This window comes from Cornus florida, unplaced genomic scaffold (assembly GCF_030987335.1).
Source record: "Cornus florida cultivar Cherokee Brave unplaced genomic scaffold, ASM3098733v1 CherokeeBrave_3.0.0_Hap2_Chr02, whole genome shotgun sequence".
Lineage (NCBI taxonomy): Eukaryota > Viridiplantae > Streptophyta > Magnoliopsida > Cornales > Cornaceae > Cornus > Cornus florida.
Genome location: NW_026775572.1, coordinates 16549345 through 16679962, shown reverse-complemented (window position 1 = coordinate 16679962; position 130618 = coordinate 16549345). Strand labels below are relative to the sequence as shown.

At 35.8% G+C, this 130618-nt stretch overlaps 8 protein-coding genes across 11 annotated transcripts; 5 read left to right on the top strand and 3 right to left on the bottom strand.

The window, feature by feature from the left end:
- Positions 1–9297: 9297 nt before the first annotated feature.
- Positions 9298–15679, bottom strand: LOC132293923 (V-type proton ATPase 16 kDa proteolipid subunit-like). Its single transcript, XM_059791584.1, has 3 exons — positions 15461–15679; positions 15071–15356; positions 9298–9772 (listed from the first exon to the last, which is right to left on the bottom strand). Exons 1-3 carry the CDS (start codon positions 15540–15542, stop codon positions 9640–9642), a joined length of 501 nt encoding a protein of 166 aa, XP_059647567.1. The 5' UTR covers positions 15543–15679; the 3' UTR covers positions 9298–9639.
- Positions 15680–31671: 15992 nt separating this feature from the next.
- On the top strand, positions 31672–40983 carry LOC132293922 (protein BASIC PENTACYSTEINE4-like). 3 transcript variants are annotated; one of them, XM_059791581.1, is made up of 4 exons: positions 31672–31865; positions 39534–39623; positions 39808–40694; positions 40811–40983. In XM_059791581.1, exons 2-4 carry the CDS (start codon positions 39555–39557, stop codon positions 40836–40838), a joined length of 984 nt encoding a protein of 327 aa, XP_059647564.1. In that variant the 5' UTR covers positions 31672–31865; positions 39534–39554; the 3' UTR covers positions 40839–40983. The 3 variants fall into 3 exon arrangements, with proteins under 3 accessions (XP_059647564.1, XP_059647563.1, XP_059647565.1); XM_059791580.1 differs by having other exon boundaries at positions 39446–39623; XM_059791582.1 differs by having other exon boundaries at positions 31673–31865; positions 39446–39623; positions 39808–40983.
- A 2179-nt stretch (positions 40984–43162) lies between these two features.
- On the top strand, positions 43163–43824 carry LOC132295715 (uncharacterized). Its single transcript, XM_059794007.1, has one exon. It carries the CDS (start codon positions 43163–43165, stop codon positions 43712–43714), a length of 552 nt encoding a protein of 183 aa, XP_059649990.1. The 3' UTR covers positions 43715–43824.
- A 12006-nt stretch (positions 43825–55830) lies between these two features.
- LOC132293921 (bZIP transcription factor 29) lies at positions 55831–61330 on the top strand. Of its 2 annotated transcripts, none has more exons than XM_059791578.1 (5): positions 55831–56089; positions 56288–57640; positions 57721–57853; positions 57938–58022; positions 60677–61330. In XM_059791578.1, the coding sequence occupies exons 2-5, from the start codon at positions 56379–56381 to the stop codon at positions 60889–60891; spliced, it is 1695 nt and encodes a 564-aa protein (XP_059647561.1). In that variant the 5' UTR covers positions 55831–56089; positions 56288–56378; the 3' UTR covers positions 60892–61330. The 2 variants fall into 2 exon arrangements, with proteins under 2 accessions (XP_059647561.1, XP_059647562.1); XM_059791579.1 differs by having other exon boundaries at positions 56275–57640.
- A 1227-nt stretch (positions 61331–62557) lies between these two features.
- LOC132293919 (tRNA-dihydrouridine(47) synthase [NAD(P)(+)]-like) lies at positions 62558–68157 on the top strand. The gene is made up of 10 exons (XM_059791576.1): positions 62558–62997; positions 64223–64339; positions 64432–64668; positions 64763–65042; positions 65137–65393; positions 66244–66516; positions 66820–67101; positions 67209–67329; positions 67462–67631; positions 67727–68157. The coding sequence occupies exons 1-10, from the start codon at positions 62731–62733 to the stop codon at positions 67823–67825; spliced, it is 2103 nt and encodes a 700-aa protein (XP_059647559.1). The 5' UTR covers positions 62558–62730; the 3' UTR covers positions 67826–68157.
- A 475-nt stretch (positions 68158–68632) lies between these two features.
- Positions 68633–70679, bottom strand: LOC132293920 (amidophosphoribosyltransferase, chloroplastic-like). The gene has a single exon (XM_059791577.1). The coding sequence runs from the start codon at positions 70569–70571 to the stop codon at positions 68820–68822; it is 1752 nt and encodes a 583-aa protein (XP_059647560.1). The 5' UTR covers positions 70572–70679; the 3' UTR covers positions 68633–68819.
- A 1840-nt stretch (positions 70680–72519) lies between these two features.
- LOC132293918 (peptidyl-prolyl cis-trans isomerase Pin1-like) lies at positions 72520–77238 on the bottom strand. Its single transcript, XM_059791575.1, has 2 exons — positions 76949–77238; positions 72520–72868 (listed from the first exon to the last, which is right to left on the bottom strand). The coding sequence occupies exons 1-2, from the start codon at positions 77178–77180 to the stop codon at positions 72744–72746; spliced, it is 357 nt and encodes a 118-aa protein (XP_059647558.1). The 5' UTR covers positions 77181–77238; the 3' UTR covers positions 72520–72743.
- Positions 77239–88560: 11322 nt separating this feature from the next.
- LOC132293917 (auxin-responsive protein SAUR71-like) lies at positions 88561–89538 on the top strand. Its single transcript, XM_059791572.1, has one exon. It carries the CDS (start codon positions 88677–88679, stop codon positions 89154–89156), a length of 480 nt encoding a protein of 159 aa, XP_059647555.1. The 5' UTR covers positions 88561–88676; the 3' UTR covers positions 89157–89538.
- The last annotated feature ends 41080 nt before the right edge of the window (positions 89539–130618 follow it).

Here is a 130618-nt window from a genome sequence, read left to right as displayed (position 1 = left end):
AATCAAGTATTTTTGATAAAACAATCTTATAATGAAGTAAAATTTTAAGTGACTAGGTTCATCACTTAAAGTTTTAAAAAATTATTTATTTTTTAATTATCACTTAAAAACTTGAGTCATATTTTAAAATTTTTAATACTTATTTTTTAATTTTATCAAACCGTCACCGGAGGACTAAATTAAACGAGTCAGGCTTTAAGCATTCAATTCAAATTTTGTTTTGGATTCATAACACTAGGCTAATGGAATGAAACAGCAGCTCACCATCATTTTTTATAATTCAAAAATCAAAAAAAAAACTGCTACGACTTTCCTTGGGGTGGAATGTTAATTTGTTGTGTGAGGACAATACAACAACAATTAAAATTAGACTTTGCGAGGACTAAGTGGACATGGTCAAGTACCCATGTGGGACCTATTTAACCATGTGCACATTAAACTATGCCATCCATGTTTTACCCGCAATCCCTATGACCCTTTGACCAATTGACTTGTTTGTGCATCACTTTTGGCCTTTTCTTTTGTTTTCGGCATGTCACATGGGACTGGTTTTCTCCAATTAGATGTTGATTTTTTTGTGAACCAAATTTGAAGGTATTTGAATATCTAATCATTGGTTGCTACAACTAAGCTCTCAAGTCTAAATTTCTGTTTGGGACTGATACATCCACTAGTTGGATGGGCATAATTGTCATTTTCTTCTATCCATGTAATGTTATGGATTAAAAGAATTCAGCATATTCTTGTATCCTTTTGAATATTAAAAAAATCAGTGTGCCTCTTTTCCATGTGAATCTCAAGAATACCACAAGCCAACAACTGTGAATGGGGGACTTTAATTCAAATTGAAGTCCCCACGTATCCATTAGAATATGTGGTTAGGTATTTTGAGTCAGGATGTCTAAGTAGCATTGCCTATTAATAATGCACCTTATATTGAGTGTGTTGCATAAGTTCGACTTGACGTAGTTTGAGATCTAAAGTGAAATATTAAAGTAGGTCATTTGGCATTAATTATATTAATATAATAATATTAAGTTTGTATAAAAATTATTTTTTTTCGCTTAACTTAAAGTAATCTTAAGGGAATAAATAAAAAAAACTCTATTCACGTTTTAAACTTAAGAGATAGTAATTTAATTGTATAGGTAATTAATGTATAAAAAAGTCAATAAATTACAAAGTTTAAAAGAAATATAATGTTGAATAAGTATTGGCATTAGAAGACGGAAGTCCAAAAGTTGTGAGAATGTTGAAAAATAAAATAAAATAATGATAAGTTAAACCGTGTGTCCAGCTGTATGGCATTGCTATACTACCATATATATATATATATATATATATATATATATATTATACATGTTTGAAAATATACCACTAAAAAAACTTCCCAATCGGAGAATATTACAAATAAACCACGTGAGAAAAATTAGATTATTTATTACATATATAATTAATGGAATAAATAATAATGAATATATTTGCATATGAATTTAAATAAATATAAAATATATATGTCATGACCTTATATAATTTTATTTAAATTTAATATACGGACGCTCTCAAGTCGCCCTACTTTCAAAAAAATTAGACTTTGACGTTCTCGCATTCGCTCCCGCTCTGTGTGACTTAGGAAGTAACAATAGTATAAAGGAAAATGATTTTAAGATTGAGGAATTGTAGATAATTCTTTGACTAAATGCTATTTAATTAGTCATAAATGCAAAATATAAGAAAGTGAAACCCTCCACTTCCTTATATGCTCCATAAATGATTACTTATGAGTATTCGGTTAAAGAATTCTGCCCAACTCTTATACATAAGTAGGAAATGAAACTATTCACTTTCTTATCTCTCGCATAAATGACCATTTATGAGTATTAGTCGGTTAAAGAATTCTACCCAGCTCTTTAAGGTGAGTAACTTTACTCTGTCTAATCTCGTTTCTTATTACAAAAATGAAAGCCCAATTTATTAAGAGCGATAACATGGTTTGGGTCCAAACAATTGAGATTAATTATTGATTTATGTAATATAATTGCTTAGTACAAAAGTAAAAGTTTTATTTATTAGGAGTGAGAACATGGTTTGATCTCTTAAATTGGGTCACGGTGCATTGCATCCAATTGCTCATGTAAATTGTGAGGAAATTTAAGTTCTTATTCAGACCATATTAAATAAGTCCCCAACTCTAATTCTATTCTTTCTTATCTACACCACATTAAATAATATCAACTCTAATTCTATCGTTATCACTTTATGCTAAACCAATAAGCTAACAAACTTAAATTTTAAAATAGTCTTAATTACTGTTTTTATGTGTTGAGTGAAGGTGATGTAGTTGATGACGTTGGGCTCAAGAGAAAAGACCTCACTCAATGGCAGAAAGACTGAAAGTCCTTTATTTTAATATTGTAAGAATAATTGTGTCATTTCCAATATTCAAAAAGTAAATAGAGGTTAAAGACTCAAAACTTCAACTGACTAATAATTAGAAAAAATAAATAAAATAAGGAGTGGAGATTGCTCCAAACGAAAAAGTCTACAATATATAAGTTTACAATATTATAGAGATACGATACTCCGTGATTTTTTAATCATTAAATTATTTATCAAGTGAGTTTCATTACTACTTTTAACGAATAAAAATTTTGATAATGCAGTACCCATGAGATATTTTAGACTTTCACGTTCCAAACAGTTTATAAAATTATTTACTACTTTCGTCTCATTTTAATTACCGTCTTCAAGAATTAGGACTCACAAACATATAAGTTACGATTTTCGAAGATCACAATTAAAGTAAGACTGAGGGAATATTATTTTTAAATTTTAGTTGTTAATGTTGGAATGGTTTTATAGGTGGTGGGGCACGTGAGCAAATAAAAAAATGCAGGCTACCGTTGGAGGGCATTTCGGTCCTTTCAAGTGAAGGAAGGTCACGAGAAAAGAAAGGAAAGTGTCAGCATTTTAATGGGGATTAAAGCCTGTCGTGGCACAATCTGAGAGGATAGTGGGAATCTAAGAAGCAATCACAGTCTCTTTAATGATATTTGGGTCGGATTCCAGATGCGCAGTTTTTCCTGAGTTCTGATTCATGCTGGGCCCACTATTGTTCGCCACTTTTCTAGATTCTGGACCACTTCTGACATCTGGGCTGTTTAATTCTAGGCCCAGTCTCTCACAAGAATCCATAACAGACAAATTAAGCCAATTTCCAAGTGAAGTTTCAGATTGGAGATTAATCAAAATAATTAATTGACTGAACCCTAATCGAGAATCACATTTCATCAAGTGAAGATTCCTAATTCAAAACACCCCTACTGCATGGGCCATGTGTTTGGCCGGTAAAAATAGTCCGCGTACCGAAAAGTAGTTTCAAATAAATATTCAAACATATTTAAGATGAAAGATTACAAAATCAAGTAATTGTGAACGTTTCGAATGAACACATTTGATTTTTTTTTACCTTTGAAAAAAGATTTCGAGACTGCTACTTGGTTAAGAAGAAATGAACTGCTTTTAAAAGTACTCGACTTGAATGTGAGATATTGTAATGTAAAGCAAGAAAGTGCAAAACTTAAGCTAGACATATTGAAGTAGTATTGCAATGAAAATATAGATTGTATGAAATGTTGTTGTGCGTGTGTTGAACATGCCTTTTAAATTACAATATCATACCCTAGTTAAAGAATTGTAGAATGGCAGTGAACATAAGCAGTTTCATTGCCATCTTCAGATGGCCCAGGTGGATTCAGGCCACATGTCTTACTATATTCTTCGGCCTTTATATTGCTTACACGTGTATATACCACTTTGCAATTCCATGTTGGTTGGCCACGTTTTAAAACTAATCAGATGATGGCCACGATCTTCCAACTTCATAAGGTTACAGCAGTGGCTCACGTAAATTGGTCTCTAGTAACTTCTCCAATAATGATGTGTTTGGAAGTTGTGAGAACATGGACTCCTTGATTTGCTCCATATTTTGTGATTGCTACGTTCCTTTTGACGTGGTCAACTTTTAAATTGATATATGACAAGTCTTATGTAAAATTCGTCACGTGTTAACTTGTCATTGGCTTAAATATAGGGTGTAAACACTATGTTAAGCATTGTGGCGATCGTGCAAACACAACTTATGAATTTCATAATAGAGTTCACTGATTCAAGCAGGGTTGTGTTGGTGTAACCGAGACTATACGTAACATTTCTTTTTGTCCATTATTTAAGCTAATGATCTCGAGTTGCAAATAAAAATGCCTCAACGATTAGCCTGTGATGTGTATATAAGTAAGAACATCCTCACAATGCAAAATATAATAAAAATAGTTAATCAATAAGTTACTAACCTAACGGTACCAAATTCTTATTCTCCAAAGGAAAGTTGGAGGTTTACGCCTTGGACAAAATATGTGTCTTAGGAAAAAATATATAGAGTTAGGTAATTAATATGATTCCTTTCCCCATCAGAATTGTGTCGTGTTACTTGCGGTGGTGTGGACTAGCTATTGCAATAAGGAATAGTGGGGTCATTCGTGATGATCTGGACTAGCTATTGCAATAAGGAATGGTGGGGTCATTCGTGATGATGTGGAGGGCATTTTGGGTGGGGGGAGGGGGGGTGGAGAAGAGAGTTCTAGTGGAACACATCTCCTCTGCCACAGTAAGCCTATACTTTTCTTTTCTTTTCTTTTCCCTCTTGCCAAACAATCAAAGTCTTCATCCATCCCTCTACTGGCCTACTTTTTTCCTTGAATATCCTCTCTTTTTTACACGATAAAAGTGAGGAATCTCTATCCTCCTTTCAAAGAAAATTTATTCTTTTTAAGTTAAAAGGACAAAAAGTGCTCTGCAAAGAATTTAATTTCGTAGTTCATTTTTATTCGGAGTATGTACCAGAATCATCTTCGGGAAAAAAAAAAAAAAAAAATGTACCAGAATCATCTTGGTATTTTGCTTTTTTGTTTTTTTTACAAGCACCTATTTTCACAAGCTACTTAAATATTTTACGCTTTAGAACAAAAGCAAAAACAACTTATATCGTACCATCACGCACGCAAGGTGACGTGATAGGATGGATCCAAAAAAATATGTGAGTAGAGGCTGTATTTAACCAAAAATGAAGAAGTTAAGGGGGAAATAGAGATTTTTTTTTTTTTTTTTTAATAATTTTAGAGGGCCGTAATTTAAATTTTAAAGGCACATAAATAAATAAATAAAATTTAACAGGTATAAAATATAAAAATAAATAAATTTGTATATATATATATACATATCATTTTGTCAGGATAAGAATATATATATATATATATATATATATATCATTTTGGATAGTAGAAGTACACTATACGTGATTGAACGCATGTGATATAGGATCTCAAATTTTCAAATTGCCTTTCCTTGTCCAGCCACCAAACGACCATTAATTAAAAAAATACTAATAATCTATAATAAAATCTATAATTAAGTCGATTGGCTTGTACTCTCTCGTACGAAGAATGATAAATCATCATCCACTCTATTGTAGAAAATAACGTAGAAATTGAATCCACTTGTATAACATTATTTTTATTAACAATTATCTGTGTGTAATTAAAGTTTTGATTTAAGTTTTTTTTTTTCCTTCATATTATTATTATTATTATAAATGACTTAGTGGTCTGATGTCATCCTCTAATCTATTATTATAAATACTTAACAACTCAATTTTTTTTAAATCACAATCTATCTTGTGAAAAAAAAAAAAAAATGGTAAATAACGCAGATATTTCTTAAAACTTGATCAAATTACAGTTTAATGATTTTACTTTTAACCTTTTTTGACATTTGATGTGTGCACTTAATAATAAATCATAAATTTTTTCTTTACAGTAGATCGGTTGATCAAATTTTATAAATGACAGTTTTACTATTTTTTTTATATAAAATGAAATATAATACTCCGTCTATTATTATAATAAAAAAATATTTCTTACTATTTACACTAAAAATCACTTTCTGATAAGTAAAATTTACTAGTGTTTTATTGCCCAAACTTAGGGAAGGTGATACATACATATACGGACCAATGTCATCCATTAATGGACCAACACATTCCTCTGTATGTTCAAGTCACTTATTTATCAGATGGTCTATAGGTGATAGCTTCTAGTGATTGCAAAGTTAAATTTACTGATTTTGGGAACCAAACCAATTGATAATAGGGAGTGAGAGAAAGTGGAGATAAAGGTTCACAGAAATGCAATTAATTAATTGGACACGTAAAATAGTGGCCGTTGAATTACGTCATGATCAGTTTATCTCCACCATTTTGAGGCCAAGCATTTTCACACGAAAAAGGTTGTTGGGAAAGAAAGCATATTGAGAGGCAGTGGTTACCCACGTAAGATCACCAACGCACACAAATGCACACATAGAAACACATACGAGAGACGAAAGATGATGAAATGTGTCTCAAGGGTATATATATGTATATATCTATATATATATATATATGTATGTATGTATAGGGACGGAGCCCGTGGATGCTCAGGGGCCCGTGTTCTCTGGCCATATCCCACTTACTATAATACATATATTAAATTTACATTTTTTTATATGTATATGGGAAAAAATTTATATAATGTCTTATTCTCTTTTATTCTTTAAACTCATTTAATTTCTTTAAAAAAAAATCAAAATTTTCTTGTCCAATTGAAGTCCAATTTTTGTTTCCTTTTTAAAGTTTTCTCATTTTTTTTTTTATTTTTAAAATTTTTGTTAACTATTTATCTTTTTAAAATAACTCATTGATTGACATATTATTTTGAGTTATTTTTTTCTTTGCCTCTTGATTTAAAGAATTTATATTTATTCTCACATTTATTGATTTTTTTATTATTATTTTTTTACATTATGTCTGTCTGAATTTAATTTTTGACTCTGCCCCTATATATATATATATAATTAAATGGTAAGCACATCCGAGTAATTGATCAATGATGAGTTCTGTTTGCCAACTAAATGAACACCCGGCACATAACTAATTTACTTGCAAAAGCAACCACGACATGATCTTTATATAACCTTTAAAAAAAATCATGATCTTTACATGTATAGAGAACCACTATTTCAACAGAATATTGATTCCCTGTGAAAATGCTTTTAAGTAAACAAACTTGTGGAGATGTTAGGTTATACGAAAATGATTGAGAGTTACCACCCGATATAGTTTGGTTGGTATGATCAAGAAGAAAGCTTGATAACTGAGTGTCCTTATTGTGGATATATATGTGCTTTCCTTCAACTCCTCTGGATTTTTTTATTTTATCGATTGAAAGTACTTCTATTTTCAAACCCTCCAAGGCTCCAACTCTCTCATTTTCAAGGATTAGTTAATTATTTTTTGATGTTAAGGCAAATACACATTCAATATTCACAAAATGTTTTTAGTGGGATTCAAGCTCTCAACCTTTCTCTTCAAATTAACACCATTGAACTTGAGACCATCTGATTGTAAGTTAATTACTAACTCACATAAAGCGGGAACGAATGAGAGAACGAAAGTGCAAAACCAACAAAATTTAAATCACACGTAATGGGATTGAGAGTAAGACCTCGTTTATAAAAAATTATGTGACTGTAAGTTAATTATATTGGTTCATTTGTACAACAATAATCTCAAGAAATCTCGTGAGAAATGGTCCTAGAGGAAGAGAATTAAACAAAGTATCCTCCACTTCATGATGTAATGTTCTATGCCCTAATTTAAAAAATTAAAACCACTACTTATTTTATCCTATCAACTACCCACCTCAACCATATATATAATATATAGATCCAAACTCTTAAAACTCCATAAGATAGTTAATTAGAGGACCGACACAAGCTCTAGCCACTCGTTTAGCTTTACAAAAGTGACAATTTTTTATATAAATTAAGAGTCTCAAAAGTGAATCAACAAATTGGCAATTTAAAGAGCATTATTATAACAAGAAAGATATGTGAGTCTCTTGGATGATGCTGGCAAAGCGCAGTAGAAAAAATACGACCTAATTTTGTGTGGATTGGTAGGGCACATGTGCTCCCTCATGACGATTGTAAACAACCATGACCTACTTCTTTTAGGTCATCAAACCATTTGTGTTCTTATCCACCACCACACACACATCACACAACATGTTATAACCCACTGTAAGTGATTAAAAAGCAAACCTTGCTTATTATACCTTATCTGTGTTGTTTCCTAGTTCACTAGAATTAGGTTTGCCTAAAGCACTCAACTTACTTGGTTAAAATAAGAAGCAATTTGATGACTAACTATAAGTTATCACTCTTTAAAATCATTTGTTTGGGTTACATAACATGATACTAATTTTCGACATCATATGATACGAATACGTTAAATTCTAATAAAAGAATAAGAAGACGTGATGGGGCATGAATACAAATGTAAATAAATATAAATTTTTTATTTATCTATATTTATTGAGTAAGACTATTTAATTTTTATAATAAGTTACTCCCACATAATTTTAAAAGAAGTTTTGCCAAGTATATTATTATTATATTTTTTTCTTTTTTGGGAAGGTAAAGCAAGTATATAGATTGAAGTGAGGATTTACAAAGCCCAACAACAAAAAGGACAACAGGACCAAAAGACCATGCCAAAGGCCCAACCTACTATTTGTGAAAAAGTGTCGACTGTGCTTTTCTTGTGAGTTGTGTGTGACCTGTATATAATAATGACATTAAAAATAAAATAATAATAAAAAAAAGGGCCCTTGATAGTATTCGAAATTGAACATATCTATCTGTGTGTGCGTTTGTGTTATACCGTTAGTGAAGTGTGCCAAGTATCCAAAATAATTAAATTTATTTTTAAATTAAGAACACCTACATAAGTAACATGAAAGTGTCTGCTTCCAAGCTTTACCATAAAGGCCTTAACACGGAATTTGTTGATTATTACCATGATTCTACCGTTATCAACAAGAAAATGGGACATAATCAACTTATTAACATTTCGAAATAAAATATTTGACCAAAAAAATGGACAAAACTTGTTCATTCACCGGTTAGTAGGGACGGTAAGTAATCAGAAAAGTGAAAAATATATTGTCCAGGCAAGTCTTGTCCATTATTTATTAAAATCATTTTTTAGTCAAATATTTTAATACCATAGTTTGCAATCAAAACTAGCTACTGGTAATCTCTCGAATACCGAGTGATACTTGGTCCAAATTCCGACCTCAAACCATTTTCGAATCTATAAGCATTACCTGCAACAATTTATTATTCTATAAAAAAGGCTGGGACAAGAAACCAAAACAATCCAATTCCATGATAACATCACTCTACACTGGTTTAAGTTCCATAAATAATAAGAACATACACAAGTCAGTTCCAAAATAATAACCTCTAACTGCAATAGATAAACCAAACAAAGAAGGCTTAAAAAGCTTTATTCTGCAGAAAAAAACTCAAATCTATTTCTAAAAACAACACCGTGTGACCACAGGATCAAGGCAATGACTTTCAAAGTGAATAATTGACGGCCCCTTCAAGTGCTGTCATGATCCACGAAGAATTGATTTTTTCTTCTTTTTCCATGGTGACACCATAAAGTAATATAAGGACTCCAGATAAAAGGGCACCTTAGTCTGCTCTGGATTGGCCAGCGCGGGAAGACAAGATGATGCCAACAATAAGGCCATAGAGAGCCAGAGCTTCAGCAAAGATGAGAATGAGGATCATCCCAACAAAAAGTTTTGGCTGCTGCGCATTTGCTCTGTGAAACAAAATCAATTATTCAGGGGAAACACAATTTAAAGATATAAATTATAATGTATGTTTTTTCCCCCTAAATTATAATTGATCAACAATTAGCAGAACCCACCTTCTCATCGTGCACAAAAATCAATTATTACAATTAAGTAGATCAAAGTGACTTCAAATCAGCTTTAGCAGTCTAGTTTTAAAAATTATTTGCAATCTTTACTTCCATAACACGTTAAAAATTGTTTTAACCATCTTGAAGGAAAGATAGAATTGAAGAATATGGAATCATCACTCAAGCTGACATTCAGGGTCAGTTTGGTGCAATGGAAAAGAGAGGAAAGGGAAGGGAAGGGAAGGTGATGGAGGGTGATTAAAAATTTGTGTTGGGCAAAAATTGTTGGAAGAAAAAGGAAGGAAAAGGAAGGTTTTGGAGGGTTATGTTAAAGCTTGAACAGTATTTTGCTTATCCTCCCAAAAATGGGAGGAAAAGGAAGGAAAGTGAAGGAGAGGGTTCATATATTATTTGTGATGCCAAATTTGCCCTCAAGATTACATATACATACAAGTTAGCAGTTGCAGAGAGAGTGAGAGACGGTGGGCCAGCGGCTGAAGCTTGCGAACGGCGAAACCGAACTGGAACAGCGGCGATGGAAATTGAAAGATATGGGTTTTGATTTTCTGAACAATCTGAAATGATATACCAATACGGGTTTTGAACTTTTGATTCTTGCAGACAGATAGATAAACTGAAATATATGGGGTTTTGAACTTCTGATTCTTGTAGTGCAGACACATAGAGATAGAGAGGGGGGGTAAGTTCAGAGTTGAGAACGAGAATAGAGATGGAGGCGAGAATGGGGAGGCTGAAATGATTTACCCTAAATTTTTTTTTTCTTTTCTTGTGGCCCATCATCTATATGGGCCTGCTAAAGGTACAGGAGAATATATATATATATATATCTTTTAAAATATAAAAGAGTATAATAGTCAATTTATTAAAATAATTCTCTTTCTTTTTTTTCCCTTCCTTTTCCCAAATATGATTATTATCCTTCCCTTTCTTTTCCTTCATTAATCAACCAAACACAATAGGAGATTAAAATTACCCTTCCCTTCCCTTTCTCTCATAACTAATGTTATCATTTCCCTTCAAACCCACCGTACCAAACATAGCCTCACGTAACTTGATCTCCTCTACAAGACCGCTCAGGCACTGGATCCTGATTTTCTTTCTATACTAACACGTATAAAGTGTATGGTTCATTTCTTCCACACCGTTCCCAAAATAAGCACAATCTTCTAATATTTTCTTCAAAAGTCCAAACAAGCATGACATGTTGCTCACACACACAAACTATCGGCTCTACTTCTCCCTATGAGCCTTGATAGCAAGGGGACCACATATACCCTCTAATGTAAATGGTAAAACATGATCATTAAAAAAAAATACTGGACGTAGTAGAGCAGTTAAAATGTACCAAAACTTCTCTAGTTGTCAGCTTCAGGCAATAAGTTGCACTCAAATCTTTTTATAGGGAAGACTTGCTAACATGACAAAATAGGCTACAGAAACTATTGGTTAAAACGCAAAGAAATGGGATGCTCTTAGTAATATTGACCTGCTCAGGCACAAACAATGGCAGGACCCTACCCTTCACGGTCTTCACCATTGGTGACAGAGATGTTTTTGTTCCTTGGTGGATTAACCATGCCTTATGATGTCTCGATGGACTTCCACAGTGTAGCAACTTCAACTTGCAAATGGAAATGACCACTCATGAGTAGTCGAGAATTATACACCAGATACCACTCGTAGGTTAGTTGAAAAACAAATGTACACAATATCTTCTCACCACAAACTCAAACTTTAAGGAGCTTAAAGGGAGAATCTCCTTACAGATCTCCTTGTTCTAAATCAGTAAGCATGCTGAATAAGCCACATAAGACACAGTAATGGTAATAAAGGACAAAGACAAGCTGTAATGCATAACTATTATATAAGTACATTATACACATATTACTATTGATTTCCAACAATAATAATTAAACCTTAACATGACCGCCCTTTTAAATGCCATGTTAGCACTTTACGATTGTGCTTCAATAAATTGGACAGCTAATATATTCATAGCATTACCCAATGCGATCACCGTTAATCGAGCTTGTGATTCTTTTCACTCTATTTGTGCATATATAGATGGATGGATAACACAGGGCCATTAGCCCAGCTGGTATAACTGGGGCGTTCATAGTGTACTCTGCTTGCACGTAGGTTGCAAGCATCCACTTTGGAGCCTCTTTATATACATCTAATTAATCTATAGATAAGCATTCTGTTGCTGAAAACACTTTCGAGTTTATCTTCTCAAACAATAAGAAGAGCAACAATCACTTTGCTACCGCTGCAAATAAATAGTGGTCCCTGATTTCGTGCTTCACAAGTTACCTAGGGCACATTTAACATTTAGGGCCTGTAGAATCCACAATGACACGATCTTCCAGGTATCAAATTTCAAGATATTAAATCAAGCAAGAAATACAATTATACGATCTATATGAACAGCTAAATTTACACAAGACTACTCAAAAGATGTAAATGATTACCTAACTATTTGTGAAGTTAATTCATTATTTCCCCAAGATCCAGAACAAGAATATATCCTCTATTCATACCATGCATTTCTCTTGCTGTTCACAGATTCAGTATGAGTTTTCTTTGAAGGCATACTATAATATTTATCTATGAGGCTTAAGAGTTCAAATTTTCAATGTGCTAAAATCCGTTTTACCTTAAAAAAGGCCTTTTACACTGGTCTCTTACCAACACAGGCCAGGAATAAACTAGAGATGGACTCAGCGATTTACATCACTTTGCATAAAATGGAAACTTTTATACTCGACCATACTTTTTAATGATGAATAAGAAAGAACTTTACTTCACTACATGTCTTCTCCTCCAATTCCTCCATCTTCACCAATTTGGCTGAAAATATATGGAATGGAAGTGTAAACATCAAAATAATGGTAACTTAATCACCAATCCAGCAGGGTTTCCGCCTCAAGAGTCAACATCATTCCTAGAAATAAATGTGTACCAGACGGTAGTACTGAATGAACATATCAATCAAAAGAACAACAATTTCCCATAACTGGTTAGTCAAAACCTCAAACCTTGATTTGGGTCCCACCAATAGAGTCATCCACAAATAAATGGTTCGGTGGATCAAACCAAATTAGAATCCATTGAGAAAATGGGTGACAATAGATAAACTCCAAGTAACGTGCCAAGATCGAGTGTCTCTGATTAATTAATTCTTAACATTGAGACTTTACCATTAAACTGAGTCTATAGATAGAGACTCTACCCCTCCATTGAGTCTAGGTTAAAGGTAGAGACACATAAAAAAAAAAAAAAAAAAACCCTAAGAGACTGTTTGAGCAGCTTCCAAATCTTCTACTTTTCTTTCAGCACCTTCCAAGTTTTAAAGACGAAATACAAAAAGCAGGTAAAATTGTATTCTTCTTCCTCAACAATTCAACAAGTTCAAAAAATTGTTAAAAGATCAAGATTCATCAACCATAGATCTAAAATTTTCTCTAGCCTTCTTCAACAACAAAGGATTGAAGACTCCCAACATTGAATAAACAAGCTCATTCAGTCCCTGGATCTAAACATGTGAAGGCAATTGAATGAAAGGACTTATTTTTCTTTTTATTTTTTTGCAAGAAACACACCACAACGGATTGTACCAGTTTTTCATCAAACCAATGGATCAAATGCATTAAACAAATATCAATCTTAGTGATTTGAAAAAAATAAAGTAAAATAAATTATAGAAGTACAATCCTTTGTTATGCATCCTTTATACAAAGAACGAGTCCTCTTGTTTCACGGGTCCAGATCCAGTTATAGAGCCAAGAATTTAATATAAAATAGATTTATTTCCAACTAACACTCCAACTAACAATGTAGAAAGACAATAAGCCAGAAATATATAAGTGCAATAATCAATATTCCAACAGAATGTCACAATTCATGAAAAATTGCAGGAAAGAAAAATTCAGACATTAAGTTCAATTGATTGCAATAATAAATTTGAAGAAAAAGAAGAAGCGAGAGGAAGAAAAACAAGAGCGCAAAAATAGTTGTTATGCATACATCATAAGTGAATGTAAGGCGAAAAAATTTTAAGAAGAGAGAGAGAAAGGGAGAGAAGAAAATATAAATAAAGGAACTTTAAAGGGAAAAAAAAATAGTTTGATTGAAGAATGAGAATGGAAATTTTTTTTTTTGAAGGGCATCAAAGAAATTTGAGGAAGAGTATGAGCAATTCAATAAGAGGGCTTGGATTGAATCAGTAAAAAAGTAAAGAGAGAAGGAATTAGAGAGATTTGTAGAAAGGGGGAATTTAAGGAGGCTTTTCGTAAATTTCACAAAATACATATATATAAGTTTTTGTTTTTTAATATATATATATATCAAGTGGGCAGTTGCCACCCTGAGCCCATTCTCGCTCTGTCATTGTCCAAATCCAGGGGATGGACGAGCTTAATCTTGACTTTGATAATCAGATTCTACATAATCTCCATTACTAAAAAAAGGCAGAGAATATTTTTTTATTGAGATAAGGTGCGATTGCTCAACAATTCTATGACCTTGTTGAATTTGAGAAAGAACATCACTATTTGATGTTCTTGTTGTTCATCGCCTTCAAAGCTTAAATGCTAGAGGAGTGTACAAGATTTGACAGAGCTTCTCTGGTAATCTCTCATAGACTTATTATAGTGTGTCCCTTTAAGAGAAAAGGTAAGAGTCCCAAAATAAGCGCGTTCGCTTTAACATGCCCAATTTCTAGTGTGTCTAGACTTGTGTGAAAATTTGGTCCAATCAGTCTACCCGGGTCTAATTACCGTTGGCAGGGCATACAGCTAATGTATACTTTAAAATTGATGGACCAATCTAAGATGTTGATTAATGGACTGGAGATTAGATCACCCTAAGGTTTAGATTTCTACAACAAGATCCACAAGATACGTTTTTTTTTTAATTATTATTATTATTATTATTATTATTATTTTTTTGTGATGGGTATAGTTTGTATTGATTTAATATATCAACATGTGATGGGACTACGAATTCCGTTTATCCACCAGTTGATAATCAATCTCAATGCACTTTATATAATCTTAAGAACTGGATCGCTGCTATTGTCTTTATGTTAGCTTTACCTTTCAAATATACAACTGGCATTTAAAATATCATTGAGTGATAAAATAGAAGAAAAACTAGCAATATAATTAATTATACCTAACACCGGCATCACCAACAATCCCGATCGCCATTCCAGCAGATAGACCGGCGAGACCACAAGAAAGACCAGACGAAAGATGGGCGTAACCATCAAACAGGTAATATGACTTGGCCTTAGGATTAATCCCAGTGCTGATAATAACAGCAATAATCAATCCATAAATACCCAAAACACCAGCCATAACCACCGGAACGATCGACTTCATCACCAGCTCCGGCCTCATCACCCCCATCGATGCCACACCAACTCCACTCTTCGCCGTTCCATAGGCAGCTCCCATACCTGAACAATCACAACAAAGTCAAGATCTATACAAACAATACCGTAATACATACATTATAGCATATATAAATTTGATGAGAGATCTAGGGTTAGGGTTTGGGTACAGGAGAAGACAAGGGCGGCAGCAGCGCCGAGGAAACCGAAGAAGGGAGCAGTTTCATCGCCACTGAAATCTCCTGAAGACATATTTTCTGATCGTGGATCTGAAAGAAGTATGTGTGGTACGAGAGAATTTTTTTTTTTTTTTTTTTGAGTTAGATCTCTCTCGCACTCTGTTCTCTTCTAAATTCTCGTTGAGAAGAACCTCAATCAATCAATCATTCATAATATATATATATATATATATCACACACGTGGCCTTGGTTTCAACCTCTTGGTTACTTGTGATTGGACTTGGATCGTTTGTTTGGGCAGCCCATTTCATATCACGTGTCAAGTTTCCAGCCCGTTCAAATTCGGTAATTTTAAATATAAAAAATTAACTCGTTCATGTAAAGAAAATGTCACAGTTAAAATACAGAGGGAAGTGGGAGAGGTACTACCAAACTAATATTAACGCTGTGTTTGGTGCGGTGGGTATGGAAAGAAATCATGACATTAGTTATAAGAAAAATGAAAAGAAAAAAAGAGGGAGGATAATTTTAATTTTTTTTAAAAAAAAAAAGGACAATAATTATGTTTAAAAGAATAAAAGAAAGGAAATGATTTAAATAAATTTATCATTGTACCTTTTTATATTTTAAAAGTTAAATTTATAAATAAATAAATATATATATATATGTAGGGCAAATCATTTCAGCCTCCCCAATCACCGCCTCCATCTCTGTTCTCGTTTTCAACTCTCAACTTGCCCTCTCTCTGCAACTGCAAACTACAAATCTACAAGAATCAGAAGTTCAAAACCCATATAATTCTGTTTATCTATCTGTTGCAAGAATCAAAAGTTCAAAAACTATTACCTATATCAAAACCCATGCATATCATTTCAGATTGTTCCAAAAATCAAAACGCATCTCTTTCAGTTTCCATCGCCCGCTGTTCCAGTTCGGGATCGCCGTTTGCAAACTTTAGCGGTTGTCTCTCAACTTTCAAGCTTGCCCCCCTCTCTCTCTGCAACGGCTAACTTGTATGTATGGGTTTTGTTTTAATTTTTTTTCTAAATCAACTCATCAAGCTCTGTAATTCTTGTTTTCGTATGGGTAAATTTGACATCAGAAATTCTTCATCAAGCCTGTCCTTCCCTTTCCTTCCATTTCCTCCCATTTTTTGGAGGATAAGCAAAACACTGTACAAGCTTTGAGATATCCTTCCAAAACCTTCCCTTTCCTTCTAATAATTTTTGCCAAACAAAAATTTTAAATTTCCCTCCATCACCTCCCCTTCCCTTTCCTCCCTTTTCCAATGCACCAAACTGGCCCTAAAAGTATTTCATGGGTAATATATGATCATATTAATTGATTATATATATCTATTTTTATTTAATTTTTTAACTGTTTGTAACGCTTAAATAAATATATCTATATGCATGTATTTATTATGCTCCGTATAGTGGGTAATAAAAAATTTTGGATAGAAGGGAAAGAAGAAATAATAGATAAGACATTCATATGCTTAGTTTCGGTAGAAAGAAAAAAAATAAATAAATAGAAAGGAGAGAAGAAAGGATGATTGAGACAACGTTTCCCTCTTCTTCTTTTTTGGTTAAATGGAAGATAATAGAAAAAACTGACAGAAATATAGATTTTTAAGTTGTTTTTACTATTAAACTCGTCCCTTAATTTATTTATGAAATTTATTAAATATTTAAGAGGTAGATGTAATAATTTAAAACTTCTCATTTGTCTTATCTCCTATCTTGTGTCCATATTTGGGCGGATGAAAATTTGTGAAGGAGGCATTCTTATTGTCCTTTCTTTCCTTATATTATCTCTACCGAAATAAAGAAATTTGTTCATTCCTTCCTATTTTCCTTCCAACCCTTTCTTTCCTTCATACCAAACATGATTATGGGGAAGAGATTGTGAATTTTCTTCTTTTTGTTAGGTGGAATAAAAAATAAAAAAATAAATAAAACTCATAATTTACTATGTTAGTTAAGAGAGAAGTAAATAGAAAATTTTAATTATTTTTACCATTATATTCAATAATATTAATATAATATTGTAATTTATAGATAATAGTAATGTAATTTAATTTTTTTATAATAGTCTACTTGTCTTTCATCCTTTATTTATCTCATTTTTTGACTAATGAAAATTTGTAAAAGAGAAAAGATGTGTCATCCTTCTTATTATCCTTTATTTTCTTGTATCTTTCCCACTGAACCTTCCTATTTTATTTCTGCACCTATTTTTTCCTTTCTACCGAACACAGCATGAGTAATTGCTTTAACTTCACACGCACAAGATTTGTTATAAGTAAAACTTTACTCCTAAGGCTCCATTTGATTAGATAGAAATAAGTAACAAGTGAAATGAAAAAAAAAAAAAAAAAAAGTAAAGTGAATGAAAAGAAAAGTTATTTTCTATCAAGTATTTGTTTAGCATGAAATTTTATTCGCAAAAATTGTATGAAAATATTAGTTTGTTAGTTTGGACAACATGAAAATGAAAATAAAGCGTTTGTGCATATCAAAATTAACCTTATGATTTCAAATAGTAAATAAATAAATAAATTTGTGTTTGATTGTGTCAATTTTTATCAAAATTTTAATAAAATGACGAATTATTAAATTTTAATATAATTATTTATATTGTTTAAATTAAAACATTATACTTCTTAGGGAGAACCTATCTATTCATTTAAAAGAAATAAGGAAGCTTCAAAATAAAAACAAAAAATAAATATTTGGGCTCATGGGCTTTCAACCAGATAACACAAAAAGAGAAAAATATATATATATAATCCTCTCCGTATATAATAGAGGTGTATAATATATATGATCCAATGTATATATTTTGAACAAAAAATAAAAATAAAAATAAAAATTTCGTCCAAATAGTATGACAAGAGAACATGTTTAAAGAGAAGTTGCCTTATAGAAGTCTACTAAAATAGAAATTGTTAGAGAACTTATCTTTTTAAAACTTAATAGAAAAGAAACTCAGTTAAAAAATAAAGAATTTAATTGTTTTACATGATTCAGTTCTCGGATAAAATAGGAACTTCGAATATAAAAATAAGTTTTTAGGATAAAATATTTATTTCCTATGTTTTTGTGTGAGAAAAAGTTTTGTGAGAAATTATATTTTCTATTACAGTTCTTTTTCCATCTATCCAAACTCTAAAAAAAAATAAAAAAAATTCTCTTTCCTTTCTTCTTCTGGAGATGGTACAAATCCCAGAAAAGATGATCACAGGCAAGAAGTGTGCAATTAATGAAAGTTGTTGCAAAATGCCTTATTTTGAGCCTGGATACTCGTACGGGATTTTTGAAATTCATATTGCTGGTAGACAGGAAAAGGGGTATATCATAGGGAGAAAGGTTGCACCTGCAGAAGATGATCCAAGCTATGAAGTGGCGATAGAAGCCGGCATGACCAAGAAAGGAACGGATTTGACGGACAGAATTTGGAGGAGGAAGATTATATATCAATTCGACTTTTTAGAAATGTATTGCATCTTCGGGGTATTGTTTTATGTTTTCGCTTCCGTATTTGGATCCGTTATCGGGTCAATCTTCGGTTCATCATAGGACGCACTGGCAGTTGCAGCTGAACTTATTCAGGACATATTTCTCTACTCAGGACTTGATTTTTGATGTGGTTTCTTCCGTTATTCATATTTTCTCATTTCGGTTCTTTTTTGTTCATTCATTTCGGTCGACCAATGGCCTATTTCGGTCGACCGATGCCTCAATTCGGTCTACCGAACCAACCAACCCTCAAAATATATGATTTTAGAAAAGTTTCTATGAGTTTCTTTTAAAGATTCAATCTTTATACATTAAAAAGGTCCAGTGACATAGTAGGTACCTATATTGATGAATTTTCATTCAAAGATTAAATCTTCTAACCAATCGAAGCTTAAGGGTTTGTTTGGTTAGCATGAAGTATATAGAAAGGAAAATAAAAGGAAAATATTTAACTTTTTTAGAAGTTTGGTTAGCGTGAAAAATAAAATTTTCAAGAAAGTAATCTTATTGCAACTGCTTAATTTTTTTTAAAATTTTTCTGACATAAAATACAGGGAAATTTTACTTTCCCGTGAAAGTGGTGCCTTCACATCTTAATTTTCTATTATGCCCATATCACCCTCCTCACTTTTTCCACAAACTTCTATAACAAGTGAGTTTCATTCTTTTGTAAATTGCTTATAAGATTATGTAAATACTAATTTAATTGTATATAGTTTTATATCAAACACAATTAATAATGATTGAGAGTGATATATATATATATAAATCTAAGTATTTAGTAACAAAGTGTTGGGTAAAAAACTAGGTTACGGTTGAGGAGGCCCCGGATGACATGGGCCAGATCCGACTCGCAAACATAGCATTCAGTCCGTACAGCTGGGCCAGCCCATAGAAGGACACTGCCATATGGGCCGAACGAGAGTAAGCCCATCAAAGGTGACCAAGGCTTACAAAGGAATAGGCCCAGATCCAGCAATTAGTAAATATCTTGTAAATATCTATAAATAGGAGATGGAATGAAATGGAGGGGGATCTTTTTTGGGTTGAGGTGTAAGAATTCTAGAGAGAGAAAGAGGAGAAGGAATTTCTTGCATCTTCAATTGGCGCCGTCTGTGGGAAACGCATGGAAGTTTGGTTGATCAATGAGGAATATCGAATGGATTCAAACCAATTCGGTTGATCGAGACTCGATCTTTGGGATTTGAATCCAGAGCTGAGCGATTGTGACCTGCTCTGGAGGAATTACAATTCTTGAAGCTTTGGAGTGACTTCAGATCTACGAGTTGTTCGATTGTGGCAGGATCTGACGGATTTAGAGTTCAGACAATTCAGATCTCGTAAACAGTGAGCATAATTCGGAGAATTAGAAGCCAGATCTAAAAATTCCTACTCACGAAGCTCAGATCTACTCGCGAACTTGAGATTAATGCCTTTACTCCGTTCGGGAATAATGATAGGTGAAAGCTCCAATCCGATGGAGGCTGTCCAGCAAACAAAGCTTGAAGAGTTGATGAACTTGATTGAAGCTCTCAAAAAAGAAAATGCAGAATTGAAAGCTGGACTGCAGCATCAGCAAATATCTGCGGTTTCGCATCCACTTCCGGTCGGAGAAGGAGGTGTTCAATCTAATATCGCGCATCAAGGCGATCAGGACGAGAACAATCAGTCAGCTCACCACCGTGATGAAAGGATGATGGACAATTTGCCGCCAAATGTTCGTCGAGTTGAAGATCACGAAGGATCGACTCACGTTGATCCGCAGCGGGAAAGGTTTGACCGAGAGGAAGTGATGGAGGTTGATCGCCGTCGAGTAGCGTCGCCTTGGCAAAGAGAGTTCATAGAGGAACGGTCGTTCGATCCGTCTTACCGGCCCTCCATGGTTACTGTCACTCATCACGGTTCGGAGGGCAGAACCGTAACTCACAGAGCTACCGCTGGACTCCAGAGAGAGAATGAAGCTCTCCGATCCGCAGCTTGGACGGTGGATTCACCATTCACCGACGAGATCTTGAATGCGCCGCATCCAAGGAAGTTTGCTATGCCAGTCTTTATTCTGTTTGACGGAACGACCGATCCGATCGATCATGTGTATCATATCCAGTTGAAAATGGCCCTGAATACGGAAAACGACTCTTTAATGTGCAAATGTTTCCCTACAAGCCTGGCCGGACCGGCGCTCAGCTGGTTCAAAAACTTGCCTAGGAGCTCCATTGGTAGTTTCAGAGACCTGTGCGATCGGTTCATAAGCCAGTACTATGGGAACAAACGCCCGCCGAAGGACATCTCGAGCCTATTCACGATGCGGCAGCACAAGGATGAACGTCTCCAGGCCTTTCTTACCAGGTTTAATCTCACTAAGAGTATGGTGATCGAATGCCACCCTTCAACGGCAGTTCAAGCCTTCAAGTTAGCCATGACACGCGGAACTCCATTTCACACCAGTCTGGTAGTGAACACGCCGACTACTATGGATGAACTCAATGAGAGAGCCGATGGCTTTGTGCGCCTAGAAGAAGAGGAGGCAGCTAATGCTCGGACAACGTCGCTTGTATCGACCGAGGAAAAGTCCAAGGCAAAGATCAGGCAGAAGCAGGCTCAGCCGCAACGTCAGACCACCTGGAAGGCCGAAAAAAGGTCCAGGGAGGAAGAGTTGATTACTCCGCTGAAGGTCACTCTGGCGAGGCTGTATCAGGAGAACAAAGACAAGTTTCATCCACCACTGCCAATTAGGCAACCCCTCGAACAGAGGGATCAAACTAAACATTGTGCTTTTCATTCTGATTTCGGTCATCAGACTAACGAATGCAGGAACCTCAGGAGGCAAGTGGAGATGTTGATAGCTAGAGGGGAGTTTGCGAGTTATGTTCAAGGTTCGGCGATGGAGCAGAATCGACCGGTGGAACAAATAAAAAGGAGTCATAAACAAAGCTCCCACAATTCGCAACCAGTTCGTATAATCAATGCTATCCATGGTCGACCCGAGCCTAGTGAAGAGTCAGATGAGCTGCTCCGGGTGCGCCTGCGACAGGCGCAGATGAAGAAAAGGGTCGGCAATGTGACTACTCTACGCCAGCAGAGCCCGTCAATGCAGATAAAGTTCGACTGGACAGACCTGCAGCGTGTTCAACTGCCTCATGACGACCCGTTGGTAGTCAGTTTGACAGTGGCAGATTGCTTGGTGCGCAGAGTTCTGATCGATCCTGGGAGCAGTGCGAATGTCATGCCGAGGGACACATTTGACAGGCTCGACATTAAACCAGAGAGGCTCAAGCCCACCGGAAATCCCTTATTAGGGTTCGATGGGAAGAGGGTGGAACCCGTCGGGATGGTGGAAGTGGAAGTTCAAGCTGCAGAACGAGCTCTTATGGAAACTTTTGTGGTTGTGGAAATTCACCCCTCGTATAATCTCCTGATGGGAAGAGGATGGATTCACAGAGTCCGAGGTGTACCCTCAACTCTGCATCAGGTCATGAGGTGCCTCGGGCCCGATGGAGATAAAGTAATAGACATTCGGGGGGATCAGGTCGCAGCCAAAGAGTGTTATTCCGTCACACTAAAGCATGCTGGGAAAGGAAAGGCGCCCGTCCGTTCGACAAGCCCCAGATAGCAATTACAGAAACCTCCGCTCGAGCATAATAGGGTGGAGGAGTCAGTCGACTTGACCGAGGAGCCCCTTCTGGATGTGCAGATCGATCAGTCCAGGCCAGAACGAACTACCAGAGTAGGTATAAGACTGACCAGAGAAGAGCAGCAAGAGCTAGTGGATTTCTTGTCCCACAATGTCGACGTATTTGCATGGAGTCACCTAGACATGCCTGGAATTAGTCCTTCCGTATCCTGTCATTCCCTGAATGTCAATCCCAATTTCAAACCAGTGAAACAGAAGCAGCGAAGATTTGCTCCAGAACGTAATCAGATCATAGCGGAAGAAGTCGATAGGCTGCTTGATGCGGGATTTGTCAGAGAAGTGCATTACCCTGAGTGGTTGTCCAACGTCGTTGTGGTGCAGAAGAAAAATGGGAAATGGCGAGTATGCATTGATTTCACCAATTTGAACAAGGCCTGTCCGAAGGACAGCTTCCCGTTGCCTAAGATTGATCAAATGGTGGATGCCACCACTGGGTATGAGCGTTTAACCTTTCTGGACGCATATTTAGGTTATAATCAGATTCCTATGGACCCCGCAGATGAAGAAAAAACTTCTTTTGTCACCGAGCGAGGAACATACTGCTACAAAGTTATGCCTTTCGGGCTAAAGAATGCGGGAGCAACTTATCAACGACTTGTTAGCAAAGTTTTTAAGAATCAAATGGGTAAGATTGTCGAAGCCTATATTGATGATATGGTGGTAAAGAGTAGGAAAAAGGATGATCATCTGAAGCATCTGCAAGAGGTATTTGATGTACTAAAGTGATATGGGATGAGGCTCAATCCGACTAAGTGCTCGTTCGGTGTGAGTTCCGGACAGTTCCTGGGACACCTGGTCAACCGCAGGGGCATCGAAGTTAGCCCCGCTCAAGCAGAGGCTTTGATTAAGAATGCCGAGCCAAAGACGATCAGAGAGGTGCAAGCCCTAACAGGACGAATAGCTGCATTAAGTCGATTTATTTCAAAATTGTCAGATCACTGCAAACCATTCTTTGACACAATTCGGAGCCATGGAAGGCAGGTCTGGGGGGATGAGCAACGACAAGCATTGACTCATTTGAAGCAATATATGCAGAATCCACCAGTCCTGTCAGCCCCAGAACCGGAAGAAAAGTTATTTCTATATCTTGGAGTATCTGGTGTCGCGACGAGTGCCGTTCTGATTCGTTGCAAGGAAGGGGTGCAATACCCGGTATTTTATGTAAGCAAAACACTGATGGAGGCAGAAAAAAGATACTCAAAGGCCGAACGGGTGGTACTTGCACTTGTAAATGCAAAAAGAAAGTTGAGGCATTATTTCGAATCCCACCCCATAGCTGTTCTAACAACTTTCCCAATTGGAACGCTCATGCACAAGCCAGAGCTCTCGGGCAGAATGACAAAGTGGGCCATAGAGTTGAGTTCATTTGACATAACGTATGAGCCGAGAACAGCTGTTAAAGGGCAAGCGGTAGCCGATTTCCTACTAGAATGTGATGCCGAAGATACGGAAGAGGACCTTAGAAGCGGCTCTTGGAAACTTTTTGTGGATGGCTCCTCTAACCAGATGGGGGCTGGGATTGGGATCAAACTGCAAACCCCAGAGGGTACTTCCTTGAGCCAAGCACTCAGACTTGAGTTCCGAGCCACCAATAATGAAGCGGAATACGAGGCGTTGCTAAATGGATTAAAGTTGGCCAGAGAGATACAGATCAAAAGTTTGACAGTGTATAGTGACTCGCAGCTGATTGTTCGGCAGGCAAATGGTGAGTACGCAACCAAGGATGACACGATGGGGGCATATCGTTCTGCCGTTCTGCGTAGAGCCAAGGACTTTGCAAAGATTGAATTCATACAGTTGCCGAGGGAACAGAATGCAGATGCAGACCGTTTAGCATGCAGTGCTTCGAGTTACGGTGAAACATTGGCGAGGGTGATTCCAGTAGGAATAGTGACCCAGCCATCCATTTTCGAAGAACCGATGGACTCTGACCCTTGGCAAGTCAACGTCATACCGTATGAACCGAGTTGGATTGACCCAATCATTACCTATATTCGAGATGGCGTTTTGCCTATGCAAAGGGATGAAGCTAGGAAACTCAAAAAGAATGCTGCCAAGTACGCCATCGTGCGGAACCAGCTGTACAGAAGGTCCTATTCTGGCCCGTACTTGAAATGTGTCACCCCCGCGGAGTCGCAGCAGGTATTGCGAGCTATTCATGAGGGTGTGTGTGGCAATCATTCTGGGGGAAGATCGTTAGCGCATAAAGCAATGACACAAGGGTATTTCTGGCCAAACATGTCAAGAGATGCGGAGGAGTTCTCTCGAAGGTGCGATAAATGCCAACGATATGGACCATTGATCCACCAACCACCTGAGGAATTGCACGTAATGGCCTCGCCGTGGCCTTTCGCGCAATGGGGGATGGATGTGGTCGGTCCTCTGCCAACTGCAAGAGCTCAGAACAAGTATGTGTTACTGGCCACGGATTACTTCACTAAATGGGTGGAGGCAGAACCGTATCCTAGCGTGACTCAGACTCAGGTGAGACGATTTATTTGGAACAACATTATCTGCCGTTTCGGTGTTCCCAGATCGATAGTCATGGACAATGGCACAAACCTCGACAGCAGGCAAGTAAGAAAGCTGCTGGAGGAGTATGGAATCAACCAGAAGTTGGCTGCAGTAAGTCATCCTCAGGCCAACGGACAAGCAGAAATCACAAACAGAACCATTTTCGCCTGCATTAAGAAGAGGCTGGAAGATCATAAGGGGAAGTGGTTGGATGAACTCCCGAACGTTCTATGGGCTTACAGAACCACCCCAAGGCGGCCGACTGGGGAGAGCCCGTTCGCAATGGCGTATGGTACCGAAGCAGTTATACCGGTTGAGCATTTAGTCCCCACTATCAGAAGCTTAGCATGGAGTCGGGATCAGAACGACAAGATGTTAAGATTGAACCTCGACATGATAGACGAAAGGAGAGACGCAGCGGCTATAAGGCTAGCATCGTATCAGCAAGTGCTGGCGAATAGTCACAACAAGAGAGTAAAACACAGGGATTTTGCCCCTGGCGATCTGGTTCTGAAAAGAAAGGTGGGGATGGTCAAAAAAATGATGCCACCCTGGGAAGGCCCATACAGAATTGCAGAAGTCATTGGCAAGGGGGCATATACGTTGGAAACCATGGCGGGAAGGTTGGTCAGCAAGCCCTGGAACGCCACGTCTCTGAAGAGGTACTACCAATAAAAGCTAAGTTCTGGCTTTAATTGGATGTTGTTTGTTGTCAATCAAATACGTATGAATGAGCAAGTTACTGGAATTTACAAAAAAGAATTTTCTTTTCCAACGGTCTACTATAAAAACTTAAAGCCAAGTGGCAAGTGGCATTCTAGCCGAGCGCCAGGCACTTAAGCAAGATAAGTGGCAGCTGGCACTATAAGCCGAACGCCAGACACTTGCTAAAAATTTAAAGCCAAGTGGCAAGTGGCATTCTAGCCGAGCGCCAGGCACTTAAGCAAGATAAGTGGCAGCTGGCACTATAAGCCGAACGCCAGACACTTGCTAAAAATTTAAAGCCAAGTGGCAAGTGGCATTCTAGCCGAGCGCCAGGCACTTAAGCAAGATAAGTGGCAGCTGGCACTATAAGCCGAACGCCAGACACTTGCTAAAAATTTAAAGCCAAGTGGCAAGTGGCATTCTAGCCGAGCGCCAGGCACTTAAGCAAGATAAGTGGCAGCTGGCACTATAAGCCGAACGCCAGACACTTGCTAAAAATTTAAAGCCAAGTGGCAAGTGGCATTCTAGCCGAGCGCCAGGCACTTGAGCAAGATAAGTGGCAGCTGGCACTATAAGCCGAACGCCAGACACTTGCTAAAAATTTAAAGCCAAGTGGCAAGTGGCATTCTAGCCGAGCGCCAGGCACTTAAGCAAGATAAGTGGCAGCTGGCACTATAAGCCGAACGCCAGACACTTGCTAAAAGCTTAAAGCCAAGTGGCAAGTGGCATCCTAGCCGAGCGCCAGGCACTTGCCGTAAACAAACACACGGCAAAGCTAATATAAAAGAAAAAGAGAGAAAAGATATGTATGTACTGAAGATGAGTTGAATAGAGCACAACACATAGGGAAAAAGAGTTCTGTCATTTCATTAATATTGAACATTGAGTTTACAAAAGAGAGATGTCTATCATTACAAGAAGATATGAAATAGAAGAATTCGAAGGAGCCCTAGCTAGACGCCTCAGTACCAACAGCATCCTGGTCGTGCCGACTCGCCTCCTCGGCCCCATCAGCCGCCTCACCTTCATGAGGTGGGGAATCAAGGTGAATGACTGAATCGTTCGGCTGGGGTTCAGCGTCAGCAGTGGCTATAGAAGGAACCACGGTTGACGATTGGGGAGCGGTCAGTGGCAGAGCGGTAGGAGGAGCTGTGATGATCCTTGAGGATGCGATGTCCTGGCACTCATCAAATATACGCTCCGCTTCGGTAGGTTCTGGGTCGACATAGACCCCCAGAAGTTCGATCCCCAGATCCTTGTCTACCTCATCCGGAGTGGAGCTGGTCTGTCCCTCATCCGGAACCCGGTCGGCGAAACCTTCCCGGAATCCTTGAGCATACCTAAGAGCACCGACCCTTGAGAACCGGGCGTGAAGGGCCAGCATCCCACCACCCACTCTGCTGATCGCGTCGATCAGAGCGGTACGCTCGTCCAGAGCTCTTCTTTCAAAGGCCATCCGAGCAGATTGTTCATCAGCTAGAAGGCGCTGGAGTTCTGCCTTCTCTTCTCTAATTGATTCCCGCTCGGTCTGCCAGACGCTCTTCTCAAGCTGGAGGGCGTCCTTCTCATCCTGAAGGGAATCATTCTCCTTCTTCAGGACATCTCTCTCTTGCTCGGTTTTGTTAAGCCGAACCAGCACCTCGGTATTCTTCATGGCAAGGAGGTCGTTTTCTTTATTAGCCACCTCCAGGCTGTCAGAATACTTACGGGCCCTGGCGTTCCCCATCTCCACCTGCTTCTGCATGGCCATCATCCCGAACAATGTCTGCATAGGTGCACATTAAAAACGGTTAAACCAATAGTCAGAACGGGCGAAGGCAAGACCAAGTAATATGAGAGAATTCATGAGTTAGAAAATAAAAGTCACCTCCATAGCAGATTGGGGAAAGCGACTGAACACGTCCTTCTGGGAAAGGCCCTTTGCCGCCTCAAGGTCCTTCGGAGTCCACATGCTCCTGTAGTAGGCCATAGCGGTCTGGCCATCCTTCAGCATGGTCTCGTTCGGTTTCACGAACGTCCCATCCGTTCGGGTGTACCGAGGGGCCCATGGCGGTAAGCTGGGGATAGAAGGGGGGCCTGAAGCAGAAGCAGAGCCACCAGCTGCAGGAGGCCCAGAGGGAGAAGGAGCTCTGATCGCTCGGTGCAAGAGAGTACCCGGCCCAGAGACCCGGGTCCTTCTAATGAGAGGCTCCTCCTCAGGATCGATTTCACTGTCAGGATGAGGCCTTTTGCCTCGTTCTTTGTCCCGACCGCCCCCCGCAGCAGCAGGAGCTATGGTAGCTGGGGAGGGCGCGTTCTGGTTGGCAGCAGGGGCGCTGGCAACAGGGTTAGTAGCCACTGCGCTCGGGACAGTGTCAGATATGGTGGCTGAAGAAGAAGCTGACGCTGGAGAGGAGGTCGCCCCAGCAGCAGGAGTGGCTGGGGGAGTATTTTTCCTCCTGCCAAAAGAGGGAATCTGAAGTCTGCTCATGTTGTAGCCGAGTGATGAGAGCGCTAAGAGGTTGTCTGAAGTGAGGAGATCTGAGCAGGAAGGAATATCGTTCAGAACGTATCTCTTCAAGTAGTTACTCCTATCCCTGCAAACACTATAGCTCAAGTCATCACAAGGTATTCCCAAGGAGCGGCATAAGTAAGTGCAAAAACGAGGAACGCATGTTTCACAGGGGCAGTCATGTTTATGGGATTTGAATTTTTTATAGGAGGAGACAGAGCAGACACTAAAGGCGCTCGGGATTGGGTAACCCTCTGCAGCCGGCGAAGACCAAGCCCCACTAATGCCCACTATGCTATCCCTCCAACCCTTTTCAGATTTTATTGTGTCAGTACATATGGACATCTTCTCGAACGGGTAGAGGTGGTAGAAGGGCTCGTTAGTACGGATCTTACTCACCTTATAGCACAGAAGGAGGTCTATGAGGTCGAGGTCCAGATTTCTGTCACGCATCAACAAGAGCATAACAGATATGATTCTAAAGAAGTTGGGGTTGACCTGCAGAGGGGATATCCCCAATCTATTGAAGACATAACTAAAGAAAGGGTGCAGAGGGAACCTAACAACATTCAATTGAAGGTTTGTGAATAAGACTTCGCCAGGCAGGAGGCCGGCGCCGGTCGTAATATTAATGTCTTGGGGGCAAACCCTAACTTCGATGTTGTCAGGAAGTCTAAGTCTCATACGAAGAACATCCAGATCTACAACCATGGTGGAAGTGATAGAAGAATCTACAAGAGGGTAAATGGAAGCCTGCCGAAAGTAAAAAGAACGAAACTAACCTCGGAGGACTGCAAGATCGCTGGAAGAATGACTCTTGAAGGATTTCACCAGGGAAAGCTTAGCACTGTTCTAGAAAAGAGAGAGACTTGGCTGATGATGGAGACGGTAAAGGGAAGTGAAGTGGAATTCTAGAGCATTATAAAGGCGAGGGGGCCCGAGGGCCGAAGCGTCGGGAAGGCGAGAAATCCCTCGAGCCCCGGAACATTGATGCTGGATCTGACCGTCCGCTCCCCCACGTGGTTATCTCGAGCCGTCAACATCATGATGAGACGCCATCAATAATTACCCCTTATTAAATAAGGGGCAATTATGGGGGCAGTTGAGGAGGCCCCGGATGACATGGGCCAGATCCGACTCGCAAACATAGCATTCAGTCCGTACAGCTGGGCCAGCCCATAGAAGGACACTGCCATATGGGCCGAACGAGAGTAAGCCCATCAAAGGTGACCAAGGCTTACGAAGGAATAGGCCCAGATCCAGCAATTAGTAAATATCTTGTAAATATCTTGTAAATATCTATAAATAGGAGATGGAATGAAATGGAGGGGGATCTTTTTTGGGTTGAGGTGTAAGAATTCTAGAGAGAGAAAGAGGAGAAGGAATTTCTTGCATCTTCAACGGTCTTTATGTATACAAGTTTTTAAATTATAATTTAATTCACATATATATATTTTTATACATAGACTTCTCGTGACACTAGGACTTAACTATTAAAATATATCAAACTCATTTAATTTTAACTCTAGCTATATTAGATATACCAAATTAATTTAGTTTTAACTCTACGTATATTATATATATGTACCAAACTAATTTAGTCACAAGTATTTTATTTTTATTAAACTGATTTTTTTTTTTTTTTTTTTTTTTTTGTTTTTCTATGACTAAAAGTATATATATTAACTTCAACCTTCTATCCTCAAGAATTTTAGGATCAAATTTTTTTATTAATTAAAATTGTATCTATAATCACATACACCTAATTATTAAACATCAAAAGACAGATACTATAATGTCCATTAATTTATCTTTGAACTTAAATTTTAATTTTGTTCATAATTCTGGAGATATGATAGTATATCAAAAGAGTACAAAGTAATCTTACAATTAAAATGGTAGTTTTGGGAACTACAATCACTTTCTTTTCACTTTCATTCTTTTTAAATTAACAAAATTTATTGCTAACCAAATACATGATAGAAATTTGATTTTGATTTTCTTTTTCTTTCCTTTACTTTCTTTCACTTTCCATCAAAAGTTTCTACCTAACCAAACAGGCCCTAAGGGAATTTAAACCTTTAAATTCCTTTTACTTTCAAGATGCAACATCCTAAAATATATATATACATATAAAATAATATGTATATATATTTTGTATTAAAATAATTTTAATATTTTTTTTAATGTATAGTAAATTAGTAGTAATATAACTAATCCAATTAATATTTATATTTTTCTCTCTTCTTTTTCATATCTAGATTTACAATTTTTTTCTAGATATGTTAATAAGCAAAAGAAAAAAATTGCAAATAAAATAAACAGTTCTATAATAAAAGTTATAATGAAAAAATATACTATCTTAAAAAATGAAAATTAGTTGTAAGATCATAAAGCCTCCCCCAATATCTCGCGTGTCAATGCTTGGTACACAGAGGCCTGAGGGTGTGGAAAATAGTACTCAGAGAATAGTGAGTGAATAAAAAATAAGTGGTGGGAGAGAAAAAGAGGCATAGAAGATTGGAGAAAATATAGGAAATGAAAAATATCTTTTAATAAATTGATATTAAAAAACTTATGTGGAGCCTATTTTAAAGAATATTTTTTCAGTTTAGAAAAATTTGTGGAACTTACTAATGAGGAATTTTTCAACTGGAAAACTTGGGTGTGTGGGCCACATGCTTAAGTCACCTTGTCGATAATTCACCACTAACACCAATACTAAAAGGAGTAATGTGTGTGTGTGGGGGACACTCAGATACCTTCCAATAACGTAAATATATTATGAAAATTATAAACAGGTGTAAAATATAAGAATAATAACAGGGGGTCGAATAATTAATTTCAAATAAGTATAAAATTTGATGTACTTTTGTTCATTTCATTTACTTAAATAATTTATACAAAATAATTATTTAATACGTAATAAGAATGATTAACTGAGATCTTTGCAATTATTCCCTCTTTAGACTTGTAATTCACCCCATCCAACAATACAAGTAACAAATAAATCATATATAAAATAGTGAATAATAAATAAGAGGTGCAAAGCAACAATATCTCTATAGATAGACCATGAGAAGCTTGCATAATCCATTGGGATCAAGTCAAAAAGGGTAGATTTAAGAATATTTAGATAAAAGTTGCAGCCGTTTATATATGTCTTGTAAGTAGATAGATTTTGAAAATTAGTGTACAAAGCAAATAATATTTAAATAAAAAATCATTAACAATTTTTAAGAGTACAAATAATAAAATCAGACAATTTTATTGAATTCGGAATAGAGAAAATCAATTCACACACCAAAGAAGACTAAACTGAAGAAAACGAGAGAAAAACATTTCACCCCTCTCGCTCTCTTTCTCTCTCTTCGGACCAGAGAGAGAACTGCTAATTCGCGAAAGACATGGGCGATTCGCTTCAATGGTGGTCAGCATAGATTCTCCGGTAGCCCCATCAGCATCTTCGTCCGTGTAAGTCGTTCCCTTACTCTCAAAAACTATCTTGTTTATCGTATCTCTCTCTCTCTCTCTCATTTTATTTATCACTGTTGTTTCGCACAGTTCATTTCTTGTGCTCAGCTATTAGACACACATATACGTCTATATCATTTATATACATAGGTGTATTATGTGTTATATTTTGAATCCGTTCGAAACCCTAGCTTCAATCAACGATATCCAAACTCACCGGCTTCAAAGTCTACGTTTATCTTTCGGTAAGAGGCAAATTATGACTGAGTTTCATTCTCAGACGTTAAATTGAATCATTGCAATCGTTTTTGTCGTTCAATTTTTCTTCACGCAGTTAGCTATTAGAAATGTGTAATTCGACTTTGATTTAGTAAAATTTCGGCTTGGATTAGTTAGTATATGCTTAAAAACCGAGTAATTCTACTTGACTGAGTAAAATTTTGGCTTAAAATCAGTTAATTTATGCTTAAGAGAAGTCTCCCATTGGTTTATCTTCAGTTGTGTTTGGACTGTTGGCACAGTCTAGAGGTGGTTGTCTCTTGACAAATGAAAGCTGATTGTCTCAGGGTTAATTAGTTCCTGTATAGGAAAGGGCTATAGTTAGTATACATGCCCTTAAAAAAAGCTAGCCTAGTGCACGAGGCTACTGCCACTGCGAGGTCTGAGGAGAGTCAATTTCTGCAGCCATACCTTCGCATGCGGAAAGGCTGTTTCCTGTTCCCGTAGACTTAGTTTACAATAGAGTAATGCACGAAGCCCACCCTCAATTAATATAAGTGCAGTTAAATTTGTGAATTGTTGATAGAAGTGCTCATTAGGTGAGACTTTATTGAGGAGTTGATTAAAAATTGGATTTATATTTGATGCGCTGACAGAGTGATGACTAGTTGTGTTGGATGATAAAAGGAGAGTGAATGTGCCCTTCAAAACTATGTTTCTTATTGGTTTTTTTTTATTCAAGTTCTTCTCCTGCTTGATACAGGTATGTCTGAACTTTCCTTCTTCAACCTAGAAAAATCTCTATCAACCGGGCCGGGGTTTCCATTCCACAAGAATAAGAAGATGCATAATAAAAGAACCATAGTCTACCAGAGATGACTTTCGTGATTTCATTTTAAGATCTAAAGAAAAAATGAGATTTATCAAGTGATAATAGGAAGACTCGAAGTTGCATCTCCTAATACTATTTTGCTATTTCCCTTTCTGTGTTAAATTGGCAGTTCCATGATATTTGAGTAGAACATTCTGCTTCCACTATGAGCTCTTAAAGCCCCCATATTTTTCATTAAAAAAGGGGGGAATTCCACCACAATGGAGATGATGGTGATGCTGACGTTGAGGGTGGTGCCGTTGGAAGAAGAGATTCGAAAAAGACTTATGTTGTTGTAGTTTCTTCCGCTGTTTCCTTTGCAAAAGAGGCTGGAGGACTAGATGTTGAAGAATAAAGATTCTAGAAGATCAAACTAAGCTTAGCGGCATTGAAACCAATGAAATAAGCTGGACAATTTGTTCACCTCACAGTAATCTAATAGCAGAAACCAATTACTTGTGCGTCATGTTAAAGTTGAAAGTTTGATCTGAAATGGGAATAATACACGGAGAAATAAAGTTCTTGTTTGAACAGTTACATCATGGCACCATCAAGTAAAGGAGGTGCAAGACAGCGATGATTTTAAGCTTTGGAATGGTACTACTTGATACTTGATGGTAATAATTACATGAGAAAAAACGCAGGGAACTACTTCATTGGACGCATCACTGCAGATGACAAACAGAAGAGAGGTGAAGAAGTATCAGCATGAGGAGTGAGTAGTTTCACAACATGCAATTCAGGACGGTTGCACAATGATCTTGTGTTAGACAAAAAGTGAAGTCCAATAAAGAAGATTATTTTTCATTGAAAATATTGGTCCATTGGAGTCTGGATTACAAGGACTTGTTGTTAGGTTTGGAAGTTTAAATCACCGTGTATGATAAAGGATCCTTCTTAAATTTCAGTTGCAGGATGGTTTGTGATGGAGTTGTTATTTAGGATTTATTATCTACTCTTGACAATTTATAAATTTCATCGCTAATTTAGGTCCTCTAGGACGTTTTGATTAGTTCTAATATGTTTGTGGATTTTTAAAATTGATATTACTTTCATTAAACTTCTTAAGGAATTATAATGGAATCCATTTGTGAGATGGCTAAAAAAAAGTTGGTGTCTTGTACGCTGATTAGGTTATGAATACAATTCTGTTTTATGGTGTGCTAGGATGTATATAGTAATGAAATATTCGCTTTCTCCCCTTGCTACCTGCATCTAACTTTCTTCCCTCGTATACTCCGAGAATCGGATGTGTTAGCAGAAGTAGGGCTCATTTAAGTTTTTTATGTGCTTGCTTGAATGATTTTTTCTGCTAAGGTGGATTTTCTTGATGGTGATGCTCGTATGTGTTAGTTGTTAGACTTGACTGGATTTATCATTGTAGTGAATTGCTTGATCTATGATCAAAATCACAAGCTTCTACTACATACTTTCTAGATTTTTTGTTTTGATCCCTATTCATGTAGATAAGTTGTTATTAATTGGAGGTAGTCAACCAATTTAGGTTTTTCCTTACACTACACCTCTTTTGGTGGATTGATTATATATTAGTCATAAATATGTTTTTTGATTATCTAGTGCTCTTGTTTCAAACAACATAGAAGGAAGCTAAAGGATGGGGGTAATTCGCGATTTTTAAAATTTCGAAGCAATAAATTATGTGCAGACTGTAGATATGATATTTATTTTACGAGTCTTGAACTATGTAAATTTTTATTAGTCTTGGATTATGTAGTTTTCTATTTTAATTTTAATTGGATTTTGGCTATGACAAATCTAGACATTTGTTTGTACCCTGGTCACTTTTGGGTGCTGATTCTGCTGAAGTAGATTTTAATTTTAAACACACAGTCTGCATGGGTCAAACCCACCAGGATGGGGCTGTGCGTCTTTTGGAAAACTATAATTCTAAAGAAAAATCATAAATAAAGGTTTTGTTAGAAGATATAAAACCTTGGGCCATTTGTAAAATGCAGAATTGAGATAAAATGGAAGGTTTGACCAGGGAAGGTTAAAAAAGAGTTGGGTGTAATTTATTCATGTCCTTGTAGTTAGTCGTGCCTATAATTTTAAATTACCATATATGCTGGACCTCATCACATTCAATTTGTGCTTCTAATCCTTGTTTATGCAAATAGGCACATGTGATACTGCTGTATGTGATAAGCACCTTTAGCTTCTTCAGAAATTCAATGAAATTATACTTGTGCTCTCTTCAATTATTATTCAATACTTTGGCTCATTCATTTCTGTTTGTAACATATTTTCTGCTCTAAGATTGCATCTTATTGAGGTATCTGATTTCTACTCTCTCACTTGGATTATCTTCAGTCCATGACTCATAAATATGAAGGTCAAGAAGCTATTTAGTCAAAATCATCAAGTTTTGTGGTTTTGAATTGTTATTAAACATCTTCTCGCACCATGTTGTTGGACGTCCTCAATGTTTATTTATTTATTATTTTTTTTATTGACTCGTCTCAGGTTCTTGACTTTGGCTTATTTTTTCTTTTTATAATAATGATATGCAAACAGAAAACAAGAAGTTGCCAAGGTATAGCAATGCTTCTTGCTTGTGCTGTGATCTGTAACTGGTTGAAAAATTCTCATTTTGTGTTATAACAATCATGATCTCACATTGATATACCTTGAAACCAAAGTGAGTTTAAATGCTGTTAAAATAAATTGGGTTGTACAAATGCAGTTTTGATTCAGGATTGTTTTAAAAAAATGTATAATAAGTTCCACAAATCCTTGCCAATATATTGTATGACCAATTGAAAGTTGTTTTATTTTAACAATTTTATTATCTTGAATTACCTTTATCCTTAGAAAAAGTCCATGCCCGGTCTTGGCCATTCCAATGTGGGGGTGTTGGGGAGGGTCTACTGGGTTGAGATCAAGGTTTGGCAAAGGAAGCATGAAGTCAAATGTCTTCTGGATATTTCTATGCATGGATATTGCTCGGGCCTCAGGGAGAGCGGGACCCTTTTACCTTCCGGTACTTCACCGAGGGTCAATAATAGAAGTTCAATTTGTTGAATTGCTGAATATGCATATTCTGAGATGTTCCTTTGCAGCTAGCTGATCAAGTCTTATGATAGACACTGTTTGACTGCAAATATGAAAGCCTTTAATCAGCTTTCTGAATGCATGTTGAGGTTTTTTTTATTTTTTATTTATTTATTTATTTTTTAAATTATTCAGAGTAAGTATAACAAATTTCATCTCTCTTTTTTTATTTATTTATTTTTACCGACACTATATAATCAGCAGATATCCTTGCTTAACAGGAGAGAGTAGTTGTGAGGATTTCGTGTTTTTAAACTTGTTTATGACTAGTAGTGCTTTCCTTCAGTGAGAAATTTGGATTTCCACCAAACCATTGATGTATACAGTGAAAATGCTCCCTTAGCATTTATATTCTGAGTGAGATACATAATCCATTGCTTGGTAGTTGGTACAATGGTAAAAGCTCAAGCTGATAAGTGTGATTGATTCTCAGAGTAACCACTTGTTAGGAAATAATGGCAAATGGTTAGGTTTGTATCTAGTCTTGCCGTCCTAGCTCCCTGCCTAGTCTTGTCATGCTTGATTAATACACACGACCCATTACTAAAAAAATAAATAATTATATATATATATATAATTAAAGAGATATGTAACCAAATATATTGAGATCGTAGCTGCATTCTTCTTGGTATCTGTAGTGGTGCTGTTCAGTGTTTGTGTTACCAAATCTTCCGTGTGTTGCCAAAGTCAGATTAGTTTCTTTGGCCTCTTTAGTTTTAAATCCGTGACTTTTTTGCCCTTAGCTTGCACATATGTTCACTGAGATTTAGCATGTTGAATAACGAGATTACAGTTAAATGTAAAAAGAATTCACAAGGTAGTAAATAAATTGGTCAAAAAGGCTGCATGGGTATTTCTTGAATCGAGCTGGCAGTTGCATAGAAGCTTTCGTCCAGCTTTTAGCCACACAATGCACACAGGACACTGTTCTCTATAAAGTATTATTCATTTATTTGCTTGAGTTGCTGCAGTATATTTACCCTATTTTTGTACAAACATAACTTCTAATCAGATGGTACCTTATGAAACACAGCTTGTCAAAGAGATCTGTCGGGTAACGCATGTGACCAGTTCCTGTGGATCATTGTAATTTAAGATGGGATATCCATCCGTATCTGATTGTTTTAACCTTTTTGCTGTAGATTTTAGTTTTCAAAGTATATACCCAGTGAGAAGTTCCTGCATCTTCTTAGGTCTTGCCTCTTTGAGTATATATTTTTTAAATTTATTTTTTGGGGCCTTGGCCTCTTTGCTGTGGTGGACTATAAGGGTCCCGTGGGGGTAATTTTCCCCACTCAAACCTTTTTTTTTTTTTTTCAATTTTGTACTTATATTATTTTGAAATTGTAAATATACACCCTCTCAAAATATATAAATTAAAAAAAAACCCTCAAGTTTTAATGATTCTTAGTTGTTTCTTTACTCAGTTTTAGTGTTTATAAGTTTCTCTCCACAATTCATTGCAAGTTCATATCGTCCACCTGCTCTTTCTTTTACACTCTCAATCTCTCTCCAACATTCTAACGCACAAAGTGCAAAGAGAGAATTTTAGAAGTCTTAGTTTGTAGTCAATTTTTTTGATTGTAAGCCGATACACAAGAAATTCTAATCCCCTTTTTTCTCTAATACTTGCTGGTTATGCAAAATTGAAATTTCTTTTAAAGAAAAAGAAAAAGAAAAGAAGTAGGATTTTGTGAAAATATTGTATATATAATGGTATTAATAATGAGGCATTCGTGCAACGATTTTTGGAAACATTGGAACTTGTTGTGTGTAATTATGAATGTACAAATGGAAGTATTATCTTTATCTCTATCATTGCTTCTTTGTCATGATTTAAGGTTGTCAATCGCTTTCCCTTTATATATAAAGGCAGCCAAAATTTTCAAAGCTGGTTTTACATTTTATTTTTATTTTTGTAGTCGGTAGCCTTCAGCAATTTTGTTTTGGATGTATTAGGAGAGTTTGTTGAGTGCATAACACAGAATTGTGAATGGGATAAAGATGGATGAAGGAAAGAAAATGGGATAACCCATGGGATATCATTACAATGTCCGTAGGATGGAGGCCTTTGGTTCTTGTGTAGTTATGTAATAGACTATTTTCTAATAGCTGTTTTGGTTGTATAGCAGCACCTAGGGTGTGCATTCTCTTATGGCAGAAATGGAAATCCACTTGGAATATTGTTTTTTCTTCGTGTAATGGTTCACTACGCCACAGACTCCTTGTCATGTCAACCTGTTGATTATTAGTAGCTATTTTTATTATTGTTTCTACCTCTTCCTGCTGATACAAGTAGTTGATGACAAGATCATTACCAAGACCACTTTTTAATGTCAGGAAGAATTGCATGCTGTCATTTGCTTGAATATATACTTTTTTAATTAGTGCATATGGTCAGAAAATGAGCTCCCTATTTGATGATCTCATAACGTTCCTATTGCTCCAGAAGTCTTGGTGGGAAATTAGCATTGTAGAATGGGATTAGATTTTATTGCTATTTTAGTTACAGCGCAGTCTTGAGTCTCTCACTGGATTGTGCTTAAATTGGTCATTCATGTGGAAATCATAATTTTCCTTCAGCTCTGGTGATCTTTCTTCAGCTGTGCGTTAGAATTTTTAAGAGATACTGCTGAAAGAATTCCCCAATGTAGGTGACAAGCTGACTTTAAATATGACTAATATGGTGAAATGCTTTTACTTTGATGCATTCTTACTTTGTTTTGATGCATACAAGTAAAGCAGAATTTTTTTTATGTCTTTCAATTATGTGTGACTAAAAAAAAAAAAAAGAAGAGAAAAACACTTAGGTTGTAGAAGGATTTAAATATTAAATTACACCCTCTTCAATAGCTTAAGCTTTTAGAGTAGATGCTGGTTAACAACTTAACGTAGGATCAGGACAGGGTAGGTACCGTGTTCAAACGAATCAAACCTCACCGTCACCCTGATTAAAAATTGAAACACGTGTTGGACCAAAAGGTCACACGTGAGGGGCGTGTTGAAGGATTTAAATATTTAAGTTAAACCCTATATAATAGCTTAAGCTTTTAAAGTAGATGGTGGTTAACATCAAGTCTTTCAAACTATTTCAGATTAAATAATTGTTTCAAGATTACAAGTATTCTCTTTCACAATTGGAGCATCTCTCGTTAGTGTATTTTTGTTGCAACAAAGTTTGTGCTACTTTTCATTGATGATATGGCCCTTGAAGCTTATTTTCTTTTTATAACTGAAAGATTACATTATTTTGTTCACTTGAGTTTTTCATCCGTTGGGTGGTTGTTGACTTCTGCTCCACAGAATTTGTACTTCATTTATGTCACTTATGATTTCACAAAATCAGTAGAGAAGTCCTTTGATTCATTATGAAAATTTATTTGATTTTTAATTTAATTTCTGTTTTCTTCAATCACAGGGTGATTCTCTAGTTGGAGGACTTGTTGATACCAGATTTCCTGAACTTCGATTGTGTAGCAGTTTGTAATATTTTTTTGTGTCTTTAGTGGCAGTCACGTGGAAGTGTAATGGCTGACGGTGGGCAACGGGAAAATGGGAGACATAGGCTGGATTACTATGATGGGGTTCACACTCCGGTAAGAATAAGACGTCAAATTATCATGAGAAAAAAGAGAAATTGTAAAGAACAAACAACAAAAAGAAGAAATAATCTGATCCTTGCTAGCTTTTATTATTATATTTATTTTAGTTTGCTATGAAGATCCATCTGAATAGAATACAAATGAAATAGTTTGCTTTCTCACTAATTTGTTATTGCAGTGGAACATGATGCCCCAGTACCAAATGAAGGAACAACAGAATGCCTTCCTTATGAATAAGAGGTTCATGAACATTATTTCTGAGAGGGATAATGCTATTGAAGAACGGAATAGAGCATTATCTGAAAAGAATGCGGCCTTGGATGAGCGAGATGCCGCAATCCAGCAGCGAGACTCAGCAATTGCTGAGCGGGAAAATGCCCTAAGGGAACGAGACAATGCCATTGCTGCCCTTCAATTCCAGGAAAGTACGATGGGCGGCCCATTGGGTTGTGGAATCCAACATGGAAGAAAGCGGATGCACCATCCGACAAACCATCAGACAAACCATCCTACTAATGTTGTTGAAGCTGCTTACAAGACTACAGAAGGACACATAACTGATGTCTTCCCATTATCAGCCATTTCATCTGAAACTGTTAAGTCACGGCAGGTAAAACGAACAAAGAAGAACAAGGCTGCGCCATCTAAGATATCAAATACACCAAGGAAGGGAAAGAAAGTCGGTGAGGATTTGAATAGGCAAGTCACTACTGATGGATCGAAGGCAGAGTGGGAAGCTCAGGATCTTGGCTTGATAAACCAGGTTAGTTTTGATGAGTCTACGATGCCAGTACCTGTTTGTTCATGCACAGGAGCACCTCGACCGTGCTACAGATGGGGGAATGGGGGGTGGCAGTCATCTTGTTGCACCACCACTCTGTCAGAATATCCATTGCCACAGATGCCGAACAAACGACATGCACGAATGGGTGGCCGAAAGATGAGCGGAAGCGTTTTTAGCAGATTGCTTAGTCGGCTGGCAGCAGATGGCCATGATCTGTCGATGCCTCTGGATCTGAAGAACTTCTGGGCCAAGCATGGGACAAATCGGTACATTACTATCAAGTAATTCACTGACAGTTATGTGGTATGAAATATGTTGTTCTGTTTGAGCCTCTAAGGGCCTAGAATTTACTTGATATTTTTTACCTAACCAAAATGTTGCTATAACTGGATGATAGGGAAAATGGAGCTGTAGCACAAAGGTAGTTTCCAAACTCCTGTGGTTGGCATAAAACTTTTCGTGATTCCACTAAATGGCCAACTCCATTCCCCATTGAAAGGGGAATATTGTGAACTGTTGGAATTTATAAACTCGATGGAATATAAATAGCTTGCTTGTGCATTTTTATTATTTATTTTTCAAAATGTACTGGGAAAGGGAAATTCCGAGGGTATAATGAGCAGCCTGGGACTCACAGTTCAGGAGGTCACTAGTTCGGCCACCCTCTGTTAGGGCTACTCACCATAGGATTTTTCAGATAATACTTAACAGATGACTTGGGGGATGTATGTTTGGAGAATATAGGTATAGGATTACCCCATCTAGTCACCATTATATATGTATAGGTGGAGAGTAAGGACTTATATCCCCATTAATCTATCTGCAGGTTGTTTATTTACTTGAATCAGTCAGGGTGCAGGTCTTAACAGAATTGATTGAATATACTGATATTTAGGTTCAAGCGGGACTCTAATATGCTATTCGAATTGATCTGTGAACTTTCATAAAGCTTATATTGTTATCTGTGGACGGAGCTAATTTGGCAGTAGATCTTAATTAGTTTGTGCGTAGTGTGTTTATTTAATCTCTGAGGGTTTATGGTGTACGCAATGGGATGGTTTAAATCCAATTATACCCAGGTATTTGACCATTTGGTAATTTGGTAAACACTAAAGAGATAGGACTTGAGCTGGGCTTGGCCCAAAAATTCAAAATACCAAACAGAGTCCTGGTCTAGAAACCATAGTTGTATAAGTTTTGCTTTTTTATGGCGGCATAAAGAAACAAATGAAAAAAAATCAGATATGTTCGGGTATTAGTATTTTTTGGTTTAAAAGTTTGCTATTAGGTAGGGGTGGCAATTTGTCTTCGTGGGTCGTGTTGGTGTTGTGTTGATGTAAGGGTATTATATTAAATAGGTAAATTCAAATCCAATTCATTTAATAATCGTGTCATGAATCTTCAACATTAATCTAATCCTTTTATTAGACAGATAAATGTGTTAACCTGTTTAATAATTTGTTTATTGAAACGAGACTTTTAATATTTATTCAAATACTAAATAATAGAAAAAAATTGTCATAATTATCCAAAATATTCAAAATAAAAAGAAAAATCATAAGGCAGACAAGGTTTATGTTGAAATGATTTAACTATTATGTAATTGGGTTTAAACAAGTAACATATTATATGGGTCGTATTCACGATTATAACATGTTGAGTTAAATAGGTCATAAACGGATTACACAGGTTGAATTTCTCAACTTTAATCCAACACGGATTACACAGGTTGAATTTCTCAACTTTAATCCAACACGGTTAAGCAAACAAGTTAATCGTGTCGATTTTTTTATGACCCAAACACGTTTGTGCCAAACCAAAAACATTTTAACCTTTTAAATTATTTTGTCATGCTTCAAATAATTTAATTTGAATAATAACAAAATTTTAAAATAAAAAGACAGTATGAAGTGTTTTAGAGAGATGGAAGATTCTAATATATTGAGGGATTTGTAAATATCATTGCATTGGAGAAGATTTTATAAGAATAGAGAGTAAATATTAGTAGGTCAGAGAAATTCTAGAAGAATAGATAGGCTGTAAATATATAGATATGTGGATGGAGAGTTCTAAAAATTTCTTGTGATGCATGTAAGGACAATGCCTATATATGGGTATGAGTCTCATTTGTAACAACAAAATCAACCTCCAAGATAACAAACAAAATCCAAACGGAGGACGGAGACAACACAGTTTTTCACTCATAAAATTGAAAAAGAAAAAAATATTCTTATTGAGAGTTTCCGTGTAATATGGAATTGGATATAGCCTATAGGGGAGGAAGTGAGACCAACCCAACCTAAATCGGATTAATCAGAAATAAATCAGAGACTATCTTGACATCAGTCTGTTAATATGGACAAATCTAGACCCAATGTAAGGGGTAAGAGGGTGAACCTGACCCAATAAACTTTGAATATTCAGCAAAAATATTGTAGAAAAAATAAAAATGCCATAATTTTTTTTACTAATTAGACTAAAATTACGAGTATTATTATTAGAAATTTACCAATTAAACTAATATTATGATTCCAAATCTATCCCTTAAAATTCTGTTAGATGTGCTTATCTAATGACGAGCTGTTCTTCAAATTCTGTTTAGGAGCTTATCTGATGCTTTTTGAAATTTCAATTCCTGATTAATTTTTTCCCCTCCCTATCATTTAATTTCTCTGTTCATATCTGCATCTCTTGTTCTTTAACCTTTTTCACATCTCCTATTCCGCGAATAACACAACACCATAACAGTATGAGCCACAAAAAAACCCATGTCATTGTCACACCTCCATTGTGGGTTTCCAATTTAGTTGTTTTCTTCCGTCTCCCCAACCCTAGGATTTTCCAACTCTTCATCATCAGCAGCACTGCCACTCTCTCATTAGGCATTGCCATGGTCGTCGAATGGGTTTATCACGGTCGCCACCGCCCTGGATACCACTGGATTCTCTACTATGCTCCCTCAATGCTCGCACTCCTTGTCCTCGTGTGGATCGTCTGCTTCGTTTCTTCCAACATTTTCACCAAAAAAGATCAACTTCTCTATCCCTTACCAATCCTAGATCACTCTGATTCAAACCACTCATCAAATCAACACCAGCAAGACGCAGATTCTCAGAATCACACGGATGACTTGAGTCACTTGACCATCGTACCTCTGCATGCAGGCTTGAGATCAAGTACTGCTCAGCTGGCAAGTGAAGTTAAAGATGATGATAAGTTTACACTCCATAGAGCATTTTCTTTCCCATTGTCTTACACTGTCTTTGATATTGGCAAGATCAAGCGTACAAAGAGTTTTTGATGATAATACCATCATTTCATTTGTTTTTTCTTTTTAAAATGATAAAAGCAAACACACATTTTTTTTTATTTTTTTTTTACCACATCCTAGCACCCCTCCTCTTTGAGAATGGGTGTATATATATATATATAAATAGGTCTATACCATATCATGCGCAATATAATTATGACTCAAGTAAGACCCGCTTGACATGCTTTTTATTTCTGTTGCTTTTGTTTTGGGCTGTTATAATGTCAATTTTGGTAACAAAAACATATTTGGTACGATATTGTTTTATTTTACACAATGCTAAAACACTTCGTGAACAATAACCTAAAACCAAAATACCAAAAAGATATACTTTTTTTTTATTTTGACAACCGTTTATAACCCAAAACTATAATTGTGCATGTTTTTATTTTCGACATTTTCACAGCAAAACATCATTCTCTTATAGTAAAAATATTATTTTACAAAATAACTAAAACAAAGCTCATGCCAAACGGACAGCAAGTAATCGGGTAATTGTATGCTGGAGAATGTATCAATACCGGCCTGAAAATTGGAATTGGAAGGGTACTACGGAAATAGAATTCCTACGAAGCCTATGAATGAGGTGAGTGGTCCAACAGGGTTGTAGACAAACTACAAAATTCTTCATGGTTTTGGCATGTGAGGTAGGTTGAAACATATAAGTAGATCCAAAACAACACCATTCTATTGTGTGGACCATATATGCTTGAAATATATCCCCCTAATTGTTCATCTACTGAGTAGTGAATACTGTCAACATTTTAGATGTACCTACCCTACCTACATAATTACCGAGTCCTACAGTCCAACAAATACTACAGGATGGACAGACCTTGATGGTAATATACCTACCTACCTAGTACCCAGGTACTAAATGGCGCGCGGACATACACACGTTAGGTTGGGTTTTTTAGCCTCATGATTAAGTTTCGAGTTGATAAATAAAGAATTCGTAATTCACCAATGAATTAGTCTTAAAAATTCAATCCGATCTAAAATTTATATATATAAAATATATATGTTCACTATCTATTATCATTATATTATTTTTAAGCTTTTCTTTATCATTATGTTATTTAAGTTTTTTTATTAACTTTTAACTCTAAAATACCTACTAACTTTTAACTATTACTGTCAGTTAAAAATTTATGTATTATGCCATTGTTAAAAATATTAATATTGGACTATTTGAAAAAAAAAAAACTAATTTGTAAGAGTAATCCAATTTGATTCATAAAATAATTTAATTTTGATCCACTTTGTAAAGTAATAGATCCAATTGAATTCAATTTTTACCAATTTACAGTAGGACTAGGTATTTTATCTAATTTGATCCGATCTGGTAACTGGTGTGTGAGGGCAAACGCCAAACGGTTAGGTCTGTGTAACAAACATGGGCTTTCAATTTCATATAGACCTAATCGTGTCACGGCATCCAAACCCAAACGGCTACGTTTCAGAATAAGACGACTCAAAGCATATCGTTTTCAAAGGGCGCGTGACGACAATGGGCTTTCAATTTCCTATTAATGGGTGTGTCATATGCGTAGCTCTAATCTGTGGGTCATATTCGCTTTATCTTTTAGTGGGCCCAAATTAACTTTTTTTTTTTTTTTTTTGTTGAAAACGTCCCAATGTGGAGAGGATAAGTTTCTGTCATTTGTACTTGAATTACTTAACAAATGCCACGTGCAACAACTATTTAATAAAACAGATAGGCTTCACTTTTCAGCAAGTCAAATTTATGACGTCATATTGTGGGACCCACTGCCACATTTATTTAGTCTCAGCCACCTCCACCTTTTTCTTCTAATTCAAGATTACTATAATCTGTAAGTAATGCCATTGCAGCCTACTTGAGAAGGGTTGTAACTTGTCCCTGTTTGGCAAGCGAGAAATTAAGTGGAGAGGAAAGAAAATAAGGGTAATGTGTTTATAATTTGGTTAGGAATCTGGGCAAAGGAAATGGAACATGGAAGGGAGTGGAATTTTTTGACTTGGGTTCATGAAATTCTTTCTTTTGAAAAAAAAAATGGTCGAAAAGTAAAAGCACAAATTCTCCACGGCACTGTGATACAGTGCAGTAGAATTTGTAGTTGTTCACACATGTAATTGTAAACAATTATACTACCTCCGTCCCGAATTAAATGTTATAATAGCACAGTATAATAAAAATTACTCCCTCCATTTCGAATTAAATATCGCATTTGATATTTGTGACTCATAAAAGTAGAAGCACAAATTCTGCCACGGCATTGTGATATAGTACAGTAGGATTTGTGATCGTTCACACGTAATTGTGAACAATTATACTACCTCCGTCCCGGATTAAATGTTATAACAACACCGTATAATAAAAATTGCTCCCTCCGTTTCGAATTAAATATCGCCTTTAATATTAATGACTCACATTTATACTGTGCTGTTATAAGAGTGAATCTCAACTAGGAAAAGGGATAATTATGTTTGGTTAGAAATAAGGGTAATGTGTTTATAATTTGGTTAGGAATCTGGGCAAAGGAAATGGAACATGGAAGAGAGTGGAATTTTTTGACTTGGGTTCATGAAATTCTTTCTTTTGAAAAAAAAAATGGTCGAAAAGTAAAAGCACAAATTCTCCACGGCACTGTGATACAGTGCAGTAGAATTTGTAGTTGTTCACACATGTAATTGTAAACAATTATACTACCTCCGTCCCAAATTAAATGTTATAATAGCACAGTATAATAAAAATTACTCCCTCCATTTCGAATTAAATATCGCATTTGATATTTGTGACTCATAAAAGTAGAAGCACAAATTCTGCCACGGCATCGTGATATAGTACAGTAGGATTTGTGATCGTTCACACATGTAATTGTGAACAATTATACTACCTCCGTCCTTGATTAAATGTTATAACAACACCGTATAATAAAAATTGCTCCCTCCGTTTCGAATTAAATATCGCCTTTAATATTAATGACTCACATTTATACTGTGCTGTTATAAGAGTGAATCTCAACTAGGAAAAGGGATAATTATGTTTGGATCAATGAGGCTGTGCATCAACATTGTGGTGATGCGGATTGTTGTTTGTATGGTTAGGGGGACAAAGAAGAAGAGATGTTTAGAGAAATTATTAAGCTGGTTTTGGATTAATTGTTATTTGGTGGTTCAGTTAAATCGAAAGTAATTTTTTTATTTTTTATTTTTAAATTATGATATTTAGACTAACACTCCATGTCAGCAATAATCTTAATTAATTTACTTTGATAAATAAGCCGACTCTCTCAACTTTAGATCATTAATAACCTTAATTATTTTATTTTGATAAATAAAATAAATTAGTCAGTCTAAATATCATGATTTTACCAACAAAAAAAAAATTAAAATCCCCCACCTCCTGTATTTTTAAATCATCTTCTTTTTTGTAATATATTACTCCGTATTACACTTTTAAAAATCTACTTTTCTTAATTAGAAAATTTGGATGGAAGTGAGCCATCTAATAATTTCTCATGTTTAAACTCCAACCGGTGGTATCAAAATGAATGAGTGCAATTGCTAGATAGCAACAAATAAAAAGCACACGTTATGATTAATTTAGATATCTCAATTTTAAAAAATATAAATTACACGAATCTCTCCTATAATTTTTTTTATAATTGCAGAGATCTTTCTTGTGATTTGAAAAATTACTCGAATCTTTCCTAAATATAAAACTATCTTACATGAACCTCCCCTCTTAGTACCGAACTATTAAATGAACTAACAAATCAGTCTAATGTACTTAATTGAGTGGATGACATCAGTAAAATCTGTCATTCATTGGCATTGGCTGTCACAAAAGAGAAGTCTGTGTAGGATAGTTTTATTTTTAAGGATCCGAGTAATTTCTCAAACCATAAAAAAGATCTTATAATTATGACAAATCATAAAAAAAAATCGATATAATTTACCTTTTTAAAAATAGAATACAATTTTTTGAACAATAGAAAAGACGAATTTAGTGCATTCACAGCCTTTTCTTTTCTATTAATAATACTTAATAAAGCAGGCCTAAAAAAAAAAAATTTCAAAAGAGATTAAGATTTTAGATAAGTTCGGTAGAGACTTTATTCTAATGTATGTTATAATTGTTATGACCATACCTACCAAATGCACGTTCAAAGCAGCTTTTCTAAATCAGACATGCGTGCACGTTGTGTGACACTTGTCAAACTAACCACATAATGTGTCCATAATTTTTTTCATTTGGTAAGAGAAATAATGTATAGGAGGAAGACATATATAACATTTTTTGAAAAAAATGTTAAAGAAGTTTTGCATTTAAATTATTATTATTTTGGGTTGAAAAATCACATGTGGATTGAATACATAGTTACCTGAGAATGTCTACACTGACACGTGTCGAAAATAAGAAATCTCAAAATTCATTTTTGTTTTTTCCGGAAGAGAATAAGATTGACAAAGCATGTATTTATACATTCATCATTTTTCATTAATTCATTTGTTTGGGAGTAAAATATCTTTCAACCAACTCTTTCATGTAAACTTTTATTTTTTTTTGACTTTTGACAAATGTCATGAAAATATTTTTTAATGTTTGATTTTTGAAAATGTTTTAAATGAAAATCGAAACTCTCTTACTTAATTTATTGATTACAAAATCTCTCTTATCAATATGTTAGTCTAACTATTTATATTCCAACATTTTCTTAATTAGTCGTTTTTTTAAAGAGTCTGTAAAACATTTTTAAAATTTTTTTATCAATCGTGAAATTTTCACGGAGGAAGTGAATGAGGGAAACTAAAGGCGAATTGGGTCAAACAAGAAGCAATAAGTGGTCCAATAAATTTTTGACACGTGTTCGACTTTTTTGGTTTCTTACCCAAACTCGAATCATATCATACCATCTCTTTTATCTTCCGACGTTTTGTTTGTTTACTCATCGTTCTCTCATTATGTTAGTACCAAATTATTTTTTCAATGGGATTTTAGAAATTAAAAAAATATATATATATAAACTTCTATTTAATTTGTCACTCACAAAACAGTTCTCCAGAAAAGTAAAAAATAAAAATTATTTTCAGAATATTATAAAAAAAAAAGTTATCGAAAACATACATGTTTGAAATGTGTTATGATATATATATTGGTTTTAAATTTGGGTTCATATTATATTTGGGATGGCTGATATTGGTTTAAAATAGTTCATAATATATCATATTTTTTTTGTTCAAATCCATATCGCCAAATCGGTAATACAAGTGTTTTGGTAGGAGGAACTAAAACAAAATTTTGAATTTCCCAAAACAAATTTTCATTATCAAATATGGTTCTCATTTCTACTCAAAATCCTCTTATAATAAAATGGTTATTTTAATATTGATAAAAAATATAACGTTGAAAACATATCACATTCCAAACGGGCCCATACCCCTTTGTTTTTAACTGATTTTTCATAAAATAGTTTTTAAAAACTATCAATCAAGTAAATTTTTGAACAATTTGTAATTTTCAGCTATTAAAAAACAAAAATATGTTATAAAAAAACTGAACCGAGTAGAAAATTTAAAATTAATTTTATGTATTCATCAGAACGAACTGGAAATTTTGTTACTAGAATAAAATTAGAGTTTTCCCTCCAAGAAAAGTTCAATAACTATTAAATTTTATGAAATCTGTTCAATTTTCATAAGGTTCCAAATATATAACATATTTTTTTCATTTGTAATCTCTTCCAAAGTCAATTTTTTTTAAATTTTATAAAAAAGTGGAAAAAAAAATCCACTCAGAAGAAAATTTTGTTTCTGATTCAATTGCTTCAACCACAAGAATCTGATTTTGGACTTTGTATACATAACATGTAGAGCCCATTCATGGACTGGGACACACGTTTTCAGCATAAAGTTTTCATGTGGGCCATATCGTCCACTATTGGGCTCAGTCTTTTTTCGTGGGCCTACAATGGACTTTTGTGTTGACAAATGTCTCAATTGCAGAGGATAAGTTTTCTTTTTACGTAATTGTTTGAAAACTTAGAAGATGCCACATTTATTGCCACCTTTCAAAAAAAAAAAAAAAAAACTTAGAAGATGCCACGTGTGCCCTAGGCCCTAGCCCCCCTATTCACAGGTCAATTGGATGACGTCATACCGATATACTTACTACCACGTCGATCTTCCTTCCTTTTCATGGATTTGATGATCATTATTTTTTTCTAAATTTCGATAAATTAAAAGTTAAGTACTAGAATTTTTCAATATATTATATTGGATTTGTAGATTTTGATTTCGTTTTAAGGGACAATAAATTATCAAATCGGTTGAGTTAAGTAAAAGTTTTAAAATGTTTATCACAAGCATATTCAATAATAAATGTGATTTCATTCATTCAAAATTTTGATTCTGAATTTATTTTGTTAAGTGACACTGGAATTTCTTTGGCTAACCTATTTTAACGTAGGACTCAAATAATTTTATCAAATTCTAACCGTAAGCCGAAAAGTGAGAACTGCTAAAGCTATTCAATGTACTAGATGGGTTCAGGTTCGCTGGATGAGGACTTATTTGACAATCATTTCGAAACATGTTTGGTACCAAATATATATATATATATATATATTTTAATAAAATTTTTAAAAACAAAAATATAAAAACATGTTTGATAAAAAAGTGACGCAATATGGAGAAACAAAATGACTACTTACTGGTGTTTTAGTACACCATTCGCAACATAAAATACAAAACAGAAACGATTTCAAAACAGATCCTAAACTCTGTTTTCTTAATATTTGTTTACTTAGTTGTGTTTATGATTAATTTGGACATCCGGAAAATTGAGAGAAAGAAAACTATGAATAGTGTATGTCTATAATTTTACGGGAACCAAAGGAATAAAAGAAGAAGGAAGAGAGGAGAGAGACTTTTCTATTTGGAGTCTACAAAATCATTTCTTTCCTAAGTTGAAAGAAAAATTCTTATTTTTACATATTTGCCCTTCAAACAACACTCTATCCTTAAACTATAAGATATAAGAGTGTATAGCAAAGTTGGAAACATCATCGATTTGAAAATGTTTTGGTTTCCCCTTTGAAAGTAAGCCAAAATTTCAATTTGGATAATTGATTGAGCAATTCAAAAATACATGAATGTTACCGTTAAAATCGCTTGACCATAATCAAGTAAGACGATTAGTCACAATTGAAAGTGAAAACACATTTGTTAATGTCCAGAGAAAAACAAAAAAATAAAAAATCACACACACACACACAAAAGTGTGTGACAGGAACAATTATGTTCTGAACAAGTAGTTAAATTTTGACGCAGTGTTTCACTACGTACTAACCTGTGAGTAAATTTTCAACAACCAATTTATAGTTGGAGTTTGGTCATGGGCTTGAAATTATGGTGCTGAACTGCAATAAGGTCATGTTTAAATGTTTTGTGCAACTATATATATATATATATATAATTTTATATGTATATGCCATTGACACTTTTAACTAAGAGTGTAGCTTAGCTACGTTTCCCAATTTAACAACTCTCACATTCTATACACTATTTACTCAACCACTTTAGCACCATAATTCAGTCTGGTAGATGAGGGGAATTATATATAGAAAAAAGATTGGATGGGAAAATATGAGGAGAATACTTTTCTTGGATTTGCTTTCTTCAACTTGAAAATTATACCAAAAAACAGAAAGATTCGTGAGAAACAAATAGACACTAGACAGCATAAACAACTTGGAAACTTCTCTTCCTTACTTTTTTCCCCATGTGTTCATTATAGTTTCTTCTCTTTTGCCAACTTTTTTTCTTTTGAGCCAACACCTTAAGAAGGACATTGCTTTATAAAACTTGCCAAACACCAAATTGAGAGCTATGACAATTCATGGGACCACATCAACCTCCATTAGGATAGTTAATGGACAAACAAGGGATTAACATGTATTACAATGCTAATTAGCAATCTTAGCAAGCTGTTGGTTAGTTTTCTGCAATGGGTGAAATGCCTTTTTAACCACACTTTATATGTGGATAACTAACAAGGATGTGTAGGGCATTACCGAGTGTAGTTTTCATCACGGCCGGTTTTGAGATTTCCAAAATTTTGAGAGGTTATGGGTGAATTTTCAAATGCGAGACCCTTTATACATAAGGTTGTAGGCCATGTTTTAAATTTGAGGCATTTCCAAATTGGAGGTCCTAGGCAATCGGCTGGGCCAACCTTAATTTTCATGTTAATTAAGGTTATTGCAAACCATAACCATGGTAGGGATTTAACAATATTGTTATTATGTGAGTAAAGTACCAACCTTCAATCATGTTTGAACTTGAATTTTCACGTTTGATAGCTCGAGCACTCTGAAAGACCATACATATACCTATAGATGAGAACGAATGTTAACGCAACAATAAATTTACTATAGGATCGAGAGTGAAAAACATTCATATGGTTTGCATATAGAGTGTATAACCTTTTATAGGTTCTAAAAAGTCCCTACCATTTAATTTTGGAGCAAACAAAGATTTGAATGCTGAAAAGACTGAAGTGTTCCTCTATAACTGAATAAAAAAATAGGTAAAAAAATAATTAAATGTGAAATGACTAAAATATTCCTCTTTTCTTTGGGTTTTTTTTTTAGTTAGTACTCACACGCCCATATATGCCTCCAATGAGACTTGAACCTCTGATCTTCTTTTGAAAAGTAAGGGTTTAATACTGCTAGGCCACTAGCTCGTTGGTTTTTGGGTTTCTTCATCATCATTGCTGCCACAGGTAATGAAACATCGACGACGACTTGATATATCCGGCATCAGTGGTGTGATATATATATAAGAGCATTATCGGAAGAGATATGGGCGTTTTTAGAATTTTATTTTAATAATGATTTCAAACCATTCTTTGTTCATTTTTCAAAGACTTATATACACAACATAAAGAATAATTTAAAAGGTGTTATTTGCCCAAAATGTAAACATTATTGATTTTTTTTTTTTTCACTTTACCCTTTTTTATATTGTGACATGTAATTCAGGGGTTCGCAACAATAACCAGACTAACCCTTTTTATGTGTCTAAAGATGGATGATACACAATTTAATATTTACTTATTTCGTAAAAAATTTACAAAGGAAGGTTGAAAGTTGAAATGGGCCTTCATAATATGGTTTATGGTTAAATGTGTAGTGGAAGGAGGGGATTATTCCCCAACTTTTGTTAATGATGAAAAAAGTTTGTAGTGAAAAATGTAAACATTATTGATTTTTTTTTTTTTCACTTTACCCTTTTTTATATTGTGACATGTAATTCAGGGGTTCGCAACAATAACCAGACTAACCCTTTTTATGTGTCTAAAGATGGATGATACACAATTTAATATTTACTTATTTCGTAAAAAATTTACAAAGGAAGGTTGAAAGTTGAAATGGGCCTTCATAATATGGTTTATGGTTAAATGTGTAGTGGAAGGAGGGGATTATTCCCCAACTTTTGTTAATGATGAAAAAAGTTTGTAGTGAGAAAAGCAAAAGTAACTTTTTTCTGTTAACAATGAATCTAGACTTTGGCTTTTGGCTTGAACCTTAAAATTGCCATTATGTCAAAGCACACGATTATTTTTAACACATGGATTAAGAAAAATGATATGTCCTCTAAAACGAAGAAATTGCTATGATCAAAACCAAAAAGTTACCTCTCAAAATGAATTAAAAAAAAAAAAAAAAACTAAAAAAGTTATATGCGCGGGTCAAACACATATTTATGTTGATTTAGTTAAATAATTATTAGTGAGTCAATTTCACCTTTTACTGTATTACAATTCTTATTTCGCATAATTACACATACAAAATTTGTAAACCATCAAATACAATACAATATTAGTATTTTTATTTAAACTTGTTACCGAGATAAATTAATCATTATACATAACCGTAGTAAGTGATACTTTTTCAAAAAAAAAAAAAAAAAAACAAAAATTAAAGATAGTAATTTGTCCATGACTTTGCAAATTGAAGGTTATATGCTCAATTTTGACAAGAAATATTGCAGCCTATGTTAAAACTTAAAACCTAGATCACTCACATGGCACTAGAAAGGGACAGAGTAGGGTCCATCTATTTATGGTTTGTCTACCCATTAGTAAAAGTAGACGGAAGGAGAGTGAGGTTAAGTCAAAGATTAGTTTGTGTAAAGGGCCTAACGTGGCTTTTATAAGCTTCTACAATCAAAAGCTGATTTGACTAGTAAAATGAAAGCCAACAAACTCCAATAATCATTAACAAACTCCAAAATATAAATATATATATATATATATATATATATATATATCATAATTTGCTGTTTCATTCTATACTCGACATATAAAGTGGTTTATAATATTTTTTTAAGGCTTCGGTATCGTCACACAGAATCAATAAATTTAGATCGATATTTATTCGAGTTCGTTATATCGTGACCATAAACAATATCACGATCTATAGCATAATTGCAAACCATTATATATATATATATATATATATATATATATATATATAATTGTAATATATACAATTGCAAACCATTTTACAATTGCAAACAATTGTAATATTATAGAGCCAAGAAATTTAATTTCACATAAAAAGGATTTTTAGGTGCTGTTTCTCTCATATATCATGAGACAAACATTCTCCTCCCACCCCCATCATAATTAATGGAAAGCACATAATAATTAATTTTTATTCATATAATTTATGATGGTATTTTTGAAAATGAATGTGAGTTGGAATGGGATAGAGGTGTAGAACTGAGTGCCCTAGATCTTTGTGTAACCTAATCACACTATGAAAAGTTCATATAGATATAATAATACTTGGTTAATATTGAAATCCAATTGTATGCATTGCATTGCCATTGGGATTATCGAATTATAACGTTGTTTACCTAAACATTGTTACATTAACTTTGCTCCTATAATTTAACGAAAAATTTATAATTTATGTATGAAAATCTTGACAGAGACCACAACTACAGTGGCAATTGAAAGAGAATTTATGTTTGCATTTTTACTCGTACCTTTAAACTAAGTTACATAGAGTGTGAGTAGGAGTGAGAGCGTGAAAGTTATAAAATTTAAGTCATACAGAGTTAGAGTAAGAGCGTAAACATATGTAAGAATTTGAGAACCGTATTTAAAAAAATTGTGTGACTTAAATTTCAACATTATATTTTTAATTAAAAAAAAAAATCAAAATATTTATTTGTCTTTTGAAAATGGAAGATATCATCACTCAAATTACAAATATAAATTGGAGTACTGGATACACATTTTTTTTTTTTTTTTTTTTTCAGTGCGAACAAAGCCTCCATAATAAATAATAACAATGTAAAATTGTTGCATAAGATAGACATGAAAAATAAAATAAAAAAATTAGAAAGATAAAACCATTATAAAGAACATTGCTTAATTTGATCATATGTACTAGGAGTATTTTATAATTACCAAAAAATATTTTCTCAAAGGAAATTATATTAATACTTCAACTCAATCTTTAAACATTTCATCATTCAAATAGAGATTAAGTACCTTCTTTAAGAGAAAGATAACGAATTTAATTTAATTATATTGTTTTTCATAGATAAAAATGGAGCGCGGGAATGAAACACCTTTCCTCCTCTTTCTTTCTCTCCTTTCTTTCTCCCCCCTCTTTTCCTTCACTAACCAAAGAAAGTTCTTCCATCCCTCTTTCTTTTGACCCTCTCCATTTTCCTTTCTACCAAACAACCTTCTTTTTTACTAAAAGTAATAAGATATGGTTTAGAAATAAAATTATCATTACCTTATTAAGAGAGAGATTATACGCTACACTATTCTTAATACATTGCAAGTGCCAAACAACCTCCAAGAATAGCAAACAACTTTGATTTTGCAGTGTTTACACGCGCTCAAGACGAGCGTAAAACTATAGTAAAATATTTTATTCGAGAGAGATTTATTGCTACATAATCTGCGGTGATAGAGGAAGAAAATGTACATTCAAATGCGGTCGGAATGAAATTGAAATGCGGGCGGAATGAAGATTCCACCTCAAATGAAATTCATATTAAATTCACGCGTAGTAGTAGTAGTCATGAAATCCGTGTAATCGTCGTCGATAGAGAGAGAAAGAGAGAGAGAGAGAGACACAGTGTGGAGAGAGAGACAGAAAGCTAGAGGGAGAGAGCCACCCTCCGCCTGCGGTCTTCGGTGTTCCCGTCATTTGACGAAGAAGTTATTGACGCCTCAACATTTTGTACACTTCCGCTAAACTGCCGCCAAATGTGGCGGAGTAACCATTGCTAGCTTGTGCCGGTCTTGCTTGTCTTAGGGTTTGAAAATGGTCAATTCGCTTCAAGGTATTGTGAAAGTTTGTTTTCTCCGACTTGTCCCTACTCGATTATTGTATGGTATATAATTGGACTGTCGTGTTAATTTTGTCTTCCATTTTCAGATTCATTTGTTAGTGTTGTAAAGTTACAGAGTTTATTTTTAATTTTTTTATTTAATGTTCTTAGATATGAGCTTCAAGTAAAGTTTATAGGTTTGTGATTCAGGTGGGACTGAACTGATACGGTAGGGGTTTTCAAGGGACATTGTTTGATTATATATTTATATATAGAGTTATATAGTTTTGAGTTGGAGCAAATGGGTGATACAGAGGAAGCTAATACTGATATGATGCAAAGACAGCAATCTTCTTTTGGGACTTCATCTTCGTCGGTCCCTAAAAAACCCATCTCAATTAACCACCTGGATATACCTCAGCTGAATTCGTCGCAAATTCAAGCTCCGATGCGACAATTCTCTCCAAATTTTAGTGTTGATGGCAGTAAGAGGGTCGGTATACCTCCATCACACCCTCAAATCCCTCCTATTTCGCCTTATTCGCAGATCCCGGTAACCCGGCAGGCGAATCAGCAACTGAGTTGGCAGAATTTTAGCCCAGGACCTACCCATTCACGATCCCTGTCTCAGCCTTCATTTTTCTCACTTGATTCCCTGCCCCCCTTAAGCCCATCACCATATAGGGACTCTTCATCTAACACAATTTCTGATAGGGTATCAGCTGATGTATCCATGGAGGATAGAGATACGAACTCACACTCTTTATTACCACCCTCGCCTTTCTCGAGGGTAAATTCCTCGAGGGCAGGGGAGAGTCTCCCTCCTCGCAAGACGCACAGGAGGTCTAATAGTGATATCCCATTTGGATTTTCTACTGTGATGCAATCTTCGCCACCACTCATACCATTAAGGGGTGTGGGTGCTTTGGAAAGGCCTGCGGCGGCTCAGCCAATTCAGTTGGTTAAACGGGAGGCTTGTTGGGATAAAGGTGGTGAGAGCAATGCTGAAGGGATGGGTGAGAGGAAATCTGAGGGTGAAGTTGTGGATGACTTGTTTTCTGCTTATATGAATTTGGACAATATTGATGCATTGAACTCTTCAAGAGTTGATGACAAGCAGTGTAACGAGAACCGTGATGATATGGATAGTAGAGCCAGTGGGACAAAGACAACTGGAGGTGATAGCAGTGATAATGAAGCAACAAGCAGTGTAAATGAAAATGGCAATAGCTTGCAGAGGACAGGGATTAGTTCTTTGACTGAGAAGAGGGAAGGTGTCAAAAGGAATGCAGGGGGAGATATTGCTCCAACCACCAGACACTATAGAAGTGTTTCCATGGATAGTTTTATGGGAAAGATGAACTTTGGTGATGAGTCACCAAAACTGCCACCTTCCCAGACACGCCCTGGACAACTGTCGCCCAGTGATTCTATGGATGGGAACTCAAATACTTTTAGCTTGGAATTTGGGAATGGTGAGTTCAGTGGAGCTGAACTCAAGAAAATTATGGCAAATGAGAAACTTTCTGAGATAGCATTGACTGACCCCAAGCGAGCCAAAAGGTAATGTATTAATTAATCCTGCCGCTTCCCTGTAGTTGGCTATTGTACATCACATTAACTAATCTATCGGTCAATTTTAGGATTCTGGCCAACCGTCAATCAGCTGCACGTTCAAAAGAACGAAAAATGCGATATATTGCAGAGTTGGAACACAAGGTTCAAACACTACAGACAGAAGCAACAACATTGTCAGCACAGCTTACAATGTTACAGGTGGGAATTTGAATTGCTAATAATCTGTTCCAGTTCACTTTTATTTTCAATGTCTTATTGTTTCTTCTTCATGCTTGCATCCAGAGAGATTCTACTGGGCTAACAAACCAGAACAATGAGTTGAAGTTTCGCCTACAAGCCATGGAACAACAGGCACAACTTCGAGATGGTATGATTTTTCTTTTGTTATATGATATGCCTTTTGCTTATATTATAGATTTTGTAATGTGCAATAGTGTTGAAACTTGGTTGTGTGGAAAACTAGAGACTGGCACATGTACTCATTTTGCTACTACGTAAGCATATTATGTTGAATGGTGCATGTGGCTATTAATGCACAAAATTATAAGTCACAGACAATTTATTCTGTGTATTCTAAATAAAATAAAAATGGGTTTCTTTGGTAGGTTGTAGTGTGCTATGTAAGTTGGGGCTAATAAGAGGAGCTAATTTTCCAATAAGTGTTTTTATTGTTATATGTATATAATGACACTTGATGAATTGGGAAAAGAATCTTAGCTTTCAAACATTGATTCAATTATTGATGATGAAATATTGTAACGACCCACTCCACCACATGATATGATATTGTCCACTTTGGGCCTGAACCCATACGGTTTTGCTCTTGAGCTTTATCCCAAAAGGCTTCATACCAATTGGAGTGACATACCTACATATAAGCACTTCACCTTTCCATTTTTCAGGCGATGTGGGATTGTGTACTCGTAGCTCGCCAGTGTGATAGCATGTCAGTATCTCGCACTCGCCCACGGCACATCCGCCCACATGATCATCACAGTCCACCCCCCTTGGAGGCCCGACGTCCCCATCGGCATACTTCCGGCTGGGTCAGGCTCTGATACCATTTGTAACGACCCATTCCACCACATGGTATGATATTGTCCGCTTTGGGCCTGAACTCGCACGGTTTTGCTCTTGGGCTTTACCCCAAAAAGCTTCATACCAATTGGAGTGATACACTTACATATAAGCACTTCATCTTTCCTTTACCCAGGCGATGTAGGATTGTGCACCTATAGCTCGCTAGTGTGGTAGCCTAACAGTGTCTTGCACTCGCCCATGGCACACCCACCCACCCACAAGGTCATCACAATTCACCCCCTTTGGGTCAGGCTCTGATACCATTTTGTAACGATCCACTCCACCACATGGTCTGATATTGTCCGCTTTGGGCCTGAACCTGCACAGTTTTGCTCTTGGGTTTTATCCCAAAATGCCTCATACCAATTGGAGTGACACACTTACATATAAGCACTTCACCTTTCAATTTCCCAGGCGATGTGGGATTGTGCACCCTTAGCTCGCCAGCCCACGGCACACTCTCCCACAAGGTAGGCTTTATCCCAAAAGGTCTCATACTAATTGAAGTGACACACCTATATATAAGCACTTCATTTTTTCCTTTTTCAGGCGATCTGGGATTGTGTACCCGTAGCTCGCCAGTATGGTAGCTTCGGCACACTTCCGACTGGGTCAGGCTTTGATACTATTTCTAACGACCCACTTCATCACATGGTATGATATTGTCCGCTTTGGATCTGAGCCCGCACGGTTTTACTCTTGGGCTTTACCCCAAAAGGCCACATACCAATTGAAGTGACACACCTACATATAAGCACTTCACCTTTCCCATTCCCAGGCGATGTGGGATTGTACACCTGTAACTCGCTAGTGTGGTGACTTGTCAGTGTCTCGCACCCGCCCACGGCACACTCGCCCACAAGATCATCACAAATATCCACCTTGGCAATTAGATGGGCAAAAAAATAGATTTCTTTAGGCTCGATGCTTAAAAGAAAAAGCAATAGTTATATTTTTATTCTTGAGTACAATAGATGTTGTACTTCAGTACTTTTTCTGATCGCCTCTTTGCGAGGTGGTTAAAAGAATGAAAGAAGTGCAGCATGTGTATATTATATCACAGAACTTTCCGAGCTGATTCATCTGTACTGTGAAACTCAATCAGGTTGTGTTGTCTGACAATGATTGTTGTCATGTGTTATTAGCATCCTTTAACAAAGAAACTGCCATGTCATAGATATTTGAATTATACAAACTTACCAAAAGAAATTTTTAACAAAAAAATTTGTTTGAACTTTGAACTATATCAATTACACAAATGCTGTTATTTTAATAAACGAAAAGTGCGTGTCCCAGCTCACTTTCAAATTTACTAAAATGCCGTGTCAGAGATATTTGAATTGATGTAGTTCGCTTTTATGTTTCTGGACAATAACTCACAAGTGATGTAGTTTTTATTTATTTATTATTATTATTATTATTTTTTGATAAGTAACAATAACTGATGTATCCATGTTGAATGAGTAATCTGTCTCTCTCTCAGTTTGTGTGCACTGAAATTTGAGTTATGAAGTATTTGATGGCTGAGAATCCTTAGATTGATTGGATTTCTTCATGTATGTAGAAAAAAATGCAACATTTCTGGAGTGGGTTTTTCATCACTCTCTGTAGTAGCAGCAAGACAATTTGGGTAATAATTGAAAAATGTTAATTATCCAAATAAATATAAATTATTAAAAAATGCTGAAACTGAAGGAAACTACAAGTTTTTCCCTTGTGCACAAGCTGGTTGGAAGTCTGATGTAACATTAGGTCTATTTGTTAATGCTTTTTCTATTTTGGGCTGGTAGGTATCTGTATTCTGTAGTGACGGTATTCCTTTTTGAATAACAGTTTATATACTTTTGCTAATTACTGTTTCTTTACTATTTCGTCTTGCAATTTGTACAAAACTCTTATTGATAGAGCTTTCTGCATGCTTAATCTTGATGATAATGACAGCTCTAAATGAGGCATTAAGTGCCGAGGTTCAACGGTTGAAACTTGCTACTGCTGAGCTGAGTGGAGAGTCTTCAAAGTTTCAGCAGCTTTCCATCAACTCTCAGATGTTCCACCAGCAGCAGCCTACCCAAAACATGTTGCAACAGCAGCAGTCACAGCCACAGCAACTGCAGCAGAATGGCGGCACAATCACAAAACATGAATCAAACCAGTAGGTTTGCGGAGGATGAAATGGTGTAGAAGCTTGGGTTGCCTCTTTATTTATTTTGTCGTCTATTTTTCCTTAATATTCAGCAATAGTTTATTCAATGCATTCATTCATTAGTTTTGCATCTACAACAAAACATAGTAAGGTGTCGTAATTATAAATTCAACCTTTCTTGCATGTCCACCTCCAACTGTTCATTTAGGTCATGTACAAGCCCTATATCTATAGCTTTTGTTTCTGTACTAAAATATGATGTTGGATTGAAGATCTTTTGGATGTATTTTGTTGTGAAGGAGAGTTAAACCTGAACTCTTCTTCAGATTGGTTATTTTATGATTCTGTGTTACTTTTTTTGGTCGGATTTATTTCTTTTCCAAATGTAAACAATAATGGTGGATGTTTGATGTTTCTAGATATGAATTGAGTTAAGATTACATGTTTCTGTCTGTCTATCATTGCAATGGAACGTGTAATTGAACTTGTAGCATCTGACATATATATGTAAAGATTGGTTATTGAACTTGTATGTTGCAAATTTAGTTGTACTTGTGTTTCCCTGAAGATGGTGGAAGCATATAAGCCTTGTGTAACTGGTGAAATGTCTCCATGGTCACATGGGGAGAGAATGGTTTTGAGAGCTTTCTTAGCACGGCTTTGCCAGTCGACGCTCGTGCTCATCCACATTCACAGTTTGGCTAGATTGTGTCCCATAAAAACTGCAGCATCATGTTGGCTTTTTGTTAGAACCATGCTCAATAATAGTTTCTGGACTGCAGCTTTCTTTCTCCCTCACCCTCCCCCGGCCCTCGCCCTCATTCCCTTCAATTCTTGTAGCCGTTGTGCCACCCACGGTGGCATGCATGGCCAGTTTTGGATGCTTGAATCTCCATGAAAATCTTCTTTGTGACCGACTGAAAGTCATACAATACAAAGGCAAATCTATAGCCACCATCTCAATTCACAACTCTTGTTGAAGGCAATGGCGTTCAAGAGTGATTGTATATTCCCAAGAAACATCATCTGTTTGGGGGCAAATTGACTTCTTGTGAAGCCAAGTAAACCCAAGATAGAAAATTGCAAAGGTCTTAGCCATTCGGAATTATTTAAAAAAAAAAAAAAAACTGTTATATGAGATTTAAAAGCAAAATAGTTAACATATATCTATCTAATCTTTCTTACAATTATACATTGTTTTCACATATATATATATTTTTATGTATATATACATTATTTAATGTACGAGTAATGGTTCTCAAATTGACAATGTAGACCAAAATTGATCAATAAACAGTTTCTTACAAGTCTTGGTAACTTTGCTTTTGCATTGATATATAAATCAAATTTTACATAACATAATTTTCATTTCAAGAAGAACAGAAGCTGTGGCATATTTCAAGTGTGTCCCAACTTCCAAGATTTATTTGACTAAGTTTTCTTAGAACATTTTTTTAGAATATGTTGCTACTTTTTAACGATTGAAAATTAAAATTTTATAAAAAATCGTAAGTACTACATATATAATTTTGAATTTTTTTTGAAAATAATATTTATATTTATTTTATTTTTGAGAGCTGTTAATTTTCCTGAGTCGACTTCCAAGATTTTGTTATTTTGTATATTTTAGGATTGATGATTATGCTTAAAACTGCTGTGATTGAATATGATTCTTCTCGTACTCGGTGTTTTTTTAAAACTGCTGTGATGGTTAATTTTCCTGAGCCTACTCACAAATAAACGTTCCCACACGCACGTCACCCTTTAGCAAGCAAACCCTAAAACCTTTATCCACTGCACGGAGCACACACAAACACACCAAAGCCGCAGTACAGAACTAAACTGTCCCGACATGGACGGGTCTGCGGCGGAGGTCGTCGTCGATGAACCGAAGGTTCCGATGGATCAACCTTCAGACGGAGGAGGAGTTGCTCAACTAACACCGGAAGAGCTGGTGGCGAAATCCATTGCTCCGGTGAAGAGAGAGTTCCTTCGTCCTCCGCCTACCAGACCTTGCAATAACGACTCCAACGACGTCGTTTCTGACGCTAAGCCCGCTTCTTCCAACATTCTCAAGGAGAAGAAATCGAAAAGGCAGCTCAAGAGAGAACGCCGCCAGGTCCTCCCCTCTTTCTCTCTCTCTCTCTCGCACACACTCACATGCATACATGTGCGTGTTTGTGTGTGTATATATATCGATTTCTGTATTTAGGGAGGCATGTTGTGAAGCCATGGAATGGCATATTAGGGTGGACTCTATATAAGATACTCTTTGGATTGAGAAATTTACTAAGATTTTGTTATTTTGTATATTTTAGGATTGATGATTATGCTTAAAACTGCTGTGATTGGATATGATTCTTCTCGTACTCGGTGTTTTTAAACAAATTTTCAGCCATTTTTTGCATAGTTGTAAAGAAGCATTTTTTATACTGTAAATCTGATTGAAATTAGTCAAGAACCTTCTTCACCAAGATTTGTCATGTGACTCCAAACTTAAGGCTTCGAAATTCAGAAAAAGTTGTTTTTTTTCTTTTTTCTTTTTCGAGCAATTCATGTGAAAAAATAAATAAATTCAGTAGCAGTTTAAAGGAGGAGAAATTCGTCAGTTGAGTACTTATTTTAAAATGCATTTGGCTGTGAGGTGACGAGGTCAGACAAATTTGAACCAATTCTTGAAATTGAGCTGAATAATTGAAATTATTTGAACATTGGTTTGTTACTTCTATAACTTAGGTGAACCTTTAATGTATGAAACAAGGTTTTCCACGGTTAGGTATTGATTGTATACTGTGTATGATAACATAAAAATCTAAAGAAAGAGTGCAAATATAGGATTATTGATGAAAATGGAATAAGGGTTGGCTATTGGTTAAGGTTAATATAGGTTTGAATATTCAGCATAGTGAGAGGTTTTAGCGTTGGGGGTGGTGGGGTGAAGTAGCGTTTAAGTTTAGGAAATGAAGCTTAGGAATTTTGGGGCTATAATTAGGTCAAAGAAGGCTGGTTATTGGATCAGAAGTAAGAACAGCACGGGAAAGAACAAAAAAGAAGAAATAAAACAATTTGGGAAAAAAAAAATCGAGACAGAGAGAGATGTGTCCTTGTTCCCCATTCTTTTTAAAGAACTTCACATCCAATTAAGACCTTAGGATCCCAAAACACAGTTTTTTCACTGTCTAAACTCTGGTATAATACCACCATATTATATGCTTCTAATGGCTTTAACTTTTACTTACACAAGGGTAGTAGTAAATTGTTTTTCTTGTGTGGATAGGCATCTTGTTTTGAGAAAATCATTTTGAATTGTTATCTAATCACAAGAGATGCCTCGTGCCTCACAGGAACAAAAGTCTTCGCTAAATCTCTGTCCTGAGGTTGCAAAAAGCGGAGATGTCAATTCATGTCCTTATAAAGACAGTTGTCGCTTTAACCACGACTTAGAAGGCTTTAAAGCTCAGGTACAGAGAAACATTCCCCCCGGGGTGGTTTATTGAATAAATGTTCTAATCAATCAACTCTTTTGACTGGATTTTTGTGTTCTTTAATGCAGAAACCAGCTGATTTAGAGGGAAACTGTCCTTTCCTCACCACTGAAGGGAAATGCCCTTACGGGCTGGCCTGCAGATTTTCAGGTACACATGTGGATGGTGGTCCTGCTGGAACCTTGAATGTTCAGAAGAAAAGCTCTGAAATGAATGGACTGAACAAAGATGTCCAGAGGCTTCTCTGGAAAAACAAAATGGGCTTCCCTAAGGCAGATGCTACACTCAAACTTCTTGGGCTTCTGGTATGAGCGGACAGTATCCTACATTTCTCCTCATGTTATTCCCTCCGTGTGGACCCCATTTTGGTTCGTTAGTGATTTCACATTCTAATTTCAGGGGAAGACAAATCCGAAAGCAAAAATGTTGGTAGATAAGAAGGAAGGTGATCAGGCTGCTTCAAATGGGTCTTGTGCTACTGCTGAAAATGGTTGTACTGAAGTGGCTGGTGATTCAGTTAAAAAAGTGGAATGCTCTCCAGAAGTGCCAGAGTGCTCTTCAAAAGCACCGGTAGAAGATGGTTCCATAGATGAGGCAATTGTAGCCGATGAACTTAGGCCCCTTAAGAAATCAAAATCTTCAATGGACGATAACTGTTGTCCTAGTGAAGTAAATAATGGTTCGTTTAATTTTTTTGGTGTTTATTCTTTCATGTATCTAATATTGTCATTCAACAAAAATATATGCATTTTACCTGGGTGATACTGCAACAGGTGCGGGTGTTCCTAAGGAAGATTTGGAAAAAAACTGTATACAAACTGAATCAGAAACTATAGCTGACCATGTTCTCACAGAAACTGATGCAAGCCTTAAGCTACATCCACGTGAAAAGAAACTAATTGATTTTAGAGATAAACTGTATCTTGCACCTCTGACCACAGTTGGGAATCTTCCCTACCGAAGAGTTTGCAAGGTGTTAGGAGCTGATGTAACATGTGGTGAAATGGCGATGTGCACTAATCTCTTGCAGGTTTGTATACTGTTTTGGTAGCACTTTCTGATTCTGTAATATGACTTATCAACAAAAGGTGGCAACTTCCAATAACTTTGATGTTTCTATATAAATATTATTTGCATTACGCGCGTGCGCGCGCGCACACACAAAACTGCATCATATCAACTGAACAAGTTGTTTTTTAGTTTTCCGCTACACATTTAGCTTTTATGCACCATATACTGTCTCTGATGTTCATTCAAATTTATGCTTTGCTTTCTGGCTAGCAACATAGATCCATTCTACAACTTATTCAGCCTGATTTATAACATATTCTTTGTGAAATATGTGGGTCCACAACGGGTCTCGAACCCCTCACCTCCCTTTGAGGGAGGAGAGATATACCATTGGGCTAATGGTCCGTTGGTAATATGTTGTTCTTTTGGCATAGGAACATACTACTTTTTCTTTTTTTGGTAGGCGACCTTTTGTTTCCCACTTTACAATATAGAGTGTTATGTATTTTGTTTCCACAGGACTCTATATGTGCCATGCATTTAAACAGTTTATGTTCTTAACATAATACCTCAATATCTGGGATCAGTAATGTTTGCCCCAATTATGACTGCAATAGTTGAATATTGTATTTGTAACCCAAATCATGTTCGTTCAGTGATTGAAGATCGTATTCAATGCCTCTAATGTGGGGTTCCACATTACAAATAGAATTTAGTCTTTCTTACCCAACTTTTTTTTTTGGAGAGTGGGGAGGGAAGATTTGCACCCATGGAGAAGTGTTCAGTCTTTTTCTTTTTGTTTTTTGTAAATGCTTTGCATCACATAGGCGATGTATTGTAAAATTTACAATCATTTGACATGAGAACAGGGTCAAGCTTCAGAATGGGCATTGCTGAGGCGTCATTCATCCGAGGATTTGTTTGGCGTTCAAATATGTGGTGCATATCCAGACACGGTTACGCGAACGGTCGAACTTATAGATCAAGAATGCACAGTAGACTTCATTGACATTAATATGGGGTGCCCAATTGATATTGTTGTTAATAAGGGTGCTGGATCATCTCTTCTTACAAAACCAATGCGAATGAAGAATGTTATACAGGCAGCTTCCGCCACAGTGGACAAACCTATTACCGTCAAGGTATTTGGTAATCTTTTGAGTTAGACATATGTGAAAGACAAAATGATCTGTGATTCTGTTTGGCTTTTCAAGTTTACATTGTTAAATTGAAAAATGCATCAATTTTTGTTTGTCATCTCTGTTAAGAGTGGTAGTTTTGGAAGTGTGACACTCATGAATGGTTATAGTCAATTGATGATCCACCTTCATTGAAAATTTTGACCCTTAAATTTTCTTTTCTGTTTCTAATATGAACTAAAAGAAAATGTATTTACTTATTGAGTGTGTTTGAGGTGCAACTTAACGTAGTTTTTTCTTCTTTAGGTGCGTACTGGTTATTTTGAGGGGAGAAATCGCATCGATTCATTAATTGAAGATATTGGTGGTTGGGGATCAACTGCAGTGACAATACATGGTCGATCACGTCAGCAACGTTATAGCAAGCTTGCTGATTGGGAATACATCTATCAGTGTGCGAGAAAGGCCCCTGATTCTTTGCAAGTCCTGGGGAATGGAGATATCAATTCGTATTTAGACTGGAACAAGCACAGGTCTGATTGCCCTGAGCTCTCTACATGCATGATTGCTCGAGGAGCGTTGATTAAGGTTTTCTTTTGAAGCTTTGGCTTGCCGTGATTTTTTTATGTGTGTTTTGCTGAGTCATTTAAGCCTGTGTTTTATGAAATGTGAATTATATCTGCTATGCTTTGCAGCCTTGGGTATTTACTGAAATCAAAGAACAAAGACACTGGGACATCAGTTCTGGGGAACGATTAAATATTTTGAAGGATTATGTACGTTTTGGCCTTGAACACTGGGGTTCTGACGCAAAAGGTATTTACTATTCATTTGGTATCAATCGAGTCAAAGGAGCTTCAGTTTTTGACTATTTGAAGAGTGTAACTTCCACATTGTGCTTTATCCAGAATGTGATGGGTATTCTGATTTCTGATTCATATGATGCAGGAGTGGAAACAACTCGACACTTCTTGTTGGAATGGCTTAGTTACACATGCAGATATATCCCTGTTGGCCTTTTAGAAGTAACTCCACAACGACTGAATTGGCGGCCACCCTCATACTATGGTCGGGATGACCTTGAGACGCTAATGGCCTCTGATTCTGCGGCGGACTGGGTATGTTGTTACCTTATGTTTGGAATGACTACTGCTATTTCTACGACGACGACTGTCATTTTTATTTTTATTGCTTTGTTAATTACCTTGTGCAGATTAGGATATCTGAGATGGTACTTGGCAAGGTTCCAGAGGGCTTTACATTTGCACCAAAGCATAAATCCAATGCCTATGACAGAGCAGAAAATGGCTAATGGACTACTGCCTATGCCTTGCAAAGTGAAGCAAGTGGGCTTCTAATATAAGTTGCTATGATCAACGATGTCGCGAGAATGAAGTGGGTTTTGAAGCTTGATTATTTTTTCATCCATGATGCTAATTTTAGAAGGTCAAAGCAAAAGATCTCATTAATATAAAATGTATTCTATTTACCTTCCCGGGAAAAAAAAGAAAAAAAAAAAAGATATTGTACTTGAGCATTACATAGATTGGCTTAATTTTGTGAGGCAGAATTATAATTTAATTGAAGTCTTCTATAGTTCTATTGTTTTGCCCTTTGAATGAATTATTATGTAATTTACTTGCATATGTGCCCGCATGTCGTCATCTTGATGTTATTTTGGTATTTTAAGTTTAGTCATTGTAATTAGCCATGGGCATTACTTCTATCTGGAAATGGTATTCGTTTTTTTATAAAATGGCATTAATATATGCATTGCAATGGACCTTCTTAATTTTTTTTGTTTTTTTAGTTGCCAACAGGAATGGAACCATGTCATTATGAACCTGAGTGACAAACTAAACTAACTTGGTTGGTAGTGTGCCCAGCTCCCTGCCCGTACCCTGGATGAAACAACAACAAATAAAAATAAAAATTTGTGGTCTTCTTCTGCTTATTGGCACCCCCACATATTTTGTCCGATGTATGTATTTGTATAGAACATGTTAAATCTTGGAAACTAGCTTTTCTGGTCCACACTTACGGAACACTGATGATTTTTTTTTGGGCAATCCATTCACATCAATCTCACCGTGTGTTGAACTAATGAATAGGCCAAAAGAACACCAGAGATGCTACCAAAGCACTCAAATGCAAAAGACAAAATTTTATTACTAGTAATTCAACTTTAACACAACAATATATATTATCTTAAGAAAATGTCATCGAAAACATTAGTCACTCACCAGTTGCTGCATCACAAAAAAAGCACCTATGCTATAACAGCTAAAGACACCATAACATGACGACTATAGTGAAACTCCCTTCTTCTCGTCCTCCTCGTTATGTACTGAATTATTTCTAGTTCTAGTTCCTTGAATCCATCCCCCTTCAATGGATTGAATGCTTCCATTCAACCCATCATCCACAAAATCGCCGATCCGTTTCACTTTCCCATTTGGCTCAACTGGGTACTTCCCAGAAAAGCAAGCATAACAATAGTTGGGATGATCTTCATCCAACGAATCCTTCAAGCTCTCCAATGGCAGAAAGGCGAGCGAATCCGACCCAATGAACTCTCTAATCTCCTCCACACTCATCCTATTCGAAATCAACTCCTCAGAGCTAGGTGTGTCCACTCCATAATAACATGAACCAATAATGGGAGGACTTGCTATCCTCATGTGAACTTCTTTAGCCCCAGCCTCCTTGATCAACCTAACAATCTTTGAAGAGGTGGTTCCTCTCACAATCGAGTCATCAACCACCACAACCCTCTTCCCTTCCAAAACAGCTCGGACCGGTGAGAGCTTCAGCTTCACCCCAAAGTCCCTAATCTTCTGTGATGGCTCAATAAAAGTCCTACCCACATAATGTGACCTAATCAGCCCCTGCTGAAATGGCACCCCTGATTTGGCAGCATAACCAAGTGCAGCCACCACACCGGAATCCGGCACAGCTATAACAACGTCACAATCAACCGGTGCCTCGGTTGCAAGTATTTCACCAAATTCGTGGCGCGATTTATACACTGATCTTCCGAAAACAATTGAACTTGGCAGGGCAAAGTATATGTGCTCAAAGATACAAGCTTTGGGTTCGGGATGGGGCATCAAACAGAGTGATTGAACCTCATTTTTGTCCACAATCAATATCTCACCAGGATACACCTCTCTCTCGTATGTGGCCTCAATTAGGTCCAATGCACAAGTCTCCGAGGCAAACACTATAGCTCCATTGCTTCTCCTGCCCATCACTAATGGCCTAAACCCGAACGGGTCTCGAACAGCAACCAACTTGTCTTCTGTCAAAAACACCATTGAATAAGCCCCCTCGAGCTGCTCACACGCCTCCACAATCCTCAAAAAGAAAGGCCGAGCCTTCGAAATCGCGATGAGGTGGAGTACCACCTCTGTATCAGAGCTAGTATTGAAAATTGACCCACTTTCTTCCAGCATTGCGCGAAGGGCTTGATAATTCACCAAATTGCCATTGTGGGCGACACCAATTGACCCGAATCTGTACCCGGCCACAAAGGGCTGGACGTTCTTGAGCATGGAGGCTCCGGCAGTGGAATACCGGACATGCCCGATTGAGATGTTGCCGGGTAGTTGATCGAGCTTGGACTCGTTGAAGACCTCGGATACGAGTCCGACGCCGGTGATCGATTGGAGGACGTCGTCGTGGACGGTGACGATCCCGGCACCTTCTTGGCCACGGTGTTGAAGAGCGTGGAGTGCGAGGTAGCAGAGACGGGAGGCTTCTGGGTCGCCGTATATGCCGACGACGCCGCACTCTTCTCGGGGCTTATCGTCATCATCAAAACTCAAAGAATGGTGATCTGAGTCGGGTTTATATGCGGAGACAATGTCAGAAATGGGGTTTTTGGAGGAGACCGTGAAGAGGGTTTTGTGGGTCTGTGAAAAAGAAGGGTTGCGAGGGCAGGAGGGTTTTGGAAGGGTTTTTGGGTAGAGAGAGAAGGGTTTTGGAGATGGGTTTATAGAGAGATAGTAAGATTTGTCAAGGGAGGATGAGAGAGGAGAGAGATTGATGGCGGCCATCGTTGGGTTTTATTGTGAAGTGCGAAAAAACAGGGATACGCAGAGAGATTGGAATGGACTTCGAATGGTTGGAATGGATCGTCTAGGTTTTGGTTCTTTGAGGATGCTTAGTAGTGATTGAATTACTGACTGTGATATTTTTTCTGACCACAAGAATTTAATTGGGCCGAGCTGGGACGGTGGGCTCTCTATAATACATATACTATATTTATATAGTATATTTTTTCATGTATTTATAAAATAATTTGTATAATGACCTTCCTAAAATTTTTATTTTTTTAAATTATCTCTTAAATTTTATATTTCTTATTTTTTTTTACTCTTTAAATTCGTTTAATTTCCTTTTAAAAAAAAGTCAAAATTTTCTTTTTGAATCAAACTTTAATTTTTTTTTTTTTTCTAATTTTGAAACAAACTTCAATTTCTTTCCATTTCAAAATTCTCTCATTTTTTCTTTCCTTTTTAAATGTTTTGTTAACTATTTATCTTTCTTAAATTACTTATTGAGTGACATATTATTTTAAGTAATTTTTCTTCTTTGTCTCTTAATTTATAGAATCTATATTTATTGTAATGATTATTTGAATTTTTTTTTTTTTTTTTTTTTTTTTTTTTTTTACATTGCGCCCCTTAATTTAATTTTTGGCTCTGTCCCTAAACTCACAAACTTTGCATAATTAAAAGGAAAATGAAAATATGTAACATGATGACTTCACTATATATATATATTAATAAATAAATGATATATAAGATGAATTATATTCATACAATGATTACAATCATAGGAAAGAAAGAAGATGATGGCAGTAGTGGTGATGGAAGGCGATGGCGTGGTGGTGGTAAAAGGCGGTGATAGTAGTGGTGATGGAAGGTGGTGAAAGGTGATGGCGGTGGGGAAAGGTGGTGGTGGAAGGCTATGGTGGCGGCGGTGGTGGTTGAAAGCGGTGGTGGAAGGCGGTGGCGGTGGCAGTAGTGGTGGTGGAAGGCTGTGGTGGAACGTGGTGAAAGGTGATAGTTGTGGTGGTGGTGGAAAGTGGTTGCGGTGTCGATGGTGAAAGGCGGTGATGACGATGGTGGTGGTTATGGCAAATGAAAGCGGTGTCGGTAGTGAAAGGCGGTGGCGATAGTGGTGGAAAGCGGTGGGCGATGGTGAAAGGTGGTGACCGTGGTGAAAGGTGATTGTAGTGGAAGGTAATTGTAGTTTTTTGACTTGGAATATGATGATTTTTTGGGAAATTGATTTTTAAAAAAATTTTACTTGGGAATGAAATGGTCATTCCATAAATAGGTAGGACGGCGCGGCTGCTCTGTTGAGCCGCGCCTAGGTTTAGTTGTGGAATAAATTTTCATTCCAATAGAATGACCATTCTCATTTTAAATTACTTACCAAACAAAAAAATAGTTAAAATAGACATTCCATTCCATTCCCTTCCCTTCCGGGAGCATAAAAGTTTCCAATTCATCCCAATTCATAACAACTAATTATGTGTGACTTGTGTATTCAATTGGATGAAGAGAGGAGGGGATGTAAGCTCTAAAAATTTCTAATGAATTATCTTGTTTTACCTAAGTCGACGGAGAGGGAGCTAGAGAGAGTGCGGCAAAAACAGTGAGACCGGGAGCGAGAACGTGCGTCACAGTAGTGTGACTTAGGGTTTTACCATTGCACCAGGCAATAAACCCACGTCCAAAACTTGAGTAACATTCAGAATATTTAACTAAAACAACCTTGGTGAGTAAACATGCTACGGTCACAAGTACAAGATTGATGCAACAGTAATAATTTCTGAAAAATGATCTCCCTGCATAGGCTGAATAATCAAACTCAAAAAACAAAACAGACACAGCTGGTTCAATTTTATGGTTTGTCAAACATGCCTTCATCAATATCAAACCTTCAAGCATCTGTCGTTAAGTGTCAACAGAAACTCCACAGTTTAGAGAGCACTGAAACAAAAATCAGGTATAAATATGGTTCATAAGAGTAACAATTCAGACACACTGCATGCAATTGGTGAAGTTCTCTCAAATAGTATATTGATTGTATACAATAGATAAAATGAACGGCTGTGGAACCTCAAATGGAAGATCAAACAATACAAAAGCATTTAATTGAGTATCTTGAATGTAGCCTGAAATAGTTCAGTATACCCATCCATAATTCATCCAAGATCAGCCAGTTCTCATGATTATGTGAACACCACTGTCAGTATCCACAATGTCACTAATCTCGCCAACCTTCAAACCATATGTCGCTTCTTCAAAAGGTTTCTGCATCTGGCCACGACTAAAAGAACCTGCAAGGAATTAGAAATCACAGGAGTGAGCACCAAAAACAATGCATAATACATATATATCACACATACGGAATACCCAAAACAAATAAATTCTTAAACTTTTAGGATACATGTTCATATTGTACACTAAATCATCTCAACTTCCAACCCCATACCAAAAGGAAAAGAGCCACCCCCACCCCCTTCTCTCTCTTACCTCTTCAACTAACTAACTTGGAACAAGGAATACAATCACTAATGAATATAGAAGACTAGTATTGCACTGCCGCTGAAAATTATTTTCAATTTTGATTACCAAAAAAAGAAAATCAACGTATAGAATAAGAAATTAATGCATCTCACAGTGAGATGGGGGAGTTTGGATGAATCAAATGAGAGAGAACTGACTAAAATGACACAGGCATGGAACGCCAATAACATGATTAACATTGAAGGTTATGTCTGGGGGGAAAGGAAGGACCAAAAGCACATTCATTGAGATAATAAGGAACAATGGGATTAATTGAAAACAAGGAAGAAATAACAAAACCAAATCTATATGATTTACCCTAAATAGTTGGGGCATAAGTATAATGAGTTGAGTTGTGTTGAGTTGAGTTGAGCTAAGGAAAGAAAAACTCAATCACCCACAGTATCATACTTTCAGCATACAGAAATAAATTGTGTGATGACAGAAGTAAAAAACACATCAAGCAGAATTCTGATATCTTTTGCTTTTATCATATTTGGTACTTCCAGATACTACCCAGAGATGCAAGTGATACATCGATCCATAAGGCATATTAAACTCCAAAATGTATTCTTTCTTCTGTATGCCAAAACTTGCATCATACTCGGACGTTAAAGGCATTACAACATTTAATATTGACAAATATGATGACACCAAGAAATATAATACACAACAATTTAGAAAGAGGGAAGAAAAAGATAAAACCATTTTCATTGAAATTGGTGGGTGGGCAGGGCCTCAAAACCCATTCTTTTTTACTTTTCTTTTTTTGGCTTCAAATGAAGGCTTAAGTTCAGAAATGTAAAATAAGTCCTATTTTAAGTTTGAAAAATTAGGAAAGGAATGCAAATCCCGTATTGCCATAAGGACGAACTAGAAACATAAGGTGGACAATTTCTCTAAGAAATGCAATTATTATGTAAACACAAGAAGAATGGAATTTTTCTATAGCAAAAGATCTTTTAGCTCATATACATTGCAAGATCAAGTTGTTGCATGGAAAACAAAGAAGTTTGAATTTTTGTATCATAAAAGTATCTTTAAGCTCATAACATTGCAAGAATAAAAAGGTGCCCTCAAACTTTAAAGAATTAACAATGTTTCACAGGAAATGCAAAACAATTTTCGAGAAACTTACAACAATAGTGTCATTGTATAAAGGATCTAAAAGGTAAACCAGAAAACATACACACATAGAGGTTGAAATTCCAATGTAAGAGAAGGGAAAAGGAATTAATCTAACCTAGCATTGCTCAAAAGGTCACAATTTCTATGTTTATCGATAAACCACCATGTGTTCTTGCAGTCCAAAAAATAACCTGTCACCTTTAGCTACCCCAATCCATTTAGAAGCTACAACTAATGTAATGTGGATGACTGTAAGAGGTTCTTGAAGAATCAAAAAGAAAAGAGAAATTGTCTAAGGAAACTTATTGGTGGGACGATGATGTTCAAACCAAAATAAAACAAATATGAATAATTATAGAATTTGAAAAAGAGTTGGACATCAAGGAGGTTCCAAAAACTATAAATATGCAGAGGATAAATTTAAAAAGTAGCTTGAGCCGCTTAAATAGAGTATACGATGACCTATTATGTTAAATGATGGGAGAATAGAGATTTAAATCACATTAAATGCATCAAGAGTAAGGATCTAAGAGTCCTAGTGAAAAATAAGTGACGAGGTTACTTTAAGAGGTTGAACGAAATTCATAAAGAAAGTTTAGACATAGAAGAATATCGTATCAAAGAAAATATATTTTTAGAGATTAAATATGCTAACCAACCATACTTTGTTGGTCAAATTGTCAGATGACTACAAAATAACATAGTTATCAAACGAGTGACCAAAAATACTGATATTGAAATGAATGTATGGTTAGACAAAAAGTGACAAATTTGAAAACAAATACATTCTTTAGATGTTTTTATTTTTTTGATAAATAAATACATTCTTTAGATGTTAGAAGTAGCACCCATTGGAAACCTAATGAGAGAAAACAGAATATCACGGTTTGACCACGTGAGTTAAAAAAAAACAAAAACACTAATGAATGCACTAATGAGAAAGAGTGGCATGGTCCCATTGAGGGTAGATGGGAAATTCTAGGAAAAGAAAGGCCAAGATTATTGTGTGTTAAGATAGTAAGGAAATATATTGTTGAACTGAAGTTGAAGCCCTATACAAAATAGAGCGAAACGGTTGGGGAACCTTTTAGCGTTATTTGATAACAGAATCATAGAAAATAAATATCTAGTACAAAAAAAGAGGATATTTAAAATAATAATGAATATTCCAATGACCAATGCCTAAAGCAGAAGCTCCACAAATCTAACTGTCAAGATGTCAGATAAATATTTGAAAGTCAAAATGACAACATGAAGAAATTCAAATAATGTGCTTGAATACATGTTGGTAGTAAATTTAAACCTGCCAAGTCAGTCAAATTGACAACACAAGCGCCAGACAAACTATAAAAACTAATCTACTGAAGCTATACAAAGTTACAAACCATGTAAAATGTCCATAATACACTCCATGGAACAAGAAATGAAAACCTTTAACTGATTGATGTCCTATGCATATCTTCAAAAAGATAACTATATTATAATTATTGTCAAGTTAGTAAATTAGGAGAGAAATGTTACTCGAATTATATGTAGTTCGATGGTACCACAATGGTTGGGGCTGAGTCGGCTGACCCAATAGCATATGATCTAGCTATCTGACTCAAGTTTGGAAATGATAGTTTGTTCCAACTTGCACCGCAAACCAGTCATACTAAGTAAGCAACCACTGAAGACTTGAAGATAATTATAGCTAGAGGAGAGACCAATATACAGTATTTGGTTGTTATACTATGCTAATGATGCACATTCTTGTCATTTACCAAGAAGAAGAAGAACATGATGATGATGATGATCATGAAGATGGTGTACATTCTTGTCAATTATAATTTTTTTCTATACATTTACAGCTTTCAAACAAATAGCATTTAATCTCAATGACAAGTACACTTTTAAGGAGGCCATTTGGTAACACACTAGCATGAATTTGTGCTTTGACACTTGTTCCATAGTGCATCAATTAGCAATCAGGATGATGCCACAAGTTCGACCTAATGCACATTGTTTTTACCCACTAAGAACGATCATGGAAATAGAGGGAGTGATTTTAGAAAGCGTTTAACTGTATAAAGTGATGTAAACTTAGTGAGAGTTTGAATAACAAAACCATATAATATCACCATAAAGAAAGAAATGCTAGGTACTGTTTACTAATGACATTTCAATGGGAAAAAAAGTTAAAAATTCCAACAAAAACACATCAAAATTGAGTAGCCAAAACCATTTATAACATCCACAACCTACCTGAGAACCATATACTGACCATCATCTAAGAGCAGGTCAGAACACTCGACTAGCTCACGAAAGAAAGGAAACAAAAAAAAAGTCTCTCGTCCCAATTATTTGGGATCTACACATAAAATCTTTACCATTTTGCTGTACTTAGGAACACCATCATAAGACAGATTCATCTTTATCAATACAAAGCCTCAATCAACAATTAACAATTACTATCCTACCAACCAACCAAAAAATGAAACCTAGGTTTTCAAATTAAAGAAAAAGTAAGGAGTAAAAAAAAATTGAGAAATTGAGATTCAAATCTAATTAACATTCCTGCAGACCTAATCAACCATGAACAGTCGAATCGATCCATCAGCATTTTCTACATTCAGTCTTCATATGAAACCACCCATTTAACAAATTGCAATTCAACTTGAAAAATTAAATAACGGAAAAGGAAAAGGATAGAGGGTAGAGGCATAGAGAGAGAGAGAGTTGACCGAGATCGCCGCCGCGCTTGGCGGAGCTGCAATCGGAGTAGCGGGAAGCGACATCGTCGAACTTGACACTGCCGGTGATGATGTCATCACGAAGGGCTTTGAGCTGAGTGACGGCGGTGTCTCTGGTTGTGTTACAAATAACGCGGCCTTCTGGATCTTTCCATGACGCCTTGCGCCGCGAATCCTGGTGTTTGATCAGTATGTGCGAAGCCCTTACTTGGTTCGACGCCATTTTTCACCCTTACTATCACTTGCTCCTCCTCCTCTCTCTTTTATCTTCGTTCTAATTAATAATTAAGAATAATTACACTTACATTTCAGATAAATTGTCTAAATAACAAAAATCTCCATTATAATTTCAAATATAATAAAAAAAAAGTGAGAAAAATATTGAACAAATAACCCTCCTATGTTGACTATATACGTTTTTTGTTTTTTTTCTTGTTCTTGTTGTTGTTCTTCTTCCTCCTGAAGAAATAAAAACTATATAAGTTCACTAAATTTTAAAAAATATAATAAAAAAAAATTTGATGTAATTTATTTAGTTGAAAATTTTAATCATATTCATTACTAAGGTGACCAATTACGACATGATCTGCCAACACGACTCGAGATAAGTGAATTTTTGTTAACCTTAAATGAGTTTGAGTCATAAACGGGATGATATGATTAATTTGTTTATTTAAACGTGTCGAGTTAGGGTTGAGGGGTTCAATACGTGTAATCTGTTTATACCTGTTTAAATCAACATGTCATAATCATAAATATGACTTATGTAATATGTTATCTGTCTTCTTATTTTGAATATTTAGATTAATTATGACAAAATTTTTATAGTAATTATTATTTAATTGAATATTAAATGTCTCATTTTGATAAACATGTTAATAAACAAAGTTAACATGTTAACCCGTTTAATAAAGGTGACCAAAAAAATAAATAATAATTGTTTAATAAACAGATCGGGTTAGTGTCGAGGGTCACTGATATAATTATTAAATAAATTGAATTTGAATTTACATATTTAATATAATACTCTTACATTGACACGACACGGTTAACGATTACGAATTGCCATCCCTAAATCATTACCACATTTTAAAAATATATATATACACTTTATCACATTTAATTTGTCCATTCATTCATGATATTGCTAAGAAACTTAAGCAAGTTAATTGTTTAATTTATTAAAGATGAAATCGAAGATTTATTGATTTATTAAAATGAAGTCATACACTAGTGCTCTTGCACTCGAACCTACTCAATCAAACCCCCCTCCGTATATAGGAAGGAAAAAGAAAAGACACAGAGCAAAGTCTAGGGCTATATAGATATCGAGGTTGAGCTCTTTGTAGACTCCCCTCATCATTTTTAGTCAAAGAAACACATCGAAGAAATTTGAGATGGAGTCGCAACCACCGCAGATCCCGGGAGTTTTTACCGGAAAAAATACTCTTGCTCTGGTAACTCGCCACTTTTCCTTTCTACGCGATTCTGTTTGTATTTGTGTGTGTATACATATATATGTGTGTGTAATTTGTAAACATGCATAAAGTTTACGATTTGGTTGATTGTTGAAGTTCCTTTTTCCCAATTTGGCATACAAATGTAGGTGGCTCGTGTCTCTGCCTTCTCTATTGGACTTGCTTACGGAAGCATCAAGCTCAAGTATCTCAAGGTACTCACAATCAGCATTATTTTATTTCTTAAAAGTTTATTTTTTCAGATTTATGAATATAGACTTATTTTTCAGGGGCAGATATTTGTTTCGGTTGTTTCCTGTGTCTAATAAAATATTTTCTTTTCCTTTCTTGCTATTAATTGTGATAGTTCTGTAGGTTTAATCCATAATAATCAATTTATTTCGGTTAGCATTTTGGATTTTTTCATTTCGAAAGGAGCATGTTAATCAAATGGAACTATGTCCATGTCTTGGTTGCTAAATTTTGTTGGCAAGGAACTCTAAACTATTCCATGCTTGGTTCATTTTTCATTAAATTGAAATTTTTATATGTTGTATGTATATACGTGTATGTGTTTATAATATGTATTATGTGACTTATCAAAAAAAAAAAAATATGTATATATGTGGATTTTTGTGTTCCCTATGTTTAATATGTTGTATATATATAGGTGTACAATAAATATATGCAAATTTACACACACATATATATATACTTATACAGTCCCGTTCAGTTGCTCCCTGGTGTGCAGGTTGCTCCCTCGTGTGCAGGGAGCAGTATACGCGACTTCTGAAATCCAATGACTGAAATTGAAAACAACTATATTATTTATTTCTGGTTTTTTAAGACTCCAAAACTACTCAATTTGAGTGTTTTAAATAAAATAAAACACTTTCTAATAAAAAATAAATAAATACTTCCACTAAAATCATTTGGATATTGAAGAGTGAAATTAGTGGAGTCCTTCTATTACGGGAAAAAAAAATCTCTTTGTACAAATTTTTTGACAAAAAACTTAGATTTTTTTTTTTTTTTTCCTACCTTTTTTCTTTCTGTTCATAATTACTAAGTCCTTCTATATTGTATATAAAAAAAAAAACCTTAATGAAATTGAATGGAGAAAAAAAAAAACTTACTAAGTCTCTCTTCTTGTTCTACTATGTAGAGTCCTTCCATAAAAATTAATATTTCCATAAAAATCTTTGTGTGTGCTAATAGTGAAGGGAAAACAAAAAAATTGTATAATAATGAAACAATCCTCATCTAAATTATCTAATAATATACTAACACCCGTAAAATTTGGCTTAGAAGGTATTTTATTTTATTTAAAACACTCAAATTGAGTGGTTTTGGAGTCTTAAAAAACTAGAAACAAATAATTTAGTTGTTTTCAATCTCAGTCATTGGATGAAATCCAACGACTGAAATAGAAGTCGCGTATATTGCTCCCTGCACACCAGGAAGTAACTGAACGGACTGTATATGTTGTATATATATAGGTGTACAATAAATATATGCAAATTTACACACACATATATACTTATATAGGTGTACAATAAATGTATGCAAATTTATGCATAAATTTAAATAATAAAAATTTGTTCAGTTGTTTGCATATATTATTACTTGCATTTGCTTATAGATATTCAACAAATATTTGTATATATTTATTAAATATTCTCTGTTTATAGCTTATCATAGTAAAAAATATTTTTTTTTTTGAAGCCAGCCAACCATGGATTATTAATTTTCAACCCAAAGATTTTTATGAATTTGTTAAATGTTATTTTGGCAAGAAACTGCCCAAACTAATCCAAAATCTTACAATTACCTCCCTGCGATCAATTTGCCTCTAAAATTTGACAGAAATATTACTTAATTTATGTGCTGTGCACCTAACTAATTATGTGTTATGACTGTTGTACCTTTCTAATGACCAATTTCCCCTTAATCCACATGGTAGATCCAATTGTTGAACACTACCAATACTAATTTGACCAGAATGTAAAATGCTTGATATACCCCTTGTAGTAAATCTTAAGAGTCTATTTAACCCTCATTCTTTTCTTCTTCTGAATGTTTTTTTTTTGGAGCCATATACCTTCATTGAGGTTATACTCAAATACACTAATGCTATGTTTGGAAACACCGAATTGGCATCTTGGACTTGGAATTGGACCAAATTTAGTTCAAACTTTGAACTAAATTTTTTCCAATTCCAATTCTAAGGTGCCAAACGGTGCTTCCAAGCATAACATAAGCGTTATTTCGATGGCTATGAACCATAAATATGTATGTTGGAAAGAATATTGAAGAAAGAGGGGCGTATCAATGGTTTTGTTGTTTTAGGTTTTGTATAAATGATGGATAAATCATATGCTTTAGAATTTAAAAATAAATTTTACTTGCCAGGAAATTTGTGTATGGTAATAAAAAAATTGAGAAACTATTGAATGTTGTTAGCGAGAGAAAATCCAGAAAGAGGCGTGTGGGAATGTGGCGAATTGATTGGATTTAGATTGGAGTGACAATGGTGGAAGGTTGTGATGGATCAATTTTAGGGATGGTGGTTTGGTGCACTATGGTTGACAGGCAATTGTTGTGGTGTGTGGCGCACAATATTGTTAGTGTTTGAGATAAAGATGGCAGGTCATATGGTGTGATGCTTTACTTATAGGTGTAGAAAAATACTAGAAGGTAGGATCCACATGATGAAGCTAGGGTGAGGTGTTAGAAAAGAGAAAGTTGGGATGGAGGGTGGTGGTGAATACACTGCATCACATATTGTTTGTGTACCATGCATATGTATATATATATATATATATATATATATATATATATATATAGATATATTATGTTTTTTTAATGTGGAAGTAAAGAAGAAGATAAACAAATGGGATGGTGGTTTATCTTAAATAACATGCGGGTCTTAATTTTTTTTTTTTTTTTAAAAGAATATATTTATACATGTGGCATAATTATATTGGATGGATTGATTGTAACATTTAGCAAAATGATGTCGTTTAAATAATGGGTGTTATAGTAATTTTACATTGTAAGTAGTGATAGTTTGATTGTGTGGCCTTATTTGCATAGTATGATAATTCTGTTTTTTCCCCTTCTCTTTTTGGTCATGTTAGAGAGTGATTTGCAAAAAAATCAATAGTTTATGGGTATATATATAGTTGCAGTTTACACTATTAATAATAACATTAAAGCTGAAGGTAGGATCCACATGATGAAGATGGTGGGTCATATGGTGTGATGCTTTACTTACAGGTGTAGAAAAATACTAGAAGGTAGGATCCACATGATGAAGCTAGGGCGAGGTGTTAGAAAAGATAAAGTTGGGATGGAGGGTGGTGGTGAATACACTGCATCACATATTGTTTGTGTACCATGCATATATATATATAGATATATATTATGTTTTTTTAATGTGGAAGTAAAGAAGAAGATAAACAAATGGGATGGTGGTTTATCTTAAATAACATGCGGGTCTTAATTCTGTTTTTTCCCCTTCTCTTTTTGGTCATGTTAGAGAGTGATTTGCAAAAAAAATCAATAGTTTAGGGGTATGTGTATAGTTGCAGTTTACACTATTAATAATAACATTAAAGCTGAAAAGTCATCTTGTATGAACATGGACTTTGGACTAAATTAGATATTATTATATTCTTTCTAAGAATTTCCTAGTATTTGAAGACCCTTGTTAAGCCTTTTCTAAACTCGAAATGCTTCATTTCATTTTCAATGTTTCAAGGCATGATGTCAGACATGAATTTTAGATTTTTTAAACAATTTCAAATAGGTTCAATATATATATATATTTACAAAAAAAAAAAGTATGAACATGTTTAGGTAGTATAACAGATGAATACATATTGTCCAACGAGTATCCACATTCCATATGTGTTTCATAGGTAGGAAGTTTGATGACCCTGAGGAACTGAAGTTACATAATTTTTTTTAACAATCTGCTAAAGATTGGAATTATCACCAATTTTGTGTGGTAATTCAGTTTCTTTGCACGAACACGTCTCTAGGGGTGCCGTGTTGGTGTCAAACACGTGCGTGGGACACGGACGAACAAGGGGTAGAAGTGTCCTGCGAGTTGAATATATTTTTTTTCTGGTTGGACACGGCTAGGCACGATGGGACATTGTCGAAACATACGTGGGACACAGCATGGATACTATGGAATTATGTTGGGTTATTTTTGCAATTATATATATATATAAATAGGGTTCTAATGTCATTTTAAAACAAATAATGAGTTAATTAAAAATATATAAAGTTTTAGAAAAAAAAATGTAAATTAGTGATTTTTTTTTTCTTTTGGAAACAGGGAACCCTTCCAACCACCGTCCCTTTGGACTTATGGTTGCAAGGTAAACCTTGGATATGCGCAATCACCCGCAAACCACACATCATTTAAACCCGGGTGTTTTAGAGTGATGTATGAGTTTATGACTCGCCCCTTGAGACCCCTTAACCATTAGGCCACCCTTGCAGGTTGTAAATTAGCGATTTCATTTATGCTAATGTTAATAAAATGAACCAAAATCATTTTATTTTTTTATAAATAAAATTTGTTACATTTAATTTTTTTAATGCATCCCTGTAGTGTCCACACCCTATTATTTTGAGATTTGTCATATCCCCCCTTGTCTGCATTGTGTCATACCCATGTCAGTCTTCGTGCTTCATAAATTTTCTTTTTCTCTCCACACTTAATGGACTATCAACCATCTTTAATCCTTTGGTGCTCTCCAAGGTGCGTCAATTGTGAGACAAGCTAAAGAAGTTTTTATGTGACAGCTGCACTCTTTTTAATATATTTTTATGCATAACTCTTGTAAAACTTATCCAAATACAGATGAAGAAAGCCTTTTTCTTAGACTCAAGTAGTTTGTACTTTATACATGAGATTTAAACCAATGCAAATGAACACATTGGTTACCATAGACGAGAACGCGCTAATATACTTCCCATATTCACAATTACCAGAATTATACGTGGAAGGGCAAGGTTATTCTTTTGGTTGTTTTCTGGTAAAATATGCTGTTGTTGTGCCAAAAGAAAATGGATTTGGCAATTATGTTTCAAACCCACTTTTGATTTATATTTGATTTGAGTAGATAGGGAAGAATAGTTTATTTTTTCCAATTTGTGATTATGGTTTGTCTTTAAGGCAGTTTGGATGATACATGGTCGAGGACTACTACAGCCAAATCCATAAATCTTAGTGTAGCAACTTCACTCTCTTTATGGGTGACGTTTGATGGATCTCAATATTGAACCTGGCATGGGAAAAAACTTTCATGGGTTTATTTCTGGATGGCTATGAGCATGAATATCAGTTCCATTCAAATTTTCTGGTTAGATTGACAGTGATCTACCGTGTGTATATTGGTTGCATAAGTTTTTTGTTTCTGCAAAGCTTTGGTAACTCACTAATTTGAGGCACCTCTTGGGGCACACCAATTTGCTTCCATCCAAATCTGATGGAAGGTTGGGAGGGGAAGGAACACATCTTTCCTTCAATTCCATTCAACTAAATAAAAAGTCAAAAGGACACCTCCCCTATCCTACAAATGCCTCTTCAATCCCCTCATGTTCCCTTCATCTACTTTTCTATCCCTTCTACCAGTTGGCTCTATAGAAGCTTCTACCGATCTTCTACGGATCATCTGGTTTTTATATCATTCTAATGCAAGAAGAAACTTTATGGACTTCTTCTTCAACCTATCTGATGATTTGACATACTTTAGCAAAGAATCCCATTCCCAAACAAAACATTTATGAATTTTATCTTCTTTGATTAGTTCAATATATGTACCTAATGGCAACAATAGTTCAACTGTGCAGACTAATTAGAATGCATTGTACTCTCTGTACTTTTTTTACTTCACCATTTATGGTCACTGTTGAACTTTGTGGTTAATAATCTTGTGAAGAGACATGAAATTTTTTTTCAGCTAATACTAACTGGTGTCTTTTCTTTGTCGAAAAATCAGGCAAAGGCTAAATCTCATAAGAAAACGGAAGAAGCCAAGGCACATCATTGAAGAAAAAGGGCTCTTGATAGAAATAATGCATGGTGGGTGATAGAACATCACTAGTGTTTTACTATACTTTTCTCTGCAATTTTGATAGAAATTGTTTACTTAATTTTGGCCTTAGACATTACTACACCACTTGAGAGTTTTCATTGAACTAAAGTGGGGGAACTGTGATGATGATGTGGCACTTTTATGGATTGTCGAGCACTTTCGGGTGTCCAGACCCAATGTTGAATTGCATGAAGTTCTCATTGTGTTGTTGGGTCCACCCTTTTTTATAAGATTGGTTTAGTGTGCAGTTTGTCTTGTTGATCCATTTTGATGAGTTTGAGCAGCCAAAGTTCTGACCTTATTTTAAAATGCATGTTCAACTCTTTTTTAATTTTTATTTATTTATTATTATTTCTTCATGTTCTAGTTTCAAGCTTGTTAGATAGCCTACTTAAACTCAATTTCAATTATGTTTGGGTGTATCGAATTTGATTTGGAATTTGAATTGGAAAAAATTTAGTTTATAGTTTAAATTGAATATTTTTTAATTTTAATTTCAAGGTGCTGGTCCGTTGCGATGCTTTCCAAAGGCATAAAATGCAACATATAGAAAATATAATATTATAGCTGTGTGTGTTCTTCTTGCAATAAGACTTGCCAATTAGTTGGATTTGGATTGAATCTGCTCCGATCTGAATCTGATAAGCATTTTACTTGATCCGATAATTCAAAGGATTTTTTATAACTGAATTCATATCTGAATATAAAATACAGAAGAAAAAGAAAAATATCATTTACTCTCCTTAATAAATAAATGCTTAGCTTAGTGAGTAGTTTTATTTTACCCATTTCTTGTGTGTTCCAATAATAATTTACCATATCAAATTTAATAACAAAATAACTTACATTTGTTCAATGGTTGATTCGAGAAAAACAAATACAAGAGAACGTGAGTTATTTTGTTATTAAAACTGATGTGATGTGGTTACTCACCGATGAGTAGCTAATCATTATTTATAAATTAATATTATGACATTAGTAATATGTATATTAGGAGATTTATTAGTACGTAGATGAGAACATCACACTTTTGTAGATATAACATTAAAAAAATAATAATTATTTTTTGGTTGACATTAGTAGGAGATTTATTAGTGTATGTAAATGTGATAACATATATTTAATTGGATCGAATTATTATCTGATTGGATGAGCACAAATCCATATATGATTTGTTAAGGAATCGGATTATCAGATTTAGATTGTAATCGAATTATTAAATTTTTTGTTCAATTCACATTTGAGTAATCGGATCAGAATCTGATCCATTAACAAATCTACTTGTAATTTTTTTTTTTAGTAAAAGTATATACGAGCAAATAATTATACTTGGTTAGTGCTTTATCTTATTTATAAATTTCATAAAAGTTTTTGTCACTTAATTATAGACCTTATTGTAGTTCATGATTGATTAATAAAGCAATCGCGCCTGTGGTTTTAAGCTTGCTTAATCCGAGTTTCTTAATGAATTAACATTTCCCACTCCTAGGTTCTTTTCATGATCAGTGATTATGTTGAATAATAACCTTGTAGTTAGAATTTGACAACTGGTAGGCCCCACTCGGATGTGCTTTCCAGTGGCACTTGATGTCCTGTCAACCACTCCACACAGTAGTAATATTTGAAGTGATCAAAGCCGTCCACGTACTGTATTCCACAAAATTCAATCACAACGTACACACATACAACAAAAACATTCCATATATCCAAATTACCAGACTTAAGAGGTTACTAAGTAGGACAAAGCATATATTCACCAAAGGTCCAAATCCTTTCAACATTTTCTATTTTTTATCAAGGATAGAGCTAGTTCATCGTCACTCTCTCTCTCTCTCTCACACACACACACACACATATATCCAAAATTAAATTACCCGATCTAAAAAATCATTAACACGGGTGGATCCAACATTTCTGAATGAAATGGACTAACTTTGAATTAGGCTAATTTAGGGTGAACTATCAGTACTATTATTATTATTATTTATTTTTTCTGACTGGGCTTAAAATAGTATGATAAAAAATAATTTTTTATTTTTATCTTTGGGTGGGTTGAAACCCACTTTCGCCCACCCTTAGATTCGCCTGTGGTCATTAAGGAGGCCCCACCGTATATTCCTTAAATCTTTCAATAATCTATTTTAATGAAGGATCACTGTGTTTGAAACATGGTAGGAGACAAGAGATCATGGAGGTGGGGGAGAGAATTTGAAAAATATGCACAAAAAGTTACTACTTTTCTTTTTCAATTTCTTTTTCTTAGTTTGGTTAAGCATTCAACAATAATAAATTTTCAAGATGAAACAATAATTACTATGTAGTCAATTTAACTGACATTTCGCTAGATGTCATGATGAAGTTAAATTCGTCGTAATATAATAAATTGGTAATACTTAGGCGTTTTATTTTTCTATTTATTTATTTATTTTTTTTAAATAAGAAAGTTCTTTTTAAAGCAATTTGCTAAAAATTTGTAGATAGTACTAATTCTTGCAAAACTTATAGGAAGTGAAATAAACTAGGATTAAATGTCCAAAGACTTGAATAGGTTGTCTATGATTCTATAGACAATGGAATGTCTATGCTTCGTTTTTTATAGCCCAAACTCCAAGTTCAGTGTGATTTTGTATGTTGGTTAGGCAAATATTTTGGTTGAATTGAAAAATCTTAATTCAAACTTAATTAGAGTTAAAGTCGCCATGAATTCGAATTCTAATTTTATTTTTTATATATATTTTAATTTTAAATATTATATACATATATTTCAAATTATGATTACCAATTTTTTTTTTTTTTTTCAACTTTGTTTTGTTTTGTTTAAATCTTAATTTATTGTATATTAATACTTTAAAAAATTAATTTTCTAAAAATTTATATTATATTTTAAAAATAGTTTATGCTTCATAATAATCTAATATGAAACTAATAGTGATCAAGTCGTTTTATAGCCTAATTTCTCTAACATGAGCTCACCTTTAAAAAAAAATTAAAAATTAAAATGTTATTGTAGGCGTGTGAAATACTGCAAGTCTGTACGAACTATTAGTGTATAGTAATAAATCTGAAGATGAAACAATAATTAATAGTTGTGACCCATTAATGTAGTGTGTTGTCAATTTAACGGACATTTTTTTATCTAGTACTAGAATTGACGTGCACTTGAAGGACTGTTTCTTAAAGGAAAAGAAAAATGCTAGATACCACAACAATGTTAATTGGTCACTATAGAAAAATATTCGTAAGGGTTATTGTTGATAGGGTGTTATTTTTTATTTTATTATATTTTTCTCTGGGAAGGAATTCTTTTAAAGAAATTTAAGGTGATTGTTAGCTTACATAATAAAAATTTACAGGTAGTCAAACAGGTGATTTTGATGGTTTATGAACGGTTAAAAGTTTGCACTTATATTTTAATTTATAATTAGGAATGCAAGTTGTGCAATCGGGTGAACGATCTTAACCCAAGTTCGATCTTTTAAAAGTTTGGCCCATTTTATAATGGTTGAACTTAGACTGAAAATTCTTAACCCGAATTTAATTAAGTTAAACTTGAGTTGACATGGCAACAATTCGATTTCAATTAACCCAAATTTTATTTTATTTTATTTATTTTTAATTTTAAAACATATTATATATATATATATACTTCAAATTATGATAAACCTTTTCTTTCCAACTTCCTTTTGTTTAACTCTTAATTTATTGTACTCCTATATTGCTATAATACTATAGGAAATTAATTTTCCAAAGTTAATTTGTAATTCTTTAGAAATTTTGCATTATATATATTTTAAAATTCATACATGGCCTAACTACAAATTTGGTTCTATGAACTGAAAATTTGAAAGTGAAAGCAGAATGGTACAAAAATAAATACTATCATGTATGGAATAATGCATGTTAGGAACATAGCTCATCACATGGCCTTGTCAATCCTTAAAACAGCATGCATAATCTGCTAAATTATATTCACAATCCAAGGGCATTTTGGTCTTCTGACCTTATTGGTTCCCATTTAAACCCATTCGTATCAAACAAACAGGATTCAAACGCAAAACTATCCTCTCTAGCTACGTGTTTGTCTACTTATATATATATACACACCCACACCCAAAAAGATACACAACACTTTCTCCGTTTGAAAAAATGTCACCGGGTATCGGAAAATGCAACAAAATCCGTCACATTGTCAGAATCCGGCAGATGCTCCGGCGTTGGCGCAAGAAGGCGGCGTTATCGTCATCATCGTCATCTATACGTGTCCCCGGCGTCCGTGTGCCGTCCGATGTGCCAGCGGGACACGTGGGTGTCTGCGTGGGAACCAGTTGTAGGAGATTCGTGGTGCGTGCGACGTACCTGAACCACCCCATCTTCCAGAAGCTCTTGGTTCAGGCAGAAGAAGAGTACGGCTTCACCAACCAAGGCCCGTTGGTCATACCCTGCGACGAGTCGCTTTTCCAAGAGATTCTCCGATTCGTGGCCCGATCCGAGTCTGCTAACTCGGCCCGGTCCGTCAACCTCGATGACTTCCAGAGATGCTGCCACGTGGGCTTCAGAGAGAATCTTGATATTTTGGCTGAATCTCGACCGTTGCTTCATGGGTTTGCTGATAAATCAGTCTGTTAAGTGGGACCTCACTCGGTGGCTTGACCTGGTTGATCCGGTTTGACTCGGCCGAGTTGAACGAGTTTGTCAAACTAACTGAATTCAACTATTATTTTTTTAACCGTTTGATGATTGAGTTTGTTTTCTTTTACTTCTTTTCTTTTTTTTTTTCTTGGGCCAGTGACTCATTGAGTGAGTTGTGCTTGGAGATGGCAAAGTTGTGGTTGTAACTCAACCGAGTCGTCCCGAGTTCAAGTATTATGTTTATCGGGTTCTCTTGTAATTTTTTTTATTCGTTGCTGAGTAGTTAGTAGTAGTAATTTGTAGGAATTGTAGAGATATTTAAAAAGGTGTTTTGGTATTAACTACAAAGTTTATGGAAATAACAATTATAGTTTGTGCAGCTGTAACCTATTCATTTATGTTATTAATTATTTATTTAGTATAATTAAGGTTTTAATTGTATTTTGTGCAGCCGTAAGCCAGTAACCCATTCATTTATGACATATATGTTATTAATTATTTATTTAATATAATTGAGTGAACTCCTTTTTTTTTTTTCCTTTAAATATTATAATATTGAGTGTAGATTGGGATTCTAATTTAATCAAAGTGATTTGGATGGATAAGAATGGAGAGAAAGTGTTTGTATATGGTTGATTGGATTCCGTTGATGGATGAGAATTGAAAAAGAAGTGTTGGTTTTGTCAAGTTAGGGGAAAGTGGATTAATTTGATGGATAAGAATGGAAAAAAAGTGTTAGGTTTTGTCTTTTAGTTAGAATTTTTGGTATGAATTTGTATATCCATTAAATTTTATTTTTGTTAGAAGATGACTTAGCAAACTTTTTTAAGGTTGCATTCCACGTAAAATATTTTTTCGAAAATTATATATATATTTTTATGTAAAATGTTTTTTTATTTTTATTTTTTTGTGTTTGGTAAAGTTTTAGGACCTTAGGTTATGTAAAATAGTTTGAAAAAAATTGATGAATAAATTATTTTTATTAAGTTTTAATTTTTTTTTTCTTCATGAATATTTTACAATTAAACACTAAAAAATATAAAAAATATTTTACGTTTAAACAAATAAATAGAATTCTATGCAACTTAAAGAGAAAATTGATGGAGGGATTCACAAAAATTTATTTATTTACATATATTATTTCATTTTATCAAACTCTCAAAATATATATATATATATATATATATATATGAAAAAGAACGTAAAGAGCAAGTGGTTAGAAGGAAGTGCAAAATTCGAATTTTGATTCTTAGATACAAAGAGCAACTCACCACTAGACAACATCGCAACTTGCAATATCTTTGCCAAGTCAAGGCCTTTAATGTTGAGAAAGGTGGACCTAATAATATGTTTCACTATGATGTGGTTTCTGCTTTATATACTCTCTTTATTTAGAGCGAATTAGCCTTTTTACCTTTCGTGCCTCCAATGAAGCCTTCAAAAGAGTCAAGAAATGAATAATAAATAAACAAGTGAAAAACACACTCTGCACATGTTGGTGTGCACAAATAAAAGTTTACGTTTTAATTTTAAAATATGTAAAAAGTATAAAATAAAAAATAAAAAATGCCCCTTTCCTCTTTCCTTTTGTTTTTCTCCCCGCTTCATTCCATTTCCTTCCATCCCCACCAGCTGGTTGCAAAGATTAAACTTGTCACTCGAAGAAACTACAATTAATCATGGAGACTCTATCTAATGGAGTACTCATATACATTCTGTGATCATTTCACTCCCACTAGTTTTAACCTGGGTCCGTATCGCATACACATTCACCATTAATATTAGGTGCGTCAAATATATTAAGTAATAAATATTCATGCTACTTAATAAAAATTCACCGTATCGGATTGTTGATAGTATATTTAATAAGTAAGATAACAAGTATATTTACATACATACATATATACATATATATATATATATATATATACAGATATGGCGAGTACTCAGTCAAAAACGGTAGTGCATTGGAGGGCTGTGATCATTTCACACACTGATGTTAAGTGTGCAAGCGTTGAAATTCTATGATAATGACAAGATTGTCCGTCCTTCAGGAAATTGTGCAGTAGGGGTGAGAACATTTCCTTGTCTCAATCAATCAAATTGTAAAATGAAAGGACTGAAGATTCATTCTGGTAATAATAGAGGCACTTTTTATTTTCAAATGAAAATGTTTTTTTTTGAGGTGTGGCCTGTGGGAGAGAAGTGGAAGTCAATTTTTGGGATGAAAGTAACTTCCATCTTTCTACTTTCATTATGGGTGGAATTAGGATAGACTTTTCAGATACAGAATCCAACCACCAGAAAGAGTTGGATAAGATTAAGGTAGCTCTCTCTTTCATTTTCGATTGTATATGAAAAGATGAAAAATCAAAATCAGTTGGGATATCTATAACTAAAAAGCTAATATAATCTTATATCTTTAAATGAGGAATGCTATTTATCGTAAAATTTATTTAAATATTATATTTTATGAATTTTGTGGAAGAAAGAAACCTCTCTAGAGTTTTAAAAGGTCACGGTTTGTTTTATAAAACATCAAAACTCATTTAGCCTAAGTCTATTAAAACATTAAAAGTCTGTGTGTTTGGAACTAGGGGTGTAACTTGGGCGGGCCAACTCTACCCAACCCGAATCCAACCTAAGAATTTTGGAACTTAGACTTTGAAATTAACAAATTGGGCTCAAAAAAGGTTGGGTTTTCTCTAACCCAATCATGTTTGGGTTGGGTTGGGCTCGGTTGAACTCGAGCCCAACCCAAACCCAAACCCAAAATTTTTTTTTTTAAACTTTCAAATTTTTTTTTTTTTTTTTTTTAATCCAGATTAAATTAAATTTATTACCAAGCCAAAGAGGTCCTGGGAAGGTATGGCATTTCTGGTTTTCAAGAGGCTGCATCTTGTTGCCTTTTACTTTCTGATATAAATTTTACAAATCATAGTGTAACGATCCGAACCCGAGGTCATCTAAGGCATTATTGTCCTATCCCATGTCAATGCATAAAATATATACGTCATCCCAAGACTAATAGTACATCATATCACTTACATCACAGAAAACTCACAAATGCAGGTAGAATGGCAGCGGCGTCTAAATCTATGGATACAAGTTATACGTCTATACTCCTCCGGTTTCCTGAAAATGTTAAGATAAGGGGTGAGCTCAACAGCTTAGTAGGTAATACCTAAAACATCGATTTTGGACTCTCTTGAGCCAACAACCAAAGAATGGGAATAGAAAAGAAGTGGGGGTCATGCAATTGGAGTCCGTACAACATTTATAACATAACAATCAATATACGCAGTCACATATCACAATTCTTGAAAATCATGCACATGATATGAATTGTTATGCATCTCATCCCAAACTTGGTCTATACCAACCTAACACTTACTTTTTGAAAAACCCGCTAGCTGACTTTACTGAGGCGAAATTGATAGTTATCATCAGTTCCAATTCTGGCAAAGCCTGTCAATCGTTAAAGAGCCTAGTATCAACTTTTTCACGCCCTACACCTGGCCGTGCTCCCTTTAGGTCAAGCTAGTCCCAGGCTCGCGAAATGCAGTTCATTTCTAAATCCTTTCTTCACAATCCTTTCGAAACACATTTCTTTAAAAATAATCATTTCAACATCACTTTTCCGAAACCATGTCCATGCCATGAATGGAATCATGCATAAATGAAAGTGATATAAACATGCATGCACTTTATCAGTTTAGCCATACATACTCATCATCATATATATGTAATTTCAAGAAATAAATTCAACGCAAGGCATATTCATTAAACAACTTTGCAGCTAAGTATATATACATACACAATTAATATCATGTAGAGCATGTTTCGTCGCATAAACACGTAAACACATAAACGACATTCAATTTTTTCCGAAATTTATCATTTTAAGCATGTTTATCAAGAATTCAAGTATACAAACTCAACTAAAGTCAAAACTTAATGGTTTAGACATCTCTACTGACCGGTCCTTTACAAGGGTCGCGATACCAAGTCAAGCTTGAAGAGTTGTGTGTGAATTTAGGAGGTGGCCAAGTTTTACATTTATAGAAAGCCACTACTACCTTTCTCTATATAAAATATAGATAAGGCGAGTAGGGATCGTCCCAAGGGATTTGATGGTGTATCGAATTGTGAAACTATGGTAATTAGGGTTAGTAGGTCAAGTGATCACACAATTGGTTGGTTGGTTGATTAAGCTAAATTGAATTCAACTAAATAAAATAATATGAGGTAAACAAGAGAGAGAGAGGTCTTAGGGTGTAGAGATCACCACCAAGCAATACTTTTCTACACTACTAACAAGTGATCAATTGAGGGTAATGGATGTGTTTGCAATATGATAAGGGTGTGTGTGCATTAGGTTGATTCAATTGGCAAGGATGACAAATCAAGCAAGTATTGTCTAAATATCATGTGAAGAGCATAATATATCTAAACAATAGAGCATATATTGTCTAGACAACATGGGGATAGCACAATAGATCAAAACAAGTCATTAATCCTTCATTAAGCTCACAATCCACATGCAACACAATGTTAGAGGAATATGCCATTTGGACTCACAAGCATGGAACATCAAATATCAAGAGTAGATTGTCTTCCCATCTAACATTACACTACCACTACACTAAATCTACACTACTGGCATGAAAATAAAGCTATCTAGACTAGGGGAGAGGCACAAACCATCAAGAATAGGCATAAACCATCAAATGAACCAAAATAGCATTCATTAAGCATATCATCTTGATAATCTCTAGATCTATAGCATCAATACACATAGACATGCATCAAAAACACTAAATCTAGAGATAAGCACATGAATATCCTACTCTAGCATACATAGACATATGGATAGAATAGAATAGTCAATTGGAAGCATTAAATCATACAAACCATGAAATAATCAAGATTTATATATACATGAATATCAAGATGTATCATACAACACTAATCCCTCAATAATACACAAGATTAGAGTATAGAAAGCATGCTTGGGGGTAACTCTAACCCCAAGAAGATGTCTAGCCACTCTAGCCCCAAGAAGATGTCTAGCCACTCATGGTAGTGATGATCCAACCCTCAAGGGCTAACTCCATGGCTGCTCCTTGTTGGTGAAGATCTCCTCCAATGGTTGCTCTAGCTTCCTCTCCAAGAATAGCCTCCAAGATGATTTTCAATGTGTGACAAGAGATTCTAGAGCCCTTCTCCAAAAAAATGTATCATATTCCTTATATAGGTAGGTCAAATACACCCTATGATGAGCTGTGGTCGTGCAAGGCATATTCTCCAATGATTGGGTGAAGGACGGAATAAATGAGCTGGACTTTAACTTTTTCTCGCTGGAGGAAGTTCGATCAATCGAACCTTAACTTGGATCGATCGAAGATGGGTTCGATCGATCGAACTGCATCTTGGATCGATCGAAGTGGTTTGACTCCTCCGGATAAGGACAAGGCTGAGATATTTCGAAAATATTTATGGGGAAAAGGTCAAAAGTGGTTGGTAGGCGTACAACTGTGGATAAGATCAATCATTTGAATAGGACAAAATAGGGTTCGATCGATCGAAGGTGATGTTGGATCGATCGAACTTGGAATTTCAGCAAAGGCCAAGGTTGGATCTATCGAGAAGTACTGTGATCGATCATAGATGTTCGATCAATCAAACTCTAAGTTGGATCGATCGAACTTTTCAGCTGCACAACTTTGATTCCTTTTTGCTCATTTCTTTCTCCACTTTTCTCCCTCCTTTGGTTTATCTCAGGATTGCTTCAATTAAGCTCTTATTTGGCTGAGTTAGCTCAATTTTGGGATTAGTGCCTAAAAATATAAATAACACGTAATAAGTCTAAAACGGCAAAGTAAGATAGATAAAGGTACTAGAATACTTAAGCTTAACGGGTTTAAATGCGCACTTTTCGGTGCTCATCATCTACCTCAAAAGTAGCGAAAATGCATCCATTGTCAACGGAAGTCAACGCCAGCGGAACGGAAAACTGTTAGGTGGGAACGTAGCCGACGACGAGGAGATTTTACTGTTCCAAAGGCGTGCCTCTAGAATCTGACTCCAAGTGGCTTAAAACCCCCTCCGAAGTCTTACAACTAAAAACTTCAAAAATTCATAAAATAATCACCGCTCTTTCGAAAATTAAATCTTTTGACTATGTGATAGAGAATGACGAGAGGTGTAACGACCCGAAAAGATACTAAAATAATAATAAAAATCTATAAAAATTTCGGCATGACCTCCGCAAAAAATGCCCCTCAACAACCTGTAGAAATACAAAAAATAAATGCAATGGCCTCACTGGGCCTAAAATCTAACTTATCCTGTCCCAACGCACAATTCAGATATTATATTACATTCCCAAAATGGCTATATACATACAGAAGTCCCATTCCTCTATCTCGTCCAAACAAGGGACACACTTTAGTTACATCAATTTACAGTCCAAAGTGTAGTAAGAATTTAAAAGTCCATAACTTATAACATTATACTAATTAAACTAAAGTGTCACAAGGTAGTTAATATTACATTTACAAAATACTAGAGTCTAATACAAAGATAACAAAATAGAATGGGTCTTCAAGCTCATCTAAACCTGTGGTGGACCGTCGTCCGTCACCTCTTTTCCATATCCTGAAAAATGTTAAAAATAAGGGGATGAGCATAAGCTCAGTAGGAAGTGTCTAAGACACACTTCTTATATCCTCGTGAATCCATACAATGAATAGATAAAAAGTGAACGGGATCATGCCATCGGAAAACGCACATTTTCAACCACAATAACAAGTATGTAACAAATATCAACCAATCATAAATTTACCACGATGTCATGAAGTGCAATGTTATGCAAATGTCACTCCCCATTTCCGAAACAAATCCGTTTCAACAACCAACCGTTAGTGTAATCCGACCCAAGGCACCTCCAAGGCGTCACGAATTGAGGGTTGGCTAACTATCCACGACCACAAGGCACCTCCAAGGCATCGCATCTGGCTAGTTAGCTCAACCATACTCCCTTCTAGACTATACTAACAACACGGACCACTAGGCGCCTCGTAGGCGTCCAGTTTTCGCAAACTCCTTTTTTAAAAAAATATTTTTTTCTTAAGAATAATTCATTTATTTTAAAACATTTTTCCCCCTATTTCTTCCCCAATGGATGCTTGAATGCTTCATGCTTCATTTCATCAATTACACTATAATGTTCCCACATACTTGTTCAAATAAATTAATAAATTACTAAAAGTACACAACTCATTATCTCATCCCACATTTTGATAGTAATTTAAATATACAATTTACAAATTTATTTCCATAATTATACCATAATTTTTTTTTTTTTCATAGCAATTGAAATCATGAAAACAAACCAACACTAAGCATGCTTCTTTACAAGTTAAAACTTATCATACTATTAAGCCAATTAACACATAACACATATTTATCACCATCAATATAAATAACCCTAACAAACATAATCACAAAAAAATTAAAATTAAGCATGCTTAGAATCAAATTAAAGGGGAAAATTCACAAGAAATCCAAGAACTAGTGGATTAGAGCACCCCTACCTCAAATTGATGAAAACCCCCCAATTTGAGCCCAAGAACCTTAGAATTTCGAACTCCCTAGACTTGGCCAAACGGTGATTGGCTCCTATCAAATTGACGGCCCCGATGAGCTCTCCAACTTTGCTTCACAATGTTCTACCAAAATCCAAAAGATTAAAGTTAGATCAAAGCTTGAAATTGCAAAAAAAAATTAAAAAAAGAAACTGCCGAGACTGGACGCAGAGAGAGAGAGGGAAAATAGTTGGGTCATGAAATGGCCTTATGGCCTTTTGTGGTTGTTAAAACATTGGTGGGGCCCACCACTTTATTTCTTTTTCTTTTACACTTATTTTTAATATCATATATATATATAAAGCATAACATTACATTCTCTCAAACTTTAAAAGATTTCGTCCCCGAAATCAAGCCATACCTGAGGAAGAAAATAACTTTGGACACTTGGAGCGAATTTCCTGTTCGAGCTCCCAAGTAGCCTTCTCAACTCCGTGATGCCTCCAAAGAACTTTTACCAACGGTATCGTCTTTTTCCTCAACACCTTCTGCTATGTGTCAAGGATCTGAATTGGTCTCTCCTTATAGGAAACATCCTCATTAATGTCCACATTAAACGAACTCAAAGTGTGAGACGGATCTGGCTCGTACTTCCGTAGCATCGACACATGAAAGACATTATGAACCCTGTCTATCTGTGGTGGCAATGCTAGTCTGTAGACAACCTCTCCTACACGGTCCAAGATCTCAAAAGGTCCAATAAATTTTGGCGACAACTTGCCACTCTTCCCGAACCTCATCAACCTCTTCCTTGGAGAAACCCGAAGAAAAACGTGATCTCCCAGCTCAAATGATAGCGGTCGTCTCCGCCTATCTGCATAACTCTTCTGTCGGTTCTGAGCTGTAAGCAATCTCTGTCTGATCAGCTTAATTTTCTCGGTAGTCTCGAGTATAATGTCGGGTCCTAAGGCGGCTGTCTCGCCCACCTCAGTCCAACAGACAGGAGATCTACAAGGTCTACTATACAACGCCTCAAATGGAGCCATCTGAATACTCGCCTGATAACTGTTATTGTAGGCAAACTCAATACGTGGAAGGTGATCCTCCCAACTACGACCCAAGTCAAGTACACAGGCTCGAAGTATATCCTCAAAGATCTGGATGGTACGCTCTGACTGGCCGTCCGTTTGTGGATGGAATGCAGTACTAAGGTGCAACGCTGAGCCAAACTTTGCTTGAAGTCCTTCCCAGAACTTCGAGGTGAACTTAACATCCTTATCTGACACAATAGCCACTGGAACTCCGTGCAATCTCACAATCTCTTTCACATAAAGTACACTGAGTGCTTCTGCGTTATTTGTTGCCTTAATAGGCAAGAAGTAAGCCGTCTTGGTCATTCTATTGATAATGACCCATACGGCTTCATTTCCCCTCTGTGGCCTAGGAAGACCCGTCACAAAATCCATTGCAATCTCCTCCTATTTCCACTGCGCTACAGGCAATGGTTGCAATAAACCAGCTGGTCTCTGGTGCTCGGCCTTCACCTGCTGACAGGTAAGACACTTAACTACAAACTGTGCAACATCCTTCTTCATTCCATTCCACCAATACTGACGTCTCAGATTGTGATACATTTTGGTACCACTCAGATGAACTGCAAAACGGGAAGTATGAAACTCCCGTAAGATGTCCTCACGACAAACTGTAGTAATAACCAACAAACCCCTAAACCGTAGACCTCCATCTGCAAGTAAGGTCCAATCCTTCGTGGTCTCGCCACTGGAGATCAAAGTGTAAATGGCATCCAAATCTGAATCATGTCTCTGTGACTCAATCACCCGTCTAACAAGAGTGGGTTGAGCCACGAGACTAAACAAGAATGCTGACTCACTACCATCATCATCATCATCAAAGCAATACAATCCCATTTCAGCCAAATCTTCCAGCATCTTCCATTTCCGAATGGCTAAACTAGCCAAAGTCCCACAAGATTTTCGGCTCAAAGCATCAGCTACCACATTTGCCTTGCCAAGATGATACTGTAAATCAAAGTTGTAGTCTTCCAAAAACTCAACCCATTGCCTCTGTCTATTGTTCAAGTCCTTTTGGGAGAAAAGGTACTTGAGACTCTTGTGATCCGAGAACACCTAGAATCTCTTACCATACAAATAGTGTCTCCAACATTTCAAGACGAACACAACTGTTGCTAACTCTAAGTCATGAGTAGGGTAGTTAAGCTCGTGAGTCTTCAACTGTCGAGACCCATAAGCCACTACTCTACTATCTTGTATCAGTACACAACCCAAACCGTCATGTGAGGCGTCACAATAGATCACATAACCTAAGCCACGCTCGACTATCACCAACCCTGGAATCGTAGTCAACCTTGTTTTCAACTCTTGAAAGGATGACTCACATGCCTCATTCCATGCAAACTTGATCCCTTTCCGGGTCAATCTGGTCATATGAGCTGCCAAACGGGAAAAATACTTCTCAAATCTTTGATAATACCCCGCTAGGCCAAGGAAACTCCGGATCTCAAAGACATTCTTGGGTTGCTCTCAATTTATAACTGCCTCTATCTTTGAAGGATCAACTGAAACCCCACATTTCGAGACAACATGTCCTAAAAACTTCACCTCTTGTAGCCAAAACTCACACTTTTCATATTTGGCGTACAAACGGTGCTCCCGTAAAATCTGCAACACTATACTCAAATGGATCTCGTGCTCTTCCCGAGTCCGTGAATACACAAGAATGTCATCCACAAAAACTACCACAAACTGATCTAAGTAATCGTGGAAGACGCGGTTCATCAAGTCCATAAATGCCGCTGAGGCATTAGTTAAGCCGAAGGGCATAACAAGGAACTCATAATGTCCATACCGTGTACGGAAAGCAGTCTTTGGAATATCCTCCTCTCTAACCCGCAACTGATAATAACCTGACCTCAAGTCAATCTTCGAAAAACAACTGGCTACCCTCAACTGATCAAATAAATCATCTATCCTTGGCAAATGATACTTGTTCTTGATGGTGGCATAATTCAACTTCTGGTAATCAATGCACAACCTCAAAGAACCATATTTCTTCTTAGCGAATAAGACCGGTGCACCCCACGGTGACACACTCGGTCGTATAAAGCCTTTCACTCTCAAATCGTCAAGTTGCTTCTTCAATTCTTCTAATTCAATCGATGCAATATGATACGGTGCCATAGAGATCGGCACCAGGCATAAAATCAATAGCAAATTCCACCTCTCGGTGTGGAGGCAACTCAGTCAAGTCCTCCGGAAACACATCCACAAAATCACACACAACTGCTAGATAATCAACCCCATAAAACTCAACGTCATCATCGGCGAAAAGGTAGCCAAAAAGAACGTTTGCCGATCCTGACCCCTAACACCATAGAATGAATGAGTGAGAGGATCATACCGATCTCCCACAAAACAGAAACAATCCCCATCTGGGGTACACACTGAAACTCTGCCCCTAAAGCAATCAATGACAGCTCTGAAGGATGACAACCAGTCTATCCCAAGAATGACGTCAAATCCTGTCATCTCGAGAAGGATGAAATTGAACTCAAGAACACGTTCGGCAATCGTGATAGAACAATTCCTACAAACTCTACCAAGAGTGACTGAATCCCCAATAGGTGTGTCAACACAGAGCGGTCTGTCTAACTGACTGACCTCCAAACCCAATGCCCGTGCAAATGATGAAGTAATGAATGAATAAGAAGCACCAAAATCATACAATACACGTGCCCAAGAAATGGGACATAAGAAACATACCCCTGACAACTGAAGGACTGGATGGTGACTTGGCTGGAGTGAGTGCAAATACGTGACCTTGGGTCCTCTGTCCCTGAGAACTACCTGCCTGATAGCCAGACTGCTGGGTGGGTGCACTCAAAGAAGCTCCCCTACCCGGTTGAGAACTCTGGGCTGACATGATTGGCTGAGACGGCTGAGGTGGTGGTGACGGTCGAAACCCTGACTGAACTGTGGCAGACCGCATCTGCCTCTGTTAGGAACCTCCACCTCTACCTAAACCACTGCCCCGCTGTGGACAATCTTTCACCCTGTGGCCCTGCTGGCCACACCCAAAACATCCACCAGACGCCACCTGAATATGAGTACACTGGGATTTGTGATGCCCTGGTTGCCCACACTTGAAACAAATCATCTGAGCTACCTGTGTCTGAGTGCATTGGGACTTGTAATGTCCCAGCTGTCCGCATCTAAAACAAGTAACATTCGGTGTAGAAGACCCCATGGACACTGAAGCTGTGGGGGCGAATCTGACTGGCTGCTGTCCTTTGAACCCTGACTGCTCATGCTTCTACTTCTTACTTGATTGACCCTCGGAGAAAGCACTCATACCCCTGTTGTACTTGTAGGATTCCCTGATAGCCCTACTGTCCCTGCTTTCAGCCTCAACTACTAAGGCCTTTCGCACTACTTTTGCGTACTCTGTCGGTTCTGAGGCAGCTACAATTGACCTGATGGTGAGATTAAGACCATCAACAAACTTCTCTATCTTTCCTTCCTCATCATTAGTAATCCCCGGTGTAAACCTCAAAAGCGATGTAAGCTTGTTCTCATACTCTGTAACTGTCATGTTTCCTTGCTTCAACTCATCAAACTCCTTCTTTAGTTCCCTCCGCTTAGGCGCCGAAAAGTACTTCTCATAGTACAATTTCTTAAAAGTACCATATGTCATTGTATCCAGATTATGGGTGTGAGAAACGGTCTTTCACCATATCTCAGCATCACCAATAAAATTGTAAGTCGCCAATATGATCTTCAACTTGTCTGTTGCCAAATTCATGGCATTAATATGCTTCTCCACCTTATCCATGAAACTATCCGCAACAAGCGGATCTGGGCCGCCCTCAAACAAAGTTGGTATCAATTTCACAAACTTTGCAATGTGGTAAAGAGTATCATCTAACTCATTTTTCTTTGTAGGTGGTGGTGGTGGTGCCGGTGGTGGCACAAACTGTGATGATGACGCACCTGTCGGTCGATATACATAAAAAATAGCCGCCTGAACGGCTAACCTCAACTGCTCCCTATTCATCTGAAAAGGTGGATCAACGGTCCCCTTCGCTTGTTCCCCTCTTGGTGGGACCAAATCACGCAACAAGATATTTTCCTCAATATTGCTCATGATCCCTTTCCACGGGATTAGAGCTAGAACTTTCCTCGGGATCCCTTCGTGGTGGCATGATGCTATAAGAAAAATAAAACGGATCAATAACGATGACATTAAAATACACACGAGAACGGAATTCTCACACGAATGATTTGACAAGAATGGAAACACATAAACACCTTCCATACTCCCAGAATACCCAAAAATGATAAACATAATCATAATAATATACAACAACATTAACCACTTAACACGTAATGATATAAACATTTAAACAATTAAGCATGCCTTTCAAATAATTAAACACCTTAACACATAAACATATAAGCATGCAATCACGAAAGTAATTAAGCAAGTAAACAAATAACTCAACTCCCCATGCAATCCTAGGTAAGCCTCTACCCGTCGTCCTAATGGTATTCGAACCATCGATTTGATACCAAATTTGTAACGACCCGAAAAGATACCAAAATAATAATAAAAATCTATAAAAATTTCGGCATGACCTCCGCAGAAAATGCCCCTCAACAACCTGTAGAAATACAAAAAATAAATGCAATGACCTCACTGGGCCTTAAATCTAACTTATCCTATCCTAATGCACAATTCAGATATTATATTACATTCCCAAAATGGCTACATACATACAGAAGTCCCGTTCCTCTGTCTCGTCCAAACAAGGGATACACTTTAGTTACATCAATTTACAGTCCAAAATGTAGTAAGAATTTAAAAGTCCATAACTTATAACATTATACTAATTAAACTAAAGTGTCACAAGGTAGTTAATATTACATTTACAAAATACTAGAGTCTAATACAAAAGATAACAAAATAGAATGGGTTTTCAAGCTCATCTAAACCTGTGGTGGACCGTTGTCCGCCACCTCTTTTCCATATCCTGAAAAATGTTAAAAATAAGGGGGTGAGCATAAGCTTAGTAAGAAGTGTCTAAGACATACTTCTTATGTTCCCGTGAATCCATATAATGAATAGATAAAAAGTGAACAGGATCATGCCATCGGAAAATGCACATTCTCAACCACAATAATAAGTATATAACAAATATCAATCAATCACAAATTTACCACGATGTCATGAAGTGCAATATTATGCAAATGTCACTCCCCATTTCTGAAACAAATCCGTTTCAACAACCAACCGTTAGTGTAATCCGACCCAAGACACTTCCAAGGCATCACGAATTGAGGGTTGGCTAACTATCCACGACCACAAGGCACCTCCAAGGCGTCGCATCCGGCCTAGTTAGCTTAACCATACTCCCTTCTAGACTACACTAACAACACAGACCACTAGGCGCCTCCTAGACGTCCGGTTTTTGCAAACTCCTTTTTTTAAAAAAATATTTTTTTCTCAATAACAATTCATTTATTTTAAAACATTTTTCCTTCTATTTATTCCCCAATGGATGTATGAATGCTTCATGCTTTATTTCATCAATTCCACTATAATGTTCCCACATACTTGTTCAAATAAATTAATAAATTACTAAAAGTACACAATTCATTTTCTCATCCCACATTTTGATAGTAATTTAAATATACAATTCACAAATTTATTTCCATAATTATACCATAATTTTTTTTTTTTTCATAATAATTGAAATCATGAAAACAAACCAACACTAAGCATGCTTCTTTACAAGTTAAAACTTATCATACTATTAAGCCAATTAACACACAACACACATTTATCACCATCAACATAAATAACCCTAACAAACATAATCACAAAAAAATTAAAATTAAGCATGCTTAGAATCAAATTAAAGGGGAAAATTCACAAGAAATCCAAGAACTAGTGGATTAGAGCACCCCTACCTCAAATTGATAAAAACTCCCAATTTGAGCCCAAGAACCTTAGAATTTCGAACTCCCTAGACTTGGCTAAATGGTGATTGGCTCCTATCAAATTGACGGCCCCGATGAGCTCTCCAACTTTGCTTCACAATGTTCTACCAAAATCCAAAAGATTAAAGCTAGATCAAAGCTTGAAATTGCAAAAAAGAAAAAGAAAAAAAAGAAACTGTCAAGACTGGACGCAGAGAGAGAGAGAGAGAAAATAGCTGGGTCATGAAATGGCCTTATGGCCTTTTGTGGTGGTTAAAACATTGGTGGGGCCCACCACTTTATTTCTTTTTCTTTTATACTTATTTTAATATCATATATATATATATAAAGCATAACATTACAAGAGGAACCTTTTCCGTCAAGGAACCAAGACCGGAAACCCGACCAATTGGTAGAAAAGTGGAGGAGAAATATGAAACTTAAAAGAAATGAAAAAGAAAAAGAAAAAAGAAAGCAGGAGAGAGAGAATCTGACGAGGGAGAGAGGAACTGAGGATGTAAAAGGACAATATTTAGCTACTCACCCCTTATGTGTTCCAATAATAAAATAACACATCAGTTTTAATAATAAAATCAGCAAAATAATAATAATAATAATAAAAGTCGGATCGACCCGTTTTAATTGGGTAAACTCTTTTCTCTTTCCTTTTTCATCGATTCCCAATGCCACGCCCTTCTCTCTCCACTGCTCTTCTTCCCTTTTTTTTTTTTTTTTTTTTGCTCAAACAGTAAGCCTTAAAAGCTACTCACTGGTGAACTCGATTACAGGGTATTGCAATGTTTGAATGTGAACTCGATCAATCTCATCATTGTCATTTTCACTGCTACCGAAAGGGTATCTAACACGTTATTGGTCTTGATGTAACCATGAAATTTAATTATCTCCAATTGTTTATTGATCATACTATCCATGAATGATGAACCCAAACAACTTCCCAAGATGAATCTCCATTCTACTTCTTATACCTTGTAAATCAAACTTTCCAAGGACAGGGAAGTAATCGGCCAAATTGGGTTTTCCAGCCTCTTCCATCCTGTCCCGAACTGATTCCTTGATCTCTTGTGCCATATTAGAACTTGGGTCAATCGAATTCACAGAAAATATGGTGTTTGATAACAATTTAAGGCTAGTTCTAAATGCAGCTTATCCTATATCTACTGCAACACCTGATTTGGAACAACTGTGGACAAAGTCAATTAGATTTGTGGGTTTGGTTGTAAAGTTTATGAATGTTTTCGATAACCGGAAGTGGTGCCGGTCTCGGTGAAAGCTTGCCGGGACTAGTTTTGGTTCCATTTGCAATTGATAGTAGGTCTTGAACCAAAGTCCAGATAAACAGAACACATGGACCACATAGTAGAATACTTCACACTCTAAACCATGTTTTCATGGTTGTTGCTTAATTTGAAAGGTTGGAAAAATGAATGATAATTGATGAGTGTCACCTATGTAATAATGGATAACAACAACAACAACAATGGAGAGAGAAGGGCGTGAGTTAGGAATCGATGAAAGAGGAGAGAGAAAAGAGTTACCCAATTAAAACGGATCAATCCGACTTTCTTATTTATTTATTTATTATTTTGCGAATTTTGTTATTAAAGCTGATATGTTATTTTGTTATTGGAACACATAAGGAGTGAGTAGGGTGAAATTACTCACTAGTGAGTAGCTAAACATTGTCCGCTGTAAAATGGCCAAGTGGAGGGTGGGCCCCACAAATATAAAAATATCCTCCTTTAATATGTTTATATATATATATATATATATATATATGCTCACCAATCATTTTACCACTACATACTAATCATTTAATCAAATAAATATGTACAATAAAACAAAAAGCAATGGACCCAAGACATAACTCCCGTACTCAACACTCTCGGCCTGAAAAACGAAAAAATATCGAAATGACAACCATTGCATTTCCAAGAGTCTTGAACTCAAGGGAATGTCCCAACCAACACTCTAACAAACCCGGCACACTCCACCGTGTCCGGCATGCAAAACGAGACAGACAAAAAAATCTTAAAAAATGGAAAAAATGAAAATATTACACAGTATAATGAAAATTACCAGAGAAGTATTTTCTTTTCTTTATCTTTCCTCTGATCTGAGAACTATTTTAACTTTTGTACAATTCTGAAACAAAAATTTACTTCTTTTGTGTTCCGCATTAAAGTTTAGGTGACATGTGGATGTCTTTGCAATGCTAAAGGAATTCAAAAAAACATGTGAGTAACCAACGGGCATGAGAAAAAAAAAAAAAAATTATGTTAAAGCTAGATGCATGTGATAATTGTATGCAGATGCTCGCTCACTCTTGAATTCCGAAGACACATTCCCATTGTATGTCAATATTCTCTGATTGTTCTCTCTCTATATATATATAAAGAGAAAGAACACTATTGCACGCAAATCGTCCTCTCAGTTTGGAAACTCCGACTCTCTTTGAAGACAGTCAAAGATATGTTTGCTAATTCCATAATTTTCTTTTTTTTTTTGTAGAGTTTCCATATACGGAGTAGTCATATATATATATATATATATATATTGATATATGTGCGCGCGCATCTATATAGGTACAAGGCAGTTGACCTTCTCGAATAAAACCATGTGGGCTTTTGCGGGTCGTCTGTTTGTTGAATTCTCTCGGTCGGTGTTTTTATAATATATATAGACATATGACAGTTTGGTAGATTTGAAGTCTTTCTTTATTATTATATATTTGCCGTTCATATGAATGTTTTCACCATGACGAAGAAAGTGATAATAATTTTCCATGGAATGTGAGTGATGATGAATGTTTTTTATGTTTTCGATTCTTGAATTCATTTTGTTGATTATTTTCTTTTTGTGAGTATATTTCATTGGGGGTTCCAATCAATTAATTTTGTTGATTATTTTCTTAAAATTTTTTTTGATATTTTCAGATAGAGATGTAATTTGCATATTTAAAAAAGAAAAAGAAAAAACGAGTTAAATGAGTTAACCCGTCTAATATGAAAAAATTTGAATTTGAATTATTTGAAAGCCCATATTTGGGGTGCCATCGGACTGGCCCAACCCGACCCAACTTTGGGTTGGAAATGGGCTGGGTTGGGCCTGCCCAACTTGCACTCTTATTTAGAACTCTAGAATTTTATAGGAAATGAATTTCTAAAGGGATTTATAATTTATTTGGAAAGATAAAATTTTAAAAGTGAAATGAAATTTGAGGGTAATTTAAAAGGAAATCTTGTAAGTTATGAAATCTACCAAAAATTGGAAAGTAAGGCTTATCTACCAAAATTATCCCTCTTTCAAGTCAAGTTCTTTTTCAAATATATTTTAATACAAACCAATTCCTTTTCCAATTCCAATAATGATTTGGGCCCTGTTTGGGAGCTTCTTGATGCCAAGAAGTCCTTTACTAAGAAGTCCTTGAAGAAGAACTTTCGATAAAAAGAATTTAAATCAGAAAATATGTTTGGCATATTTAATTTTTAAAGTCTTTTTGAATTAAGAAATAATTTCAACCACATAATTTAATATTTTTAAAGTGACAATGTTATCCTCACATTTTCTGAAGAAGAACACCATGTATTAGAGAACCAATTATGAGAGAAAGTATATACAGCATTACCAGTTATAAGATACAAGTATATACATATAAAAATACACAATTAATTATTATCCCTTAGATTTGGACAACTTCATAATTATTCATCTCCATGTTAATCTTAATTTGGTGCAAGTCCATCTCAAACGAAAATATGACTTCAAATCTACCTCTTTCGGGTCACAGCTTGCACCAGAGTCATATAAATGACCATTACCATGAAACACATTTGTGTTAGTTCAAACCTTCTCATATATATTGACTCCCCCATTTCTAAGGGTTTTTATTTTTATTTTTATTTTTATTTTTATTTTTTATCATCATCATCATCATCATCAAAGAGGCTAAAAAAGGGAAAATCAAGCAAAGCACACGTTCACACCCAACAAAAAAGAAATAATAATAAATAAATAAATTTAAACATGATTCTTTATTTTTTGGTCAACGGAATCCATGGCGACGCACAGTGGCGGTGCGTCACCAATCGGCTGGTGGTGCCAACAAAGAAAACTTAAACGCCTAAATCCGAATAAGGTTGCATGGTATTAATTTTTTAGAACCTCCACCAATCGGCTGGAGGTGGTAGCTGTCACCATCTATTTTAACGATGCCGGCAAAGAAACTGGGATATAAGAGAGAGGAAGGAGGATGAGGGACTCCTGAAGTAGCGTGTTGTAAAGAAAAACAAATGTTGTAATTTAATAAATAATAAAGGTTAATATAGGCAATGTAATCAATATTTTAGGATAAAATAGTAATCTTATAATATTCCAATATATTCGAGCAACCCATGTTTCGCATGTTTTGAGAAGCCTATATTGGAAGTACGTATTTGTAACTTTGGCTTAACGGGCTTTTGATGGCTTCCACTTTTGTTAGAAGCCCATTTCACTAATGCCACCAAACACCCATTTTTTTTAGGAATGCCTTTTTGGGCTTAGAAGCCCGTTTGAAGCCCTCAGGAAGCTCCGCCAAACAGGGCTTAGATGTCATTCCATTTTAGTACAAATCCATTCCTTTTCCAATTCCAATTCTAATTTCAAATAAAATTTAGTATATAAATAACTTATAGTGTTTAACAAAATTTGAAGATCATACAATTCCTTACGAAATTTTTTAAGGACTGTCTTGCAGTGTCTTTAACATAAATCTGTTCTTGTTAAACAGTGTTTTTGGAGTCCAAAAAAAAAAAAAAAAAAACCAAAATTGTAGCATTACTCGACGTGAAACACAGAGTCATGCGGTTACTGCCTCACATCTGATCTCGCCCATCTCTTTCACTTTTGTTCAGGTGATTCTACAGATATATGCATATGCATACATAAGAGGGCAGGGCTTTCTCACTTTCTCACACGCACAAATTATTAAGAGCTTTATTCCTCTTATTATTTTTTTGTCACTTTTGATTCTATAATATTTTGTTCCTGAAACAGATTTATATATTTGCGCCAGTATTAAATAAAATAGTGATTAGACTCAATTATCTTCACATCAATCAATAGCTAACAAAAACCGATCAGCAAGTTTATTAGTTTCCTATCTGTATATATGGATTGGCAATTAAAGGAGTTTGTCCAGAGAGGCCTAGTGGAATAAAGGGATCATCCTCCCCGAAGTCACTTGAGGATGAGGATCGGAAATATTTGTTTTGAAGATTTAGAATTTTTTTGTGTAACCGATGTCGACGAGTCATGTGTGTTAGATGAAAAGGCAGAGAAGCTGCGATCCTCTCCCCTGTCTGGATGGTCATGGCTTCCTCTGGACGATGATCATGAATATAACAAGTCTGTCTTTATATATGTGTGTGACAAGATATAATATTTATGCAAGCTCTTTTAGCTTCAGATGGTATACCATTGACTTCAAGGATTGTAATCCCTGTCCGGAGTGTTGCACCACATTGTCTCCGGTATACGAGACTATGCCTCCAAGACTTCCTGATTCATTCATTGCAGTGGCCTTCGGCTCTAGAATCTACATCATTTGCTGTTTTTCCAGATGTAATAACATCATTGACGGTGTTTTCAAATGTTGTACAATCTTTCATGATACTTGTAATACCCCCAGATTTTTGAATGCGGGTTGGCCAGACCCATACCCGAATACCTGAAGATATCAAAAACAAATCGGCAATAAACGAACACAGAGTACAAAAAGCATAAAGAAGAATAAATAAAATGCTGACAAGCAAGTTTTCTGTAAGTCTGTTTAAAGTTATTATATCTATCTGTTACATTATCTGTTATATCATCGCTGTTATATCATCGATCCTATCATCGATCCTTTAATATAATTTGGTATCAGAGCCATGATGGCTTAAATTCTTATTGTTAATACTTTTTAGGTTCTGGTAGCATGATTATTATCATTATTATGTAATGAACAATATGAATATTATTCTGTCTGAATTATGTTTATCCCAGATTCAATTATGAGTCGTCCAAAAGTCGCGTTGGAATGTTTAACCAATTTTGCATTAAATTGCTGCACAGGGTTTTGTTTCCAGTAAATCGTTGACAGACGAGTAATAGAATCTCTCTTAAGCAGAAAGACGACAGAATAGTAACTTACTGTTCACTATATAATAGGATAATATTTATACTATGCAGACCTTAAAGTATTAACAATAATTAACAGACATGTTACAACCATCTTCCTCTTCAGGAATACAGGACAACCAGGATTCAGAACTGGTAAAAAATACTGAAGTAGTGGAATGGACCAATGTTCAAAATCAATTGAACAAATGGACTATCCCTCCAGTAAGTGCCAAAAGCATTTACAAAATCGGAATGCTTAATTTAGCTGATCTATGGACTATCAAGACCATGGAACAGACCATGCAATTAAGCACTAAGGATACAATAATTAAGTTATTGTCTTCCCGTGACCTTCAGAGGCACATGCATAAATACAAGTACATCCATATAGGTTTAATTCAAATTGCTTTTAAACCTTTGACCTTGTTAGGTATGGATGCTTGTATTCAAGCAACCCTAAGGGATGCTAGGTGTCTGAAATTCCACCCTTCTTTGATGGGTGCCCTGGAAACCAGTCTATGTCATGGACCGGTTTACTTTGATGTATATCCTAGTCTGAATTTATCGTTAACCGATAAAAATATCCATGAGGCAGTTAGTCTTAGGATACAGACTTATGGATATGATTACTTACCTGGATCGGAAGTGATAAGTGTTATTTATCGCATCCATTACAAAGTACTGGATACTATGTGTCCCAAGGCCATACGCAAAGACTCTAAAGGAGTAACAGCGTTATGGAATACTAACATGTACACCTCCAATGTTGCCACAAAAAGGATGATTCCTTGGAGTGAAATAACATTTCCTGAACACTGGACGATTTCTAATGCCGTCCCAGCACAGCCAATTGCTAATCATAGCTTAGACTGTGTTATTCAGGACCAGGATGGTGATGTTTTTCTGAATTTCAGAAAATCTATAGATCTGTCCAGATCTGCATCGTCGAAAGGAAGTCAGCTTCCTTACCGTGTTTCCTGTCCTCCTTCTCGACATTCGATCTCGTCAGATTACCGTAAGGAAGGACTCCCTGAAGCAGTTGATTCCAAGCTCAAGCTGAAAGGAATACAACAATCTCCGAATCAAATTCCAAGAGGAGTTTACGAGAAAGCACCAATAGGTATGTCTCGTCGCCAATTTGGAATTGAATTCAGCCCAACTCCATCTGAAATGGGAATCGGAAACGAATCTGTTAAGGATCAATTTGAAGATCCAACAGACATCAATGATCCTCATGAATATTAATTTTAATGGATTTTGTCCCAGATAGAATTGCCATTAATGCTGAATTCCAACAGGATCAATATAAAGAATTCAGAAGTTGGTATTTTAAAAGTTTTGACCAAAATCAGTTACAGCTTTTTAAAACCCAATTTTATGACTTCATACAAGAACGCAAAATGGTTATACCTTTTGTTTCTTGGTTCTATATGACCAATCATTCTCTTGTTAATATTAACATATTGGATGATTTCCTCAAACCATGGACTACTTCTGAAGATAAGGTTTTCCACTCCGTCCATCCTCCCCCTGACCATTTAATTCTGAAACGAATTGACCCAGATAGTGGTTCTAAAGTGGAAACCAAGGCTTATAGCCAACCAAAAGTAATTGATCCAACTAGTACTGCGACTAGAAAGGACATTACTCATGTTTACAAGCAGAACAATTACACCAATGTTTGCCTACAAACGATAGGATCCCAGCTTGGGAGAATTGAAACAGGAATCGACACAGTATTAAATACAATTAATACTAAGTGTATTTCTGTAAAAACTTCTCCTCCAGAAGCTTCCTTATCCAACGCATTGGTGAAACCTGCAATTGAAGTCCAAGGCTTCAATCTGACACATCCTAAGAAGAATGAAGAATTTCTTACTCTTCTTACTCAGAAAATTCAAGGACTCAAAATTCAGACTTTATCCCATGATGAATCTGAAATTGGTTCTGATTCTGAGAATGTGTTCCCTCATCTTGAGGAAGTGCTAAATGATCTTACTCAGTTACCTGAGTTCAACAGAATTGTCTATGATAAGAATATCCACTCAAATACAGCCCCTGCTCCGAGTCGATATTATTATCCCAGACCCACACCTCAAGATATCTTGTATGAAGAAGATTATTTTCATACCCAGAAATCTTTTCATGGCAAGACCATTTATGAATGGAACATAGATGGCAAATCTGATTATCAGATTTATGAGGTTATTCATCAAATCTTGATGTATAGCCAAGTCTGTAAAATCAACCACAATACTGACCCAACCATTGCTAAGTTTGTCGTTGCTGGTTTTACAGGAATCCTTAAAGGATGGTGGGATAATGTTCTCACTGACATTCAGAAAGCTGAAATCTTTGCTGCTACCAAGATTGTTAAAGATGAAGCTACTCAGCAATCAGGCCCTGCTGCTGATGCGGTTTATACACTCATTACCACTATCATCCAACATTTTGTTGGCCCTGAAGGTGCTAATAGTGAAAGGAGTCGTGAACTTCTACAAAATCTACGATGTCCATCTTTAACTCATTTCCGGTGGTATAAAGATGTATTCTTGGCAAAGGTTCTCCAGCTCAATGATGCAAATCATGAGCACTGGAAAGCCAAATTTGTAGATGGTTTGCCAACCTTTTTTGCTGAAAGGATCAGGAAAAAGCTTAGAGATATGAATAATGGTATCTCTATCCCTTACAGAAACTATACCTATGGTGGATTAGTCAACATTGTAATCCAGGAAGGTCTAGCTCTCTGTAATGATCTGAAATTACAATCCCAGTTAAAATCCCAAAGATTAACTGGTCGAAAGGAAGTAGGTGAATTTTGTGATCAATTTGCCTATCAGACTCCCTTATCTTATCCTAAACCTAGGAAAAGAAATAAGGTTGAAAAACCTTATAAAAGGAAGTATTCCAAAAGAAAGAATTATTCAAAGGAAAAGGATAATTCTAGACAGAATACTAAGCCTAAAAGGAGATATACTCCTAAAGCAAAGGGTAAAGGAAAGCCCAAGGCTGAGGCTAAATGTTTCAAATGTGGACGTATAGGCCACTATGCAAACAAGTGTAGAACTAAGGAAAAGCTTAGTAGTCTTCACATAGAAGAGGAACTGAGACTTCAATTAAGTAAATTATTACTTAATACTAGTTCTTCCGAACCAGAATCATCAAGTGATTACGGAGATGTTGTCATGGAATTACAGTCTTCTTCTTCCTCTGAAGCAGAGATTGAAAATCCTAGATGTTCCTGTAATCCTTCCCATGATGATTATTACAAGGCAATTGTTGAGATGAATGGGTTAAGCTTAAATGTTTTAACTTCAACTCAACAATCCTTATTGGATCTTATAGATCATATCCAGGATCCTCAAATCAAGATGAAAGTCTTTGAAATAGGTTCTGCTTTGGCAAGATCTACGGAGGATACGGATAATCCAGATTTTCTGAGAGCAGAAAATCATTACAGCATGAAAGAAGTTCTAAGCAGATTAGAACAACAAGGACAAAATTCTCGTCCTGCTAATCTCCCTGATCTTAAAATGGAGATTAATCTTTTAAAAGAAGAAATTCGCCAATTGAAGTCTAGACAAACTAAGATGGATTTGGAAATTACTCTTTTAAAAGCAAAATCTGCAATTCCATCTTCCTCATCCAAGGAGGAAGCTCCTCAATCAGAAGAAGGTACTACTTATCTTCAACTCTTGAATCAAGTTACTTACCAAAAATGGTATATTACTATCAATTTGGTAATTAATCAGGAATACACTCTCACTAATGCAATTGCTTTAGTTGATAGTGGTGCAGACATGAACTGCATCCAGGAAGGATTGGTTCCTACTCAATATTTTGAGAAAACCACTCAAGGTCTTACCAGTGCAAGTGGAGGTAAGATGCAGATTAAGTATAAACTTAATCATGTGTTCATTTGTAAAGAAGGTATTTGTATCCCATCTACTTTCTTACTCATCAGAAACTTGGCACAACAGGTTATTTTGGGCACTCCCTTTTTAGCCTTGATTATGCCAATTGAGAAAATTGATTCTCATGGAATATGCTCTACTCTACATGGTCAGTCAATAACTTTTCAGTTCTTGACCCCACCAGTAAATAAGCATATCAATGCCCTTAAAGATAATATTATCTTTAAGGAAAAGCAACTGAATTATTTGCAACAGGAGGTATCCTCCTTAGCAATTAATCAAAGATTGGTACAACCCAAAGAGCAACAGAAAATTGAGTCACTACGGCAACACTTTTTAAAAGAAATCTGTAGTGAGATTCCTAATGCTTTTTGGGCCAGAAAGAAGCATATTGTTTCTTTACCCTATATCAAGGGGTTTACCGATAGCATGATTCCTTCAAAAGCTAGTCCCAGCCACATGAAGGCTGACTACTTGGAATTATGTAAGGCTGAAATCAGCTCTTTAATGGCCAAAAAGCTTGTCACTACTAGCTACTCCCCCTGGAGTTGCAGAGCTTTTTATGTCAATAAAAATGCTGAAAAAGAACGAGGAATTCCTCGATTGGTTATTGATTATCGACCACTTAATCTTACTTTAAGTTGGATCCGATACCCAATTCCCAACATCAAAGATCTTCTAGATAGGTTACAATCTGCTGTGATCTTTTCTAAATTCGATCTTAAATCTGGATATTACCAGGTACAAATTGCAGAAGAAGACAGGTACAAGACAGCTTTTTGCGTACCTTTCGGACAGTATGAATGGACAGTAATGCCATTTGGGTTAAAAAATGCTCCTTCAGAATTTCAACATATTTTGAATGACATATTTAATCCTTTCACTGAATTTTCTATTGTTTATATTGATGATATTCTTATATACTCAACATCAATAGATCAGCATTATAAACACTTGAAAATTTTCAAAGATGTAATTTACCGAAGTGGTTTAGTTGTTTCTGCTCCTAAACTAAAACTGTTTCTAACAAAGGTCAGATTTCTTGGTCATGAAATTTGTGATGGGAAAATTAGACCTATTGATCGCAGTATTGAGTTTGCTTCTAAATTTCCAGATGAAATCAAAGATAAAACTCAACTTCAAAGATTTCTGGGTAGCTTGAATTATATTCGCAGCCACTACAAAAATCTTGCACAGGATACAGCAATTTTGTACACCAGGTTAAGGAAATCTCCTTCCCCATGGACTTTGGATCACACCAAGGCAGTCCAGAAGATTAAACTAAGAGCCAAACACATTCCTTGCTTAGCTCTAGCCAATTCTTCATGGTTCAAAATTGTGGAAACAGATGCCTCCAATATTGGATACGGTGGTATTCTTAAACAGAAAAATCCAAACACAGGAACAGAGGAGCTGGTTCGCTTCACTTCAGGAACTTGGAAAAATGCACAATTAAATTATTCAACCATAAAAAAGGAAATCCTTTCCTTGGTTAAATGCATTTACAAATTCCAAGATGATTTAATCAATCAGAAATTCTTGTTACGCATTGATTGTAGTGCTGCTAAACAAGTACTGGAAAAAGATGTCAAAAATTTAGTTTCCAAACAGATATTTGCTGGTTGGCAAGCTGATTTATCTGCTTTTGATTTTTCTATTGAATATATTAAAGGCAGTTCTAATTCTTTACCGGATTTTCTAACTCGTGAATTTTTGCAGGGCTCATGAATCAGCCCCCCCATGGGCAGGGCCGGGGTAATACTCCAAAGGCTCGTGGCAAAAACAAGGCTAAGGCCAAAGTGGTTATACCACTCACTGATGATCAGTTTCCATATCTGGAGCATGTTGCTGATCTGCTCACCACTCCTTCTAAAGGAAGCAGTAGTTCTCAGCAACAACGACAGAAACCTACCATGAAAGAGGTTCTTGAACAAGAAACTCCATGGATACCTAATCAGAGGTATATTCAAACAGTATTGGTACTGGATTCTCAAGATGAGCAATGGATGCCAGATCCTTGGGAAGTAAAATCCAGATATTTCCAAACTCAACAATATGCTGCACCGGATGGTCGCCATAGATATATCTATGAAGCCATTCTTACTGAAACTTCCTCTGTGGAGATAAACCACACGAAGCAATTTCCGAATTCCAAAGATAGTCCTCTTACTTATAGTAAAGCTATCTTTAAGAGGCTTATACGGCCTAGTGACTGGGGATTAAATCCCAATTTGCCAAGGAAAATATCCTATGGTCACAGTTACAATTATTGGGATTATATCTCAGCTTGGACATATTCGTTCTTTTATCAAAATCCGAAGCATAGACATTCTTGGTTCTTCAAGATATGTCCTCAATCAGTTAAGACTGATTTCCCAAACTGGGTTATACCCTGGTGGGCTATATTTGGCCCTGATCTGGATATGTTGCCTGAATCAATTAGCAAATTATATTTGCCATGGCAACAATTTCATCCTCAATTACGAGGACAGGATAATATTCCTGTAGGGAGATCCACCCTATTATTCTTCACTGAATTTGGAATCCCTTGGATTTGGAAATGGGATTTCCAATGTGGTTATACCACTGACAAGTTACCAGTCCTCCAAAGGATCTTTTATTACAGATGGTGGTCAGGCATGACTCAAGAGCCTATCCAAACCCTCCTCCATCAGATCAGAAAGAAAACAATGGAATATATGGATAAGATTCCAAAGTTATCTATTCCAGAACCTGAAATCTTTAACCCATTTGAACTTGTTAAAGATATGATCAGAAAACAACAACCATTAATTACCGAAGCAGATTTAATGGTTAAATGCATGGATTTTATGAAAAATAAATTTGTTAAATCCTTTGAATCCTCTACCCCTACAGTAAGAGATGATGCATCCATGGTATCAGTCTCTAGCCAGAACAGTCAAGATGGAAATCAGTTTTCTTGTCTTGCAGGTTATGCTCAGGATCCCAATGAAGATCTTAATTCCGAAGATGAGATTCCAATAGCAGATTATTGGGATTCACTCACAGAACATTTGAAGGACAAGATGAATCCACCCAAAAAGTAAAGATTCCTCTTATCCTGCCGACAGAAGAAGCCAAAGAACTTTTCCCCAAAGTCTTTGATTCAACAGTATTTCCTTTATCAGATGTCTACTTTCCATCAGATAAGGAGACAGCACCTAGTGGTGGGCCGACCGACTGCATTATTCCAGCACACGACCCCATGCACTATGCGGACTTCAAATTATTAATTTCAAGTCCATTTTATGTATAAATAGAAGGCAATGTTTCCCTTCATGAATTAATTCAATTTTCCTTTTCTCTCTTCTGTAATATTTCTCTGTACAAGTTTGAAGTTCAATAAAGCAAGTTTTCTGTAAGTCTGTTTAAAGTTATTATATCTATCTGTTACATTATCTGTTATATCATCGCTGTTATATCATCGATCCTATCATCGATCCTTTAATATATTTGGTATCAGAGCCATGATGGCTTAAATTCTTATTGTTAATACTTTTTAGGTTCTGGTAGCATGATTATTATCATTATTATGTAATGAACAATATGAATATTATTCTGTCTGAATTATGTTTATCCCAGATTCAATTATGGGTCGTCCAAAAGTCGCGTTGGAATGTTTAACCAATTTTGCATTAAATTGCTGCACAGGGTTTTGTTTCCAGTAAATCGTTGACAGACGAGTAATAGAATCTCTCTTAAGCAGAAAGACGACAGAATAGTAACTTACTGTTCACTATATAATAGGATAATATTTATACTATGCAGACCTTAAAGTATTAACAATAATTAACAGACATGTTACAACCATCTTCCTCTTCAGGAATACAGGACAACCAGGATTCAGAACTGGTAAAAAATACTGAAGTAGTGGAATGGACCAATGTTCAAAATCAATTGAACAAATGGACTATCCCTCCAGTAAGTGCCAAAAGCATTTACAAAATCGGAATGCTTAATTTAGCTGATCTATGGACTATCAAGACCATGGAACAGACCATGCAATTAAGCACTAAGGATACAATAATTAAGTTATTGTCTTCCCGTGACCTTCAGAGGCACATGCATAAATACAAGTACATCCATATAGGTTTAATTCAAATTGCTTTTAAACCTTTGACCTTGTTAGGTATGGATGCTTGTATTCAAGCAACCCTAAGGGATGCTAGGTGTCTGAAATTCCACCCTTCTTTGATGGGTGCCCTGGAAACCAGTCTATGTCATGGACCGGTTTACTTTGATGTATATCCTAGTCTGAATTTATCGTTAACCGATAAAAATATCCATGAGGCAGTTAGTCTTAGGATACAGACTTATGGATATGATTACTTACCTGGATCGGAAGTGATAAGTGTTATTTATCGCATCCATTACAAAGTACTGGATACTATGTGTCCCAAGGCCATACGCAAAGACTCTAAAGGAGTAACAGCGTTATGGAATACTAACATGTACACCTCCAATGTTGCCACAAAAAGGATGATTCCTTGGAGTGAAATAACATTTCCTGAACACTGGACGATTTCTAATGCCGTCCCAGCACAGCCAATTGCTAATCATAGCTTAGACTGTGTTATTCAGGACCAGGATGGTGATGTTTTTCTGAATTTCAGAAAATCTATAGATCTGTCCAGATCTGCATCGTCGAAAGGAAGTCAGCTTCCTTACCGTGTTTCCTGTCCTCCTTCTCGACATTCGATCTCGTCAGATTACCGTAAGGAAGGACTCCCTGAAGCAGTTGATTCCAAGCTCAAGCTGAAAGGAATACAACAATCTCCGAATCAAATTCCAAGAGGAGTTTACGAGAAAGCACCAATAGGTATGTCTCGTCGCCAATTTGGAATTGAATTCAGCCCAACTCCATCTGAAATGGGAATCGGAAACGAATCTGTTAAGGATCAATTTGAAGATCCAACAGACATCAATGATCCTCATGAATATTAATTTTAATGGATTTTGTCCCAGATAGAATTGCCATTAATGCTGAATTCCAACAGGATCAATATAAAGAATTCAGAAGTTGGTATTTTAAAAGTTTTGACCAAAATCAGTTACAGCTTTTTAAAACCCAATTTTATGACTTCATACAAGAACGCAAAATGGTTATACCTTTTGTTTCTTGGTTCTATATGACCAATCATTCTCTTGTTAATATTAACATATTGGATGATTTCCTCAAACCATGGACTACTTCTGAAGATAAGGTTTTCCACTCCGTCCATCCTCCCCCTGACCATTTAATTCTGAAACGAATTGACCCAGATAGTGGTTCTAAAGTGGAAACCAAGGCTTATAGCCAACCAAAAGTAATTGATCCAACTAGTACTGCGACTAGAAAGGACATTACTCATGTTTACAAGCAGAACAATTACACCAATGTTTGCCTACAAACGATAGGATCCCAGCTTGGGAGAATTGAAACAGGAATCGACACAGTATTAAATACAATTAATACTAAGTGTATTTCTGTAAAAACTTCTCCTCCAGAAGCTTCCTTATCCAACGCATTGGTGAAACCTGCAATTGAAGTCCAAGGCTTCAATCTGACACATCCTAAGAAGAATGAAGAATTTCTTACTCTTCTTACTCAGAAAATTCAAGGACTCAAAATTCAGACTTTATCCCATGATGAATCTGAAATTGGTTCTGATTCTGAGAATGTGTTCCCTCATCTTGAGGAAGTTCTAAATGATCTTACTCAGTTACCTGAGTTCAACAGAATTGTCTATGATAAGAATATCCACTCAAATACAGCCCCTGCTCCGAGTCGATATTATTATCCCAGACCCACACCTCAAGATATCTTGTATGAAGAAGATTATTTTCATACCCAGAAATCTTTTCATGGCAAGACCATTTATGAATGGAACATAGATGGCAAATCTGATTATCAGATTTATGAGGTTATTCATCAAATCTTGATGTATAGCCAAGTCTGTAAAATCAACCACAATACTGACCCAACCATTGCTAAGTTTGTCGTTGCTGGTTTTACAGGAATCCTTAAAGGATGGTGGGATAATGTTCTCACTGACATTCAGAAAGCTGAAATCTTTGCTGCTACCAAGATTGTTAAAGATGAAGCTACTCAGCAATCAGGCCCTGCTGCTGATGCGGTTTATACACTCATTACCACTATCATCCAACATTTTGTTGGCCCTGAAGGTGCTAATAGTGAAAGGAGTCGTGAACTTCTACAAAATCTACGATGTCCATCTTTAACTCATTTCCGGTGGTATAAAGATGTATTCTTGGCAAAGGTTCTCCAGCTCAATGATGCAAATCATGAGCACTGGAAAGCCAAATTTGTAGATGGTTTGCCAACCTTTTTTGCTGAAAGGATCAGGAAAAAGCTTAGAGATATGAATAATGGTATCTCTATCCCTTACAGAAACTATACCTATGGTGGATTAGTCAACATTGTAATCCAGGAAGGTCTAGCTCTCTGTAATGATCTGAAATTACAATCCCAGTTAAAATCCCAAAGATTATTAGGTCGAAAGGAAGTAGGTGAATTTTGTGATCAATTTGCCTATCAGACTCCCTTATCTTATCCTAAACCTAGGAAAAGAAATAAGGTTGAAAAACCTTATAAAAGGAAGTATTCCAAAAGAAAGAATTATTCAAAGGAAAAGGATAATTCTAGACAGAATACTAAGCCTAAAAGGAGATATACTCCTAAAGCAAAGGGTAAAGGAAAGCCCAAGGCTGAGGCTAAATGTTTCAAATGTGGACGTATAGGCCACTATGCAAACAAGTGTAGAACTAAGGAAAAGCTTAGTAGTCTTCACATAGAAGAGGAACTGAGACTTCAATTAAGTAAATTATTACTTAATACTAGTTCTTCCGAACCAGAATCATCAAGTGATTACGGAGATGTTGTCATGGAATTACAGTCTTCTTCTTCCTCTGAAGCAGAGATTGAAAATCCTAGATGTTCCTGTAATCCTTCCCATGATGATTATTACAAGGCAATTGTTGAGATGAATGGGTTAAGCTTAAATGTTTTAACTTCAACTCAACAATCCTTATTGGATCTTATAGATCATATCCAGGATCCTCAAATCAAGATGAAAGTCTTTGAAATAGGTTCTGCTTTGGCAAGATCTACGGAGGATACGGATAATCCAGATTTTCTGAGAGCAGAAAATCATTACAGCATGAAAGAAGTTCTAAGCAGATTAGAACAACAAGGACAAAATTCTCGTCCTGCTAATCTCCCTGATCTTAAAATGGAGATTAATCTTTTAAAAGAAGAAATTCGCCAATTGAAGTCTAGACAAACTAAGATGGATTTGGAAATTACTCTTTTAAAAGCAAAATCTGCAATTCCATCTTCCTCATCCAAGGAGGAAGCTCCTCAATCAGAAGAAGGTACTACTTATCTTCAACTCTTGAATCAAGTTACTTACCAAAAATGGTATATTACTATCAATTTGGTAATTAATCAGGAATACACTCTCACTAATGCAATTGCTTTAGTTGATAGTGGTGCAGACATGAACTGCATCCAGGAAGGATTGGTTCCTACTCAATATTTTGAGAAAACCACTCAAGGTCTTACCAGTGCAAGTGGAGGTAAGATGCAGATTAAGTATAAACTTAATCATGTGTTCATTTGTAAAGAAGGTATTTGTATCCCATCTACTTTCTTACTCATCAGAAACTTGGCACAACAGGTTATTTTGGGCACTCCCTTTTTAGCCTTGATTATGCCAATTGAGAAAATTGATTCTCATGGAATATGCTCTACTCTACATGGTCAGTCAATAACTTTTCAGTTCTTGACCCCACCAGTAAATAAGCATATCAATGCCCTTAAAGATAATATTATCTTTAAGGAAAAGCAACTGAATTATTTGCAACAGGAGGTATCCTCCTTAGCAATTAATCAAAGATTGGTACAACCCAAAGAGCAACAGAAAATTGAGTCACTACGGCAACACTTTTTAAAAGAAATCTGTAGTGAGATTCCTAATGCTTTTTGGGCCAGAAAGAAGCATATTGTTTCTTTACCCTATATCAAGGGGTTTACCGATAGCATGATTCCTTCAAAAGCTAGTCCCAGCCACATGAAGGCTGACTACTTGGAATTATGTAAGGCTGAAATCAGCTCTTTAATGGCCAAAAAGCTTGTCACTACTAGCTACTCCCCCTGGAGTTGCAGAGCTTTTTATGTCAATAAAAATGCTGAAAAAGAACGAGGAATTCCTCGATTGGTTATTGATTATCGACCACTTAATCTTACTTTAAGTTGGATCCGATACCCAATTCCCAACATCAAAGATCTTCTAGATAGGTTACAATCTGCTGTGATCTTTTCTAAATTCGATCTTAAATCTGGATATTACCAGGTACAAATTGCAGAAGAAGACAGGTACAAGACAGCTTTTTGCGTACCTTTCGGACAGTATGAATGGACAGTAATGCCATTTGGGTTAAAAAATGCTCCTTCAGAATTTCAACATATTTTGAATGACATATTTAATCCTTTCACTGAATTTTCTATTGTTTATATTGATGATATTCTTATATACTCAACATCAATAGATCAGCATTATAAACACTTGAAAATTTTCAAAGATGTAATTTACCGAAGTGGTTTAGTTGTTTCTGCTCCTAAACTAAAACTGTTTCTAACAAAGGTCAGATTTCTTGGTCATGAAATTTGTGATGGGAAAATTAGACCTATTGATCGCAGTATTGAGTTTGCTTCTAAATTTCCAGATGAAATCAAAGATAAAACTCAACTTCAAAGATTTCTGGGTAGCTTGAATTATATTCGCAGCCACTACAAAAATCTTGCACAGGATACAGCAATTTTGTACACCAGGTTAAGGAAATCTCCTTCCCCATGGACTTTGGATCACACCAAGGCAGTCCAGAAGATTAAACTAAGAGCCAAACACATTCCTTGCTTAGCTCTAGCCAATTCTTCATGGTTCAAAATTGTGGAAACAGATGCCTCCAATATTGGATACGGTGGTATTCTTAAACAGAAAAATCCAAACACAGGAACAGAGGAGCTGGTTCGCTTCACTTCAGGAACTTGGAAAAATGCACAATTAAATTATTCAACCATAAAAAAGGAAATCCTTTCCTTGGTTAAATGCATTTACAAATTCCAAGATGATTTAATCAATCAGAAATTCTTGTTACGCATTGATTGTAGTGCTGCTAAACAAGTACTGGAAAAAGATGTCAAAAATTTAGTTTCCAAACAGATATTTGCTGGTTGGCAAGCTGATTTATCTGCTTTTGATTTTTCTATTGAATATATTAAAGGCAGTTCTAATTCTTTACCGGATTTTCTAACTCGTGAATTTTTACAGGGCTCATGAATCAGCCCCCCCATGGGCAGGGCCGGGGTAATACTCCAAAGGCTCGTGGCAAAAACAAGGCTAAGGCCAAAGTGGTTATACCACTCACTGATGATCAGTTTCCATATCTGGAGCATGTTGCTGATCTGCTCACCACTCCTTCTAAAGGAAGCAGTAGTTCTCAGCAACAACGACAGAAACCTACCATGAAAGAGGTTCTTGAACAAGAAACTCCATGGATACCTAATCAGAGGTATATTCAAACAGTATTGGTACTGGATTCTCAAGATGAGCAATGGATGCCAGATCCTTGGGAAGTAAAATCCAGATATTTCCAAACTCAACAATATGCTGCACCGGATGGTCGCCATAGATATATCTATGAAGCCATTCTTACTGAAACTTCCTCTGTGGAGATAAACCACACGAAGCAATTTCCGAATTCCAAAGATAGTCCTCTTACTTATAGTAAAGCTATCTTTAAGAGGCTTATACGGCCTAGTGACTGGGGATTAAATCCCAATTTGCCAAGGAAAATATCCTATGGTCACAGTTACAATTATTGGGATTATATCTCAGCTTGGACATATTCGTTCTTTTATCAAAATCCGAAGCATAGACATTCTTGGTTCTTCAAGATATGTCCTCAATCAGTTAAGACTGATTTCCCAAACTGGGTTATACCCTGGTGGGCTATATTTGGCCCTGATCTGGATATGTTGCCTGAATCAATTAGCAAATTATATTTGCCATGGCAACAATTTCATCCTCAATTACGAGGACAGGATAATATTCCTGTAGGGAGATCCACCCTATTATTCTTCACTGAATTTGGAATCCCTTGGATTTGGAAATGGGATTTCCAATGTGGTTATACCACTGATAAGTTACCAGTCCTCCAAAGGATCTTTTATTACAGATGGTGGTCAGGCATGACTCAAGAGCCTATCCAAACCCTCCTCCATCAGATCAGAAAGAAAACAATGGAATATATGGATAAGATTCCAAAGTTATCTATTCCAGAACCTGAAATCTTTAACCCATTTGAACTTGTTAAAGATATGATCAGAAAACAACAACCATTAATTACCGAAGCAGATTTAATGGTTAAATGCATGGATTTTATGAAAAATAAATTTGTTAAATCCTTTGAATCCTCTACCCCTACAGTAAGAGATGATGCATCCATGGTATCAGTCTCTAGCCAGAACAGTCAAGATGGAAATCAGTTTTCTTGTCTTGCAGGTTATGCTCAGGATCCCAATGAAGATCTTAATTCCGAAGATGAGATTCCAATAGCAGATTATTGGGATTCACTCACAGAACATTTGAAGGACAAGATGAATCCACCCAAAAAGTAAAGATTCCTCTTATCCTGCCGACAGAAGAAGCCAAAGAACTTTTCCCCAAAGTCTTTGATTCAACAGTATTTCCTTTATCAGATGTCTACTTTCCATCAGATAAGGAGACAGCACCTAGTGGTGGGCCGACCGACTGCATTATTCCAGCACACGACCCCATGCACTATGCGGACTTCAAATTATTAATTTCAAGTCCATTTTATGTATAAATAGAAGGCAATGTTTCCCTTCATGAATTAATTCAATTTTCCTTTTCTCTCTTCTGTAATATTTCTCTGTACAAGTTTGAAGTTCAATAAAGCAAGTTTTCTGTAAGTCTGTTTAAAGTTATTATATCTATCTGTTACATTATCTGTTATATCATCGCTGTTATATCATCGATCCTATCATCGATCCTTTAATATATTTTGTTCTATTGATGTTGAGTATATAAGAATATCATCAATATAAACAATAGAAAATTCAGTGAAAGGATTAAATATGTCATTCAAAATATGTTGAAATTCTGAAGGAGCATTTTTTAACCCAAATGGCATTACTGTCCATTCATACTGTCCGAAAGGTACGCAAAAAGCTGTCTTGTACCTGTCTTCTTCTGCAATTTGTACCTGGTAATATCCAGATTTAAGATCGAATTTAGAAAAGATCACAGCAGATTGTAACCTATCTAGAAGATCTTTGATGTTGGGAATTGGGTATCGGATCCAACTTAAAGTAAGATTAAGTGGTCGATAATCAATAACCAATCGAGGAATTCCTCGTTCTTTTTCAGCATTTTTATTGACATAAAAAGCTCTGCAACTCCAGGGGGAGTAGCTAGTAGTGACAAGCTTTTTGGCCATTAAAGAGCTGATTTCAGCCTTACATAATTCCAAGTAGTCAGCCTTCATGTGGCTGGGACTAGCTTTTGAAGGAATCATGCTATCGGTAAACCCCTTGATATAGGGTAAAGAAATAATATGCTTCTTTCTGGCCCAAAAAGCATTAGGAATCTCACTACAGATTTCTTTTAAAAAGTGTTGCCGTAGTGACTCAATTTTCTGTTGCTCTTTGGGTTGTACCAATCTTTGATTAATTGCTAAGGAGGATACCTCCTGTTGCAAATAATTCAGTTGCTTTTCCTTAAAGATAATATTATCTTTAAGGGCATTGATATGCTTATTTACTGGTGGGGTCAAGAACTGAAAAGTTATTGACTGACCATGTAGAGTAGAGCATATTCCATGAGAATCAATTTTCTCAATTGGCATAATCAAGGCTAAAAAGGGAGTGCCCAAAATAACCTGTTGTGCCAAGTTTCTGATGAGTAAGAAAGTAGATGGGATACAAATACCTTCTTTACAAATGAACACATGATTAAGTTTATACTTAATCTGCATCTTACCTCCACTTGCACTGGTAAGACCTTGAGTGGTTTTCTCAAAATATTGAATAGGAACCAATCCTTCCTGGATGCAGTTCATGTCTGCACCACTATCAACTAAAGCAATTGCATTAGTGAGAGTGTATTCCTGATTAATTACCAAATTGATAGTAATATACCATTTTTGGTAAGTAACTTGATTCAAGAGTTGAAGATAAGTAGTACCTTCTTCTGATTGAGGAGCTTCCTCCTTGGATGAGGAAGATGGAATTGCAGATTTTGCTTTTAAAAGAGTAATTTCCAAATCCATCTTAGTTTGTCTAGACTTCAATTGGCGAATTTCTTCTTTTAAAAGATTAATCTCCATTTTAAGATCAGGGAGATTAGCAGGACGAGAATTTTGTCCTTGTTGTTCTAATCTGCTTAGAACTTCTTTCATGCTGTAATGATTTTCTGCTCTCAGAAAATCTGGATTATCCGTATCCTCCGTAGATCTTGCCAAAGCAGAACCTATTTCAAAGACTTTCATCTTGATTTGAGGATCCTGGATATGATCTATAAGATCCAATAAGGATTGTTGAGTTGAAGTTAAAACATTTAAGCTTAACCCATTCATCTCAACAATTGCCTTGTAATAATCATCATGGGAAGGATTACAGGAACATCTAGGATTTTCAATCTCTGCTTCAGAGGAAGAAGAAGACTGTAATTCCATGACAACATCTCCGTAATCACTTGATGATTCTGGTTCGGAAGAACTAGTATTAAGTAATAATTTACTTAATTGAAGTCTCAGTTCCTCTTCTATGTGAAGACTACTAAGCTTTTCCTTAGTTCTACACTTGTTTGCATAGTGGCCTATACGTCCACATTTGAAACATTTAGCCTCAGCCTTGGGCTTTCCTTTACCCTTTGCTTTAGGAGTATATCTCCTTTTAGGCTTAGTATTCTGTCTAGAATTATCCTTTTCCTTTGAATAATTCTTTCTTTTGGAATACTTCCTTTTATAAGGTTTTTCAACCTTATTTCTTTTCCTAGGTTTAGGATAAGATAAGGGAGTCTGATAGGCAAATTGATCACAAAATTCACCTACTTCCTTTCGACCTAATAATCTTTGGGATTTTAACTGGGATTGTAATTTCAGATCATTACAGAGAGCTAGACCTTCCTGGATTACAATGTTGACTAATCCACCATAGGTATAGTTTCTGTAAGGGATAGAGATACCATTATTCATATCTCTAAGCTTTTTCCTGATCCTTTCAGCAAAAAAGGTTGGCAAACCATCTACAAATTTGGCTTTCCAGTGCTCATGATTTGCATCATTGAGCTGGAGAACCTTTGCCAAGAATACATCTTTATACCACCGGAAATGAGTTAAAGATGGACATCGTAGATTTTGTAGAAGTTCACGACTCCTTTCACTATTAGCACCTTCAGGGCCAACAAAATGTTGGATGATAGTGGTAATGAGTGTATAAACCGCATCAGCAGCAGGGCCTGATTGCTGAGTAGCTTCATCTTTAACAATCTTGGTAGCAGCAAAGATTTCAGCTTTCTGAATGTCAGTGAGAACATTATCCCACCATCCTTTAAGGATTCCTGTAAAACCAGCAACGACAAACTTAGCAATGGTTGGGTCAGTATTGTGGTTGATTTTACAGACTTGGCTATACATCAAGATTTGATGAATAACCTCATAAATCTGATAATCAGATTTGCCATCTATGTTCCATTCATAAATGGTCTTGCCATGAAAAGATTTCTGGGTATGAAAATAATCTTCTTCATACAAGATATCTTGAGGTGTGGGTCTGGGATAATAATATCGACTCGGAGCAGGGGCTGTATTTGAGTGGATATTCTTATCATAGACAATTCTGTTGAACTCAGGTAACTGAGTAAGATCATTTAGAACTTCCTCAAGATGAGGGAACACATTCTCAGAATCAGAACCAATTTCAGATTCATCATGGGATAAAGTCTGAATTTTGAGTCCTTGAATTTTCTGAGTAAGAAGAGTAAGAAATTCTTCATTCTTCTTAGGATGTGTCAGATTGAAGCCTTGGACTTCAATTGCAGGTTTCACCAATGCGTTGGATAAGGAAGCTTCTGGAGGAGAAGTTTTTACAGAAATACACTTAGTATTAATTGTATTTAATACTGTGTCGATTCCTGTTTCAATTCTCCCAAGCTGGGATCCTATCGTTTGTAGGCAAACATTGGTGTAATTGTTCTGCTTGTAAACATGAGTAATGTCCTTTCTAGTCGCAGTACTAGTTGGATCAATTACTTTTGGTTGGCTATAAGCCTTGGTTTCCACTTTAGAACCACTACCTGGGTCAATTCGTTTCAGAATTAAATGGTCAGGGGGAGGATGGACGGAGTGGAAAACCTTATCTTCAGAAGTAGTCCATGGTTTGAGGAAATCATCCAATATGTTAATATTAACAAGAGAATGATTGGTCATATAGAACCAAGAAACAAAAGGTATAACCATTTTGCGTTCTTGTATGAAGTCATAAAATTGGGTTTTAAAAAGCTGTAACTGATTTTGGTCAAAACTTTTAAAATACCAACTTCTGAATTCTTTATATTGATCCTGTTGGAATTCAGCATTAATGGCAATTCTATCTGGGACAAAATCCATTAAAATTAATATTCATGAGGATCATTGATGTCTGTTGGATCTTCAAATTGATCCTTAACAGATTCGTTTCCGATTCCCATTTCAGATGGAGTTGGGCTGAATTCAATTCCAAATTGGCGACGAGACATACCTATTGGTGCTTTCTCGTAAACTCCTCTTGGAATTTGATTCGGAGATTGTTGTATTCCTTTCAGCTTGAGCTTGGAATCAACTGCTTCAGGGAGTCCTTCCTTACGGTAATCTGACGAGATCGAATGTCGAGAAGGAGGACAGGAAACACGGTAAGGAAGCTGACTTCCTTTCGACGATGCAGATCTGGACAGATCTATAGATTTTCTGAAATTCAGAAAAACATCACCATCCTGGTCCTGAATAACACAGTCTAAGCTATGATTAGCAATTGGCTGTGCTGGGACGGCATTAGAAATCGTCCAGTGTTCAGGAAATGTTATTTCACTCCAAGGAATCATCCTTTTTGTGGCAACATTGGAGGTGTACATGTTAGTATTCCATAACGCTGTTACTCCTTTAGAGTCTTTGCGTATGGCCTTGGGACACATAGTATCCAGTACTTTGTAATGGATGCGATAAATAACACTTATCACTTCCGATCCAGGTAAGTAATCATATCCATAAGTCTGTATCCTAAGACTAACTGCCTCATGGATATTTTTATCGGTTAACGATAAATTCAGACTAGGATATACATCAAAGTAAACCGGTCCATGACATAGACTGGTTTCCAGGGCACCCATCAAAGAAGGGTGGAATTTCAGACACCTAGCATCCCTTAGGGTTGCTTGAATACAAGCATCCATACCTAACAAGGTCAAAGGTTTAAAAGCAATTTGAATTAAACCTATATGGATGTACTTGTATTTATGCATGTGCCTCTGAAGGTCACGGGAAGACAATAACTTAATTATTGTATCCTTAGTGCTTAATTGCATGGTCTGTTCCATGGTCTTGATAGTCCATAGATCAGCTAAATTAAGCATTCCGATTTTGTAAATGCTTTTGGCACTTACTGGAGGGATAGTCCATTTGTTCAATTGATTTTGAACATTGGTCCATTCCACTACTTCAGTATTTTTTACCAGTTCTGAATCCTGGTTGTCCTGTATTCCTGAAGAGGAAGATGGTTGTAACATGTCTGTTAATTATTGTTAATACTTTAAGGTCTGCATAGTATAAATATTATCCTATTATATAGTGAACAGTAAGTTACTATTCTGTCGTCTTTCTGCTTAAGAGAGATTCTATTACTCGTCTGTCAACGATTTACTGGAAACAAAACCCTGTGCAGCAATTTAATGCAAAATTGGTTAAACATTCCAACGCGACTTTTGGACGACCCATAATTGAATCTGGGATAAACATAATTCAGACAGAATAATATTCATATTGTTCATTACAAATTTGGCTTTCCAGTGCTCATGATTTGCATCATTGAGCTGGAGAACCTTTGCCAAGAATACATCTTTATACCACCGGAAATGAGTTAAAGATGGACATTGTAGATTTTGTAGAAGTTCAAACGAATTGACCCAGATAGTGGTTCTAAAAATATATTAAAGGATCGATGATAGGATCGATGATATAACAGCGATGATATAACAGATAATGTAACAGATAGATATAATAACTTTAAACAGACTTACAGAAAACTTGCTTTATTGAACTTCAAACTTGTACAGAGAAATATTACAGAAGAGAGAAAAGGAAAATTGAATTAATTCATGAAGGGAAACATTGCCTTCTATTTATACATAAAATGGACTTGAAATTAATAATTTGAAGTCCGCATAGTGCATGGGGTCGTGTGCTGGAATAATGCAGTCGGTCGGCCCACCACTAGGTGCTGTCTCCTTATCTGATGGAAAGTAGACATCTGATAAAGGAAATACTGTTGAATCAAAGACTTTGGGGAAAAGTTCTTTGGCTTCTTCTGTCGGCAGGATAAGAGGAATCTTTACTTTTTGGGTGGATTCATCTTGTCCTTCAAATGTTCTGTGAGTGAATCCCAATAATCTGCTATTGGAATCTCATCTTCGGAATTAAGA

Bases quoted from the DNA above. Each gene is read 5' to 3' on its own strand.
- LOC132295715 (XM_059794007.1), top strand. From the start codon at position 43,163: ATGAGCCACAAAAAAACCCATGTCATTGTCACACCTCCATTGTGGGTT.
- LOC132293918 (XM_059791575.1), bottom strand. From the start codon at position 77,180: ATGGCGTCGAACCAAGTAAGGGCTTCGCACATACTGATCAAACACCAG. The intron at 72,869-76,948 runs GTCAACTCTCTC...AATTCCTTGCAG, and splicing joins CAAGCGCGGCGGCGATCTCG to GTTCTTTTAGTCGTGGCCAG.
- LOC132293917 (XM_059791572.1), top strand. From the start codon at position 88,677: ATGTCACCGGGTATCGGAAAATGCAACAAAATCCGTCACATTGTCAGA.
- LOC132293921 (XM_059791578.1), top strand. From the start codon at position 56,379: ATGGGTGATACAGAGGAAGCTAATACTGATATGATGCAAAGACAGCAA. The intron at 57,854-57,937 runs GTGGGAATTTGA...GCTTGCATCCAG, and splicing joins CACAGCTTACAATGTTACAG to AGAGATTCTACTGGGCTAAC. The intron at 58,023-60,676 runs GTATGATTTTTC...TGATAATGACAG, and splicing joins ACAGGCACAACTTCGAGATG to CTCTAAATGAGGCATTAAGT.
- LOC132293922 (XM_059791581.1), top strand. From the start codon at position 39,555: ATGGCTGACGGTGGGCAACGGGAAAATGGGAGACATAGGCTGGATTAC. The intron at 39,624-39,807 runs GTAAGAATAAGA...TTGTTATTGCAG, and splicing joins ATGATGGGGTTCACACTCCG to TGGAACATGATGCCCCAGTA. The intron at 40,695-40,810 runs GTAATTCACTGA...ACTGGATGATAG, and splicing joins AATCGGTACATTACTATCAA to GGAAAATGGAGCTGTAGCAC.
- LOC132293923 (XM_059791584.1), bottom strand. From the start codon at position 15,542: ATGTCTTCAGGAGATTTCAGTGGCGATGAAACTGCTCCCTTCTTCGGT. The intron at 15,357-15,460 runs GTACCCAAACCC...GTGATTGTTCAG, and splicing joins TGCCGCCCTTGTCTTCTCCT to GTATGGGAGCTGCCTATGGA. The intron at 9,773-15,070 runs GTATAATTAATT...TTTGTTTCACAG, and splicing joins GTTGGTGATGCCGGTGTTAG to AGCAAATGCGCAGCAGCCAA.
- LOC132293919 (XM_059791576.1), top strand. From the start codon at position 62,731: ATGGACGGGTCTGCGGCGGAGGTCGTCGTCGATGAACCGAAGGTTCCG. The intron at 64,669-64,762 runs GTATGAGCGGAC...TTCTAATTTCAG, and splicing joins TCAAACTTCTTGGGCTTCTG to GGGAAGACAAATCCGAAAGC. The intron at 67,102-67,208 runs GTTTTCTTTTGA...TATGCTTTGCAG, and splicing joins CTCGAGGAGCGTTGATTAAG to CCTTGGGTATTTACTGAAAT.
- LOC132293920 (XM_059791577.1), bottom strand. From the start codon at position 70,571: ATGGCCGCCATCAATCTCTCTCCTCTCTCATCCTCCCTTGACAAATCT.